The 144179-nt window shown below is 39.5% G+C and overlaps 4 protein-coding genes across 8 annotated transcripts; 2 read left to right on the plus strand and 2 right to left on the minus strand.

Moving 5' to 3' along the window:
* Positions 1–24483: 24483 nt before the first annotated feature.
* PROS1 (protein S) lies at positions 24484–46601 on the minus strand. The gene is made up of 15 exons (XM_038147176.1): positions 46228–46601; positions 42577–42734; positions 42132–42156; positions 41700–41786; positions 40289–40411; positions 40038–40160; positions 38184–38309; positions 35990–36111; positions 34183–34301; positions 32565–32754; positions 31722–31889; positions 30533–30701; positions 29904–30052; positions 28978–29191; positions 24484–26842 (listed from the first exon to the last, which is right to left on the minus strand). Exons 1-15 carry the CDS (start codon positions 46286–46288, stop codon positions 26697–26699), a joined length of 1980 nt encoding a protein of 659 aa, XP_038003104.1. The 5' UTR covers positions 46289–46601; the 3' UTR covers positions 24484–26696.
* A 2734-nt stretch (positions 46602–49335) lies between these two features.
* ARL13B (ADP ribosylation factor like GTPase 13B) lies at positions 49336–80719 on the plus strand. 4 transcript variants are annotated; one of them, XM_038137032.1, is made up of 10 exons: positions 49337–49621; positions 51100–51166; positions 53008–53257; positions 69196–69301; positions 71573–71775; positions 72783–72876; positions 74030–74246; positions 74652–74768; positions 75206–75274; positions 78234–80719. In XM_038137032.1, the coding sequence occupies exons 2-10, from the start codon at positions 51112–51114 to the stop codon at positions 78308–78310; spliced, it is 1188 nt and encodes a 395-aa protein (XP_037992960.1). In that variant the 5' UTR covers positions 49337–49621; positions 51100–51111; the 3' UTR covers positions 78311–80719. The 4 variants fall into 4 exon arrangements, with proteins under 4 accessions (XP_037992950.1, XP_037992960.1, XP_037992942.1 ...); XM_038137014.1 differs by having other exon boundaries at positions 51096–51166; positions 78234–80717; XM_038137043.1 differs by lacking the exon at positions 75206–75274 and adding an exon at positions 75999–76042 and having other exon boundaries at positions 49339–49621; positions 51096–51166; positions 78234–78330.
* On the minus strand, positions 56825–69184 carry STX19 (syntaxin 19). Of its 2 annotated transcripts, XM_038137084.1 has the most exons (3): positions 66326–69184; positions 63535–63587; positions 56825–58226 (listed from the first exon to the last, which is right to left on the minus strand). In XM_038137084.1, exon 3 carries the CDS (start codon positions 58113–58115, stop codon positions 57237–57239), a length of 879 nt encoding a protein of 292 aa, XP_037993012.1. In that variant the 5' UTR covers positions 58116–58226; positions 63535–63587; positions 66326–69184; the 3' UTR covers positions 56825–57236. The 2 variants fall into 2 exon arrangements, with proteins under 2 accessions (XP_037993012.1, XP_037993002.1); XM_038137074.1 differs by lacking the exon at positions 63535–63587.
* Positions 80720–82697: 1978 nt separating the features above from the next.
* NSUN3 (NOP2/Sun RNA methyltransferase 3) lies at positions 82698–100990 on the plus strand. Its single transcript, XM_038137059.1, has 7 exons — positions 82698–83027; positions 83721–83830; positions 84670–84720; positions 85477–85769; positions 86988–87142; positions 87651–87772; positions 96074–100990. Exons 1-7 carry the CDS (start codon positions 82944–82946, stop codon positions 96342–96344), a joined length of 1086 nt encoding a protein of 361 aa, XP_037992987.1. The 5' UTR covers positions 82698–82943; the 3' UTR covers positions 96345–100990.
* Positions 100991–144179: the final 43189 nt, after the last annotated feature.

Genomic DNA, 144179 nt, shown 5'->3' on the forward strand with positions numbered 1-144179 from the left:
GGAGAATAATTTATGGTGGTGTGAATAAATAATAGCTGTGAGTTCTAACTGTCCAAACATGATGCATAATACCATAGGAAAGCTTCCTTTGCTGTGTGTTAATGACTGATTGTTGGCTTTTATGTTATGAGTGACTGTGGCGAGTAAATCATTGGAAAATATCTGACATGCTCAGGTTTGCTTAAGCAGCACTTGTCAAACTGCATCTCCAAGCCAACATGAGACATGAGTTCAGCTCACTGCTGCAATCACTGTGGTCTCTTTGCCTGCATTTGTTAGCAACCATGCAAAATCAGCTGCTGAACTTAAAATATCAATGGTTTGGTGTGATTTGCTTTGCATGGAATTGCTGTTGTATCAGCATCCTTCCTTGTGGAAATAAATTTATCGAGACATCAGGTAAGTGACCATCTCATCTGGGAAGATCATCTGTCAACTAATCCTAAAAGCAGCACAAAAATATATTCTCTCATGTGTGCATTTTGTGTGTGGAGAAGCATTTTCAAGCTGTTGTTAATCTCACCATGTTGGCTGCTCCTCTATCAGCATCCACAGTGGGAAACACTTCCTTTTTTTCTTATTGCAGCTTTACTGAAATGGCTCCTTTTCTACTATTTTTTTAAAATCATCAAAGAGAAGAGCGTTGCATGCTTTTCTCCTTTCCTGACACTGCTTCTTGACAGAGAACCTTCAAAATTTGTCATGAAAGGAAACTATCTAAAATGTTGGTTTGATTTTCAGTTGCATCTCTTCGTTGTTTTTATTGAGGGATCTTTTGAAAGGCAAGGGGTTTTTTTTCTCTCTTGCAGAGGAAATAAAATTTTTGGGTAAGGAGATAACCGGACAGTTCCAGTTTTTTCCCTGCATATTGAAGCCTACATTTATTGTGCTTTCTGCATAAGCAGTTTTCTGAGTAGTTTCCAGGGAGAAAAAATAAACAAACAAAAATAGGGCAAACAGTAGAACCACACCTTACAGGTGCAATAAAAATTTCTGTCTGTTCTCCACCTTTCTTATCCAAGATGACAACATATTCAAGGCATTTCTCCTTGGCTGCCCTCCTTGTAATATCCAGGCACTGAGGTTCTCTATTAGAGCTGGGCAGGAAGGAAGTCTTGGCCTTCTTAATCTTAGGCTTCTGACAAGGACACAATTGCTTTCAATGGCACAAATGAGATTTAGGTTTTTTCATGTCTTCCAGCCCTCTGAGAGCGCAGGTTTGGGTTTTTAATTGCTTGATGTGAACAACAGTTCCTAATTGGATTAGGAACACAAAGGCAGGAGGATACCAAAACCTCATCCATGCATTGTGATGGCCGTGGGTCACCACGGGTTTGAAGCCAGTCTTAGGGTGGTGACATGGATTGCAAAGCTTTCATCTCTTATTTAGAGTTCATTGCGCCTGCCGGTTCCACTGCTCAGCAGTCATCTTAGTCAAATCAGCTCTTCTGACCTTTTTTTCCTCTTTTTCTCTCTTTTTCTGGCAAGATAAACCTGCCCAGTGAATGATAGGGTGACAATACCCCACTGACAGTGAATATCAGTAGTTGTACCACTGAACATGGTTTATCTGCTTTAATTTCTCACACAATATCTGTATTATTTTGAACAGGTTTTGTACTGGGGGAAAAGTTGTTCCCTGCCTGCATTTGTGCTCAGTTCTGTTTATTTTGGATCCAGTGCACTCATCTGAATTTAGCATTCAGTGAGCAATTCTCTGTGGCAGTCATATGCATAACTTCTCACCATCTGGTATCACTATGGCTGCTACTGGCCCAGTGCAGTTGCCATGGTAGTCAATGGAAATTTCTGAGGGTGACTTCACAAATCCAACACAGCAAAGAAAACCTGTCACTCCAGAAAAGAGCTCAGCACTGAGGCATACTCTTATCCTTTTCCTTTGCCCTGTTTTTTTTGTTTTTTTTGGTTTTTTTTTTTTGTTTTGTTTTGTTTTTGTTTGTTTGTTTTTGTTTGTTTGTTTTTTTGGTTTTTTTTGTGTGGAAAGTGTAATCTCCACCTGACAGGTGTGGGCCACTATCTTCAGATTCATCCAGTATTTCTGAAGGGGTGGAGGATTGTAAAAACTGAATTGTAAAAATAGGTCTTCCAAGCACCAGGTGAGCAGCCTAACTCTGGTGCCATCCTGGAGAAAACAGCTGTGGAATGAAAGCATAAAGGTAGGGGGGAAAATGAGCTATCACAGCATCACATTCACAGATCTGGAAACAGATCTTTGCTGTTACCAATAAAAAAAGAAGAAGAAAAATCCCTCTAAATCCTTCTATGGCTAAGTTTGTTTTAACAAAGGTATGAGTGTGTTTGATTTCTGATTAATGCAAGTCCTCCATTGTTGCTCTGGCTTACTCAAGAATGAGAGAATTAAAAGGTTACATTGAACAAGGTTCTTAAATTAGTTGAATGACTGTAATCAAGGGCAGGATTTGGCCTGGTGTCTTGGTTTTATTGATGTCATCTACTTCATGTGTCTCTAATACAATGGAAATATGAGAGTAGTTTCAGTCCCTGTGACCTTCTTATGAGTGAGACCAGAACCTCACTAGGAAAAAGAGAGCTACAATATTTCAGAGTTATTTTCATGCAGACTTTCTTACTATTATCCTTTTCTCCTCTCTTCAGTGTATTCTTTTTCTGTGTATTAAAAACCACTTTCCCTCCTCTGGAGAGATTTTCTCTATCCCATGCCCTCTCTACTCCCAGCTTCCATGACCCTCTTTTTACCTTTCTTTTCACACGATACACAATTTGGGTTGTTTTCAAACAAATGTGAACTTTTGCTTTGTTCTGATTTTATTTGTGGCCTGAAAAACAAAGCACATTAACTTGAAACAGATACTGGATTGCCTATGGGGGTAACTTGCAAAGTACTGATGCTTGGAAAGCTCCCAAAAGAAAACAAAGCCCAGCAGTCTTGCCTTGTTTGTAGAGCTGATGGAGATCATTGACTCCTAAACCTTTGCCATCTCCTTCCAACCAGCCCCCTAAAATAACAAATACATGGGTTATGTCAAACAGTTATGGTCTTCAGAGCCAGAAGTGAGAGTGACATGGAGACTGTTCCTGCTCATAAACATGAGTAGCTCATTTTGGGGGCAGCTCTGTCACGCACAGCCAGGCTGAGCTGTTTGCTCCCACCAGGAATCTGACCTCACGTGTGACAGTGTTTTTGGGTCCCCAGGACAAGGGAAGAGATGGGAATTTTGACTTCATGTTTCAGAAGGCTGATTTATTATTTCATTATATTATATTAAAAATGCTATACTAAACTTATACTAAAATAATAGAGAGAAAGATACTGACAGAAGGCTAGACAAGAATAGAAAAAGAATGAATGACAAAAACTCGTGACGGCTCAGAATCCTGACACAGCTGGATTGGGATGGTCATTAAGTAAAAACAATTCACATGAGACCAATCAAAGATTCACCTGCCACATTCCACAGCAGCAGATAATTATTGTTGACATTTCTTTTCTGAGGCTCCTCAGCTTCTCAGGAGGAAAAATATGACAGTGACACTCACATCCCAGGGAGAGCAATCCAAGGGATGGATGCAGAACACAAAGCTCCCTGCACGTGGTGTGAAGTGCCTCCACAGGGTTTTTGTTTGTGGTGTCCCCATGATGTGCTCAGTGCTCTGCAAGCAGAGAAGTTGGTGCTGGATGCCCCAAATCTAACTCAGAAAGCAAGGCTTATGGAGAATGTTCCAGCCAGGGAAACCCAAAACCAAACTGAAGTGGGATTTTGTGGCTGCTCACACCTCAGTGGCTCAGAGCATGTGGGATGTGAATCAGCTTGTGGGGAAAATGCAGGCCAGTCATGACACATCAGAGTTCATTCAGCTGAGTTAAATATTTTTCTGTGCCTGTGTAAAAAATAAGAGCATTAACACAGGCAGGTGCTGTAGTGTGTTATTTAAGAGAGCTTGGAATAAAACAACTGCTCACTCAAAATTAAAAATTTGACAGCAAAATTTCTAAACTTCATTGCTAAAGGTGTTTAGTATTTTGCACATACCACAGAAAAGTGTCATTCTTTATTGATGTTCATATGTTCATATAGTTCCAAAGTTTAAACAAGGGCAACTTTGCAGCCTTAAGGGGGGAACTAGAATGTGTGCAAGCTAGAGCTTGCACACAGAAAGAGAGAAGTAAGAGAACACCGCTTCTTACACCTCTTACTTCCAGTAAGTGCCACCTCAAGGCACAAAGGTTGGAGTTATTCTCCTGCTCAGATAGGAACAAAAAAAGGGCTGCTATAAGAAATGCCATTTGTTTCTGCTTGTGTTTTGGAAACAGCAGTAGTGTTTGCAAAGCTGCTGCTGATAAAATGCAGAAGCACAGCTTCTGCCTTTGCAATGCTTCCAAAGCAAAAATTAAAAAAAAAAAAAAAAAGAGAGAGAAAAAAAAAGAGAAGAGAGTGATAGTATGGATTCTTGCTGCTTCCAGTAGGATTTGCCAGAGGCTAAATGTGTGTTTGCTTCCCAGGCTTGGTTGCCTTACCTTTATCCATGAGAATGATTCCTGCTTATCCCAGAGCTCTGCAGCCAGAGTGTGCTGTGCCCCCAGGGCTGAGCCCTCAAATGGCAAAGGTTCCCCTGCAAAGATTGCCATGTGTTTGAAGGGCTGCATGCCACACTTACAGGGCACATTAATGTAATCAGTCTTGTGAATTAATAGGGATATTGATCACAGAATACTTTTCTTATTGATTCCCCCCTCATATTTTCCTAAGATATGTTTCCTCTTTTTGCTTGGGTTTCCTTATCCTTTTTTCTTTCCCTATCCCGTTTGCTTTTCTGTGTTTTGGACATGATAAGTTCAACTGTAAAAACACCCATCCAACAAAACCAGAATGTGATAGACAGGCATACTAAAAGAAGAATTGGGTTATTATCTCTCACTCCTTGTCCACAATAGATGACTTTGGTAAGGAGTGGGGTGCTGAAAACCTCATTTTTCTCTCATGGCTCTCTGGAGTGACTCCAGAGCAGGCAATGGAGTCACCCTCCTGTAAACACTGGTGGGAGACACCAGCCCTGAGAATTTCCTCTCACAGCACTCTCTCTTCCACTGCATTATGCAAATATATTACTTGTGTTCACTGCTCTCAGCATTTCTTTTTCAGGCCCCATTTAGACAGAATTACTGAAGTCATCTAGGTAATAACATGAAAGAAAATAGACTCATTCAGTGACAGATTTTGAAATTGCAATTGGCCCTTGAAAAAATGGGTGAAGTCAGGGACAGGTAATAGATGGTGGTGGTGGCTAACATTTCAGGGTATTATTTTACCACACAGGGGTCTGAGCCACAGATTTTCATGCTGAAAATAAAGGAGAAATTAATCACTCTATGACAATACGTTGGTTAAATAGTGCAGTGATATTTGCCTCCATCCAGAAACCATATGCAAGGAAATAAGCTCCAAAACAAGAGTTAGGCTGGTTTTTGTGGTGGCAAACAGCACATGACTTCAGCAGAAAAAGAGCTCCACCATGTACTTTACACAGAGAAAATGAATTTTCTGGCTATGTTAAGGAGTCTGTGAAAGGAAACTTATATGCAAACAACCTCATGGACTCTAATAGGAAATTACAGCTTCTCTGTGGAATTGAACTGGGAATTACATCACATGCATAGGACCCTATAGGATGGTTAAAACCAGAAATTATTTCATTCTGTGTTATTTGACAGTCTCTTAGCTGGCCTTTCTTCGCTGAGGGTAGAAGTGCTTTGGTTACTGCAGGCCTTAATAAGTAAATTCTACTCAACTATAGTGAACTTCTACAAATATATGTATTAAATGCTAACTACACTTCGTGGACCCTTTCTTTTTCTACAAAAGAAGCACACAAAGAGCACTTCTGTCTATTCTATTTGTCTGTAGATGCCTCCTTAAAATGCTGTCAAGGTGAGATCATTTTTCCATTGGTCATCCAGAATGAAGGTATTCAAATTCTAGTTAACTTTGCTGCTATCCTCACTTTTGTTTGTTGGTAAGAAGAAGAACTAGCTCCAAAACACTCCTGTCTCTATCTGACTACCAGAATGTGTTCCAGAACCCACTTTAGACAAAGAAGACTTGATTTTGGAAACAGATGTTGGGAAATACAGGTTCACGACTAGAGAGAAGGTGGAATTCAGCTTGAGCCTGCAGCAAATCCCACAGCCCTGCCCATGCATTGGCGTGCAGAGAAAAGCTCTGAGAGGAGGTCAGGACTTGGTGCAGTGTACTACAAATATAAGTAACTTTGATTAGTGGTTTTTGGAGGTGCATGCCTCTGTGTGGGAGCAGGAGCAATAAGAAAGTTGGAGGTCAGAAGCAAGCCAAGGCTAAAGACAAGCAGAGGTAAAAGTTGCATCTCTGAAAAAGTTTCCCTTTGTAGTTTCTCCAACTCCATTTTTGCAGAAAGGGCAAAAGGCCTTTTCCTGTGTGTGTGTGTGCGTAGCAGGAAATAAATATGCACAATTTGATGACGCATTTCACACATGAAGTGCTGACAGAATTATTGGAATTATCTATCCCAATTTACAGTGCTGCAGCACGCCTCAGTGAACAGGTCCCCTAGAACTTCTCCTGTGTCTCTACGACCAAAGAATAAAAATCACCATTAAAAAAAGAAAATTAGTAAATTCTTATAAAATTGTTGCTCAGATTAGCCTGGTGTTGTGGTTACTGGTTCAAACAGCCCTGGCTATACCTTCTTTTCATTTCAGTTCCTTTTAACACTGACCCAGTGCAACCCATGGTGTTTGATCAGATTTTTTGTTACTAATGAAGCTGTAGAGCAGGCCTCTGACACTGTCTGTCAAACCAAGGGGTGCAAGTGAGTTGAACCTTAAAATGACTTCAATTTAAATAGTTTGTAACAGAAATCCTAAGATTAATCTGAAGAGGTTTATTAGTGTTTCTTTTGCTTTTTCTTGCATTCTTCAGATTAATGTTTTCCTCGTTTGGCATTTCTTGAACTTCTCTGTTACCCCTAGTCCTTTTCAAACATCAGTAGAAACTTAACTCTGTGAATTCAGGTAGTGAGGTAAGTATTTTATATATTTTAATGCTAAAGAAGCCCCAGTCTTGACGAAGAAACACGAAATAACTTTAGTTTCAATAAAAATTGTAGCTACAAGACATCATCTTTTCAGTAGTCATCAATCAGATTTTATGGACAGACAGTTAACTGCTTCAATGCATAATATCAAACAGAGAGTCTGATCTGCTCATTACACTCTTTTCTTTCCCAATGGAGCACTCACATGGTAATGTGAATAATTTCCCAGGATTTTTTAAAGGGCTTGATTGTACAAACTTGAGAAAGTGTCCCCACCAAACCTTCCCCCTGGTTCCTAGAGAGCAGGAAGGAAAGAAGGAATGTGTTCCCTCAACAGAAGAATCATATTTTGCTCACATTTCAGTGTGAGCCTGCCTGTTGTGTTTGTGAAACACACTGAGGAGGCAAAAGCTGAAATTACAGTTTATCATCCAGCCAGAATGATTCATGGTTTATCTGCAGCTAATTGCTTACTACTTAACCCACTTTTAGCTGCATCCCCATATGCAGCCTTTTTTAGTCTTTAAATGCCTTCAAGTCAGTTGAGGAATATTAATTTGTTCCTCAGCCCAGAAGGGTGCCCAATTGTTGGGTCGGCTGTTAAGAAGGGGAAAATAGTCATTAGCACCAGGCAACTTGCTTTTCTTTCATTTGATCAGATTACAAATGATTTAATCAGAGCTAAAGACTTCCCACAAGCAGGCAGTTCCATGTCTGAGGAGAGTCCACACTGTCCCACTCAATGCATGCCTTTTATGAGACATCATTTGCCATTATTTTGCATTATTTATCCAGTAGCAGCCCCTGGATGAATTAACTTATAGTCTGCTTTAACTGGTACTGTCAGAGTATGTAGTTCAAACAGGAACACATAGCCCCTGTGTTACTTAGGTAAGGAAAGTTTATTACTTCACATTTATAGAGCCCTGGTTCTCCTGTGCCTTATAATCACAGAGCTCCTTTACTAGCACGACCAGGAAATGAAGTCACATCCATTTCTTCTAAAGAAATTCAGACTTACAAATTGATCATGAAATCACAGCTTCTGCAGCTCTGTGAGAATATATTGTGACTTACTTTCATCCTGTTGCTCTACAGTGTATTTTAAAGCTGTTCTGGACAGTTTGACAGCTGTTAGAAACCAGTGTATCACTCTCAAAGCCAAATGAGCCTCACTTGTTCACAGAGTGTTCCAAGAACAAGTGCAAGAGGACCTGGCATCTTCCAGTTCCTCCACAGCAAGAAATTCAATGTGCTCCATGATTTTGGAGCTGCCTCAGATGGCAAATGTGTGTTCCTGAGGTTTGCAGTCCATTTGAAACTCTCAACTCCTGAATCAAAAATGGATAAAGGAAATCAATGAGCCAGGTTGTGCTTATTTTTATTATGGCCAAAGTAGAATAATCACGTTGCCAATATTGGATGGATTGTAGTGACATTTAGAGGACATTTAGAGAGGACTTGGTTGCTCTCTAAAGAATCTCTATGCTTGGAAACTCAGGTTTTCCTTCTCCCAATGTTTCAGGAAGTCTGCTCCCCATCACTGAGGCACCTCCATTGTGGTGCTTCCCTTGATTGCACCTCTCTGGGAAATTTTGCTTAGTTAAAAGTTCAAATACCTCTTAAGAATTTGGCCTGGGCAGGCAATATGCAAATTTTCTCTCATGGGGGCAAAGGTTTAAGGAGAATTTGCTTGCCTGCATCCTCCTCCTCAGTGATTGTGCATGGGTACAATCAGCACTTGTCCCTAATGAGGCTGGAGCTGGGCTGGAGAGAAGGATCCTGCTGGGTGCAAAGCCCAACATCAGCACTCCCAGCGAGCCCTGGAGCTGCCTTTGCACATCTCTACCTCCAAAGAGTGTGTTTGAAAAGCCCCCAGTCCTTCAGGGGTTCTGAAGCCAGGGAGTGTGAAAAGGAAAGATGAATTTTCTAAGCACAGGATTGCCCTCAGAGGAGCAGAGGGGCAGCTCCACAGTGCTGTGAGCAGCTACTTCAGTAAATCAGAATGGTTTCCAAAGGTTTCCAGCTGTGTTACAGCCCTGCTGCGGCTGCTCCTGCAATACAACCACAGGGAAAGCAGCAGCTCACACACGGGCGTGATCCTCTAAATGCTGCAGCTCAGAATGCACCCACATGGAAGCACTTTTTGAGGGAAATAACTTTGGTTTCTGCATCAGTAACAAAAATCTCCAGCTCTCTCTGGGCTGGCTTTACCTGATGTAGAAGATGGGAAGAATGAAGGCTTCACTGCAGGCTGGTGAAGAAATCTGGCTTCTAAGAAGAAATAATTCTGGCTGGCCACACAGCTCTTGCTCTCATCCACACATTGTGTCACATTGCCACAGCTGAGTGGCTTCATGAATTGCACAATATGGACTGAAATCTGCTTTGCACCTGAATTTTTGTTGGAAAAGAATTTTTGCCCCCCATGGATTTTGAAATAAGTGAATTTTATAAACTGTGAGTGTGGTTGGGAAAATTAAAAAACCTAAGCATTTATTGATTTTAGGTTTACTTTTTAGCATATCTCAGGAATTGTGATGCTGGACACACAGCTGAGGGTTTTTAAAATGCTTTGAGGTGACACTGGCAGATCTTTGGAACTCCTGATACATCACTGAGGAAAAAGCAAGACAAGATCCAGCCCTTTGCATGTGTCCTTTGTTTTCTGCAGCCACACTGTGGAAGTGAAAGGGATTTCTTCTGATAAACAGGAGGTGGTCTGCTGGCTTCTAGGTTTGGGAGGGAGTTTCTAAACTCAAATTTCCTTTCTGTCAGCTCATGTAACCATAATTACCAGGCACTGGTCCCTCTTATCCCAGTTCCCTGTCTGACATCTGTGCAGACTCTGAAATCCCAAACATATTGGTGTGGATCTGTGTGAGTACTCTGGTTGTGGGAATTTTCTTTTTTTCTTTTTTTATTTTGAGGGATTTATTTCTCTTTTTCTGATCAGGTGCACAGCACACTCCTAGTTCCCACACCAGAGAGGAAGCAGCTTCTTGCTGTACACTCTCCTGGGCAGTAATTACAATTTCTCAGGAACGAAGTTTAGTTTGTAATTCAACATTTCCTCATAGCACAGTTGTGTAGCACCTATACAAATATTTGTTCCAGTTAAATGCTTGGGGAAAAAAACCTCAGCATTATAGCAGAAGTCAGAATAGGTGTAAGGTAGTCACAGGAACAAAAATCTTTTATTTCCCTGCCCTTGAATCTTGTACAACACTCATTAAAAATTGTTGTAATACTTCTGTAAGAATAATCCCTAAATATTTGTAGCTCCTGATGGATTCTAGATTGATGTCCCTTAATCTATTTATATATTCGTTTGGCATTGTAGAGGCACAACAAAACTGTCATCCTTGCCCAGGTATAAATCCTAAAGATTTAAGCAGCTGAGCACCAGCATGGACCCCAATTCCCGTGCTCCTCCAGTCCTGGAGGATTACAAGTCTGATAAAGCAATGAAAGTAATTTTTTTCTGATTAACTTTGTGCTCAATCTTCTTCTGGTGTCAGCCTAGTACAGGTTACACCATCTTTTATTCTGTGTCAAACAGTCACGGAGGAGAGGATAACAGGACAGATAAAGCCGTGGTGGCTACCACTTTCTGGTCTTTTTTTAAGTCCTTAACGATGAGCATTTAGAACAGAACAAAAGCTGTGAGATCTGGAGGTTGCCACTCAGGATTTCTTGTGATTAGTGGATAGTTTTAGTATTATGCAAGTCTATAGCAAAAGAGATAGAAAATGGGAATGTAGAGCAAGCAATTATGACTTTTCCCACGTTTTTATTTTAATTTCATATGGAAGGAAAAAAAAGGCCAGGATAAAAAATATTTTAGAAAAAAAATTTTATTGAATATTCATAGCCTGCTGGTGAGAAATGCTGGGATTATTAAAATATGTGTTTCTCTCATGTGGAAATAAGGCCATCAGATGTCTGTCCCCATCACAAAGAAATGCAATTGAAATGACTGTCAAAGTATTTACATAGTGATGGCTCTTATTTAAGCTGCCACCCGTAACACCCTGCAGCAGTACGCCCCTCTGCCTGCCTCGTGGTGCCCCCAAACAGGCAAGAGGTGTAGACTCAAAAGAGATTTTTTTAAAAAGCAAACTTTCATGGGGGCTGTGGAATTTTTGCCTATGTTTGGGTTGGACTGTATGAACTATTTGAAACACAGCATTTTGGTGAGTGATGTTTCAATATAATCTGAGTGGGGGAAAAAAATCCCTGTGTTTTTTTGGGGGTATTTTTTGAGCACCTACTCGTTTGTACAAAATTTTTAATTTTTAAGAGGGTCTCTTTTTTATTTTTCCCCATATGGAGTGCAAGGCCATGTTAGCTATCCAGAAGAAGTGACAAAATTGTATTATCTTGTTGTGTAGAATGACAAGAACAATGAATTAATGATCACAAAGTCATAGAATGGCTTTGGTTGGAAGGGACCTTATAGTCCATCCAGTCCCACCCCCTGCCATGGTCAGACACCTTCCACCAAGCCTGGCCTTGGGCACTGCCAGGGATCCAGGGGCAGCCACAGCTGCTCTGGGCACCCTGTGCCAGAGCCTCCCCACACTCACAGGGAAGAATTTCTTCCTAAAATCCAAACTAAACCCATTTTCTTTCCATTTGGAGCAATTCCCCTTGTCCTGTCACTATGTGATCCTTCCTCTGGTTGACTTCTGAACCAAAGATTGTCCACAGGGTTCCAAGTAAAACAAAAATTGAGACTCATTTTGGCTTTTTACAATGCAGCTGCAGCTTTATGCTTTTGTGTCCAAAGAGGCCTTAAAGGTAATGGCATGTGAAATTGTTCCTCTGCAGCACTTTGGGTCCATGAGAGATGAAGCCACGATCCTTTACCTGTGTCTGCACACACAGAGCTTGCAGCAAGAAGAAGAAATTAGATTTAGAAAGCTAAGTTTTGATTAACCTCAACTGGAAAAAAAAAAGTAGCTAAAAATACCATTCTCAAGTGCTCAAAAAAAAAAAAATTAGTCATGAAAAGTTAGAAAATCCAAGCCAAATCAGAAGTCTTAATGAAATAAAAAGAAGTGCTCTCAATTTGAATTCCAGTGCTAAGCTATTAAGCAGCACATTTCCAAGTATTGCAACAACCCTGAGGGTGATATGGCAAATATATATATATTTTACTGTGCTCTGATAGTAATTGTATTTCTGCAAAAGAGATTTTTTCTAGGTTATCTGTTGAAATCCAGCCAGGTCTTTGGTGGAAAAATCTCTGCCTTTTGTCTATGTTTCACTTCTGCATCATCAGCCAGACTGTTTCCATATAAAAAACGTGACTGGAATTTGCAGGTATGTCAGTTATTGGTGATTTCACACCTGCTGAGAAGCCAGACCTTTGACAGCTATAAACAGATGCCTCTGTAACACATTTGGTTCTGCTCAGAAAGTGGAAATGTTGTTTTAGTCTCTATTAAAATATATAATAGTGGAACCATAGCTTTACCCTGAGTAGTAAAACTTATGCATTCAGAGTCAGGAAAAAAACTCTTCATGATAAATCTGTTCACATATTCATTCAGAACAAACATTTTTTGCCTAAATTAATTTTTAAACTACATATTATCTGGTGCAAATATTGAGCAGAAGCAAAGTTGGACTGAGGATGTTAAATTTGTGATTATTCATCAAGCATGATCTTCACCTGGAGTTTCAGGGCCAAATCAAGTTGGTCTGCAGGAAAATATTGCATTACCTGAGAAATATTGGTTTTCCATCCTTTAGGTGTGAAAAAATAGGTCAGATATTCCATATAATAATCCCTGGTTAGAAAATTTTAGCTTCTGAGAATTGTTGTGCTGTAGCAATCCAGAATAGAGACACAGATGAGCTTCAAAATTGAAAATAGCCCATGAGGCCTCAGTTAACTGCAATCTTAATTAAAGCTTGACTGTGGGCAGAAAAACGAAACAATAAAGTCTTAAAAAATGCTTAGAGGTTGTTACAGTGGTTAGTAATGCTTTGCAATAATGTGTGTGCCTTTTCAGTAATAAATTGATTGCATAAATGATAGATGTAGAAGCTCCCATAACCCAATGCATTCATTATGGAATTAGATCTTTAACTCACGTGCAGGACTAATGATAGAGGAAGAATGTTCATGCTGAAGCTGGTTGAATAGAATGGTAACTTAAAAGGCTTTAGAAGACATCAGAAATCTTTAAAAATCAAGTTACATAGGTAACAAGACCAGAATGTGAAGAGAAATCTAAGTTTTGATTTATTTATTTTATTTATTTTTAATTAGTGAGTGCTCTGTGTAGTACAGTGAAACAAACCGTGTTTGCCAGTGTTTCCCCACTTAATGTACTTTGTGAGAAAAGTCCACATCCTGAAACATTTTAATCTAATTGCTTCTGACATGCCTATATCTATTTTTGTATTTTTAAATTCTATTTTATATATTTCTCTTCTTAGTATCCAGTTCTTCCTTGATCTCTTTTCTCCCTTACTTTCATGTGACCTTTGTTATTGTTTTCAGCTTCCTTTTCCTTTCATCAGTGGGGATTTCAGTAGGGGGGCACTAAAACCTGCACAACCTCCTTTGGTGGGATGTTATGCTGTGCTGGCATTTTGAGGAACCTGAGAGCTGGAAGACACTGCTGGAGGAAAAAGGCAAATCCTCTGCTCTCTGCTGCACAAGTATTTGCACACCTTCAGGCTGGGGTTGTCTTCCCAGCCGGTGTAAATCCTTCAGCAGCTTCCCCTCTCCACTCTCTGTGCTGGGAGAGCTTTTGGTTGTGATCTGGATTCACACTTCACATGAGCGTGGAGATTAATTAAGTGAGGGATGGATACCCAAGACATTCATAATTAACGCCTTAAGTAAGTCATAAACCAGGACTCCAAAGATGAAAGCTCCCTGCTTGACTGATTTACTAAATCACACATTCCCTCTTGACCACTGCTTGAAGGGTCTGCACAGCCTTTGCCAGCTCTGTGCACGTGCTTTGAGAATTATTCCCTTCAGAGCTTCCTGCACTATCAACAGCTCAGGGTTTTTTCCAAGGAATGTTAAATCCTTTGAACCTGCATGGCTTCATAAGATCTGATTAAACCTTTTAGACCTGCCAGTGGGTATTTTGCATATTGAAGGACTTCATCTCACCCTTAAATCTTGCTGGCTCATGGGGTTCCCCACATGAAAGGTGCTCTCCCTCAGCTTTGCAGATGCTTCTATTTTCATCCTGGAAAAATGTGATGACTCTAAGGGGGAGTCTAAGAGGGAGTAAGTTACTTTGAACCTTATTTTTTGCTACAGGGTGGGCACACTTTTCACTGAAAAATCACTACAAAAAAAATAATTCTGGCCTCTTTCAAGGAGTTGCATACTTTTTCTTTTCAGAGAGAGTGTTTGGAGTTTAGTCCAACACTCCTGAAGTCTAACGGAAACAATGGAAACAGGGACAAGAAGAGAAGGCAGCATGGCTAAAAGCAAGCTAAGGAGGTTATTAGAAGTATAAAAGACACCCTTTACTAAGTGGAGTCCAAATGGAGATTGCAGAAAAGATAATAACCCTTCTGGCAAGCTAAAGGTGAAGCAATAATAAAGCTGGCCAAAAATGATTTTGAGCAGGAAGGGTTCAAAATTTAACAATAAAACCTTTTTTTTTTTCCTTGATACATCAAAAGCAGGAAGTTTGCCAAGCAAGTTGATGGGGACAATATATTATTGAAATGTAGAAAGGCCATTCTAGAAGGAATAGTCTAGTCTATAACAGAGAAGTCAGAAAGATTCACAAGGGGGAATGCTCATTAAGGAGGGCTTCCCTGTTGGAGCTGATTGCTGGGGACTGTCCTGAGGAACTGCTGATCCTGGGGCAGTTTGATAGTAAAGTGGATTTGAATAAATCAACACAGCAAAAGGGGTAAGGGCCACGTTCTACTGGTGCAATTTGTGCAAAATCTCTAAAGAAACTGAAGGAGCAGTCACCTCTTATGGCACTTTACCCCTTCAGTCAGCTTTGGTTAAGAGATTTATGATATTATGTGTCTGATTCTGCTTTTTCAAAAGACTTCAGGACAACCAGGCAATGACAAATGTGTGTCTGACTTCCATATTTCCATATGATCTAATATTCCTTTGTTACAGTCAAAACAGCAACGAAAAACCCAAACTAAGCCCCTGCTTATTGCAGAGCAAAACAGCTCAAATTTCCAGTCTCAGTTCTTTTGCATGAATAATTGTTCCAAATCCAACTGAAAGGTAATATTGGGGTTTTATCTTTGCTTGGTTTTGACAGCAGACCACCTTCTGTTCCAGCTTGAAGTCCTACCAGCTCCTTCAGTCAGATTCAGATTCATGCACTGCCCAACTGGAGTGGAGAGGAAGAAACAATTCCACCCAAAAATCCAACAGTGTCTGAGAACATTTGGTAGTTCATATTTATGGAAGAAAAGCTGGTGTTCCCACTTCCATGTGTATCAGTGTGGCTAGTTTGAAGGGCTGGCCTCAGCTCTGTTCCCTGTCCCCAGTGCTCAGGGGGAAGATAAGGATTAAGTGATATTTTTGGTTAAGACATACGAGAGCCACCTGGTCCCTGCCTGATCACCAGCATAAGCCAGAACAGCCAGCTCATATCCAATTTCCTCTGGTCCCTCTGGAGCTCTGGAAAGCAAGGAAACAGCCGAGAGCTCTGCACTTCATCTCTTTCCCTCAGCACTCTCATTCCTTGGTACAAAAGCTGCCATCTGCCTGGAGGACTGAAATACATTTGATGATAAAAATCCATTTTGCCCATCTTGTACCTGGCTGAGCTTCTGCACAGAAAATGACTTCATCTGGCCCTTTTTTGCCCTCTATTTTTACAGTCAGTGCCATAAACAGGCTGTACATGAACACTCTTAGGAGTTGTGAGCAGGTAAGGTCTGTGTGGTAGGGCTGTGCTCAATAACAGCACAAAGCTCCCACTTCTGTGCAGTAAAACTCTTCCTGCCTGTGTGGGACAGGGCTGGGACATTTTGTGTGCGGAGATGAACCCCAAATGCCTGTTGATATAAACCAGATGGGCTCATTCCATCCCAGTGCTTCTTAAATACAGAGAATGTTGGCGGTGGTGATGTGTGGGCTTGCTACTTTCAGTTTAGGTCAAGGTTTAATTTTGCTTTCCAGTTTTACTTTTGAAAGACAGGGTGGTCATTCCTAGCTGGAAAACTTTGACCAACTTATCTGAACATAAAGATGAGCTTTACCAAAAAGGGGGAATTGGAACCCAGTTTAAGAGGATCTTAAACACTGACTTCTGATCCCCAAACACATCTCACTTTGTTTGATTGTTTGTTTGTTGTTTTATTTGAGGGTTTGTTTTGGCTTTAGTCTTGCCATGAACGGTACATGGAGACAGTAACTGTAAATGAGCATCTCCAGGTGGTTGTTGCGTTTGTTATACTTTGAGCTCCTGTTTTCAGTTCTCTTTACTGTCAGACACAAAACTTTTTGGGTGCTGTGGTGCTGGAATTGCCTGCAAAACCTTCAAGAATGAGCAGGCATTTCAGAGGCACTGAAACACATAACTGGAAAGGATCACCATCTTACCTGAGAATGCCTTCAGAGTATATTCCTGATTTTTTTTGTGAAATATTTTGGGTTAGCTAAAAGAGAAAAGTAAGTAGTTTCTCTCTAATATACTTCAAATATATGTTTGGGGTTTTTTTTATTTATGATGACCATAGATGTCTGCACTAATGATTTTTTGCTTTTATCTTTGTTTGCAATTCATAAGGTGAGGTTTTTTCCCAATTTTATGAAACTTGCATAATTACAAATTTTGTAATTTTTCAAACTGAGACAAAACCATCTTAATTCCCTTTAATTCACAGACAATATGACTTGTGGAAGGGAGGATGAATTTACTGAGATTTACTTCAGATGGGCTACAATTCCTTCATGAAATCTTCACGTGCCATTTCATAGGTTCATCTAAACTAAATCTCTACCTTTTACATTGGTGGGGGAAAATCCTCTTTGCCCATCAGTTGAAATAAAATTAAAAAATTATATCTGTGTTTACAGAACTTCACTGGTCTGCAAATGGCAGGACCTGGTTCATTTGTACCACAGCTATTCCTGAGGATCACTCTCTGGTCAGTTTCTCCCAGCAGTGTTTCTGCCAAAAAAAAAAAAAAAAATCTTAAAAAAAGCAGAAATGGCCTTTTTTTGCACTGGTAGTTTTCTTGCTTATAGCACCGTGGGGTTGTAGCTGCCCTGGGGGCTGTGGGAGAGGAAGATGGGATGAGGATGAGAATGAGGATGAGGATGAAGGATGTGGATGAGGGTGGGGAGGAGGAGGATGAGAATAAGGAGGAGGTGAGGGTGAGGATGAAGGTTGAGGATGAGGATGCAGATGCAGATGAGGATGTAGATAAAGATGTGGGTGCAAATGAGGATGCAGATGAAGATGAAGATAAGGATGAGGATGCAGATGAGGCTGCAGATGAGGATGAGGCTGCAGATGAGGATGCGGATGCGGATGAGGATGCGGATGAGGAATGGGATGAGGATGAGGATGAGGATGAAGATGAGGATGAGGATGAGGATGAGGATGAGGATGAGGATGAGGATGAGGATGAGGATGAGGATGAGGATGAGGATGAGGATGCGGCGCTCTCCCGGTGCCGCAGCGCCACCGCGCGTCCCCTCCGGTCCCCGCACTTCTCGCTCATCCCCGGGAGCATCCCCGGGAGCTCGGCATTCCCAGCCCGCGGGGAGCGAGGACACAAACGCTTTCCAACGCCTGAAGAGCCTCGGAGAGGTGTTGGAGCTGGCTTTGACACCAGTTTTGAGCAGCTCTCGGATGCAGACGCTGCGCTCTCTCCCCCGCTGCCCTTCCTTCTTTCCTCCAGCTGGAGCTGGCTGGGGATATCCGGGGAAAAAAAAAAGTAAATTATCACTGGGGAGCATGAGGAAAGATCACCAAACTCCAAGCTGATGTTACTGGACTGATAGCATTATTAGCAAATATTTTGCCTAAGCCTGGTTTGTGTGTTTCCAGGTAACCGTGCTGGGTTTAACAGCTCAAATAAACATAACAGGGTCTGGAGTATCACATTCTATCAAAGCACTGAGCGAGAAACTGACAATTGCTCATCCAGAATAATGCAGTTTGACATGAAAGGATTTTTGCCAGCCAAGGAAGAAATTCTCCACTGGGGGGGATGCTGTGTTTTGTCCCTAAAATATGGGATTCTCCACAAACACAGGCTCCACTTCAGTAGCCAGCCATGTGAGAACCATCCCATTCTCGTTGGTTTTGGTATCTTAATTAAACACATTTGCCCAAAGAGGAGAGGTAGAGTGTCTGAGGGGTCACCTCACCGTGGCTGATCTCAGCAGACACATGGCACACACACCATTCCCTTTTGTCCTGTGAGCAGGAGCTCCTCTGCCCCACAATCCAGAGTACTTTGTATGGGATTTCTTCTTTGTGCTGTCTCAAACATCGAGTGTTTGTGTTCCTTTTCAGATGAACTTTGGTTCTGACCCTGCTGAGGGTGCATTGCTTGTTTTGGAAACACTTGCAATATCCCTGGACTGTTTGTTTTCCACCCCAATATGCTGCTACATTCCTGCAAGCTTTCTCTGGTTGTAATGCAATGTTTGGCTGGGAAACAGAGAATACAAATGAAAAACAGTGCCCCAGTCTTAGGGAAATGTAGTGAAACTGTGACAGAAAGTGTTTTACTGGAAACAAGACAAAGATTTCCAGAGAATTAATAAACAAGCAGCTGCTCAGCATCTCCACAAGACCATCAACTCCAGATGTGTATTTCCTGGAAGGATCAGAGTATTTTGTTTTACTCTCTTCCTCTGCCCTCAGCAGGTAGGAGAAACAGAGGTTAGGTCTGGTGCTTGTGTTCCAAAGGAGATAATTAGATATTTAGTAAGTGTAGCAACAATACCATTTGCATGACCAGCTAAGTATCTACAGATTTTTTTCCAGTAATAGATCCAAACCACTGAGTTTCTCCACGTATCTGTTGAAGACCAGCACTTAACAGCACATAAAGAGTCAGGCTCCAGAGGGGCAGCAGCAGGAGAATCCTTCTCCCCTGCAGAGCTGAGCAGGATCTGTCTAATGCCAATGTTGGGTCTCTTTTGCCAGGGCAGTGGAGTTTTGGAAGGGTCAGGACCTATCTTTTCTGAAACAAGAGCCCAACTCCTCCAGAAAGAAATAGCAGTTTCAAAACCAGTGATGGAGAACATGATCCCCAGGAAGTCACAGCGCCATCAGCTTCTTGCGCTGGAAGAGATGGAAGTTCAGCTCCTTCAACAGCATCTGTATGTCACCTCAGAGGGCTAGAGAGGAGTTCTGCTGCCCTGTCTTCACCCTGACAGTGCTAAAAATCCAGGTTCTCCATGTTAGCTAACACCTTTCCCTTCAAAACTACACCCCAGAGGGATACAACACCTCAGTATAACCCTAGAAGTGGCCATTCCCAGTGGAGAGACCACAGACTGGCCCAGGGGAGCAGCAAGGGGCTCTGCTCTCCCAGAGGTACAGCTTGAAGAGCTATTGAATCGAAGTATTAAGACCAAAATATTGTTGGGTGTCACCAGATGCTTTGAATCCCAACAACAGAAGCAGAAAAATAAGTGTGAGGCAAATCAGAGAAGGAGGCTCAGGTAGGCACTGCCTCATCTAGAAGCATGAGGAGACTTGGAGATCTTGGAGCTGAGAAAAACTGGGTGAAAGAGATGAGGTTTTACAAAAGCCGATAAAGAGGTAAAGTCCTAAATGACCAACCCAGTTTCTTTCCTGGTTTTTGAAACAGCAAGGGAATTGATAATTAAACACCAGTGGTGGGCTCTGCAGTACAGATGTGGCTGAGCCTGGCAGAACCCAGCATGCCTTTTCCACTGCAGACAAAGCTGTTTTATGGCTAACCTAAGCAGGTCTGGCACAGACACTCACTGGGATCTCAAAATGCTTCCTTTGCACTCAGGTGAATTTCTGTGGGATCACTCAGAGAGCAGCAGGACATCCAGGAATCTGCTTTCTCGGGAAGAGATGACGAATGGGTTACCTCATACATGAAAGGAGGGGACTAACAGAGAGAATTTTCCTCAGGACAGTGTTTGGACAAACCTTTTCTTACAAAGTGAGAGAGTCAGGAGGCAGGATTGGCTTTTGCCCTGTGAGGTGGGGTAACAAAACTGGCACTGCACTCAGTGAGAAAGTGGACCTTGTGGCCAGCAGCACCAAGGCTTTGAGCAGACAAAGCCTTGCAGGTAATGTGAATTCCTATAAGTACATTTGCAGATGATCACATGAACATTGCAGTGTCTGTGGAGACAAGGGACAGAGACAGGACAGCTCCAGAGCTACCTGGGTCTTCTCTCCCTGTAACAAAGCAGCACAAATGGGCTGGCAGTGGCAAATAAACCCAGCTGCAGTTTGCAGAAGGCATTGGTGTCATTGCAACTTCCTTCATCCTTAGGAACTGAAAGCCTGGATAGAAAGTGCCTAGTAGGAGATTAAACTTGGTATTGCTGCAGAAAGCCAGCATGGCTTATGTTCAACACTTTGAAAGGTTTTATGCTGTGCATTTATATGTAGAAAAATGTACAGCAGACATGGGAAGTCATCAGATTTCTGGCTTGTCTGGAAAGTTGCTTTTTCACTCTCTGTATACACCACACAGCAGGGACAGCCTAAAGCTGGTGGCTCCATGTAGGACTGCCACAAACACCCTTCATTTTTATTTGAAGTCAGATAATCTTTGGACTTACTACCTTTCTCCTCTGACTGCAAACATAAACCTTTGCAACTGCATCCAGGCAGATCTTTGCTCTGGTGATGAACAGCACATAATCTGCATTTTGGCTTTGAGATCCTCAGTGTAACAAGACAGAATTCCAGAAGCATGAAGAGTGGGGGGGATGGTTGACTTTCAACAGCAAAGGGATGCCTAAATTCCCTCTGTGCCCTTGCAGAGCATTCCTCTGTGTATTGTTCTGCCACTTGCCTAGAAAAAAAACAGTTTCTGCAATTTAGGAGTTAAACCCAGCATTAGCAGCAGAAAAATCAGTGCACATAAGGAAGAAAACCCATTTGGTTCTGGGCAGAGGCACAAAGAGCTTTGGGGCTCTGTTTAATATTCACTGTGCAAACTTCTGACAAAATAATGTCTACTTTTTAAGTTTCACTGGTTGCTTTTTGTTTGTTTGGGTGGGTTTTTTTGCATTTTTGGGTGGGGTGGAGGGATGGAGAATTCTTTTTATATCAAGACCTACAATAGGGTGTAGAGTAAAACTGATTAAATCCATTTCATCCTTCATTAGCAATGATCTCTCCAGGCTTCTGGTAGTACTCAGCATTTCAAATATTGGTGAAGTTTGTTCTTACATTCTTGTAGATGAGCTAAACTACATTTTCACCCTTGAGATCATAGATCACAGCTCTGCTTCACCAGCTTCAGCTAAGGATATCACTGACACCCAAAGCAGAGCAAAGAACAGCTAAATGCATCCACTGCTAATACTGCTAGTGGTGAGGAACCTGGAACTCCTGGGATCTCCATCTTTTGATGTAAATCCAAAGCCAATTGAGAGAAAGGTTGCTACAGAGTGCCAAAAGGTGAGAGAGTAACCTTTGAAGTTACCTGCTTTACAGTAGCTCTAAAAACCATTTTATTTTCTGTGGGAACAAAATATGGAAAGGGGACTCACATTCACATCAGTAGTTGGGCTTTTCAGTGACATGTAAAGAGCTCACCAATCCCTCTTACCCCAAATTATTGTGATTAGATTCTGTTCACTTGTCTGGAAAAAAAAATCAGCCTGTATTTCAAATTCTTGTCAGGCTCTTTGTTGAAAGTCTTTTGTGTGTAAATAAAGTTCAGGAAATAATAGTGCAAGGCTTAAAAGAGACTGGCAGTGTGCTTGCCTTCTGTGAAGTGTTTGTTTTTATAGGTTGTGTTTTTAAAGAGGAAGACTTTTTTTAAAACAGAGCGTGCTTGGAAATGCTGTTCATTTATCTTTGTCTAAAACGCTGAGTGGCTGCAAGAGCAGCCTTCTCCTGTGGGGACAGGACACCAGTCCCTCTCTGGACTGACCCAGACTGATTCCATTTCTCCTGTGGGGACAGGACACCAGTCCCTCCCTGGACTGACCCAGACTGATTCCATTTCTCCTGTGGGGACAGGACACCAGTCCCTCCCTGGACTGTTTGACCCAGACTGATTTCATTCCCCCTACAGAGAGGGACACCTCAAGCCCTGGGTTTGAACCCACCCCAGCAGATGCAAGGGCAGTTTGGGGCAGAGCCTGATGTCAGCTTGGTTCCCATATGTGGGAAACAGCAAATGCAGCAAAATGACTTCACTGGGAGTGTTTTGTGAAGCTGCCAATGAATTACTTAGGAAATTTTGGAAGACTGTGAGAGTTTAAACCTCCAGCAAGACCCAAACTCCAGCTCATCTGTACAGCCTGGGTAATGCCTCTATTGCCCATGGTGCTTGTATAAAGTCAAGAATTACAAGGTGATGGAGTTTGCCTGCTCCAGGCAAATGGATTTGTTAAATCCACATGACCTCCTGTCCCAGAAAATAAACCCTTTAAGAAAAAGGCTGGATTTTACCCAGGTTTAGAACAGCAGATTGCGTTTCCATGGGCTGAGTTAGCAGGAGTCTGTCACCAGCTGGTGGCAATGATCAGGCACTCTGTGATAGGCTAGGAAAGAGTAAAACCTTGCTTTAATGACAGCTGTGGTTTGGTGAGGTGTTCTGAGAGTTCTGGAAACTCAGATGGAAATCAAGAAGGGGAAAAAAACCATTGCTGGAAAGGTAAGATATTCCTGAGTGGTAGTCAGAAATATTGTTTTATAGATAAACTGCTCTTTCTTGGGGCATGTTTTAAGCAAAGCCATTTTTATTTGGTATTGTAAGTTACCCAAAACTTAAGACAATTTGCATGTACTTTAGCATGCGTATTATGTCCTACTAATCAAGACTTTTAATAATTTACTTATGATATAATAAATACAGCCACTGATGAATTCTAGAAATATTCCTGCCCAGTTCTGTAGCCCTCACACCTGCTCAGTTTCCTCATGCAGGGTGGTAATATTCCTGGTGCTTTTGTGTGTGTGTTTTGGGTCAGGGGGAGGTTGTTTCAAGTTCAGTGTTATTTTTGGATGGTCATTTTGGATCCTTGTGTGTGTCCCTCCCCTCAGTGCTCAGCTAGAGTGGACAGAAGCCAGTGCATTGAGGTGGGTTGAGTTTCTGACTTTTTTCCTTTTTTGCTGAGATACTAGAAATTCCTGAAGAAAACCCCACAAAACCTCAAAACTTTTCTTTTGAAGAGTCACGTAATTAAATCCTGAATTACATCAAGTTGGATCAATTTGAACCCACTCAGTTGCTCCAAGTGCTTGTAAGCAGCACACCAGCTCCCTTATAATTTAGCTGCTTATTCACATTTTCCTACTGAAATTTAGCTGCCCCTTGAGCAGAAGGATGTGCCCAGTGTAATAGGGCAGTTACAGCTATTTTGTGGACTGAAAGCATTTTTTAAAAGCACGAACATCTCAGTACTTTGGTTCTTACTCAGAAAGTGATGTCTTATACATTGGCTATTAGCTGTTATGGTTTTCCTTGGTTTTTTTTGGTTTTTTGTTTTGGTTTTTTTTTTTTTTTTTTTTGGTACATAACTTCTATTTCTGGCAGATAAAACACAAAATTGAGCCCAAAGCAGGCTGGTAATTTTGATAGAAAAAGGTTTCTGAGGTAATAAAATACTAAGTGTGTACATATGATGAATGACATTAAAGGACCAATATCACCAGTGAGTGACAGGAAGGACTAAAATAACAAAAGTGAGCATGGCTTCTCTTTCTTTGAAGATATCTAGAGCCAATCTTGAGCATCAAGAGCCCTCAATCCACCAGAAAACATGCAGGCATTAAAGCATGTAAACTAAACTGCTGTAGTATAACTGAGGACCAATTTCAAGACTGGGTTTCCCTTCCAGGGAAATTGGGACATGTGAAGTTGTAGCACAAGTGCACAGGAGCTGAAAATGCAGAGCAGCTCCAGCTGTTCTGAATAAACCCTGAATGGCCCTTGCTGAAATGATTATGCCTTAAAATACAATGAAATACATCTGATGAAGGAGAAAATGCAGGAATTGGTTACTTGCCCTGATCTTCTTTGTTTCCACATGTTGTTTTAAGCAAAGTCTAATTTCCTCAGGTACTATTAAACAATTAATTAACTTAATTATCTAGAGAGTATGGATGCCTATTTGGATAGCATGTTAATTGGAGCCACTTCTTTTCTTTGATGCTGAAGATGATCACCATCTCCTGAGTAAGGCATTAGACCACTAGAACAAGCCTTGCACAGCAAAAATGAACAAAAATATGCAAATACAACTTCAAATGAAAAGAAACTTGCAAATACTGCTTTATTTAATTCTTACAATAGGGAGGCACTTTCACATTAAAAAAAAAAAAAAGAAGTGCAGAAGTTTCATTATTAACTACAAAACCCTAAAGTATCATTCCATGAAAACAGAGAAATAGTGTCTCCGTGACAAAGTGATTGGTTTTTCCTTTCATTTCTATACAATTTATTACATTTAAACAAACAAAACCTAAAAAAATCTCTAGAAAACAACAGCAAAAACCCCCTTTTCTTCTGTTCCTGCAGGCCAGAAGCACTTAGAACATTGATGACACTTTGCTTTGTGTTCCTCATCTCTTACTTTCTGTGCTTGTTGTATGAGGCAGAGTCTGACACAGGAGCTTTCCAAGATTAATGGGTGCCACAGAGGTATCATAAATAAAATGATCATGTGTTTATTTGATGTCAAAAATCTCAACTCAGCTCTGCCTTGCATGCAAAACCTGCTTGTTTCAGTCAAGTTACTCTCCAACTAAGATCTGCATGCAGAGTGTGTGTGCTGGTATGGTGGAAGAGCAGGGAAGGGTGACTGCAGGAAAGGATTTCTCCTCCATGGAGTAAGAATTCCAAGCTTGTTTTCCATGCCATCCTAGAAAAGTGACCTTGTATTTATGGCAATGAGCCCCTGGGTGTCAGCTTCTTGCTCGGCTGTACTGGGTGAAAGCTGGGAGCAAATCCTGCATTGTACTACTCAAGTGGGAAGTGAAATTACCAGCAAGTTCAGCCAAAGCAATAATAACACTGAGAGATGGGCTCAGATCTGCACTAACCCTTCTATTTAACACTGGAAGAAACCTCCCTGATGTCACTCAGGATATCCCTGGAGAAAGGCAGTCCTCCAAATGAATATTGTCACAATCCATCCTTCTGGACATCCACTTCCGTGTCTGAAGTGAGGACAGCAGAGCTGGGGTCAGCAATGCTGGCATATAAATGTCTCTGTGCTTGATGGATGAGAGGAAATATTTATACCTCATAGCAATTCTCTTGCTATTTATTTGGTTTGGGATTAACAAAAGCACCAGGTGAGCTGCACAGGGAGGCTTCTGGTGCTGTGAAAATGAGCTTGGAAGTGGAAAGAACACTCAAAGGATGTTAAAGAAATATTGGAAATGCTCAAAATCAGCACACCTGAGGAAAGCAATACTTTTCTAATGGCCTGTTGGTTTATTAAAGTCGGCTGAGCAGAATATGGCTTTACATTCTGAGGTTACTGGCAAAATTCAGGCTTTCAGTGGCAGCAGGGCTCACAAATAATTCTGTTCTGGAGCTCTCTGAAGGCAAGGTTACTCTAAATAAAGGGAATATGATGGATCATCAGACTGTGCTTACACTGAACAGAGCTAGGTTTGATGGAAGAAGTATTTGCTGCAATTCCTTGGTTTTACTCAGCAAATTCCAGTTTGATGTCCTGCGATGCAGGGCTCCTTCCTTCAAGCCACTTCCTCTGTTTTTCAAAAATGCCTGGGGTGTATTTTAGCCCGCTTTGAAAGTAAATGCCCTGACCTGATCCAGAATTCCGTTCAAACTCTAAAGCTAGTTCTAAAGACAGACAAATTAAAGCTGGTCCAGTATTATCAAAACTGTTTTCAAAAACTGAGCTACTTAAAGAAACACTTCCATTTTGAAGTTGCTTTACCACAATAGATACAACCTGTAAACATATGCACAGAGAATCTGGGCTATAGATTCCAGGGTATTTTTTCCTTTACCAAAAGCACATATCATAAAATCTGTAGAGATTTTTCTTTGCATGTTATGCTTGAAAAAGTTTAGTAAGTCTGGTTTCATTTAGATTCTAATACATTAAAACTATTTGCAACTTGTAACTTTGTGCTGATATATGAAATAGAAGATGTAAAATTCTTTCTAAACAGAAATTCCTAAACTTTCTCTCCAAGCTAAATATGTCAAAGGACATAGCATAAACACAAAAGATAAATCTAGCTTTAAGATTTCCCACTGATATATAAAATAATGTTTTACAAAATTTTGATCTTGATTGTCTCTTTCCAGCTGAACAGAGAGGGTTTTTTCCCTCCATTTTATATTGAAAGGGAGAAAACCATGCTGCTGCTTATTTCCCTGGCACATCTTGCACGGAATAATGCAAGCTCCATTATGGCATGAGACTAATTACACAAATTACATCTGAAAGAAAAAAAGTTAAATTAAGATCTGAACAGTTACTGCATGATCAGTGGGCATGAGTGAGATCTGATGTCGTTGTGTTTGGAAATGGCTTCATCCAGATCCAGCTGTCTGTTGTTGACCTTCACCTCCATGCAGCCATTATAAAAAGCAGTCACTGGTGTAGCACCCAGAGGAACATCTGCACAGAAACACATTCAGTTCATTAGGCCAAGGCATGCAAATTCCTATGGATTTTTCACATCAGTCAAAACGTGGGGAATACTCCACTCCCCATCCATTACTTAGTCATGGGAGAAAAGGAGCAATTTGGCAGGAAACACTTGAGTTCTTCTCCCTTTTCTTTAAGATCAAGTCAGCAAAACTGAGAAAGGCCAGTAAAATGTTAAATATGCATTAGAAGGCTGTTCCTATCCAGAAACTGAACTCTCGGAATGTTTTCCATAGTAGCTTTTCCTGTATTAACAAAAAGAGTTTGTTTCCTGGAGCCCACTGTTCTTGCCCTGAGCTACAAACAGCTGTTTCTGGGCTTAGAGGTCACACAAAGAATTGTCTTGCTTTTGCCAGGAAGCTACTCTAGATTCAAATCTGCAGCTTCTCGCCTGGGGAGCCCCTGGGAACTTCACACATTTTCCTGCTTCCTCACTGCTGCTTCCAAGTGAATTCTCTGTGAAAGACTCACTTTATCTGCTGCTTGTTTAGATATTGTTTGGCTTCGGGCAGCATCAGATCATGGATGTGTTTGCAGAAAACAATATATTAAGCTCAAAATCAAGCAGGCATTGCTGTCAAGTTTTAGGGTACAACTGGCTTCTTACAAGGTAGACCTAAGGCATGCAAGCACCTTCAGCAATTAGAATGAGGGTGATTAGGAGCTGATCTCAAAAGCACCCTCTCTTTTTTCAGGTGTTAATTGCACTTTCCCTCCTTAGGAGATAGATTTGGTTATCTTAGGAACAAGAAATGCTGTTTTCTCCTGATTTTATTTTGCTGTAAGCTGAAGTATTGCACAGAGTCCTGTAGAATTGTTCCCTTCTGCTTTTTTCCCCCAGAGAGGAAAACACTGCTGTCACAGAACCACGGAGGTTGTGCCAAAATAACAGGGGAATACTGCCACCACTGTTCCTAGTTTGTGGAAAGGGGTATCAAAAATGGGGACTTATGGTCTTCATGAAATACATGGGTTTTTTTAATACAGAAAACTGTTTTTTTGGGGGTTTTTGTCTGCTTGTTTTATTGTGTCAATTTGCATGTTTAAGATAGCTTTTAAAACTTAAAAACAGAGATGACAGAAAACTGAGATTAAGGAGCAGCAAGTTACTAATACTTGCTTCTTATCTCTTTGGGATGCCTGAATAATGCAAAGGTCTTCAGTCTCAAGATGTCAATTTCTCTGTGGCTGGCAGTGTACTAAAAAAGAATCATTTAAGCATCACAAAGATGAAGAGGCCTAAGAAATGACTGGCATCTTAGCTACTGTGGCTCTGGTAAACTGCTGACTCATCTGTACTAAGTAAATACTGACTCATTCCTTGTCAATTCAAGACATGTCAGTCAAATTTGTAGCATTTTCTTAGGAATTGTGATTCATTCTCCATAAAATAATAACAGGATACAGAAAACCTCTACAAGTAGCAACACTGTAACCATGGCACCTGTCCTCTAGCAATTTTCAAGTTATAATTCGGGTTTTGATTATTTCTCATCTGGGGCAGTGCTCTTTTTCTTCTTGATTCAGCCTGAAGTCAAACTATTCATACAGAAGGATGTGCACACTTCCTGGACAAAATAATCCTTGTGATAAGGATGATGTATTCATTATGTCTCAATAATGTTAACTTGAAGCTTGCTTTGAACAAAATATTTGCTGTTTCAACACATTCTCTGTCTCATAAAAATTCCTAGTCATCTCTTGCTCAGAGTTAATTGTTTCAACCATATTCCTGACTTCCCCTGCTGCACTTCTGACACATGGATTGTTTACAAACACCTGCTTTTCTTACATTTTTGATGCAGTTCCTCAGTTGTGCCAGATGGTGGCATTTCAGAAACGCGCAATGCTCACCCAACTCAAAAATCAAGATATTTTCCAAATTCAAACCTCTAGAGAACCATGTCTTAATGTCCAAATAATGCTACTGTTAAAAAGATGGCTGCCTCCACAGCTGAAATGACTGGAGCAAACAAGAGGCACTCGAGGCGAAATACTTTTTTTTTTTTTTTTTCAATAATTGTAGGTTTTTCCTAGCATGGATAAGGCTGAATACAATCAGGCTTGTAGAAATAATGAAATTAATGAAAAGAAACAGGTCTCACCTGGCAGGCCACCCAGGTAGGTGACAACATTTGCCATCATTGCTTGATGTAGAGTTGAGAGTTGCTCAGAGTTGCTTCGGTCAGTGTGTGAATCAACAGCCAGTTCAAGCTCCTGTCTGGTCACTAGAAGTCCAACCTGCACTCTTCTGGGGGTGCATAACTTCTTTGATTCCAGCTGTGCAACAGTGATGTTCCCAATGGTCACAGTGATTTTCTAGATGGAAGAATGGTAGTTCATCAAAGATGTCAAATGCAACTTTCATAAATCATTATATTTGGTTCTAGTGCACTTTGTATGTGCAAGTACAAGAAAATATTAAATACTGGTACCTTCAGCTGGAAAAGCTGATGTGTAACCATCACTTGTGATGATGAATGCCATTCTTAAATTTATAAGTGAGAATGTTTTACAGGGAACAACTCTGGCTACAGTTCTGAGAGGTGAAATCCTGTTTCACCTACAGTTTTAAAGGTACCCAAGGGTTCACTACAGGTTCTTATTTTGGGAAAAACCTGGATTAACCATGGTGTATAATTATGCTCTAGCTTGGGATGGCTGATGTAAAGGGATGTAAATGGAAACTTAAGGACAACAAAATCTTAATAATTTGGAACTAACATGATGCCCTTACTGTATACACTGCTGTCATAGTTCCCTTTCTGCTCTGTGCATTTGGAAGGAAAAGTTAAAGAAAACATGATGGAATGGATCTGAGCTCAGACTACATAATGTAATCTCCCTGGCATGAGGGATTAGTGCTTAGTCACTGCTGCAGCAATCATAAATAGACAGATATTTTCTGCATATTATTATCCAATCTAATTTTCAAAATACTGAGGCTACCAGCTGCACTGCAAGTGTATGAGTTAACTGTTTTTTAGTATGATTTGTCACCTGGCAGCTGCTAGGAGAATTGTAAGATCACCTGTGAGTCAGAGGAGTTAGAGTCCACTATGGACAATGCAAGAGGCACTGTTTCATTAGAAACCAAGGCAAACATAACACCAGTGTCTGTGGATGGGCGAATAGTCAGAGTCACATTTATTAGCCAATCTTCAGCACTGTCAAGATTATCTGTTTTAAAGAGAATAATTAAAATTAGTAAATCCACCTGCTGATGAAAAATTAATATGGGGTTAAAATTAGTATTTAAATCTCCTCCCTACTGTGGAAAAATTAGTGCTAAGTTTTGAACTTATAGAAAGAATTATAATTCTAAAGAAACTTAAGCATAGAAAACAAAAAAAAAAAACCCAACCTAACTAACTTTTAATCCTGGATCTTCAATAGTGGCCAACCTTTGCAAATAAACTTCTGAATGTAAAACACTCCAGAAATTGAACAGATGACACTACTGTGATCAGAATCCTCATTCAAGCAGATTCCTAACAGAAGTTAAGGGAAATACAGATGGATGCAGAAGTTAAGGGAAATACAGGTGGATGCAGAAGTGTATAGCTTAGTTTGTGTGCCTTTTTTTATTTTCTTCTTTTAAAATCTCATCAGTTTCATCACTCAGTCCAACAAAAAACACATGAATAGAAAAATACTTACTATAGTTTATCTGGAATGCTGCCATTCCAGTGCCAGGGTAGAAGGATCCCCTCCCCACTGCTACTAAACAGTGTTTGCTTTGTTTTTCTTGAATAACTTCATTTACTCCTGAATGTCCCTGGTTCATCAAGTTCCAAGCCCGGATACATCCATCCAGACGAGGGTTAATCTACAGCAGAATGACAGCATTGGGGGTTTGAGTCCAAAGTTGGGTTTAAAATGTTAATAATGAAGCATTATTTTCCATATCAGCTTATTTCCATGTAGGCAATACCAGTCTTAACAATGCTATAGGTTACAGCAGTGATGCTGGGAGAAAACCAAGTGGCAGGCATTTGATACCTCAGCCTTTAAAAGGTATTTACGGTTTAGCATTTCCCACTTTGCTGCCAGGGACCTGGACAAAATAATATTGGTTCCACTTTTAAAGCTCATGTTGTGACCTAGACAAAAGGACAGTAGATTTTCTGTAGCTGAAAGAAAATGATCATTAGAATTGCTGCTTGTTCAAAGCTTCATCTTTATACCCAAGTACAAAGAAATTTCTGGAATTGTTCTCTATTGGATAAAGATGTTATTGTATTGTTCCATGATTTTTTCTCTGCTTTGCTTTTGAGCAAAATTGATTTTTCTTTTTTTTTTTTTTTTTAATCTAAACACTCTGTTGAGATTGCTAATTAGTTTGAAGGCTCCTGGACTGTAAAGAAGACAGTTGCAACAACTTGACTGCAGCCATTCTTGAGGCTGGGAGACTGAAAGAATCAGGGCCTTGTCCATCCTGGGCTGTTGTAAAATCTTGTAAAAACGAAAGCTCACTGTGCTGCCTGCACAGTGAATGCTGCACTTATTCAGAGCTTAGCAAAAGCCAGGACCAGGACATGAATCACCCTGAAATGCACTCTCAGCAGTAGCAGTGCTGGTGATTTAGGGAATCTTAAAGCCATATTAGGAAACAGGCTACAGAATCCTCAAAGGTTAGACCAGAAGTGCTTTGTTTTTACAACTGAAGCCTTACTGAAGGCAGACTGAAAAGCTTCACGCATTTTTATCTTCAAAACAGTGGTTTAAGAACCACATTTTCATTTTCTAAATGGGTCCCATGCCAGGCTTGCTTCTTCTGTGACTTCCAGGAGTACAAAACTGAACAGAGCATGATCAATCAATATTAGTCTTGTTATTATTTAATTACCTGTTTAACAAGAGCACCGCCCACTCTGCGAGGCAATCCTGCAATATACACCTTGGTTTCCAAGAAACCCTGGGATTGTTTAAACAGAGTTCCTGGGCTGTTAATACTCATCACGGCCTCTTTAGCTATTTTTACACTGATGCTGTGTTCTAATTCTTCAACTGATACCTGGAATAAAATACAAATAATTACATCTACACACATACAAGAATGTAGAATATATTAATTTATAAAATTAAAAAAAATTAATTACATAAGCCCTATCAAGCATGACTAATGTTTCTTTAAACCTTGTAAAATAGTTTTAGTGCAGTCACTATTTAAACTGTATTTAAACTTGATGCAGGACAGCTGTCCATATCTAGGGACATTCACAGGAGGGTAACAAACAAAATCCAACTGACATTAAAAATTTGTTGTGCTCTATAGATTGTGTAAGTGGGAAAGGCTTTTCATCTCAGGTGTGAAGTCTTGAAAAGCAAGATGAAGTTTTGGTCTAGCAGATGTAAAACTTGCTCTAAACATAAAGTATCCAATAACCATGCACTTGACCATGCAATCACAGTTTTGAATATCCTGCCACTTTCCTTTTCATGTTTAAAATTAATAATTGCTATGTTGATAGCTAGAGGTAATTATCTTCTCTTTGATTGTTAAAAGGTAGCAGAATTTCTTGATTTCTTGATGCATTCCTGTGCACTTCTTGGATGGTTTTTAAACCTGGGCTTTGAGTACATAATTTTAAGCCTTTTAGTAGTTTAGTTTAGCTCAGTTTCTGCCTACTTTATTTATCAGCATCTTCCCACAGTGAGTAAAAGGAAGGGAGAAGGAAATCCAACTTACTATATGCCACAGTCCATCATTAATGGCCTTGCCTCCACTGGTAACTTTTGTTCCAAACTCATTCTTGAATTGAATCTCAATCTTTCCATCCCTAAGAGCAAGCAAGATCCACGCTGAGTTGTCCAGAGATTCTGCATACAGGATCACCCCCTCTGCGTCGTACGTCCGGAAATCAAACTCTGCTGTAAATCTGAGTTGTGAAGAAGGAATCTTAATAAGAAGACAGGAAAGATGAAATATTGTACAGCCTAGGATAACTCATTAGTAGGGTTAGAGAAAGGTTCATAGATAATAACTTTTGGTGTCTCTATATCTGAGCAGTTGTGATTTTTTGCACAAAAGCAAAATGGAACATAAGCCTTGCTCACTGAAATCCAGTGAGAAGTTTTCAGGTTAACACTTTGACCTGGGATTTGAAAGAACCTTGGTGCAGTTCCCAAATTCACTCTGAGTTTTACTTGTGAAGTATATCCCAGGCCCCTGAGCAAGAAGAGAGATGGAATATCCCTATTGCATTTTTTAGGGATGCAATGCAGACAAAACAGAAGATCTATGATGTGCTTCAGTACAGTTGGGTTGCCAAGTGTTGTCCTGAAAGAATTATAACCTAGAAATTTGCTCATTCTCTCATTTGAGGATTTGTTGGCTGGATCTAGGTTGAGTATGTGTAAGTAGCTAAGTTAGGATTTACTGTGCAGTAGAGGAGAGCAGAAGTAGAGTAAAACCAGTTTTTGGGACTAGACGAAACAGATTAGGGGGGAAGGAAAAAGCAGAGCGCTTGGAAGCTGGGATTTGCCGAGGCAACTGGAACTCAGAACTGGCTCGCTGTCCCTCGCAGTGCTGCTCTGTGTCCCCTAGATGGGGCTGTCCCTCACCAGACACACCCAAAACCGCTCTGTATTTACACCGGGCTTCACACATGTATCATCTCTGAAAGCTCTTCCAGGACAACGTTAGTGCCCGGTCAACTTGGAACAGCGGCAGAGGGCAGAGTTCTCAATATTTATGTCCATCTGTACGGTTCTGAGGCTCTGGGGATCACCAGCTCCACGGCTGCTGCTGCTGTTACCTTCCAGTTGTTTGGTCACTAAGTCAGGGGACGCTGCCATTTCGGCTGCTGCAGCAAAGAGGTCCAAGAGCAATTAAGGGGTCAGTGCCACGGGCAATCGCTCTGACAGCTGTAAAGAAAATCACCCAGCTGGTGCCAGACAAGGTACTGTGCTCTGTGGGTGCCCTTGGGACACTCTGTGTGTGTGAGAGGAAGCCCAGGGAGGGGCAGGGGGGCAATGGCCTGATTTTGTGGCTCAGCAGGATGGGCAGAGCATGTCCCAGCTTCTGCCCAGAGCAGGGGTGAAGCAGCAGCAACGTCCAAACTAAAGCCATTCCCATGTATAACTGGAAGCTATACTGTGACTATTTTCATGTAACTTCTGAATTTTATGTTGATAATTCTAAATGCCTTCTTGTTTAGTCATTCATTCATAATGTAAAGGTATCTTATCCATGGGGGAGATGGTGATAAAATTTAGGCATGTAATGCATTCTTCCTAAACCCTCAGAAAATTAATGGAAACAAATGTCATTCCAATGCATACTTTTATCAATAGCAAATGCTTACCTTGTGACATTTGGCAGTTTGAACTTTAAGTAGAGAACAGGAATTCCTATAAATTGCTCTGCCAGGTAAAGCAGTTGATAATTCTTTTCAAGATTCAGTGGGATACACTCAGTAACAGACTGAAAATGGTAGAGAAAAAAAGCTGTTAATGCATTGTGATAGCTTATGAAGCAACTCCTGTTGTTGCCTGCTAGCCTTTTTTATTGTTAAAGTGATGACTTACCTCTGGGGTTTTTTTGGTTATTTTAAACTTGAATACCTATGTACAAATGAAATGGTGTGGTTTTGCTTTTGCTTGAAACATCCATTATTTAAACTGCTGGAGGATAATCCAGGTTGACACAGAGTTCTGGTGGATTGAAACTAATATTTCAATACTTAGTTTTTGAATTAAGAATTCCAATCTTCCATCAGGCACTTTTCTTTCACCAGGGATATATGACACCCACCTTCTAGGGAGCTACCAAGCTCTGTTATTAATAAGTTCTGCAGAATCTAAACCTGCTCAGGTGTTAGAAGGGAATGGACCAGAGCTGTACCTTGGGAAGACTGTGTTAAAGAGAAATTAAAGAATCACAGTGCTTATGGACAAGTAGGAGTCTCAAAGCCTCTGATCAAATTTGAATCCCTCAAAACATTCTGTGACTGTCTTCTACTCTGACTTTGCTATTCCTGAGGCAGCATTTCCATTCAATGTACAGGTGAATTTTGAATTTTATGACTACTTGACTTTACTTGACTACTTGAATTTTATGGCTACTTCATTTTATGGCTGCTGGTGTCACTAGTCTTTAGATTGAATACATTTTCAGCTAACTGAACGTTTTTTCCCCAATTAAAAGGCATGAAACTAACTTCCAGATAGAGAATTAATCGCTGTTGAACAACAGCACTGAAAATAAGAGCATCTTCAGACTAATTACATCTCACCATTTCAAGGATGAGCAAAATGAAATAGAATGAGTGCCAAGTGCTGTTCATTACATTTCAGAAAGTACAAACAAGACCTAATACACAGATCCTGTAACTTGTGTCAGATCTTGTTCCTGCAGTTCAAGCCAAATTTTGTTATACTCTGTTGGAAGTGTTTTATTGTTGTTAGAAGTGTTTAATTGTTGGCAGTTATCTGAGCTCACTTCACATGACATCTCAGACTGCCTGAACTTTTCTAAGTATACATAGAACCACTTACAAAAAATTCTTGGACTTCAATCCTTGAATCCCAGTTCTCTGGAGTTTCAAACTTTCTGCTCCTAAGAAGTGTAAATTTTCAAACTGATCAAGAGCAGCCCATTTTGGCTGCAAGATGTTCTCCAATTGGCAAGTATTACTGAGTGCTTTTCCTTAAGCTATGGCAGATGAGAGCTGTGGAAAACAATCCAGGGTTTTCTTCAATCCAAACAGAGTAATTCTGAAACAGTGAGTGAAAACTTTTGCACAGCCTAAGGAAAACTTGGGAACATATGGACAAAAGGAACATTCTGTCACTGAGTGGGCTGAACAGGAATTATTTGTTTGATAGGAGAGAGCTGAGGCTTATTTTGGAAGCAGCAGGGAATAAAGATGCCTGGCTAAAGCAAGCTGCCTTTGACAGGACTCCTGTAAATGAGCATGCATGAACTGAATGGCATCCAAATCCCTGCTGCTTTGTGAGCCAAACCATAGATCAGAATCCCCAGCATTTTCTCAGGAATTTTTAATCAGTTCTCAAATAGTTTCCTATTTTCCTTAATCTAAGCTATCCTCTCATCAAGAAATACCAAATTCTGTGATTTTCCACATGGAATTTTACATAGCACACTTTTACCTCACAATTCTTCATGTCCTTAGAGAGCTTGAACCCTTTCTTGCCATCACAATAACAGCTGTAACTTCCTGGTGAGTTCACACAGAGTTGAGCACAAAAGTTTTCAGCACATTCATCAATATCTAGGGGAAATCAAAGCAGACAGATTTTTTTTTTTTCATGGCACAGACTGAAAACTAACACAAATTAATGGAATAACAGACAAGAGAGGTTCTCTGGAACAATATGAATCCAAAAGGTGATTTAGTAATCTGATAGAGGCCTGGAGCACAGAGCTGGAGACAGTTTGGTCTGATTTCTGAGGCTCAAGGTGGCTGAATACTGAGAGACCTCATAAATTGCTAACACAGATGGCAGACATCCCATTCTGCGTCAGATCTCTTGCTTTCCTTGTAAGACATTATAAGAGCTCATATTATGAAAAGTATATAGGGCAAATACGTGAAGAAAGAATGTACTTTATTAATATAAACCCCAAATAATCTCAGGGCAAAATACCTTTTAAAATAACATACAATGATCTCATAATGCCTAAGGTTCAGACAGCATCTACTTGTGGAGAAGAATAGTCTGATTTGAGCTGTGATTTAAGCTAAATCAATAAAAGAATTTCATTTTTTATTTAGTAGGTTGTGTAAAATAAGTAATTTAGAAATGAAAGGCTGTTTAAAAGGCCAATGTAAATTTTACATTTCTAATATAGAAACAAAATCTCTCCTTGACAAGAGACTCCAATGAGGGTGATCTGGGCTTCAGATTAAAGCAACTGCAACATTTATTCTGAAACAAATAGGCTTCTTGTGGGAAGAAAAAAAATTTTTACCAATGCATGCATTTGAATTTGGGGGTTTTTAGGACTAAATTTTTTTTTTTTGCTGTTGCTTGGAGGAAGAGAGGTAATGAAAAACATAACAAACCCTGTTCTGTTCTTCAGTCTAATAGTATCTGTCATCACAGAGATAGCTGTGCATAAATGTATGTAAATTCAATTTTCCTAATAAGCATAATTGAGTTTAGCCACCTACAAGCAATACAACAATGAAAAGCTCATGTCATTTAGTATTTCTGTAAGGCTACATTCCTGTCAGGCTGCACAATCCTGTCCTTAGACAGGATTTGGTGACTCATTTAATGTGGTTACAACAAGGTCTAAAAGCTTAGCAGCATAATCCTCCTGCTAGGGAGGTAAGACTTTCCCCGTTGGAATGGCGTCATCTTGCAACCTCCTGAATCCATGTTCCAGTAGAAATACAACACTTATGTGGGTTGCATCAAATTGGACTTATCTGAAGGAAACCCTAGGAGGAGTAATTACTGTGAAGTTTTTCTCACTTTGGTGCGTGCAGGAACAGAAAATTGTCAATAGTGTTTTAATTCCATAGTAACTGGACAAAGAGCTGACACCTGGATATATAAACACTGCCACTGCGCAGAGCTTTGGCACAAAAGACCTGCAGGAAGAGCCACGGAGCAAAAGATTCATGGCCATCAGGAAGCTTTATGTGTCCTTTTGAGCAGCCTGTAATACAAGGCAGCTTTTAAAATAAAGAGTCACTGATAGATTTTCCTTAAACTGACAGTGTAGAAGATTCCTCTTCATTGTAAAACTCCAAGAGCTTTCATATCTGTTTACAACTGAAATTTAATTTCTGATGTGCGGTAAACAAACTTTAGCAAGCACAGAGAAATAGAACATATTCTAAGACAAATATGCAAACACTTTCATCACTGTAGAAGTTATGGTCTTTGTATGAGTGGTTTCTTGCTACTTCACTTCACACCATCAATACTTCTCAACTTTGCTATAATTGTTACAGAACTTTGGAAATTTTTAGTTCCAGACTGTCATTTCAGGAAAGGTTCTTTTGGAGCAGCTCCTTTTTTACACAGTTCTTTCTCTGGATATTTAGGAGTAGTTTTATTTGACATTTGGAGTAGTTTTTTATTTGACATAGGAGTAGTTTTATTTGACATTTGAGGTCTTTATAAAAAAACCTTTTAAAAACTCTTTAGAGAACTGCCATGCTGTCATGTAATACAGCCTGACAACAATTAATTTAATAAAGAATATAAAGATTCAGAAATGCACTGGTAGATGAGGAGCTAAATTTGGTATAGCAGTGGATTAAAAAAAGAAAAGGGGAGGGGGAAGATGAAAGATATGAAAAAGGGGGAGCTGCAGGCAAAGACCCACCTTCACAGTCCTTGGAAGTTGAATTATATGTGTAGCCTTCTGGACATTCACACTTATATCTCCCTTGGGTGTTTTTACAGATGGCTGTCCCACAGATGTTTGGATGTAGCACACATTCATTTATATCTAGAAACACAAACAAGTTATTAAGAAACAACTCCTACTCTTACACACCATTTTTCTTCCCAACTTTATCCGCACTTTATCCCAACTTTTTTCCCAACTTTATCCGCAAAATTTCTTGGTAGCTCTACCATGCTGTGACAGCAGACTAGAGCTGCAGCCAGAAAGACTCCAGGGGGCTGTAAAAGACATTTCTGCATGCCCCCAGTGAAAAAATTCTCTGCCTGCCTATCTTTCCCATCCCTTCGTGTGGGTAACAGGGAAAGGGATGCATGTTTAGGAAGGCAGAGAGAGAAACAGACTACAGATTTCCCATAAAATAAACCAGACTGCATAGTAAAATTCCACCTTAGAAAAAGACACTCAGAAAGACAAGACATAATCCAATCAGAGGTTCTTCCATGCTACAATCAATTCATGTCAGTCTTCTTTTAATTGGCTATGCTGAGAGGTGTTCAAGTCCCTCACTGTCTCTCTCTATCCCTCAAACCATTTTAGTGTCTATCTTCTGTCTTGTTTTCGATTTGTCAGTGTCATTTTCCCAATGCGGATGTGACAGTGGGATTCAGGGTATAGTATCAATCTTACTAAGTGTCTTTGAGACAGAAAAATATCCGATCCCTGGCAGTATTTCACTCCCACTCGTGAATGCAGGGATCATTCTGGTTTTCTCTGTGGTTTTGCAGGAGTTGAGGAAATGGTGCTGTACAGGAGATTCTGCCACTGGCTTGCTTAAGAGTCCTGGAACTGCAGTAAGTCAAAGCTGCCCTGAATTCAGACTACTCTTCTACAGTTAATACGTGTATTCCAAATTCCTGGTTGTTTAACTCTGTAGTTACATGTAATAAAATACTTGAATGCAGTTTATCAAATGATTAAACTAACACTCAAGGCACTAAGGTATATTAGTTTATTTTTATCTTTGATTACATTTTTACCAAATTTTGCAGTATCTTTCCAAGAATTACAGAACTTCAACCAATTTATCTGCTTGCCCTTTTTCATAAACCCATAGTTTTCTGTCATTCTGGCATGTCTTTGGACAAAAAAATTATCTGACATCACCCAAAACTATTGTTCCATTAAAACAAAATGAAGTTGTAATTTTTTCTAAAAATGCAGTAAGATCTGCTAATTATGTCAATACACAATCTTTATTTGGAATGGAATGAAGCATGTAGGTCAGGGCCAACAGCAGACACAAGCATGCACAGAAAAAATTATGCTGGGTGAATCAAAGAAATATATTTCTCTCCATTAAGAGATTTTTTTTTTGATTCATTAATAGTTTCTTCCCCAATGAACTTCAAACTGCAGAAAGAGCAGCATTGCTAATTAGGAGTGATTTAGCCTAAATCAGTATTTACCAGAGAGAATTTCCATGGTAACAATATCAGCTGTTTGTATCACTTAAGATTGTTGTTTCAGGGTGCTTAAAAGATATGTGAAACTGGTGTGAGACCAAAATTAGCTATTATGGAGCTCCAGTAATGAAGAAGAATCTCATCTATAGCCATTCCCTCTTTCTTTCCTTGCTTCTTGATCTGGTTCATTATTTGGCTGCCCAAATGCCTGCAGTGTGTAAGGAATGAGCAGCCAAACTAAACCAGGGCTGGATCTTTCAGAGGCAATGCAAGAGCGTTTATGGAACTATTGGATGAAACCCTTCCCTCTCTCTGGTCAGCAGGCACTGTGGTGGCATGGAAAGATGTTCCGCTGAAGTCTCCCTACCTCCACAATCCCTTTTGTTGGAATGCATGAAGTAGCCATCCTCACACAGGCAACGGAAGCTCCCAGGGAAATTGGAACAGCGTTGGCTGCAACCTCCATTGAAGTCTTCACATTCATTTATATCTATAAAGAAAAGGCAATCAAACTCTGCTGACAGCAAGGCACCAACTTACCAGCTGCAAATACTATTCAATAGCAGAAATGTAATTGTGCTTCTGAGAACCAACATGCCATGAAATTGAAGACTGTACCTTCCTCACAGTTCTCTCCTCTCCATCCTTCTTTACAGACACAGGTATACTTGGCTTGTCCATCTATGCAATCCTTATATCCATCTTTATAGCAGGGCAGGGGACTGCACTGGTTTGAAATTTCTGTGGAATGGAAAACATGGAAAATCCTTGTTATTTGGCATTGTTTCTCCTCAAGAAGCACTTTAGTCTTCTTCTCTTTCTACAGGTCATAAAATAGGAAAGGTTTTGATGTATAACATGAAGCACCCCCACTATAATCTTGCCACTCATTCTGTCAGCAAGAATTTTTAAGTGAGTGAGAACATACAGAGCCGTCAGTATTTTTTCTTTTTCAGGCAGAAAACATTAGAAGACAAATTACTTGCTAAGCTAATCCCTGCATGATGTGACCAGACTGTATATTATTATATTTAAAATATATATTTCAGTTTTTAAAGAACAGTGCTCTGCCCCCATCATACTACCACAAATTTCACTAGAAAGATCAAAGTTTCAAGAACCCAAGATTAGAGAATTGAATTTCTCTGTTCAGGAGTGGTCAGACAGAGAAACTGCTAATTTATTGCACTATTACAAACTGATCTGGAAAACACGTTCAGCCATGACCATACGCACAGCTATGACCATGTGCAGTGTAATTATTTAGGATTTTTTTTTTCCTTCCATTGCTTTCAATGATAAAAACAGTGTCAGATGGTTAAGGGTAAGTATTCTTATTGAAACCAACTGGAAGCTTCTCTGATATAACCAGGCTGTAGGGGGTTTATAGAGATGTTTCAACTGTGGCAGTAGGATATATGGTGAAAATGGCTAGCTACGAATTTACTATAAAGAACGTAATTTATGCTGGACCCATGAATGTATAAGCACAAAAATCAAACATTTGAGAAACATCCCAAGTTTCATGTTTTGTGACCTTTTGTTTGGAATCAATGACTGTGTTCCAGATAATATTTGGATGATTTTTTTGTTTTGTTTTTTTAAATTTTGAAATTTTCAGTTGGTAATGTAACTACAGGCCAAAGAGTAGGTAGAAATGACAATTAACAAGAGACACTTTTACTCTACCTGACAGAACATGACTTGCTAGAGGCAAAGGGTTTGGCATAACTGTTAAAGATGTGGTAGAGTACAGAGTACACACTGGGCAATATTGCTGGGTTGGTGCAGGACACTTCTGTTTGCAGAAGAACTCTGCCTTCCATGTTGCAGTCAATTGTGTTCCTTTATAAAGTTAAAAGCCGTGACTTTAACTGCTTTCTCTGGAAATGCTCTGTCTCACCTCACATTTTTTGGTTAATTTCTGGTTTTCATTATTGAGTTTGCCTGAGTTAAACCATTTTTTGTCTCTTTTTGTGTCCCTGCAAACTGCTTTTTAGCCACTGTGTGCTCCAACATCAGCACTTACCCTTGACACAAGCCCTCAGGTCAGCTGGAGAGTCTGGAGTGACTGCAGCCACCCTGAACACCCCTGCTCGATGGGAGGCAAGGCAGCCTGCAAATGCAAAGCCACACAATCAGCTCTGGGTCCAAACAACTCATTTACACTGAAATTACACCACTTGCTGCATGGCATCTTCAAAGAGCCTGTTCTCACAGCCTGAATTGCAAAACCAGTCTGGGCATGTTAAGGACAGCTGATGACAGCCCAACCTTCAGAGAGCCTCTGTGAGGATCTCAGCACATAGGACATTCTCTGCACTATAATCAGCATGGAAATCATCCCAGTGCTAGGGGCAGAAAAACTAAACCAGTATTACCCAAATGAGAGCATCACTGACTCATACAATACAGTTGTTTAGGGTTTTGTTTGGTGGTTTTTTTTTTTTTTTGTACTTACTTAAATATTTGGGATAAAAATATTCCTGCAGAAAGAAAAGAAAAAGAAAGGCTAAGAAAAATTTCAAGTAGATTAAATGACAGCAAAATACATTACTGAATATATTATGAAGTATATTAGTATTATAACCACAGAAGAAGAAAAAGTTACTTTGAGTCACAGAATATAGGCCTGGTTTTCTATATGACTGTAGTTTGGACTAAGGCAGATTATTTAATACACACAAGACTCAGTGGAGAGATTAAAATACTGCACTGAATTGGACACTTGCAAAATTAAGGCAATGCAAATGAATTGGGTGTCAAAATTACTTTGAAAGTTGTCTCTTTAAATGAGAGTGTTGCTTGTCCAGTGCTGTTATTGGGAACTGTGAATTCCATGTGCTTCTGTCTTTCCCTCTGCAAAGAACTACTATCTATGTCACAGACACTCATAAAATACTTACAGTTTCAGGATTATTTTCAAATATTTCCCTGGCTTCTTCCCTATTGCATAATTCTTCAATGCATTCTCTTTCTAGATTTCCCTTCTTACTTTCTTCCATGAAAGAGTTTGCTCGGCGTTTCCTCAGCAGGAACTGAGAGGCATACTGCTGGGATAAAACTTGGGAGAAACAAAGCAACTCTGTTATTATTTATCTCTTTTTGCAACAGCTAAAAAATGCTTTAAACACGGAGAAAATATGAGAATTTAACACAAAAGTCTGAATTAAATGCTTAGTCAGGAGTTGATGCTTGCTATTATTTTGAAAAATGCGAGCAAGACATTCTAGGATTCTGTATGTGGGAGCTGTTTCTGATCAAAAAATCCTTAATCTGTGCTATTGATCCCTAATAGCATCCATGCCTGAAACATAATTTACATGTCATACTCAGGAAAATATTTATTTTTTTATGGTTATGGTTATTACAAAGTGAGATATGTAAGCAACAAGTAGATAAAAAAGTTGATTATATTACCAGTTTCAATGATCTGCAAGTAAACATTCTGACCCGATTAAATTTATGTCAGACCAAAATTATGTCTTACAAAGTCAGGCTACCTGTTATATGTTATTAACATAAATGTCCTTTTGTTTTTCAGAACAGTGAAGAACAAGACAAAGGTGAGAATGCTATCCTGGGAATATCAAGACAGACAATCTATGAATACATCCACATTTTACAACGTAAACCAATCCTAGCCAGCTTTTATGTTTCAGACCCAGAATGAGTCATTACTTAATTTTCATGTATCTGGTTATTGTCATTTTAGTGACTTTTAACAAGTGGTGAACATTGAGAAATGACACTAAAAATGAAAGATGTCTGTTTCAATATTCTCTGCAAAGCACACAACACTCCAGAAACAGCCTCTAAATTAGACTGCCTGGCTTAATTTTTGGATATTGCTTGTGATCAAGAGAAAAATGGATGAGCACAGCTGGAAGAAGTCCAGCTGATTGGGTTAAAGAGCAGAGATGACAGATGTTAACTGGAGAGCACCACACTTTCCTCAGCCTCTGCACAACTTAACCTTTCAGAGGTGCCCAGCTGTGTGAGGGCTGTGACACCTGCAGTGCTCATCAGATCTGGTGGCCATACATATTCATCCCAGCTCCACAGAAAAGAGCCATTCAAGCACACGAAGTCCATCTAGTACTGCCTGTGACAATTCCTCAATCTCAGAGCACCTTCATGAGCCACACCAGCAGCCAAGTGCCAGAGAAGAGCTCCCAGTTCCTCTGCACTAATAGGCAAGAAAAAAATGAAGGAAGCTGACTAGAAAAAGCAGCTAATGAGGCCCAGGGCTTAAAAGGAGACAGATTTAACATTTAACTAAAACCACACCATCCTAAACACATTAAAGGTCTCTACTAAGTAACATGCAACATTCTGAAGTGCTGAAACGTCAGGCAATGACCTGAAGAAACCTTTGTGTTACAGCCTCCTGAGTGAATCTGACATGGGCTGAGCTTGTAACCACAGACTAATCTATTTGCTTTCATTCTGGTAAAACTAATCATCCTGGTAAGGCAGTAAATAAGATTTCCTGAGAATAAGGTGGATGTACAGCTCATCTCCAAGGTTTTACAGCACACCTCTGTCTCAGAGAGCAACAAGCAAGTTGCTTAGAAACGGAAGAAGTTCAATTAATTAGACTAAATGATTTATTTCTCACTAATAAGAAAGATGCAGAAAAACCATGTCTCCTGAGGCAAAAGGAGTGACAACAGAAAGAGGCAAATTGTGTATTATAGCTGCTGGGTTTATTTCCATGGGAGATCTCTACCCCCCACAAAGATCTTGACCTTTAGCTACGTCATTGTCATTTTCACACTGTTTTACAGTAAATAAAAAAGAAATTTTCAGTTGTGTACAAACAGATGTAACACTTTCTACTTCATGTCTTCAATACAGTGGGGCAATGGGAGCCAGTCTTTTCCCCTACATAAGAGCAGTTTATCCTTCTCCCAAGCCAATTTCCCATAATTTCTGACGTGTAACTCAGAGCAAATTCCATGTTTTTTTAGTGCAAATATTTCAATCCCCATGCACAAAATTAGCAGTGTATTTACTCATGTGTGATTTAATTATAAAGATTATGATAGGACCTTTATTAAAAACAAAAAGTCCTGACTGCTGCTGCTGCCAGTCTGATTACAGGAAACTCCAGCCCATTTCTGACCCTGCCAAACCAAGTTAACCCCTAATGCACTCAGGCTCCTTCATGCGGTGATCACTGAAACCTTCTGTAACTCCAGAGCCTAACAATTTCCAGAGGTGGTGCACAGCCACTGTGTAGTGAATGCTTATCAAGCATCTAAAAGTGATGCTACTCAAAAAGAAAAAAAGAATTGTGGGGGAGGATGAGATTCAGTGGTTTCTTACAGCTGTTCTGTTGTGCAGATGCAACCATAAAATGGGCCACTTAAACATAACTTAGAGCTGCTTACCTAAAACCCCAGCCAAGGAAAGCAGCTGAATAAAACTGAATAAAAAGTGACACCACTATAGAAAGTGGCACCACCTTGTTTGCACAGATCTATAACTCCAGTGACTAAGAGTATCCTGAAAAGCTCCTCAGTGACATTATGCAGCCCATAAAATACAATTGGCCACTAATATTTACCTGCACCGTCTCCAAAATGTGTCCCTCACCTGATGTTTGACCAAATCCACCTGCACTGAGGCTTGCAGAGGCAACTTTATGATTATTGAATGGTATGACCTAGCTGCATTTCAAAGCTCTTTTCTCTTCTTCCCCTTCTTCTTCCCTGCCATTGCACTGTTCAGAGCCAGGGATAGGAAACTGGAAATATGGATCACAGAAATTTTGGATGAGCAGGACAGCTCACTTCCTGCTGTTAACAAAAATGACAAGGTATGCAGTGGAGAAGATAAATGGAACCGAAAATGTGATGAAAACAGGACAAAAGATCATTAAGAAGTATTTATTAGAAGGTTTATTCTTAGGACCTGTCACAAACGTTACAAAATGAACTTTCATCTGTCTTGCCAAGTCAGATACCCCAGCACCTTGCAGAATAGTAAACATTCGGTTTCTGTTCTGCCAGTTTAATCATTAGTAGAACAGGTCAGAAACAGGCTTACTTTGGGCTGTAATTCTGCTTGTTTCAGCCACACTGTCTTCTTCCACTATTAAGCTCAAAGACTTCTGTGTCAAAGATGGAATACTTTATTTATTAATTTTTTTTTTTTTCAATCTGTGAGACCAAGTGGCTCTCACTTAGCCTGAGAGATCTGAACTTACAAACAGGGTGAGCGCCGCTTGCCGGACTGCACAACAAAGCCACTTTTCCGAGCACACCACGATCTCCCGCGGGCTGTCCTTGCACGGGAACCAAGCTCCCTGCGCAGACACGCTCCCGTGGGCGGCTGAGCCGCGCTGCGGCCGCGCACAGCTCCGGAGCCGCGCACAGCCCCGAGTCCCCGCTCGGCCGGCCGGCAGGAACCCTGCCGAGCCCCCGGGAGAACCGAGGGGCTGCACGCACCGAGCACAGCGGCCGCGATGCCCCGGGCGGCCCCGGCAGCGCTGCGGCGGCCCCTCGCCCCTCGCCCCACACGCGTCCCCCGCCCCGCCTCGCCTCACTCACAGGTCGCCGCCTCGGCCAGGGCGATGGCCAGCGCCAGCAGCGGGAGGCACCGCGGCCTCATCGCTACCGGGGGCGGCCGGCACTGCGCGGCTGCTGCTCTGCGGGGCCGGGCGAGGCTCTGGGGGCGGGAGGGAGGGGCGGCGGCGCGGCGGGGGGAGGCTGGGCCGTGTCCGGGCAGCGCTGCCCTGCGGGAGCGTCACCAGGGCGCCGGGGACAGCGCCGCGGGGGCGCAGGCGGGTGGCGCCTGGCCCGCCCCGCGGAGGCGGTGGCCGCACACGGCGGGCTCCGCGGGCATCCCCGGCGGGAGCGGAGGGCGCACACCGAGCAGGACCCCGCGCCGGCGAGAGGGAAGCGGGGCAGGACGGGCCGGGCGGGCACTGCCGCCCATGGCCGCGGGGCCGCCCCGGCTCCGGCGTTCACTCCCGGACGGCTCCGGGAGGGCGGGGTGGGAGAGGAGGGGGCCGGGGGCGCGGATCCTCGCCGCTGATTGGCTGATCCTCCGCCGCCGCCGGACGAGCCGCCCCTTCCTATTGGTCAGCGGCGGCACCGCCTCCCGGCGTCTGCGTGCGCGCCATGAAGTGTGTCCCCTGGCGGCCGCCGTCGGCCGTCTCCCGGGGTGACGGGCTCGGTGTGGTGGCCCCGCGGCCGCCGAGCTGCCAGCGCGGCCCCGCCGTGGCAGCGCCTCACCGGGAGCGGCCGAGCGCAGCCCGCAGCTGACGCCGGTCCCCGCCGGCTGCCGCCGCCGTGGCGGGGCCGGGCCGTGCGTGGCAAAGCGCTCTGGGCCGCGCGCAGCCGTTGAGCTGCGGGGCCTCGGCGGAGCCAGCGGTGAGCGGGGCGGGGAAGGGCCCGGGGGACTCGGCAGCCTGAGGGCTGGCTCTGTCCTTCTGAGAGAGCGGGTTTTATAGAAAGCGTTGGGCTTATAAACTAAAAAAAGTGCTTCCACAGTGGGAGAGAGGAGCCAGTGACACGTGCGGGATTTTTCGAGTTGCTGCGCTCTTGGAAACGGGCAAGGAAGGTTGGGAACGTGGCCGGAAAGCGCAGATGCTCTCTTGAACTGCTGGACTTGCAGTAACAACTCTTTACAGGAAATATGGTGGTCCTAAAGCTGTTCTGCACAAAGATTTCAGTGCTCTGGGCTTTCAGGACATAGCAGTTATTAGACCTTATTTACCTCTCAGCTACAGTTTTGGCAGAGAGGATAGTGTTTACAAATTTTTGCTGAATTTGCACCTCCTTTGCTTCTCAGTCACTCGGTTTGCTGTTCAAAATGTAACACATTAAAGTGCCCATATAACTGACAGTCAGACAAGGAACATTTTAGCAGGAAGTTAAATAATTAAATTGTGTGTGGAGGGGCAGCTCTAAGTGATTTGTTTCGCTGTGTTTCCAAGAACATGAAAGCTTGATGTGGCTGAAATAAGTTCTGTATTGTAAAGCCTCTGGTGAAGGTGATGTACTAAATGTACTCTACTTAATGATGTGCAGGCTTCACTGCTAAGTTTGACAGGTTTCTGGGCTTGATGGTTTTGTTTGACCTCAGCAAGCTGACAGATGTAATATCTGGAACAGGTTTGGGATGTTGTTAGTGCACCCTATAAAATACCTGACATATGTTCTGTACATATTTCTGAGATCCAGTCTCTCCAAACTGGCATAGCAGAATGTGATTTGCCTCCCTACCATAACATTTTCAGCAGTGTTGAATGTCCTTTCCTCCTAGAGTGGTTTGTTTCTGAAAAATTTTATTTAATTTGTTAATTTTCTGAAATTTTTTTATCTAATTTGTTAAACACTTATGGTTTTAAGCAAGATTCTTGTGCTAGGGCATAGCTGCTCTCTGCTTTTCACTCTTGAATAAGTTCTCTTCATCTCATGAATCCCATCTGAATGCTCTAGGCCATATATATGCTCAAGAGCATAAATTTTGTGACAGTTTGCAAAGACAGTTTGTATAAACAGGGATGGGAATTGTTCTGTGGAGGTGCTCAGGCTCTGAAAATGTTACATTTATGTCATTTGACACAATTACAATGGCACATTTTGTTCACTGAGCTGTTACATTTTGCTTTCTAGAAATTTGTGTGGCTCTGTTCTCAAAGTGAGCTTTGTTCAGATTTGCTGGTGGGTTGAGGCACCACAGCCCACTGCATGTGGACTTTTTTTTAAAATGATTTTGTATTCTTCAGAGCTTGATTTTATTACTTGTAACAGTTGTAATCATCTTGCTCTTTTTAGGAACTTCTCTACTCTTCATACACTCAGCTCTCCCATAGAGAAGCTGTTCTCAGTTTCTTGAGGATAATGGAATATAAATGTTTAAAGAGTATCTGTTGTCTCTGCTTTGGATGAAACCTGACCTGTTTCTGACACTGAATGACAGCAGACCCATGCAAAGGCATCCTTGAAAATGAGCTTCATAAGATCAGGAGGAGTTCAGTTCCTACCTCTATAAATTATCTAAGCCATCACAGATGATCAGGATTGTTATAATCTTTAATTATTCACTTTTTGCCATCACTTTAAAATTAGTTTAGTTTGAGGTTAGCTGTATTTTAAAATATGAAGGGAATTTTGAGATACAAGCTTTAGGAGACCTGCTATGGTAATTCTCAAAAAGAGGAATATTCTTTCTGCTTCTTCTGCTTTCTTTCTACTTGAAGAGTGGAAAGTGGGATTGTGGAATGATGGAAGAAGTACTTGGTACTTCTATATAAATTAGTGACATTTACTAGATATCATTGCCAGTTCCTCAAAATACTCACTAGAGAGCCCCAGCTTTCTTGCTCTGGGATCTTTTTGTGCAAAAGAAATTGACACTTAAATGAATACACTTAGCAGGTAGAGATGTTCTTTGTTTGCCTTTAATGCCTTATCCTGTTATGTTCTTGTAAGTCTTACTCATGCTTGAAATTGGTCCTTATTCTCTGTCAGTCAGCAGGGCTGTGGCACGTGTTGGTGAGACAAGCACTGAAATTTTGTAGCTGGATGTGTCTTGCTCCTCTAACTTGTAAGTTTCCTTCTGTGCTGTGGCCTGGCATTATTATTTGGGATAAGTACTGTGTGGTGGCTGCCCAGATCTGTAAGAGGGGGTAGATGAAGTGTGTGAGGATGGAAAAGGGAAAGATAACAGAATTGAACATAACACACTGAACAGGAGACTGCTGCCTTCTTTCTACAGAGTGCCTAACTAATTTTTTTTTGTCCCTTTTTTTTCTTTCTAGGAGTGACAAAAAAGACCCTGGCTCTGAAGTCCCTCTGCCAGTCTCCTTAGGTTGCTCTGGCCTGCCCACATCATTCCTGCAGCTTTGGTGGCTCTGGATGGCTGGTGAAGAGGGATGTTCAATCTAATGGCAAATTGCTGCAACTGGTTGAAACGGTGGAGGGAACCTGTCAGGTAAACATGGGAAAGTATTTTACATTTCTCACCTTCCCAAAATGTGTTTTATTCATTGTTTCATATTTGATCATGTCCAGCCACTCACCCACCAGCACTCCCAAGTTCTTTCTCCCTAGGGCTCTTCTCCATGTGCTGATACCCTGACCCAGTACCTTGTACTTGGTTTTACTAAACCTCCTGATATTCTCATGGGCCACTTCTTGAGCTTGTGCAGTTCCCTCTGGGTGGCTTCCCATCCTTCAGGTGTGTCAGCCTCACCACTCACCTGCAAATTTGCTGAGGATGCCCTCAGCACCTTTTCTTTCTCATTAATGGAGATATTCAATAGCACTGGTCCCAGCATGGACCTCTGAGGGGCACTGCTGGTCACTGGTGTCCACTGGGACCCTGAGCTGTCACCACTCCCCGTGGGCTATGACTGTCCCAGCAGTTCCTTACCTACCTGCTACTCCATCCACTGAACCCATCTCTCCAGTTTGGGCAAAACTCATGATAAATTATATCTGTAATCCTTCCTTTGTCCTCTGCTCTGGTCACTCCATCACAGAATGCTTCTAAGCCGCTCAAAGTAAAGTTTGTTTGGTTTTTGCCTTACTCTTCCAGCTTCTGCATTTTGAGATTCCAAAGTAGAATTTAATTTTTGGGTTTTTTTCTCAGAGGTTTCTTGCTCTTCTGAAATTATACTTCATGTTTGATACTATTACAGTTTCAAGTCTGCAAATAACAATGTTTTTTTAGAATTCCTTCACTTAAGGGGGAATAACATTGAGCAAATTGATTTGACCACTGAGTCTTTGTGAACAGGAGGAAGAACTCAGGTATACACACATAAATATGGTTTTCCTATGGCTTGTAAAATCCTGTCCTGGGAAAAATATTAACCTGTATACCAGTTTTCTAATAAATTGTGCATTCCTTGCACCATTGGTTTGCACATTTACAATCTAGAAACAAAGGCATGGTAAGTCCCACATATTTCCAGCATCTGGTGTTGTCTGCATAGGTGTTGTACACTCTGTGGTGTTGTTCAGATACACTGATGGAGACAGAAATAATTATCTCATATAGGAAAAACTTTGAGGCAGAGAGATGGTAAAAATACAGGGGAATCGAACTGCAGCTACAGAAATTGTTAAAGGGACCATGACCACACCAAATAAAATCTACAGTACTGTGTAATTAAACTGCAGCAGGCAAGTATCAGTTGAAAGCAGAATCATTGTCTCACGTGAAACTTAGACCATGATAGGAGACTTTTCATTTCCTACCTTGTTCTGCTGTTCTCTCTAATCAGATCATTGGACATATTAAACACTAGACACAGAATAGTAACAGGTATTTTGATAGCTCTTCTTTCTGTTATTTGGTGGTATATTTGCTGTGCATGTGTTTTTAAAAAAAATAGAGTAAGTGATGTGTAGCTAGAGGAAAAAAATTAAATATATTTCTGTTTTCTGTTCTCCTTATGGAGGAAGGTGACACTAATAATGGTGGGTCTTGATAATGCTGGAAAAACTGCTACAGTCCGAGGAATTCAAGGAGGTAAGTGATTAATTTATCATCCAAATGGAGCACTGAGAGTATAATTCCTAATTTTCTGTCATTTAAATCTGAAAATACTGCTTCATCTCTTAATGTATCTCTCCCTCCCATCTTGTTGCAAGAAAATGTTGGTGGTTTTACCATCCAAATACCATATATACCATATCTTAATAAAAACTCTGCAATGGACACTACAGTCATTGGACTGTATTGGACTTGATTTCTTTTCTCTTTTTCCCTTGTGTGCATGTGCTGAAGTTGCTTTCAGGTGACCATTCCAGTAATGTGCATACAGCAGTAAACTTTATATAAAAATCAGTGTTGTAAGTAAGTATATATAAGGTCTAAAAAAAAGGAAATTGGTATCTATAACATTAAGGATGGTTCTAGTGTTACATATTTTTTATCATGATTTATAATCAGAAAATGATGATAAATAAAATTGCCACTAAGAGACCACTTGATTCTGAAGGGTACTTTGCGCTGGCACATGCAAGCAGGATATAATTTGAGATAAAACTTGTGCTTATGAAAACAAAAATTCTGTATTTATTTTCTCCACTTGAGGGATTGTCTTTCTAAATAACTTTCATCTTGTGCAAGAACAAGAGTTTACTTAGTAGTGTTTTGGCAGACTTGGAGACTCCACCTCAAGTTTGTTTACTTGTGTTATGTAAGTTCACAGACTTGCTAAAGCACAAATAAAATCGTGAGTATTCTCTCCTATTCCTCCATCTTTGCCCTGAAAACAGGAGTGTTTTATAATTTAGCCTTCCATTCTATTTGAAAATCACCTTTACTGTCTTTACCATCTGAATGGAACAGTTATTTCTAAAATTCCTATTTTTCAGGGAAGAAAAAATATATAAATATGTGTATTTCTAAAGGGAAACTCAAGGAAAAGATAGTTCTGATTTCCTTGAGTGCTCCCCAGGGCTTAAATGTTCTGAATGCCCATCTTGGCTGTCTTAAGGGTAGGAGCAGAAGGCTGGTGGCGATTCAGTTTCTGCACTGCTCTTCAGAGCTCAGTGCTTCTAGCCAGGCCTTCATTTTTTTCCTCTCAACAAGCTGCATTTTCCATGTTTGTCCTGGCTTGTGCTCCCCAGCTGCATAAAACAGACATCCAATTATCTCAGCCCTGCAGGCACAGCTTAGTGGCGTGAGGTGAGGCCAGGCTTTCTTTGCCCTCAGGAAAGGGAGACAGCAAGCAAAAGTATTAAATAGGAATCTGTCATTTTTTAGCACATTGCACGGCAAATTAGAAAAAAACAGCAAATAAAAATAAGCAAACAAACAAAGGCTAAAACCTGACCTTGAATAAAAAGGGAATCAAAGAATTTACATCTCAGAAGAACATGGTTTCAGTCATTTCATCTCAGCCTTTGGTTTGAACTTCTGAAGCTGTTTTGGCAACCATGAAGGATAAAATATAAATTTGGCAGAGCACAAGGCTTCTCAGGTCATAGTGCATTAACTGGTTTGATTGTTTACCTTCTCAAAGTTGAATTACTACCATGGAAATGAGAGTGGAAGTGAAAATACAGTAAAATAACCACTGCAATGGAACTGGTGTGAAATATTACAATCTGCCTTTTGGGCCCCTCTCTTTTCTCCCCCCTTCCCACTCCCCCAGTGCTCCTACCTAAATTAATGTAAAGTTACTAGTTGAGAGACTAGTTAATTTAAAATTCCCTGAGGAGAGGGGAAATCTTCATGTAAGCAAAAATGTGGTCAGCAATATTTAACAAGGAGGTTTCACTCCGTGTTTTTAAAATGTGAATTTTGCTACACAAATCCCACTATAAAATCCTCTTTAAACTGAAGCCTTTCTTCTTTGACAGAGTCTCCTGAAGATGTGGCTCCAACAGTTGGATTTTCCAAAATTAATCTTAAACAGGGACGCTTTGAAGTCACCATCTTTGATTTAGGAGGTGGAAAACGAATCCGGAATATCTGGAGGAATTATTATGCTGAGTCCTATGGTGTCATATTTGTGGTGGATTCCAGTGACATTGAAAGAATGGAAGAAACAAAACAAGCCATGATAGAAGTGTTAAAAAGCCCTAAGATATCAGGAAAACCTGTGTTAGTGTAAGTAACGTAATAAATGTTTTCCTAATAATTTGAAATTCGGCGAATTTAGACCTAAAGAACTATTTCTGTAACTAATACTGCTGTACCTTTAGCACTAACCAATACTGCAATTAGTTTTATGTTTTATTTTATCCTCAGGGACATTTATTTCTCTCCTCTTTCGTTAGCCATGGAAAAATAATAAGGTGTGATTTTTTTTTTAATGCTTTAAAATTCTAATATTACTTGAAATGCAAAGTTAAAAGGCTTTACAAATTTGGTGTGGCAACATAATGCAAAAATATTGTTGCTACTTATGCCTACATCAATTAATTAAATGGTAAATGGTTGATTATACTCAGCAATAGGGCGATCTCTCAGCAATAAATGTCTTGCTCATTTAACACATGGTGCTGCTGATACATGATCAACAAAATCTCATTACAGGAGGCTTGCTTTAATTGTATTGGGCACCTGCTTTTTCTCTGTTTAATAGGGTTTGTAAACATATTGGAAAGAACATATTTTTTAATTTCACAACAAAAATATTTGATAACAAATACGTTTTTGGAAGTTAAAAAATAAACTCTTAAAGTTTAAAATGCTTTGTCAAGTCAATATCTTTATGTCTAGTGGGCATAAGACCTCCATAATGCATAAATTGCACAACATCCCTGTGCTATCATAAAGAATCTGTACAGGTAAGAGGAGAGACCTCTTATTTTTAAGAAATAGTGATGCTCTGCTGGTTTGAAGCTGAGCCTGGCTAATTGTGTTGATGAAGTGGAGGGTAGTTCAGCAAAGTAATGGTATATATGTTAAAATAGATTAGATTTTGCCTTTCATTGCTCTGCATGTTACTGGCACAGGCAAGGCAATAAAGCCAGCCTAGTTTAACTCAAATGTGTTTTGAAAATGCAGCTGTGAGTGTGGAAAGCTGTGCTGTGTTTTTTAATTAAATAAAACTTTGTGGGTGGTTATGGGTTGTATTTTGGGTTTGTTTGGGTTTTTTTTTTTTGGTTAGAAATCTTTATAATCCTATAATGGAGTTATATTTGTGTGGCTGACTGGACCTGTAGAGAACTCACTCACTTCCCTGTATCTTGATACTGCTTTTTGATTGCTATCAGTAGCTAATCAGAAGGCAGAGTGTATTTATTAATTACTCTAATGGTGACTAAACCAAGTTTGTTGATGTTATTACCTTTTATTGGATTAAACTTCAAGCCTTTGATCAGAATTTGCTTTTGCATATCCCAGTTCTGTGGACGGATCCAATAATTCTTTGGTTTATGCTCCTGTGTGACCCTGCCTCTTGAGTTAAGAATTCTCTCCTGTATTGTCAGATTTCAAATTTATGCTGAAAGTTAGCCTTTTTAATATTATGCTAATTTTAATGTTCAGATGTTGTTTGTGGTTTTTTTGGTTTTGTTGTTTTTTTAATAATCAGATACTTGCTACCCTTGTAGCAATAAGTTCCCTAATACCTTGCAACATTTTTTAATTAGTGCATTTTAATCTGTGCAGAATAGGCTGAATTGCACAATGTGGACATAAAATTGATATGGGAATATGAGAGATCTGATGTCCAGTGTGATATTTTCCACAAATTTAATTGCTACTCTCCCATGTTGTTATTTATTGCTGCCCATGGAGGTGTCACTGAATCACTTTAAGATCATTTTCCTCAAGTGTTGATAATATTGTCTTTTACTGTCTCTTGGTATAAATTACTTAGAGATGTTAAACTTGTCATTTGGGTTTTTTTACTGTTCAGTGTTATCACCTAATTTATGTTTATGGGTCAATTCTTCTGGCAGCATCCTCAAGACTTGTATACAAGTTTAAATTTTCTTCACTTCGGATTATTTTTGTCCTTTCTTTTATCAGAAAGGAGCACAAAGACATCATATTATGCAAGCAAATGCTGGTTTTGTTTGGGATTAGTTGTGTTTGTTTGGAGTCTTTGGTTTGGTTGTGGGTTTTTTTATTCAAGTTGACATGGAGCATGTGCAAGAGGAAATGCAGGTCCATGTGCTCTGACTGATATTTTATACCAAGGAGATTTTTAGGCAGGTATTTTGTTAGGAGAAAGCTATTTTCTACCTGTTATTTTGGTGATAAGGGATTACAGCTATTAATGTTTCACTTTTCTTCATAGAACACTCGCAGCTGGGCTTTAATTTGTTTGGTTTTCTGCATGTTGATGTAACTACTGAGAACACTGGAAAGTTTCTTCAGTGATTACTGGAAATTTCTGCTGCTAATCATTTTGAATGCTCAGTATCAAATTCAGTGTAAACTGTAGTTCATACTATTATTTCATACTATTTATTTTCAGTTAATAGTACCCCCTTATCAAGGAAAGTTTTCCACAAGTCTTTCTCACTTCCCAGTTCTCCTTCAGTGTGTTTTATCTGCTTTGCCTGTTTCTAACCAATTTACATCTGGAAGTTACTTATTCCGGTAGCTGTTTTCCTAAGTATTAAAACTTGAATTTTGAAAACTTGAGTTTTATTCCACTATTGGAAGTACAGCTCTTGTTTATTGGCTAATTTCTACTGTGCCTGTGGAACATTAATGTGTTTTTAATACATAGAGCTCAAGAGTATTTAATAAAATAGTTTCAATGATGTCATAATCTAAGTTTATTTTTTGTTGCTACTGTGTAAATAATATATTTTACTTTAACGTTCAGACCTTTGATTATATTTTGATAACAGTTAATTTCAGTTGCAGTTTTAATCTGGGATGGAAGGAATCCAACTATTTCTAAATACCACAATGTGAAAATGACTTTGATAGCAGTTTTTTTTTTCCCCACTACATGCAACTAAAGATATCCAGTTCACTTAGTGTCTTGCTGAATTGCAGTGCAGTTTTTTCTGCCTTCTCTGACTATCCAAATAAAGTGTCTTTGTGTCTTTGCACAAAGAAGTTCAGGAATACATTTCTGGTTTGCTGTTTGGTTTTAGTGTGGATTTTTTTTTTTAAATTTCTTATTGGAAATAGCTATTTTTTTCCTCAGTTACATTGCTATTGTCTGTTAAATTGCATGGAAAGCTATTTCTCACTCAGTTCCTAAAGGAGTCAGTTGCAGGAGGTTCCTTCCAACCTAAATCATTCTCTGGTTCTAGATTATGGGGGAGGAGTAGAGGGTGTAAAGATGGAGTTCTATTTTTTATTCTACTTTTTTTTTAATTTTTCTGCTAGCAAAAGTGAGACTGCAAATGTTGACTGCGTATTTAGGTAGGATAGGCAGCATTAAGAATGTGCCTTGTGAGTGTGTAATTCAGGATCATATTCTTCTCTCCTGGTAGGGCTCTACCTGTGGAGCTGAATAATATAAATATCTCTGTGTCAATTTAGGAAAAGTTTATGAAACTTTTCCTATAGATGTAGTATTGAAATATTTCTGATAAGTTTTCTGACCTCTTGGTTGGTTTAGGCATCCCATTCTGGATTGTTGCTAATGGTTTCTGCTTTATGTGTGGAGATTGGTTTTGTAGAATTTTAGATCCCTGGGGAAAGAAAACATTTAGAATTTGAGCAAGTAAATATAAATGCTAAAAAACCACAAGGCAATTAAAAATACTTATTATTATTTTGTGAAAAGTAAGTAAAACATTTTTATGAATCCTGCCTTTGAGATTAACAATATTTCAATGCCTCCCAACAGCACAGGGAGTTTGTTGCCACACTGTTTTAGTTTGAAGAACCAAACTGAACTTTATAACTTCTAAACTTTGAAGAAGTTTATAAGAATCAAAAAAAAATGTCACTTTTATCCTTTGATCCTTTCCTGTAGTTCACGTGTTTCTGTGAAAACCATAAAATTCTTTACTCTGTCTTGAAAAAAAGATGCAGTTTTTCCTGAGAGCTCTGCTGAAGGGAAAATGGGAAGAAAAGTGAAGCAGTTGAGGGATCCCAAGAGTGCTTTCCAAGATCAGTTTGGTGTGGAGGAACCATTGGTATTTCAAGCAGTTCATTTCTGCTGTCATCTGCAGCACGGACAACACCAGCAGCAAATTGCTTTGCAGGGGTTTCTTCTTTTATACCTGACTGCAAGCCCAAACTTTTCCTTAGATGCTTGAGTATATTCTTGAGCATTGTTCATGTAGATTTCTATGTTGTTGATCATCTGCCCTTGTTCCTCCACCAGAAGTGAGATCTGGATAAAGAGTTCTTTCACATCTTTGATCTGGTTCTCCAGATTGACCAGTTCTTTGTGTCTCTGCTCAATCTCTGACAGCTGAGCTTTAGTAATCTTGACTTCAGTGAGCAGATTTTCATTGAAAATCTCCCATTTTCCTTGCTGGAGCATATCATTGACCTCTTCCTCAGACACCTCTTTCCCAGCCACCTCAAGCTGGCGGAGGATGAAGGTCCTGCACTTGTCCTGCTTGGCGGTGATGGCTTCGTTGTAGGAGAGCATGGCCTGCAGGTAGCAGTGGGACAGGAAGGCGTGCTGGGCAGCCAGGATCCTCACCGTGGCTCGGGCTGGCCCGTGCTCATTCTCAGCTTTCCTCACTGCTTTCGACAGCTCATCCAAACCTTTGCGTACGAGTTCTGCTTGCATTTTGATTTCCCTCGCTATGTTAGATTCCTTTTTGAGAACACTGAATCTTCTCATTGAAGACACGAGGCTTTTTTGTTGTTGGCTGAATTTATTGACTTCTTCCACCAGATTATTAATTTCATTCTGAAGCTTCTGGATTTCGTGCAAGTGCCTTTCAGTTATGGGCTCTTTTTCATAAATAATGGCCTGCTGTTCAAACTCCTCCTGCTCCTCTTCTTGTACAGTTGCCCCATTGTTTTCCCCACCCATCTGTAGTTCCTTAGCCCTCAGTTTGAGCTCTTGCAGACGATCTCTCATGGTTTTTGTGGGCAGGATTCTTTCAGGGTTTTTTTTGGTTTTTTTTAACTCTCCTCTTGCAACACAGGAACTTAATTCCAGTATCTTTTTTGTTTGGTTTGTTTCATTGCACTGTAATCAAAACGTAACAACAATCAATGTTAGCGGTTATATGTATATATGAAAAGTAGTTCTGGAAATTAGAGCTACTTCTCTCTGCACCAAAGTAGAAGTAGCAATGAGCTGGAATGGGGGGTATTCTGAACAAGTTGTGATTTGCAGCCCAAGGCCATTTTTGTGGTATATTTGTGATGCAGCACACAGACCAGAGAAGTGTGGAGAGGACTTTTATTTTGGGGAGGAAGAGAGAAGTAACTCCAATTATTTTATCATTATTCTTTACTTGATGAAAACTAATTAACCTATAAATCTTTTTGGAAATAGGAGTGAGTGTGGCTGTGCCATTTTTGGATTCTCAGTAGGATATATTTCAGTTTTTGAGATTATGAGACAGACGAATCAGCATTCTGGCATGAATTAAGATTATTAATTTGGTCACACTCTAAAATCTTTCTCCATTTTCCTTGCCTGGGGAGTTAGATAGTAACTGAAGCAGTTAGCTACAACAAAAAGAACAACAGACCTCGCATCATTTAATAACTCTAATGATTTAGCAAGAAAATAAATTAATTTTTTATGTTTGAGTTTTTATGGAGTTGAATCCATATCACTAATGTTGCAGCATGAAGATTTTCTACGCCTTTTTTGAATTACTGTTATCTACTCTTACACTGTCATTTACATTCTTTATGAAATTGATAAAAACGTGCATTGTGAACCACAGTGGGCTACAATTCAGTGCTGTTTCTTATTTAATAGAAAGCAGATATAATTTTGTTTTGTTCCCTAGCTGTTGTACAAGCTTTACTGGAGAGATAATTAAGAGCAAGATATTTTCTAAAACACGCCCAATGGAAACTAAGTTCAGCTATTTTTAATCATAGGGAAGAAGGTATTTTTCTCAAACTCCACATAAATGATTTCCTTGGACTGTGATCAAGAATGGAAGATTTCAGTAAGAAGTAACATATTTAGGACTAGAAGATTATGGGATTTTTACTTAGGGTCTTCTGGTTCAATCAGATGTGTGTCTTTCAAAGGGCTGTTCAAGCATATAGGTTAAACAGCACAGTGGTATCTTTTGGCTGTTTCAGAGCTTTTAAGGCTGTTTTCTGAGATAGTAGCATTAAATAGGTGCAACTCCTATTAAACCCTATTCTACATATTTTTATTTTTCAAATGTAGGATTTCTTAATAGTAACCAAAAGATGCATTTTTAGGAACTGCAAAGGGTCTATCCAGTAGCCTGTCAATATGCAAATGATTCTCTTCTATTTGAACAGTTCCAAATGACTCTGCTGTGGTATCTCTGCTCCCCTATTTAAAGTCTCTCAGTAGATTTTTTTATAAGTCATAAAGTTGAGCAGTGTGGACATGTCTTCACAGACTTAAATCTGGCTTTCTGCAGGAGGATTAGCTGAAAAACAGAACTTGAAATGCTTTAGAGGTCAGTCATGAGAAAGAATGTTGATATTCTACCCCAGTGTGGATTTTCTTTACTGGTTTTTTTTTTTCCTTAATGCCTTGATATTTGAATTTAGTGTTTGTTGATTCGTATCAAGAGAAGACTTGTGATCAGACAAGTTTGCAAGTTATTTATTGTGGAGTATTATTCTCAGATGAGGAAAATGCAAAATGTGTTCATTTCATGACAGTAATGCTTCTCCACTGCTGAACTTTTCAGTGGATGTCCCCATGGCAGAAGTCAGGCAGTTTCTCGCATATAACATTCTTCAGGAATGTTCCAGAGCTGCTTGGCACCACCAACAGGGAAAGTTCAGCCTGGGGCATGTGAAAAGACCCAGGGCTGCTAAATAGGGCCTCAGAGAAGTGACCTGAAAATCTGTTCTGGTCCAGCCTCACACATCTGCTGACCCATGTTAATTTAGCAGGGCTGGGCAAACCTGGGATTACAAGCAAGTTCTAAGGGCACCATTAATGCTTCTGCTATGAGGTGACAATTTCTTGTATCCAAGAGAATTGGTCCATTGCTCTCGAAATAGCTGTGTTCCTTGAAGCTGGAGGGAGGAATCTCACAGAACTGCAAAACAAATCTGCAAATATTGTTAAATATCAGAGAAGTGAGTAGAAAATACTGGACTTTTTTTTTCTTGTTCAAAGATCAGTCTCACAAAAGACTGGAATGTAAGCAATTGAATCTTAGTTTCATATCTTCTCTGCTGTCAGGTTTGCCTTCAAAGCCTGCCACTGAACAGGCTTGCCAATAATTGTGCTTGATTATACTGGCAATTGGAACACATGCTGGTTTCAAAGAAACGAGGATGTCTTAATGACAGAGATAACCTTGGAAATTGTTGGCTTGGCTTCTTGAGTGTTCCACAACAAGCTCTGTTCATTTACTGAGTCCTTGTTTTGTCCTATGTGTTTGTATATAGGGGCACATCCTGTTTTTCTTTTGATTGAGATGAAAGCACTTTACTTTCCTTGAAGTTTTTGTCAGTAAAGGGAGAAAATGCCCATTCTTTACAATGGAGTAAATGGAATATGTGGACGGAAAGCACTCCTGTGACTTAGTGTGGCCCCTACATTCACTGCCCATTGCAGTTATTATCATGGTGATTAAGTTTGTTCTTCTTGAAGCATCTTTATCTATAGCCATGTATAGTTATATATAGTTGGCAGGTTCAGAAATGCAATTTTCACATCCTTGTCAAATATATTTTAAGGTATTGCAAGAGTCTTGGCTGTGTTGCTTCTCAGGAACAGGGTTATGTGAATCTCACAATTTAAACAGATGCTATGTGTGACTGGGGAAGTCTTGATAAAGACAATTACCTCAGCACACTGACTTGGGGAATAATAGATCCTGGTAGCTGGACCACCATTAGAATCTGTCATTATGATAAAACATGTCTAGAATTCAAAGATAATGAGTTTGACAGAAATTAATTTTTTTTATTATATTCTCCATTTGAAAAGAAAAAGGCAAGTTGAAAGGTCCACTTGCTCAATTGGAAAGCAACCATATAGAATGTTCTTCCACCTGTCTGATGAATTTATCAGTAGACCCAGGAAACATGGAGCCTACATCCAGAAATAAGATTTAGGCTACATTAAGTTAAAAGACATAATTAGATATGTGAAGTAGGAAAGTTAATCCTATGGAATTCTCTTGTTTCTGGTTGTTCTTGGGTTTAATGTCTTCCAATTTGGCTTTGCTGGATTGTTTAATATCTTCCCCAGTCCCCAAATTGCCAAACCCTCCCGATCATTTTAATTTCTGCTTTTGTTCACTATTTCTTGGTTATTCAGCACTTTGATTAAAATGCCTGTCAGCAAAGGCTCTGTTTCTATCTTTGATAAAATTTGCCACCTTACCTTGGTGTTAATGTCCTCCAGAGAAGAGGATTTGCAGGCAATCAAGGAATAGAATCCTCTCTTTAAGAGCTCTTTGATATCTATGATCTGTGTTCTGGCTCATCTGCCTTCTTTACCTCTGCTGAAACTGCTGGTTTTTTGTTTGTTAGTGTTTTGGTTTTTTTTGGTTGTTTTGTTTGTTGGGTTTTTTTGTTGGTGTGGGGTTTTTTTTTTGTTTTGGTTTTTTTCTGTTGGTTTGTTTTTTTTTTTGTTTTTTTTTTTTTCCTGGGGAGGTTTTTTTTGTTTGGATTTTTTTAAATGATTGCACCAAAAATAAGGGTAGGTTTGTTTTCCTGACCCTTAGCTATGAGTCAGTTAAGGGCACTGGGTAGAATTTCAGGCAATGTGTCCCAAAGGAATTTCATGTTACATGTAATCCTAAACATTTTTTTAAATTATTATTTCTTATTCATTTCCAAGCTGCAGTGGAATTACATTACACCTCTGTCATGAGGTGCCAAGAAATCCATCTAACTTTTTTCTTAGCTCAATGGCAATGAGTAAATCTTGGAATCATACTCTGGAGCTCGATTACTGCTTAAGTGTGTTAAGTTAGCAACAAAAAATCAGTGAGACAGAGATACTATTTAAATGGATATAGTTTAAAATCCTTACAGTAGTCTTTGGTGAAAGCTGGTGTTTTGAGTTTAAATTCAGTTTGCACTCTATCATGTTTTCACAAGGAAAGAAGGCACTTGTTTGGTGGTGTTTTGAAATCTTGCCCTGTTACTCAAAGAGGTATCTGTATCCTACTAAAGTAGGATATCTTTCTGTAAGTTACATTTCATTTCTCCTTTGTTTATAAAGTTTCTTTTAACTTAAATACCTTGTAAACACACATGCTTAAACCAAGGGTTATGAGACACAAGGTGGTTGGATGAAAATATCCTCTTAAGCATCTCTGTTGTAAGATAAGTACTTGGAAAAACATACTTTAAAATAGTTGTAAGTTCAAGTTTCTGTTTGTGGAAAGTGTGGGAGTGGTTCAACAAGAAAATACCAAAGGCAGAGAGCTTCCCCTGCCTAATAATATGCCACACATGAGATGATAGTGCAAAATCAGTAACAGTTTTAGCAAAGGGATGATCACAACCCCTCTCTGGGCAACCTGTGCCAGAGCCTCCCCACCCTCACAGTAAAGAATTTTGTCCTAACATGTGATGAAAATCTTTCCTCTTGCATTTAAAATACTTCAGCCTTGTCCTACCACCATGTAAAAACTGCCACAAGACTTCCCCAGGGAAACCAAAATTACCAGAATGTACAAGAATAGAAATGCTGCATTTGAAGCAAGGTAGCTTGGGAATTCTCTAATTAGTGTGAAATGGATTGTGGGAGGTGGAGAAATGTGGATATTGAGTAAAACCAAGAAATTCAAATACAGTAAAGCACACCTTAGTATTCAAAAAATTCATAAGGTGGGGAAGAATTAGGCCAAAGTTGCTGGAAAAGTGTAGCCAAATCATGCTGCTCTAGAGTGAGTTTTCCAAGAGACATGGAGAAAGGGAGAAGAGACTAAGATGTTCTTTGGGCCTCTAACCACAAATCTGTAACACAGTCAAGTTGTAGGAGATGTATCTGTCTTGCATTGGTGTTCTGCTATTTTTGAAGTATTTGGTTCAAAGATACATACAGTGAATCAGCTGCAAACCTGAGCTTGTTCCTTGGAGTTTTGACATCTTTGTTATGATTGTGTGGCTGCAGATGCAGACTTGAGGAAAAGCATCTCCCAGCATTTCCATGTCTGCAGACATTCCTGCTGATAACTTTGGGTAATAGAAGGTGAGGAGTTCATGCTTTTGCACTGACATAATTCCCAGTGAGGGTGATAGACACTGCACCTCACTGACAAAACAATGATCTCACTCTGAAAGTCACTTAGTCTGCAGCTAATTCTCAGTAATTGGTAAGAACTTCATGTTTTGATGGTGATTTTTTTCACCTGTTTAAGCAGAGATCTGCTGTCAGTAGTGTTCTTTAAGAATCCTCACAAACCTAGAGGTCACAGAAACATAAAAAGAAAGTCATGATCTCCTCTGCCCAAAGATCATTTCATTTAGGTCCAAATATTGTTATTTTAAAGTGCAGTACTTGAAAATAAAATAAAAGCAAGAGAAAGGGCTGCAGCAGGATAGAGTAGAGGTGGAATTGTTTCCATTGAATAGGATATGTAGTTTGAACTCATACTTAACAGCTTTTTATTGCTCTAAGTGGTATGAGAGATTTGTCTTCCTGACAGAAGTTCAGACTCAGAATTTGTGCCGTGCACCATCCCACCTGCTTTACATTCCCATTTCATCTCTGTCAGACCACAGAGCTGCCTATCACAGCCTTGGAACTCACGTGTAATAAATGTAAGGCAGGTTTTTAAAAAAAAACTACAGGAGATTTGACTATACTGAATTTACCTATGGCTTGATATATCAAGGTGAAATAAGAGTATAAGAAACCAATTCTCTTTTTTTAATCTTGTCTAAAAATATATTGTTATAACCACTTATTGTCATTTGTTTTGGAATTACACATCTGGAAGCTGAACATAACTTGCTTTACATGAGCTCAGACATCATTGCTGCAGCCTGTTTGAGTAAGAGGTGGGATTGAGCTGATAGCAGAGCAGAGCAGTGTGTCAGGAAACTTTTTCAGTAAATAGGACTATGATTCAGACCTGTGGTGAGAATGAGGCCACTTAACAAAATGAAACAAATTATAATTGATGTTCTTATGACCAGTTCAAAAGCTAATATGAGACTAAAGTTGCCTAGAGACACTGTAAACAGGAGGAGTTTAGAATCATAGTTTTAACTGTTCTCTTTTTTAAAAGTGACCCGGAGGAACCGTCTTCGGAAAATGTTGACTTATAGAAATGTCTCCTACAGCTCCCTGAAATTGCATGAAAGTAGGCCAATAATCTTGTAGCACTTTAATCACCTTTTTCTCATTATAGTTTACCATAATAATCAAAGTATTGTTTTGCATGAGAATCAAAGGCATGAATTGAAATTAAGTTCCTTAATTTGAGAGAGCCACGTGTTAACCATCAAAATTTACTGATGGGTTTGTCATTGTTGTCAGCAACCCAGAAGGGGCAGGGGCTTGAAATGCTAAAGAAGAATGTGCTTAAAAATCTGTTAACACTTGCATTTGGAAGGCAATCTGCAAAAAATCACCTGATAGAGCAGGCTCAGAACTTAATCAAGAGTGCCTTCCTTGGGCCACTTGAAGCTCTTGGTCTGTTGAAGAATTAAATTTTCCATGACTTCCTCAAAAAACTCGTGAACTGCCAATAACTGAAGAAGAAGGAACAAGCAAAACAAGCAGACAAGTCACTTATTTTTGCCTGTGTATAGGTCAGGAGTATGACTTTTGTGGATGTTAAGATAAGCAGAGCATAAAAAGACCAAGTTTTTCAGGCTGCATCTGCTGAGGCCTCACTTCTTTGGAATGAAACATCCTTCTGATGGCTGTCCACAGGATTGCCCAAGAAAAAGGTCAATGGATGAGAGATAAAAATTCCAAAGGGGAAAAGGGTAGAGCAGCACTTAAACAGAAGATTCACTGTAGAGTGAAGAATATGGCATTGTTCTTTCCCCTTGTTTAGACTGCTGTTAATTTCAAAGGTCCTATCTTTGTTTTCCCAGCTAGTTCCATCCCTCAAAGCTATGACTTCTTGAAGTAGTCTTAAAGAATAATTCCTGATCGTAGGTAAACCATTGTCATAAAGATTCATTTTCCTATAGTTGCTTTCGATCATGGAGATTGTTCTGATGCTGCAATGTTTTGACCTCAGGGATGCTTTGCTCTTCATTAATTTTGATGGACACTATGCAGATCTGACATAAAATTTTGGGGTTGTGATCACCAATTCTAAATAAATATTACCCCAAAAGTAGCATATCTGACACATTTTTACAGATCTTGTATTGCAAAGTAAACTTTTAATACTGGTTTGGTTTCTGTTGGGGTTTTCTTCCTCTCTTTGCTCAGTAATTGAGATTTTATAGACAGGTCAAGAAACTTCCATAGCATTCAGACTTTGTTTTTCTCTGGCAGAAGAAGCTTCTAAGAGAAATATTGTCACTGAGCTGTAGATGTCAGTTGTGCCAATGCACACATAACACTCCCTTTCCACATTGTTTCCCGTGACTCTTAAAGTTGAAAAGCTCTCCAGTTGCTTAGAAAAATCCTACTTGATCTAGAAGTAGTAGGTGCCAACTTTCTCTTTATTTCTTGCATGAGGTACGTTTGTTACACTAAGACAATTCATATATACTTCATGTGAAACTGAAATAAGCCAAGCATGAGTTTATAGATGAAAGCTTCTTACTCAGCAAACTTAATATGATAAACTAACAGCCACTCTGCTGTGCTTTCAAGTATGTTTTGATATGTACCCCCTACAGGTTTTTAAACATGAAAAATTGCTATATATGAAGTTCAGCTGACTTGGAAAATTCCAATCAAGGTCTGTCTTTTAAGATAACTGATGTATTCCCTGAAGAAGGTTGTTTTGTTTTGTTTTTTTCATAAAACTTGCCTCAAACCCGGGTGTTCCTGTGCAAGAGGAGCAGTGACTCCATATTCACTCACAGAAATACCTAACTCTTTGCAAGGCAGACATATATTATTTTTATGTCTTGACACTTAGGCACATTTCCATTCTAAATCCCACTACAAAGCCTTTTTCTAATATTTGCAAATTTAGAAACATTAAGTAAGAGAAAAGTATTTACCTCTGAATCCTGTGCTGGTGGCTTTTACCCTTTACACAGGAACTCCTGAGGTTAAGCTTCAGTATAATCCCAAAAACATTTTTCCAGAATATTCCCTAGGCAACGTGTCTTGAGTGACATTCCATGAAGTATTTCCTTCATTCCTCCTGCTTCTAATTCTTCTATCGTCCTCCAAGTGTGATCATCCTCAGGAGTGGTAGAGTGAGAGAGAAACTGCCTTCTGCAACTGCAGGAGCCAGGCAAATTGATTACTTTGTGCCTGGGGAATCTGGTTGTGCCTGTTTGAAAGCCAGCCCTGCTGGGAGGCGGATCCCTCGGAGTGCCCAGGAGCAGGAAGTGCCTTGGAGCAGCTCCCTTTAGAAGCTGCAAGTGGAGCACTGCCTGCTTTGGAAGCACAAGTGTAACTGCAAGGCTTTGCTTTGTTCTGCACCAAAGCATGGAGGGAAAAGGAATTATTGAGGCTAGGTGCATCTGTTCATGGGGATTAAAAAAAAAAGAAAAAAAAAAAAAACTGCAGAAGAATGCATTTTACTACAGTATCTTGAAAATACTTGAAGTCTGGTTAGAAGTTTGACTTAAAGCCTGAAGCAGGCAGGGGTGTCCAGCAGTAGATGGACCTGAGCAAAACCACTTCAGTTCCTGGGGAGAATAGGCAGAGACAGCTGATTTTCCAGGTAAAGCACCTCAGCCATGTTTTTGTCAGTATTGCTGCAGAGAAAGTGGAAGCTAATAGACCAGAACGACAAATATGACGCCTTTCAAGGTGTTAGAGGTTAAAAATCAGCAGCTACTGCGAGCTGTGGGATGTTAGTGTCAAAGTGCCACTGAGCTATGCAGCTTACCAGCATTTCATTCTGCTTCAGCTGTGCTTTGTAGGCTGTGCAGAGCAAAAATAGTGCAAATAGTGCAGTTATTTAATCTTCAGGTGAGAGAGGAATAGGCTGTGGCAATAAACACTGCTCAGAAATATTTCCTTCAATTAGCTCTAGATGAATTGACAGCACTGCTGAGGCATGCTTTTTGAGACTAAGAGGCAGCGCAGTAGGATTTTCAGACTGTAACAAAATAGGTTATGTGGAGAAGAAAGTGGAGGTAATTTTTTTCCAGTCTTTTAATTACTTTTTTTGCATTGCATCTCAGTTTTTCTCTGGTTTAGCTTTGGTTTCATAGCTAAATACTGAGAGGTTAAGTCTTGTTCTAGCTGGTTGGTGAAAAGAAGCAGTGCCAGAGTATTATAAACATATTGAAAGTATCACAGGTTCTGGCCTATGCTTTGAGCAGCAGTTTGGGAATCCCTGCACTAAATCATACAAAGCACTGTAGAAGTTCTCTCTTTAAGAAGTGGGAATTCATTATCAAGGAAGGGCAGGGAAGAGCTTTATGCTCTTACCAGCTCTGCAGGTCAAGCCAGCAAAGTTCTGATTACTAGTAGGACATAGAGATTTTTATCCCCAGGATGATAATAAAGAAGTGAATGGTTTGAATGGTTTGGACCTCAAATAGTTAAGAATGGTGAAGATTGGGAGAGACTGGACATTTGAGGAGCTGCTTTTCTATGGTCTCCTTCATAAACAAATTCTTCTTGAAAAGGAAGATGAAAGATTAGATAATGAATGGTAGCTCATGAGGATAGTGGTGACAAGGAATGTAGGGTTTTGGGCTGTAGATGCAACACAACTTTTTTTTTTGTAATGTTTTTGATGCTGAAAAATCTCCTGGGAGTAAAATAATTAAGAATTGAAGCTCTCATACTGGGATTCTGGAGAATAGGGACAAGTGATGTCTTTGATCAAATTAAAGTGCTGACAAGTTCTGGTAACTATGGAGTGAATTCTTACCACTGTTCCTTCCCAGCCAGGAATTGACATAAATTCAAAGTACAAGCTTTGGCCTAAGTTCCCTAAAAGCCATTTGAGTTCATGATAATGACTTGAGATTTCAGGAGGAAGCCTGTGATGTCTGGTTCCAAAACCTTCTGCCCCTGAGCTCATGGATGCCAAATATTTGTCTTCTTATCCAGAAAGTTGAGTTGAAGTTCTCATGTCTCATGTCATGTTGCTAAATTTCAGAAGAACATTATTTTAGTGGAATTCCTTTATTAGAGAGAAGCAAGTACAAATTTCATATTTTCTAATGCTGTGCAGCACTCTTGCTTGGATTACTAATGTTGTAGAAAGTGCAAAATAAGGTTGGATTGTAATTTTATACTCCTAAATGAATGTCTAGATTCTAGAGTCTTGTTTGCTACCATATATAAGTGACAAGACAATGATCTTCATCTTACAGAATACTTATTTTGTGAGTTATGTGGGAGTCTTTTGCTTTCCTCTATTTAATGAAATACGGTTTTTAGAGCCATTCATGCAAGGTCCTCCCTCTACCCTTCAAGATTTACTCATGAAGAGCAAGTTCAAAACAGTGTTAAGTATCAGAGAGAAATGCTAGGTAGCAGGCAGAGCTGAGATGATCCTGAAGCACTTTTAAACAGGGAATGCTCATTGTTTGGGAAGTTGCAAAACTGTGAACTTTCATCCAAAGGCTCCAGCAGATTGTCCTGTGTTGATTTAGATGTAAAGCAGGGTGGTCTTTAATGTCTATTTTCTTAACTGTAAATATGACTGCTTTCTCTAGAAATAATACTAATAATTTATTACTAAGCACCTTGGTGATTATCTAACATTAGTATCTAATGAAAATGGTGCATAGACTAACATGCTTATTGAGTAGAAGAAATATTTAAAGCTGGAACAAGGTATTTCATCTTTTGTTTCTCATTCTTCTTCCTAATTTTGTCTCAAACTCAGCTTTTGGATATGTGATAGCCTCTCTTGTGGCAGAATGTTGAGTGTTTCTTTTGATCTTCCCTCTAGGCTGGCAAATAAGCAGGACAGAGAAGGGGCTCTGTCAGAAGCAGATGTGATCGAGTCCTTATCTCTGGAAAGGCTGGTTAATGAACACAAGTGTCTCTGTCAAATTGTAAGTAGACTTTAAGGTGCTGTATTTTCTCATATCTGTGTAAAGCTTCCATTAAGGTAGGAAGTTATGCTACGTGGCATAAAACTGAAATTTAGATGTAGTATTCATTGTCCTGTTAAGAAAAAACCTAGCAGGAATTCATTGTGGGGGGCGCCAAACCAGAAATCTTTATGAAAGCTACTTAATATTGGTCAATATTTCAGATAATAAATCCAAATTAGTAGTCCCTGAAGTTTTTCTTTAGGCCCTTGTTTTAATCTCCCAGTGTCTTAGATAGGGCTTTACTTCCACAATCTTTTTCTGATGGCAATAAAAAACATTTTGAAAGATAATGAGGGTTATGGTGTTATTAACCAAGATAAGAAGGCAGTTTTGCAAAACCATTTAAGCTTTGGATTTTAAAATTAAAAAATAATTTTTTATTCATTAAGGAGATTTGCAAAATTTATAGAGCACTACATACTGCTATTGTTTTCTCTAACAGTTGACTTAGAGCAGGGGATAGCTCTGTTTATTATGTCATGATTATTTGAGTGTTTTTCTTCAGTTAGCGCACTTTGCTCTGTGCCCATATAGCAATCATAAAAATTAAAATTTCAAATTCATCCTTGTTTTTTTCCAAGGAACTTCTGTGCCAAAAATATTTTCTTGAAAATTATTCAGTAAAAAACGACCTGAAAGATACTAGTGTATTCCAATACATCTGAATTGCTTAATTTCTGACATGCTGTTCTTGTTCTTTATTTATATTTTCTGTGTAATTGGGAAAGACACCAGATCACACACTCTTAAGACTGTTTCATACTCTAATGGACATCTTCTGTACCAGGCTCTTCAAACATAAACATGGTCCCAGATTCCTTGAGTAGGAGGACTCCTGGGGTCAGTTTAAACAGAGGCATTGTGAAACAAGATAGAAAGTTAGGCAATGACCTAAAACCTTTTGTTTCTTCTTATTCTTGTAGTTAGTTTTCCACTGGATCTTTAAATTTCATGACAAAGTATTAAAGCAAAAGGAAGGAGTAATTTGTCTTGCTGTTGGACAGTGTCAGTGAAAATTACCTTCCTCTTTTTCTTATTTAATATGTCTGTATATTCCATTTTTTGTAAATTTTTATATTTTGTAACCAAATGCAGCAGCAATAATCTTGGTGCAAACTGAGAAGAGCATTGCCCCAGTGCTGGCCAGTGTTTGATTCCAGTTTTCTCAGAGAAACAAGTTGTATACATCTTCTGTACATCTCCTTCCTGAGGAGGTTCTGCTGGAGGGTATTGCAGGGTTCCTTAGTAAAATGGACTCATTTGAACCTTAATTTAAACATAACTGGTCAGATTTTTTTTCTGTTGTACATTGTACATTCCATATCTGACAGTGGTGCCATTTAAATCCTTGTCAGATGGAGAGAGCACTGAGAGTTTTTCAGATGCTGGCATTGGAGAGTCTCTTTTAATCTTCATAAACACAAATCCTGAACACCATCAGTGTGAAATATCATCTCTACATGTCATATACACAGAGCTGGATCTATTCAGTTGTTATTCAGAGAATGTTTTAAAAGACACATACAGTGTTCCAAAATATTTTTGAAAACAGTTCCCAGGAGATCTTGAGAGAACATCTTTTCCGTGTTCCAAGCTTGAGTCAAGCTCTGCCTCTTTTGTCCCAGTTAAAGCCTATTTTACTTGTCCTCCTGACGTGAAAAATTAAGAAGAAATTATTCTTTTCCTATTTGCAGTTTCACCTTATATTTTTGAAGGCTATTATCCTATCTCCCTGAAGTACTTTAATCTCAAGAGAAGCACTCTTGGTCCTTCAATGTTTTCTTGCCAGATGTGTTTTCAGAACTATTTCAGAGCTATTTTCTCAAGGAGGTTTGCATTTCTCTTTCAACAGATTTGCCTAGATCATGTTTCTCTCACTTGCTGCTGAGAGTATAATGACAAAAAGTTTTACTCCAATTGAATTCAGTGCCTGTTCTGATGTAAAAATTGGTTTGACAGCTTTTCTGACAAATTCATAGGAGATTTTATTTATCCCCGAGGTGCTTATGAACATGTTGAACTTTCATGACCTGAAGCAAAGCTGAGTCTCTTTCATCTCAGATTTTTCCATTTTGATTGATAAATCTAGCATGGACTATTTATAACCCATAATTCTCAGTGTTTTACAAACTTCACAGTCAACAGTAATTGTTTAGCTAATTTCTTGTTTCCAGTCAAGGAATGTGTTCTGAACTGCAAATTTTCCCCTCCTTTTCCATATATTTACAGGAGCCTTGCTCAGCAATCATGGGCTGTGGGAAAAAAATTGACAAATCAATCAAAAAGGGATTATTTTGGCTTCTTCATATCATAGCAAAAGATTTTGATGCCTTAAGTGAGCGCATCCAGAGAGACACTACAGAGCAAAAAGCACTTGAGGAGCAAAAGAAACTGGAACGAGCTGAGCGAGTCAGGAAGATTCGGGAGCAGAGGTATTTTCCTGTGATCCCTACTGCATCCCTTCCTCCCTTCTCTGAGATATTTGGGTCATTCCTGTGCATAGATCTTATGGGAACCAGGCTATCCAGGATTTAAAGTTCACAAGCCAAGAGTCTTGAAGTTTTTGGCGCTTTATCCCCTTTATTTGATTTGCTGCATGCTGGAAATGTACTGTGAATGAGAATTGCAAGGTAGTTGTGGGATAAATTTGGCCTTACTAATATAACTTCACAGAAGGCTGACCTAACAAATAATTCCTGCGATTTAATCTGAAGTTACCTTCTAAAATAAAGTATTAAGTTAGACGCTGTAACCCATATGTGAATATCAAAGACTAGCTATGAAAATTTATTCAATACTATGCTTAATAAACTTCAGGATATCCAGCAGGTGAGGCATGAAGGAACTAAAGATGATGCAGTGAGGAGAAGCAGGATAACTGATTTATCACTCCCCTTCAAATCCCTTTCTGGTCTTTAGCAGCCTGCTGTGGTGTCTGTGAAGAGCTGATGTGAATCATTTTACTGTGGCATTCTTAAGATATTTGCTGAGCACCCCTGCCCTTTCCTCTGCCTTATACAGGCAGAGAATCTTGAGTCTCAGTTACTGTGAGAAGTAGCTGGGAAGTATCTTAGACTATATTCTGGCTGGTTTGGTTTAAGTAAGCAAGTAGATTATACTAAAGTACATTTGAAACAGCTGCAGCTTGACATGGTCTTCATATATATTTCACAAATTTGAAAAAAAAAATTGGTTTGCTCCTAATGTGCCACATGTCTCTGCACACACAAAACCTCCTGACCATGTTGGATTGTGTTTGGTTTATGCCACACTGAGAGGTGTAGTGGGGAGGGCTGACATTGTTCTCTGTAAAATTTATGGCTTCTTCATAATTCTTCATTCATTCTCCCTCTTTCCACTCCCCTTACCCCCCAAAAAAAACCCCAAAACCAAACACCAAAACCACTGAAACAACACAAACCCAACAACAATGCCAAAGGGAAAAAGAAGAAGGAAATGCTCCTGAGGAGGATGACCCTGAGCCTGGGAAATGTGGAAACCCCTTCCAGCCTATATCTGCTGTAATCTCTGAGGTAGGAGAATATGTGGAAATCTGGGTCTGTTTAGAAGTACCTTAACAAATGTCTGAGAGGAAGTGAGAAAAATGGTCACTTGAAAGAGTTGTTCTAATTCTGTCTGCACAGCACTTTTTAAATTCTTACTTTAATCTTGGCAGCCTTGTTTTCTGTGCACTGAATCAATGTTTTCATGATAAGAAAACCCCTATTATTGATTAGGGAACAAAAGTTGTGTAGACACAGTAAAATAAATGTAAACACATGACTGAAAACATTTCCTAATTAAACTCCTGGGATTCAGAAGTGGAAAATATTCAAGGTCTGTTAGTTTCTTCTAAGGTGTTTTAGTGATGTGGTGAGTCATATAAATCTTCCTGACTTCTTCAGTTATTCAGATTTGTAAGCCTAACCTCTTTTCAGTTGAAAATAGACTCTTGAGAATTTTTATTAATTTTGAAATATGAAAATCACATTCATATATTAAAGTTTCCTTAACCTACATTTCTGAGTTCATATTTTTTTTATTCAGTTGCCTGGAGATAATACAATCTAAAGAAACACGTAAACTTTTCCAGCAAGTAATTCAAATATTTGCTTTCTTCCAAGACAAAAGCACCCATATCCACAGAACATGTCAAGGCAGCTACATGCACAATAATCCATTTAGCAATAACATCAAAAGCAAGAAAATAAAGGTGTAGTTGTGAATATTGCTGAGATGGTGATTTAGTGACACAGAATTGTGAAGCAGTGTCATTGAGGCTGTCATTGAGTATGCCACAATAGGTATTGATCCAAACTGGGATAGCATTTTCTGGAGACTTAGGCTCTGTACATCTGCATTTTTGTAAATTCATACATTAAAAAAAATAATTGAGGAGAAAGTAGAAGGTTGTTTTGTTGTTGTTGTTTTTGGTTTTTTTTTAATAGGACCAAAAATAAAACATGAAAATGGGCAATAAATCTAAAGATCCTTTTGTTTTATAATTCCCCCTCCCTTACTCTGGATAAGATATTGGAAATTTAATTTGTTCATCTATTTGAAAATGAATTCTATGCTAAGTGTAAGATATTTGGAGAATATTTTCATTTTTAATAACCTTTCTGTCCTACTAGTCCGTTTACAGCATTAAAAGTAATTCTAAAAATATCTTGTCCTTTTTGTTAGAATGAAAAACAGCTGGAAAAGGAAAAGAAGAGACAAAAGTTAGAGACTGAAAAGGATACAATTGTCTTGAAATCCCAAGCAGAGCAGGACCACTTATCAAGTAGCAGTAGCCAAAACACAAATGACAGCAGGCTGGAAAGGTGCAACTCTACAACTGCCCAGCTTTTGCAGCATGCAGAAGAGAGTGACCAACAAGCCTCAGAATGCCTTGACTCAGGTAAAACTGCTGCCTTTTAAATAATTTCATATGATTTTTCACATGCTTCTCCTTCTGTCCATGTTATTTGTCATGATACCACATACCAGTATCATCTGTTGGGAACACAAAAATGCAAGAACAGGTTATATAAGTTGAATTTTTTCCTGGAAACATAGTTTGCATATATTTTACACCCACAGCTTTTTTTCTATAGCAAAATGTTGTGTGACTTATATTTCCCATTATTTTATGTGCACAGTTTATTTTCTATAGCAAAACGTTGTGTGACATACATTTCCCTTTATCTCTAAGTCTGGACTGAAAACTCTGATGTATCTCTCCAACAATTGTATTAGAATCTTATGTAGGATATTACCTGAATATAACTGTAGGATATGTAATTTTTTTTTCTGTTGGATGTAGATAACAATAAGAAAAAAAGTAAAAAACCAAAATTAAAAAGGGGCCACAGAGTAGAACCTGTTAATGCAGAGGACTCTCTTCCCAAGAATCCTACACCACCAGCAGCCCTTCCACCAGGTAAGTGTAAAAACAGTAATTGATGTCTCAATTTGTAGTTGGTAATCCTTTAAAAGTCTCACTTGTGAATTATGAAATGGGACTGATTTTCATATGGAGAGGAGGTACTAAACCTTCCTCTCTAGAAAATATTTAATGCAGTTTTCCACTTCATGATAGATTTGGCCTATTCCATGAGGAGAACATAATTTTCCCAAAAAAAAAAAAAAAAGCCAGAAACTTGATTACTCACTGAAGTGATTAAAAATATCAGTATTTTTAAGGTTAATCAGTTTATTTTTGAAGTTATTCATCGTTCTTCACCATGGATGCAATGTAGTGCATAGCTTGGGCATTTCTAAATGCTTTGATTTCTCCCAAGGAGATGTGGGGTCTGTACAGCTCAGAAAAATCCAGTGCAGTCATGGAATCCTCTGACAGTTTTTGTTTTCCTGTAGTTGGATGGGGAACTCCCAAACTTAACAGACTTGGAAAACTTGAGCCTCTTGGTGAAACACATCATCCTGGTAATTGAAAGTATTTGGAGCTTTGTACCTTTTTTAAAACCATTCTCCATTGTCCATTCACTTTTACATTCACTTCATTCTTTGTCTGTTTTTCATTTCTAAATTCCAATTTTCATTGACCAAAAGCTTTCCCTTTTGCTTAATAGAAAGCATCTTTTTGATTTTTTCAAGTCTGATTTTTTATTAGGAAAAACAATGAGTTCTCTCCAATTTCCTCATGAAGTTTAAAGTGGCATGGGATATCAGAAGTTGTTAATGATCTGAAGTTATTTGCACCTAAAAATTAGAAAGTGACGCATTGCAAAGAGTAATGGGGCCAGTTACTTGAATACAAATGCATACTGCATTTAAAATGAAAAATTTTAACTGGAAATATCTAGGTGCAGTAGGCAGTCTTGATTTCTTGATAAGATAATGACTATTTTCTATTTTTGCAAGATTGTGGAAGACTTTTTCACATGTTAATATTACATTTTTTCCTGAGTTTGAGATGATAGCTTCTTCATTTTTCTTACATTTTTATATTTCAAATTTTGAAAAGTGAATTTGAAGACATCTGGAACACAAGAACAAGGAGCTTTTCTGCCAAAGAACCAAAAGATGCCTGAAGGGGAAATAAGATTTCTAAACCCAAAATATTTGTTTCTCACAGGAAAGAAATCATGTGCTTAAAATGTGATTTGTAATGTTGATCCTAAACCCGTCTTGCTCTTTTTTTTTAAAGGCAAATAGAGAGAAGGTGACAAGAAATGAAAGCCAGATGAAGAGGTAGGGAGGGGAAGAAAAGGAACTCAGTTTTTATCTGTGCCTAATAGAGGTATTGCATTCTGTAGGAAGAGCATGGGTGGGACAAAGAGGAAAAAATCTGATTAAGCTAGTTGTTAATTTGTAAAATAAGCACAATTATTAAATAATTTTGGAAGCTGAAAATGGCCAATAGGTTGGTAGGGAAATTATCTCTTGACCTGAGGTGTAAGAGCAGACTTGAAGTACTCAGAATTTTTAGCTGAATTCAAGGCATTGCCTACTCTTTGGAAGATTTATTCTTTTTTTTTCCAGGAATTTTGAACCACTCACAAGATTCACACTTGCAATACTAGTAAGAAAACTGCTATTAGGAAAGCACTATTTAATTCTTCACATTCATAGCCCAGCACTGTCAAACCTTAAGTTAGGTCCTGATTTCCAAAAACATCATTTATTTATTTCTCTTGCTTAAAGCAGCTGTGGGGTTTTAACTGTCAATTTGAGATCCATAGAATCAGAGAATTACTGAGATTGGAAAGGACCCTTAAGATCCTTGAGTTCCACTGTTAACCCAGCACTGCCAAGTCCATCTTGCACTGAATTGATTTCCCACCTGGCCTTGCCCATTTTCTCTCACACAAGAGTATTTTTCAATGAATTCTTACATATTTTGCACACTGAGAACCTGCTCCTCACTGGAAACTCAGAGTTTCCCTAAGACCAGTGGAGCCTACCTTGGATTCTTTTTTTAGAATAATCCCTAAATTGCATCTTTCTGAAAATCAGCTTATTTTTGGTTGTCCCTTCAGCAGAGAAATAAATCAGTGTTGATTTTTTTTCTTTCCCCCACCTTTGCCCAAAATTCAAAGGTGGGTTTTAAAAGTTTTTTCAGACATTTAAACTTTGTAATTACACACTTATATTCACTGAAGACTGCAATTTTTCCAATCATGCTAATAATTTTGGCAGAACATGAGGTGATGAGTGCCTGTTTATTGTCATTGAGGAGGATACCTTTGCAAGAATGTTAAACCTCCTTCATTATAGGAGGCAAAATTCCCTAGCAGTCCTAAAGTGCTCTGCCAGACCTCAAAAAATGCATGAATAAAACCATCCAATGGACAGATTTTCATTGACCTTTGAATCATTTGTTGCAGTTTTCTTGCTGCTGAAATTAGTGCTATTGAAATCAAAATATTTATGACAATAACATAAAAGTGTTCTCATTTTGCTGACTAAATGTAAAGATAACTAAAACCTCAATCCTACAAACAGGTCCTCATATTCTTCAAGTAGTATAGTCTAGTTTGTTTGCTTTTGTTAATCTTAGCTCAGGAATGCAATTGTAACAGAAGTAATTACATCTGCAGGACCAGTGGGATATATTCTTCTTGGAAAATGATGATTTATTAAAGCTGAATTTTGTGTTGGCAGGCCATCAAGGCTTTCTTGGGGAAGAGGTGGTCTGTATAAACAGAATTGAGATTTCAGTGCTTCAAAAAGCTGCTTTTATTTTTTTCTTGATTTCTACCTCTTTCCTCTTACCATCTTCCATATTATTTCGTTTGTGAAGTGCTTTGCATGTTCCAGTCTGCATGGGTTTTTTTATTTTACATCCATTACAGATGTTTGAGAACACTTGTTACTCTCTTCTGATGTACTCATTAACTTTATCTTGTACCACCATTTTACCACTTTAAATTCCTTTACTGATGAAAGGAAATGATGCAGTTTTATGTAAAAATTCTGAACTAGTTCTTTTAGAAAGTTATTTTAGCTTGGAAGATAAATGCCATGCATAAATGGTTCCAAAATTTTGGATTCTGCTCAGTATTACTGTCATTTAAAACTATATTGCACTGCAGTCTTGAATACAGCAACATACAAATTTCAGTGCTTCATTTTTCAGTTGTTATTGTACACTTTGAATTTCTCCTCTCCTATTTTAAGAGGTGTTTACAGATCCCCTTTGGGCTTGATCTTGCAAATGCTGATGCATGTATTACAAAATGTAATTAAACCCTCGTTTGGCCAATCCATCTCTAGACATTAATTAGCACTAGATTTGAAAGTTTGCTTGAGGAATTAGCTCTAAACTCAAAGGATACCTGGCTTTCATTAAGGAAGTAAGAATTTAGTAAACATTCTTTGAGCCAGGAATGGGGTAGGTGACAGATTGATGTGTTTTTCTGCTCTGGAATTTCTTCCACAGATTTCTATGGAAAGCCTCTGCCCCCACTGACTCTACGCCAAAGACCCAACAGTGATACCCATGATGTCATTGCTTAACTGGAGCACAAAGAGAATTTAAAAAAACCATAAATTAAAAATCCTACCTTTTTTTTTTTTTACCCTTGAAGGAAAGTTTTTTACGTGACATTTTATCAGCATGTGACAACTAAACATGGAGTTCATCCTGTTGTGCTTAATGGTCAGACTTTATCATTTACTTTTCACATCACCAGCTCTTCTTCAGGATTTATTTGGTTTACTTGTGAAAAGACATGGCTGTAAACCTGAAGAAAAACACCTTCAAGATCCCATAATACTGGATTGTACATTCCCACCGAGACCTTTCTCTAGGTGCTCTGCAGGTGTTGGTATTTTTTCAGGGAATAAATTATTCTAAAGCATTTTGTAAGATTACTGTACGATAGGGTGAATATAGAAAGGTTAAACAAATATTGAATATATTTTTCTACCTTTTTATAAAATGAGTTGAAAGTTTGAGTGGAGCTGTATACCTACTACCAATGAAATGATACCTAGGGAGCATTATAAAAGCTGATAGTCAAGTGCATAAAAATAAAGTGTGTTTGACTCTTATATTTCTGTTACAGTACCAATACCTTTTCTTAGGTATTACATTACATATTTCATATTACTGGCAGTCTGAAGCAGAGGGTACGATAAAAAATGTAAAATAAATATATTTTATACAAAATAATAGTATTTGAACTGTCTGGAAGTTTTCTTACGTGTTTTCTTTGTTTTGTTAACTGAGTTTGACATAGGTAATAAATTCTGTGGAAAAAAATAGAGTGAATACTGTATTGTCTACTACAACAAACGAGAAAATTTCACATAGTGGGAAATTTGCACTGATTAAATCATCAGTTTTGATGGGAAATTGAATCAACCAGTATGCAGATGACCTCCCTCAGTTGTTAATCTCAATAATACTAAAATACCATCTTGCATACTAAAGAAACTCTGTTTTTTTAAGTATTTCTGTAACACTTCCATATAATGTGTTGAAAATCACATACCTAAATAACAAGGGTTACAATTTGTTATATTCTTATTTAAATGTTTTACTGTTACATTGGAGACAACCAGTGGTGTATTTGTAAAGGTTCATTGTTCTGCCACTTAATGACAGACAGGATGAAGCCCCCATTCAGGGTTTTTTTTTGGAGAAGCAGTATTTGGTAATTTTATACTGTGGTCTGTCATCAATAATGTGGTTTTACCAAAGGAGTTTAGATGTTGAAACAATGTGGTGTGTTACATGTTCAGCACTTTGATATTGGAAATCCTTGCCATGCAACCCTTGCAGCAAGGAGTTGCACAAACATCTGTCATATTAAAATGAAATAATTAAGATTTTTAAAGAGTAAGGTGGAATCAGTCTTAAGGATACTAAGATTGGAATGGTGGAAAGGGTTATTCCTCTATGTTTGCTAGTTTAGAGAAAGGAGGAAATTATTTCTATGTGACTACCAGCATGAGGATACTTCTGTTGTATTCTAATACTGGATCATGATCCAGTTGAATTATTCTCAGGATTTGGTCATTTTCCCTTCAGACAACACAATACTAAGTGGAGGGGAGGTTGCACAAAAATGTATATGTGCAATCTCAATTTTACTAACACTAGCTCTGTTACCACTTAAGTTTTTGGCTTAAAGGCTCTACTTTTGAAGACTTACTTTTTTACAGCTTCAACTTCTAGGAATGTATTACACTTTTGTTTTCCCTCTTTCCTAAAATAAATCATGCAAGTCTTTATTAAAAATAAAGCTAAATACTGCTGTGGTAACAAATTTGAGGAAGTAAAATATTGATGCTTATATATTGAACTGTGTGTTCTGTGTGTTGTATGTGTGGACACATGTATCATTTTTGATTTTGGCTTTTAAAATAAATTTTACCAGTATGTGACCAATGTACTCAAAAATGTTTTATAAGTTTTTGTTTTATTAATATGCTTTGTAATTATTTACTATGCTGGGTTTTTTTTCAGTAATTTATACTGCTATGACTTTTTATTTGCTCAAGATGACATTTATGTATAGAATAAAACTAATGCAAAGCATCAACATGTTTCCTGTATTTACAATTTTTTGGAAGTAAGTCTAGTCTATAAATATTTAAGGGCTGCGAGTCTCACATTTCTAAAATGTATGAAATAGAGTCCTTATAGACAGAATCTTTGCATATTTTTGCAGGAGAAATGTGATCAAATTTAGAATATACTGATAGATTGGCAAGAAGTTGAGTGTATATGTATACCTATAAAGAGCTTTGATAGTGCACTTAATATTTGAGAGATAAAAGTTGTGCAGCTGTAAATTGAGAGCACAAATAGATTTTGCCAGACTTTTTGTCATCCTTATCATCACTGTTGAAATGTATCAGTGCATGCAGATAAGAGTATTTGTACTTAAATACAGGAGTGGTAAGAACACAGAAATTCACTAATTAAGCAGAACATTTTGCATTATCTGTGTGTAATGTCTTGAATACAATTTACACAAAGTATTTTAAAGGTAAGTTAAAAGTGTCTTCTAAGAAGGAATAGTAATGTTCATGAACTGAATTAATGTGAGAGACTCAGTGCTTCAAGTTATTTTGTTGTTTTCCCTTTTAGTTACATCCTAGAATCCACAGAAAGACCTTACTCATAGATTTAAAGGTTTTAAAATAAAAATTATTTAAAATAGACATATTTGGTATCCATTAGGTCTCTGGTGTGAGATTGGAAAGGATTGATGGACCATAACAAGGTAAACAACATTGATTTTTTTTTTCTCTTTAAATCAGATTAAAGCAGAATTCTTTTCAGTAATATATTCCAGTATTTTAGTGGGAAGTTGAGTACTGTAACTTCAGGATGCTACCCAATAACTTTACTATCATGTTAGCTTCTTGGCTCCTGAGATTCATTCCATTTGAAACACTTTACTATTCTGAATAGAGCATACCCACCAGTATTTCATTTGTAAATGGAATAACTAGTGGAGCCTGTTGTAAATGTAATTTGAGGTAAGTTTATCTGCAGTAGCACATGAGAGGGACATGAAGCATCATTGCTGTTTGCAGTTTGGCTGTGATGGTGGTGGTTCTGATGAACTGGAATCCTTTCTTTGCTTTAATGCAAGTCTGGTGTCAGACACATGGCACCATCTATCATATATAGCCATAGATTTAGGAGAAGGTGACTCATTTAACAGACCTTTTTGTTGTACTGTTACAGTAAAATTCAGTTCTTGAGTACATTTTCTGGTATGGTACTGGCCTTGGCAGAATTACAACCACAGAGAACTACTTTTTATACCAGTTTTGTTCTGTGTCTGTGGGTAAAACTCACTTATCAAAAAGCTTTTCAGGTTTCCTTCATGTTTGATATGTAAGAGGTCTCTGTTTTGCCTCCAGGCCCTTTGTCACACCCCGATAGAAGCATTTTAAATCAGCTTGCAAGCTAATCTGCATGAGGTGAGCAAAAACGCTTAGTCTTCATTAGCTGGTGCCTGAAACTCAAATATTTATCCATACAACAGCATTCCTGCCTTTACCTTTGCACCCCTTTCCAGGCTGGATTTCAAAGGCTGGGTTCAGCCTGCAGAAGCTTTAATTAAAACCACTCTTGAACAAGTTTGCTGTTTGCACAGGGCTTGATCTTAGCAAGAGAGTTGGCAAATGGGTAGAAAAGTGTTTGTGGGGATTTGTTTTGTTTTGCTAGGATAGAGTGATTCCAGGATGCCCTTCCTTGGGAGGTACAGTGTGCAGGTCTTGATGAAGGGATCAGATGAGAGCAGCCGCCGATTTTAGTGCTGCTAAACCAGGGACAGCTGAACTGGGGTACAGTGGTCCTCCTGGTTCCTGTCCCCAGAGAATGTTTGATCTGAAAGTGTGTGACAGAAATTTCTGTGAATAATTAATTCCCAAACCTCCAGCAGTTTTTCATGGCAGTAGCAGCAGGTTAAGCTGGAGATGATCTCCAGTGTGGTTCAGATGAGCTGAGTAGCACTTCCAAAGCCTGGGCCAGATAGGAAAAAAGGTCTGGTGAGGAACAAGCAGAGACCTGATATTTGGGGGGGGGGTGGATGCCATCAGGCCCTCCAGCAGGTGCTGGGATGAGGATCACTTTTGTAAATTATGTGTCTAATCCTAATCCAAATGCTGTCTAATCCTGGTTTGGCTACTGGTGAGCCAGAGGAGTTGGGACGGCAAGTCAGCCTTCCATGGTATTAAAAAAAGAAAAAAGACCGCTAAAAATTAGGAAGGGTTTTTTTTTATTGTTTTGGTTTGGTTTTTTTGTTTGGGTTTTTTAACTGTGGGATTTTGGATTGTTTTTTTCTTTCTTTCTGTTTTTTGTTGTTTTTTGTTTTGTTTTGTTTTTGGTTTTTTTGGGGTTTTTTTGTTTTTTTTTTTTTTTTTTTTTTTAACTGACACGGAAACGAGGTGCCCAAGGAACTGGTGGGATGCCTCAACCGTGGCAGCGCTCCAAGCCAGGCTCGATGAGGACTTGAGCATCCTCCAGGGAGTTGTGCCGCACCCCTGGCCGAGGTGTTGGGACCAGCTGCTCTTTCAGGTCCGGTCCTGCCCTCAGCGTTCCGTGGCGCTGTGAAGAGCTCCGACTCCCAGCGGCGGCACCGAGCGCGGGGGCCGCCCCGCCCCGCCCCGGGCAGCTGGGGCCATGCGGGGCCCGGCGCTGCCGCTCGCCCGCCGCGCCGGGGCCGCGCTGGGGCTGGGCCGGGCTGCCGGGCGGGACCCGGGGCAGGTGAGAAGGGGCTGGGGCTGAGCTGGGGCTGGAGCCAGGCCGGGCGAGCCGGGGCCGCGGCCGCGGCCGGAAGCGCGGCAGGGGCGCCCGGGCTCCTTCCTGCGCGGGCCGTGCGAGGAAAAGACGGCAGAGAGCCCGCCCGTCCCCGTGGCGCGGCCAGCGGCGTCCTCCGCAGCGCTGAGCGTGCCCTGGGCTTCTGTACCCACTGCCGGCAGCTGCTCCGGCTCTGACAGAGCGTTCCCGGCCCCACAGCCGGCTTGGGGTCCGAGTCCGTCCCGGTGCTGCTTTTGGAAGGAGCGCCGTGGGGCGGGACGGCTGCTGGGTGCCCCGAGGAAGGGAAATTGAGCGTTTGCCCTCGGGGTTTGCTTAGAAACCAAAAACTCTTTCCCTTCCTTTCGTAGGGTAAACTGCATCAGAGGGCCAGGAAGCACTGGATTATCAGCACAGCGGATATGGAGGGGTATTTATTAACCAGCCGAGCAGGGAGGAAGAGTCTGCTGTAGCTTAACTCCTTTGCTCTCTGAAACGTCTATTACATCTTGATCACATAAAGATGTGATCTTAATATTTGAGCATTCTAATATCACTGATAAGTTGATGTAATTAGTAAGATATTTTTTATTCATTCTGGTGAGAACTAGAGAGGGTTTAATTTGGCTTTACTACTTTTCTTGTTTCGTCCTTTCTCTGAAGCTGGAGAAGAAGGCAGAAGGGAAGCTCCAGAAGCAGATCTGCCAGGTGGTTCTGCAGCACTTCGAGAAGCAGTACACGGCAGAACTGGGGGAGGCATGGAGCAGTGTCAGGTGTGTGGCTTTGGGGACATGGAAGGAAGGGGAGAGATAAGGAATTGAATTAGTAATGACACGTATGGCAAAGGCTGTCACTAAATTTGGGTCTTGATCACACAGCTGCTGAAGAACTTCATTATTAAAAAACAAGAAGCATCGATGCATGGCATTAATTTGAGTCAACTTAAAAGCTCTTCAATTGGATCAATGTGTTTTTCTGCTTTAGGCAGTGAATACTCCTGAGGAATATATATTTTTTGAGATTAAATGAAAAATTACTAATAGGAATTAAAACAGAAAGGGGGAAATCCATTCAAGAAAGAGCAAACCAAGCATGTTTCTATCACATACCACTGCTGTCTTCCAAAAATATCTATTGATTTAAGATTTACTGGCCCAGTGTTTGCAGAACAGAAAATGTAAAAAAGAACACTTGTAAAAATGGCATTTTAGTGTGGGCTAGAATAAGCATTGTAAAGCCAATGTGTGTGTGATTATTTTTGTTGTTTACGGCTAATATTACAGCTATTCTTTGTCCCCGGGGAAGTACTTTATAGTTAGGAAAACCATTATGCTTCATCATTTATATCCCCTACGTAAAATAAGAAAAATGGAGAATGTCTTGTTTCAGAAGAAATTGGTGTTTTAAATGCAATAATTAGAAAAAACACTGGTTTGATTTCCTATTAAAATTATTTTCCTGCATACTTTTCTAACCAAAATGATTAATTTCACTCTCAAAATGATGAATTTCTGATTACACCAGAATTATCCAATAGTGTAATTTAAGTAAAGGCTTCCTACACTGTTTTATTTGATGGGTTTTTGAATGGCTTTTCTTTTTTTCACTCCAGAGACGTGCTGACCTCGCCATGGTGCTGGCAACACGCTGTGCTGCTGAACAGGTTTGTGAAAAACAGAATTCAGTTTGTAGAATTTTTTAGAGTTTAATAATAACAGGACAAAGAAGGACCATATTTCTAGCATTGGGGTGCTCCTGGCCAACAGCCAGAGAATACTTCTGTGTGTACAAACAGTGTTATCTTTATACTGTTAAATCACTGAGGTACATGCATATTCATGTGTCTCATATATTATTCAAACATTCTTGCTAATTTTCTGATATTTTGGGAACTCCTTTGTTTGATTTCTTCACACACTGCCTTATCTGCATGACATCCTGGGTGTCAGATCAATACCTTTTATTTCTTCTTGTGTCTCCATCCTTCTGTTTCACATCCCCTGATAAGGATTTAGTATGTCCTCTCTAAATTTAACATGGTATTCTCTAATTGTCCTCTAGGGCTCTGGTTTGTGTCAGGCTTATCTTATCACTTGGACAGGTTGGTCAGTGGATGGCCTTGCACTGTTTTAGTTACACAAAAGCCTTTTTTTTTCACATCCTTTGTTTTGTTGAGGTCTGTAATACAATACACTCATCACACTATTGTTTCCATAAGTGATACATAGATATTATATTCATTGCACTACTATTTCTATGAGCAACACAGTACAGACTTAAGCTGATAGATTCTATTATATTATCAAGCAGCTAAAAAGAGTTGTAGTTGATACTACTTCTAAATACTTGTAATCACTAACAACATGCATAAGCTAATACATAAATGTGAAAGCCAGTGTTATCTGGTCATTTTTCACAGGTTCGGCCAGAGCCCTGGCCTGGAGAGCAGTCTGGTTGAGCAGGGGTACCATCCTGCCTTCCCAGCAGCCCTGCCCTACCTCCCAGCAGCCTTCAGGTGTTACACCAGGACAGCTCTTGGCAGATTCCCTGCACAGAAGCACCAGCCTGGCAGGCTGAAGGAGTATTACCTGCTCAATGCTGCCTCGCTGCTGCCTGTGCTGGCCTTGGAGGTGAAGGATGGCGAAGATGTTCTGGATCTCTGTGCTGCACCAGGGGGCAAATCTGTAGCTATCCTGCAGTGTGCCTGTCCAGGTAATGGAGCCAGGTGCTGGTAGAGGGAAAAAAACCAAACAACAGTTTGTATTCCACCTAGTTCTGTGCTGTTCAATAAGGATTTTATGAAATCTGTTTGCCTAAAAGAGGATTAAAAATGCTTTAAGTCCTTGCTTTAAGGTAGGTTATTGCATAGTGACAGTCAGAAGTAGAGTAGCTCTGTGGATTTTTTCTCAGCTATTACCTCTCCAGAAGTTACTTAAACCCATATCAGTTTGTTGGCACAGTACATTACTTACATGTAAGTAATCTGCAATCTTATTCTTGTCCTTTTTTACTTTTTTTTTTTTTCCCTTCTGCTCTTTTGTCAATACTGTGCAATACTACAGGTAAATTTAAGTGTGCTGATGTCAAGTAAAGCATAAGAAATGAAATGTGCAAGATCTGGGCAAAGAGAGAAGGTTTATGGTTAAGCAGTTGATTGGAGGAGGATTCTGAGATGATCAGAGTGTTTAGAAGGCAGCAGCTTGGGCCAAGGAGTTAAAGCAAGCTGGGGTTGCTGTTTCCCAGTTTATTTGCTGGCTTGGGTTACTGTAACCACCTGCACCAGCTGATTACAGCTGGTTTCCCTCCCTCTTCTAAAGGAATGGGGTGATGCTAATGAAGTAAATTAAATAGAAATTGTCCTTTCAGAAGGTTTAGAGAAAAAAAAACTCAATACTTTACCCTCTGTCTGCTTCTGAAGAGACCAAATTGTTGCTGAATGGGAGATGTGAAGTATTTGATTCTTAATATAGCTCAGTGAATGCTAAGATGTACCTTAAGATAGACTAAATTGATGCTGTATTTATTTAAAAGGCAGTTTTATAATTTGGGGCACGAACTTCATTTAAATGGTGGCTCAAGGAGCCCAGGAAGGCACTCACTCTTTGGATATGGGTCATGATTAAAGTTTGTTTTACTGTGGAAGTCTATTGATACAGAAGGATTTGCTGGTAAATATTTAGGGTTTGCTCTGTAGGAGCATGTTGAAATTTATTTAGGGTTATAAAAATTCAGTAGTATTCTAAAAAGTGTAATAACACAGGCACATAAGGTGTAAACTCTGTGGTAGTCATGGCAATGCAGTAGAACTTCCAGAATGGGTCTAACTCCTTATAGTTGTGAAAATAAAACAGAAAAAAAATTGTAGAGACTTACCTTTGGGTGTTTACTTCTCTTTGTTTGTTTGTTTGGTTTTTTTCTTAATTTTCTAAGGTCATTTTCACTGTAATGAATATGATGATTTGAGGTCAAGATGGTTGGAGCAGACACTAGAATCCTTCATCCCAGATCCTTTGATTAACTTGATAACAGTCTCTAAACTGGATGGTCGACAGATTGGAGATCTTCAGCCTGAATTTTATGACAAGGTAACATTATTATTGGCAAATTATATTTCTGGATTCTGATTCTTCTTTTTCCTATGTTGCTGTCTTTTTAATTTTTAAATTTTTTTCTGGTCCACCACAAAATACCTGACCTATCAAGGGAAATAAAGTAATGGACAGGATTTGTAGAACCTCAGGAAACACTTCATGAAGCTTGCTGTGCATTTATTCCTATGTTGGATGATGTTGGGAGTGAATTCTGAAGACCTTGTAGCTGTAATCTTTGTATGATGTGTAATTAGGAAGGGGAGGAGAACAAGAGGGAGCTGCTCAGGTAGCTCTTACTTTCAGAGCACTAATTTTTTATCTCCCCAGCTGCTAACCCCATAAAGACATCTAAAAATAGTAATGGGATCATTTCACCCCCAAAATGGAAAATAAAATGTTCTTAATATTTGCAAAGGAAAATTGAATATATTTTGGCACACAGTGTTCAAAAAGTGACCAGCTTTGTTGAGATTTTTGAAAATTTTATTTTATAATTGTTTAGGTCCTGGTTGATGCTCCTTGTTCAAATGACAGAAGCTGGCTCTTCTCTGCTGACCCTCAGCAAGCTGTGCTCAGGCTCATGCAAAGGAAGGAGTTGTCCTCCCTGCAATTCCAGCTTCTAAGGTGAGAAGTGCAAAAAGTTAAAGGAACTTCCTGTAATTAACAAAAATTACATGGGGGCAAGATTTAATAAATCAACCCAGGATTCCTCCTCTGGAAATAATGTCAGGAATTTGTGGTTGGGATGCTGTTTAGAATAACCAGTGGGTCTGAGATAATGAGGGCGTGGAAATATCTGTGGATGATATCAGCAGAGAGCCCTTGGTCTTCTTAACTCATTCACAGGAGTGACCATTTGCAGATGAGTCACAACAGTCTGGTGTAAAATCAAAATATTTTAGGTGGACACAGCTCAAATGTGTTTAGATATATTCCATCTTGATTGTTTGTAGCACAGGAAACTCCCAGTCCTAACCGGCAGGGTGAAAAAATAAAAGAGTGTGAGGTTTGGTGGGGGAAAGAGAGGATTGTTTGTTTTTGAGAACATGAACCCAGTAATCCACAGCCAGGCTGTCGTGTATTACACATTTTAATGCTACCAGCTATGGGCTGGTATTTGTGAAGCATTTCAAAGTGCACAGTTTTTCTCATGGGGGAAGAAAAAGAGTGACTTTTCAATAAAACCTTCTAAAATAAAACCTTGAATGTTATTTGTGGAGTAACAGTCATGCCTGAAGTCCATCTGTCAAAGCAAATTGAGGGAAAAATAATGTATTATAAGAAGAAAAAAGGAAAATTTTTATGGAAAGTTCCCATTGCAGTTCAAGATAGTTTAGCAAGACTTCCAGTTGAAAAAGGCCTGGCAGAAGCCTGTGATTTATAACAGAAATATGAGGATCTTATTGCAGTAATGCATCATGTCATCCATTTCCTTTGAAGAAATCAATCACATTTAAAACACTGACCTGTTCCAGTTTTCCCTTTTCAATATCTGACATGGAAAATCCAATTTGTGAACCTGTAGCAAAAGGAAGCATACATCATGCAGAGAAATTTTGAGAATTTGCATAAATCATTCCACATGTAATCCCGGAGAACTCATGACAGCAGAAACCTTGTTGTTTTTGTTTTTTTTTTTTTTTTAACATTTCTCTTAGTCCAAATCAGATTTAATTGAATTATTACTAAATAGAGAGAGAACTTTCTGTTGAAAATGTTCTTTACTTTAGCAACACTAATAAGAATTTGTAAAGACAAAATACCTTTGCTGTATAAATTAGTAAAATACCTTTGCCATATAAATTGTAGTAAAAGGGTGGTTACTTTCAAGAGTTAGAGTTTATAAGGGTTATTGGATAAAAGGGTTATTGGTAAAGGATATAAGGCTTATTGATTGGGTTATGAGCATTATTGGGTAAAATATTTAAAGGATAGCTGTCCCCCGGCTGGTTATTGTTCTATTTACCTGATCACTTTAGAATGAGTTCCCAGTTCTAAAGACACCTCAGATGCCATGTGAAAGGGGGAAAATGATATTATAAAGCAAGATCACAAAAGGCAGAATGGGTTGTGACAAGTGCATTAGAACTAAAATTCTGAAATGCTTCCCTATTCAAGCCTCTGTTTAATGACTAGAGTGCATAATTATAGATAAAAAGTTGAGTTTGAATCCCTTCTCCAGCACTTCCAGTAAGATTCAGGAGGGTTGAGCCTCCATGAATATTACTGTAAAAAAAAAATAAAATAAAAGCTGTACTGCTTTTTGGACAAACCAGCTCATGCAGGGCTCTCTCTGGTTCATTGATTCAGGTTACCTGATGCTTGATGCTCCCAGGTGTTCCTGACCTTGGTTCCTCTAGCTGTAACCAAAAACAAGTGTAAGGCTGAATCCCAGCAGTTTTATTGAGAGTAATATAAAAGATTATAAGAGCGTGGAGTGACAGGACAGGGGGAATGGCTTCAAACTGAGAGGGAGTGGGTTTAGATGGGACAGCAGGAAAAAATTCTTTACTGTGAGGGTGGGAAGGCCCTGGCACAGGTTGCCCAGAGAAGCTGCCCCTGGATCCCTGGAAGTGTCCAGGGCCACGTTGAACAGGGCTTGGAGCAGTTTGGGATAGTTTGGGGATTGGATTGGAAATGGATGATTATTAGGTCCCTTACAACCCCAGCCATCCTGTGATTTGAAGCTTGAGGGACTGAGCATTGTTTCAGTTTAGCAGGAGGATTAGATGTAACATAAAAATGAGAAGAATGAAATGCAAAGTGGAATTCTGTTTTTATGTCTGTTGAGCAACAGCCTAAAATTTGAGATTCCCTCCTTCTTAACGAAGGCAATGCTTCACCTCTAATATGTTTTTAATGGATCTGTTTCTGGGGTCATCAAAGAGGGAAGTTAAGGAAGGAAAAGTAGGGTTTGCAATACAATGTAATTAATTAAGTACATGGAGGCTTCAGAGAATGAAGATCTAGAATAAGCTGATGGAACAATTTTCTTCCTGCAGCCTGCATAAAATCTGAAATGTAAATAAGTGATATAAATGCTGAACAGCAAATGTTCTAAGCAATGAGGGCACCACTGATCTGAAGGAAATTGAGATTGTAATGATTGCTCATACCCAAACCAAAGCATCCCTGCTGAGTGCTCTAATCCAAGAACACACTGCAAATCTTGTTAGTATTTGGAGTGTTCGTGCAGAAAACAAATTGCAAAGTTAAAAAAAAAAAAAAAGAAATATTCACTTCCTGATGCTAAATGCTAACACAAAATACAGTGGTTCCCAAAAGCAAATTTACCAATGTTATCAGTTCTCAGAGAGAAATTAAATTTTGGGCTAAGCTTGAATGCCCAATTACATAGTGGTTAAACTGTTATGGATGTTGTAATTATTCTTAGACTGGTTTCTGCAGCTGAAAGGAACTTGTGTTAGGGCTCAGCAGAAAAGAAATCCAACAGAATACAATTTAGAAAACTCAGCAAAGGCATTCAGACTGCTAGAATTCTTCTATACACTGCATCTCTGAGTAATTAAACAGCTCTGTATTCTCACTGAATTGTGGAGTTTTCCACAGGAGAGGAATTGTGTGCTTTTAGCTGGGCTTTTTTGTGGTTATAGAGTAAATGCAAAAATTGTGTTTATAAAATCATATATTTAGCATATTTCACCACTGTACCATTTCTTCTGTGTAGAGTAAATTGTGCTGGGAATTGCTTCATCACATCTTCAGCTCTTTCCCCTGGAATTTTTCCTTTTGCTCCTCTGTAGCTGCCCAGTTAATCCTTTTATTGTTCAAAACCATCTTCTCATTTAGGTCCACTGGGAATTTTTGAGGATTCCAACTGCTGGACCAACAAATCTGCTGTGGGTTTTGTGGATGATAGGATTCTTTAGCCACTTTCTATCCTACAAAAGCTGAATATCTTATGTGTGTTTGTGCTGTGCCATTCCCCAAAACACTTTTGATTGGATTATTGGAAGTTTTACGTGGTTGCTTGGAATTTTTTCACAAAGAGTGAGTGCTGTGGCCACTGCTGTGGCTCCAGGTATTCCATCAGGTGTTCCATCATGTTTTATCTTAAAATAACTGGTTTCTGATTTTAAGTGTGGCAGCACCCTGTAAATAACTTATGGATCAAGTCCCCTAGGATATGTTGCAAAGCCAGGTTTATTGAATATATAAATAACTGTATGACTGAACAAATAAGCTAGTCAGCAGCTTTTTGGGATCACATATTTGAATTCAGGCACAAATTTTGCTTTAATTCCACCTTCAGTCCTTTCTCTGTGTGTTCTATGAGCTGTGAGGATAACCACTAACCCTAAATTTCTCTTTAGTGGGCTTCAAAGGTCTTTCATTCTCCCTCTTGGGCTGTCTCATATCCCTGTTTTGACAGGATGAGTATTCCAGAAGTCACATGCATTAAAGGAGAAAGATCAATAATTCTAGCTGGATTTTTGCCTTTGCTTTAGAATAATTTAGAATTATTTGCAATAGAAATGCTGCTTATCAGGATTTTCGGGACAAATTTTTGTCTAGGGTAGAACAGACTGGGTTTGGTTGAGGGGTTTTTGATGCCTGTGTCTCCTTTTATTTATAATTCAATTTCATGTTGAAAAAGGCAGTTGATTTTCATGATTCTCCTGTTGTTCTGAGCTGAAATATTTCTCCACAGGAGCAAAGTTTATTTAGAGAGGAGCAGAAGGAGTGCTTGAACTACTCTCACTGTCCATCAGAAAGTATTAAAAAATGGTACTTTGACACTGAAGAATTTTCTTTATCATTTTGTCCAGGTTCTAAGAAATAAAAGCAAAACCTTTAACATGCAGGTCAAATTGTCACAAAGTATCTGGACTCTTGTGAGAGGCAAAAGGTAATGTGGGTATTTTAAGTCAATAAAAAGAATATAATTGGCGTTTTTTATTCTGATGAGACATTATTTTGCCTATTGAGCAGAAATACACTGTAGTTGCCAAAAGATGGCACTGTTGAAGTGTTGTGTTAGTTTAAAATTGTCCTAAAATTGTGTCATCTTTTAACTTTAATACAGAAAATGGTTGAATTATTAACATAATTAATGCTGCCCCTTCCCATGGCATGCAGCATAAACCCACATGCTAGAGGATAGGCTGGACATGCAGGTGCTACCTGTAGTGGGAAATATATATTTTTGTGTCTGCCCAATTTTAAAAGGATATTTGAGACACCAAGACTTTTCTCTGTCAGTGGGAAAAACCCTTTTTAAGTCCTGGCTAACTACATATTAGTTGCATGGAAGAGTTTTTTGGGTTTGTTATGTGGCTCTAGCATAATCATTTTTTTCCCCCTTAGATATTAAACAGTAATGCTGTTTTGTTTTCCCTAATTTACTAAATCTTGAGAAATAAACTTTAAAAAAAAAAAGCTTTGAATTAATATATTCTTTCCGAAGTCTTTTTTGGTACTCCTGTCATATAAGGAGTTAGGATAGATTAATGCATCTGTTGTACCTCTGACTTCCACAGTAAAATATGAACCTGTACCCAGAGAAACACCCTGCAAAAATATAATTTTTACTTCTTTTTTGTTAGTGCTGTAAAGTCTCATTTAGAAATAGGAGGGGAGCCATCTGCATATGTTAATTTGTTTTACAGAATTTGTGGAATGAGATGGACAGACAAAGGCTCCAGAAAAAGTTTCCAGGGCTCTTAATGTGTGTTCTGATGTTTCTTCATGGAAAGCATGAAACCTTGCAGTAGTAGTGCCTGTAAACTTGTAAAATTCATTACAGGAAATAAATATATCTGAAATAGAATTATGATATTAACCAAATGTTTATATCAGCTGAAAGTTTTAGCTCTTTAATAAACAAATGTAATGTGTGTCATCAAAAGAAAAAGAACTGCAGATTAACTACTTTTAAATAATGTGGGTTTTTTTTAACATTGTAATAAGAGGAAGGTGAAAAAATATTTTGGTATCGTAGTAATTCTAGGTTTGACTTCCTATTTTTGGGAGTCACAAAGTAGCAGGCACTGAATTCCTTCAGCTAAGAGTGGATAATTAAGATTCCCAATGAAAGCAAAATCTTAATTCCTAGATGGTGGAGTTACAGTAGGACTAAGTTGTGCTTCATCTCCAGCCTTGCCCTTGGATGAACTTGTTTCCCTCCAGTGGTTAGAGAGGAAGTTGGTTAAATATATTTGAACAACTTCCCTGATGATCAAATCCTGTCCTGAATGAATTCTCTGTGCTGCTGATGAGGAGAGGACCAAACTCCCTGGCTCTGCTGGCCCAGCTCAGTGTCACCCCGTGTGACTTTGAGCCCAGCACTTCCTCACGTGGAATTTTGCAGATCCCTGCAGGTTTATCAGAAGCCAGGCAGGGCTTAATCAGAGCTGTGGGCATTGACTTTGAGCTCAGGCACTGAAACAACTGTTGCTGCACTTGACAAGATGGATAGATACATTGATTAACCTTGCTGCCTGAAGTAATTCTCCTCAGAAATTTTAATTCCTGCTGAAGGTTCAAAATAAAGAGGGCTACACTGAGCAGGCTGACCTTTTTGGGTCATGGGCCAGTGAAGATTCACAAGCTGAGGTTTAGACACAAGGGGGTTTTGAGGTGAGATTTTCAAGTTTCCCTTCAGAGGCTTGTGCTGCTCTTTCCTCTGATGGAGGAGCATGGTGCCCTTAACAATGTCTTGATGGGTTCTTGCTTTCCATGTGGGAAGAAAAGGACATTTAGCAAGTGTCCAGGATTTTAACCTTGTAACCTATAGCTATGTCTACTTTTTTATCTCTAACCTTTCCCACTTTTACATGGTAAAAGGATTTTCTCTCTTGTCTAAATGCTGTCTTAAGAGGAAGGAAAGTTATTGCCATTATCTGCTTCCCTGAGTAAAATTCTCAGGTTTGCTAAAAGTACAGCTCAGTTGTCACATTAAAATGTTCCCAAGCTTACTGGCTGCCCTCAGGGCTTGGCACTCCTGCATGCATGGAAAAGGTGTAGCTGGCAGGGGAAAGTCTGTCAAAAATGAGTTATGTGGGTGGATTCTGATAATAATCTGAAGATCAGCTCGACTTCATGAGAGCCCATTTAGACTTCAGCTCTGTTCTCTTTGACTTCTAATGTGAAAGATAAAAAGTAAAATCCAATATATGGTGGGGTGGGAAAGTGATTTTTAATTTTCCCAAACGGGAGTGAGGCCAAGAGATAGTGCATCAAGCTTTCTTGCTGGTTTGGTGTTCATGAGAAGGCAAGGTTATGCATCCCTGCTTTGCTTGAATTCAGCAGTTAAGTCCATATATGTGGGTGCACTGTGGTTATTAATATACACTTGGCTTGCTGATTACCATAATCAAGACTCATAAAAGAATTGAGCAAGGTCACGTGTATGCTCCCAAGAAAAATAGGTTTGGTATCATTCTCAGGAGTTTTCACCTGGTCTTATTGTCTGAAGCAATGTCCTGGTGTTCCTATATTATTTTGGACAGGACTTTCGGAGCAGCTTTGAAATCTGTGATCAGCTTTGATCCTCCTTGTGCTGAAGCTTTTATTTATTGATTATTTTCCCAAAAAGTTTCAATTCTGTTAAAATGGTTTTTCTTTTCCCCCTTGTATTTTCCTCTTACTTTTCACAACTGTTTTTGGTCAGCTATCACCCTTGGGAAGTCCTCAGCTTGTTTCTGGAGGAATTGCTATTTCCATGGCATTGTCTTTGTTTATCTAGACTTGGAATCAGACTTTCTGCATTTGGGGGCTGCTCACTTCATCTGGTTTGAGGAGATGGTTGTTTCTTTTCTTAATTTTATTTGTCCCAGGATATGTCTTTCCCTGGGGTGTGGGCACAGTTTTGTCAGCAATATCTACAAGTCTCTGATTATTCAGTATCATTCACGCCATTCACCTGTTCTGGTTTTCTTGGTATTAAATAAAAGAAATCTTAGTGAGGGAACAATTGTATTTAATGTGGTATTTTCCTGTAGTATCTGTTTGTATACCAGCTTACAATTCAGTCTTTGAGCCAAAAATGGCTCCAAAATGTATGATTTAATGGGAGTTATCTTCAGACAGTGTTTTAATAGCAAATGAGCCTTTTGTGTAGCTTCCTCTTTGAGAAATGTGATGGTACCAGGTTTGAGGAATACTTATGTGGTGCAAGATTTTTGAGTTTTCTCCTTACTCTTTTAATTTGGAGTAAGTGAATGCAACTTGCATATCTCATTTCTATACTCACAGGTTGTATTTCATGTGTCTGAGTAAGGACTTGACTTGACTTGTAGTGAGAAATAAGCAGTTTATTTAAATTCAGTTTCAGGGGTAAAGGGATAAAGAGCCTCTGTTCCCTCCACCCAACAGTAGTTGTGAAGCTTTCAGGCTTTAAGCCACTATTTTGCCTTTGTTTAGTCAAAATTTGTCAACATGTTAATAAGTGAAGGGCACATAAATATATGATCCTTAAAAAATGAGGTTTTTAAGGCCTCAGTGACACCCCCAAATCCTCTTACCTGCTAAATAAGTTGCAGAACTAGCAGGAATGTTTCTAAAATTACAGCCCAGTCATAAATTCAGGCTGTTACTGCAGGTTCACACAAGCATCTTGCCAAGTGTCTAACAGGCCCTTTTGATGTGGGGTAACCCATTCTGTGTGCAATTGCAGCATTTTCACAGCAGTGCTGAGCACAGGGATGCTTGATGCATATTCTGAATGGATGCTGCTTTGTACTTGTCACTGTGGTGTAAAAAATACCTTCAGCTAACTGAGAATGCAACAAAGCAAAATTGTGTTGTGTGTGGTTTCCTGAACTTAAAGTTAAGACATTTTTGTAATGTTATTTCTGTCATATTTATTTATATTCTGGATTTATAAAGTCTACACATTCTCTCATTAGCAGTATGTCACTTTTGATGTTGACTTTTTCCCCTTTTTCCTGTTGTTCTTTGCAGGTCTGCTGTTAAAGCCCTGCGTCCCGGTGGCTCCTTGGTCTATTCCACGTGCACCCTCTCCAGGGCAGAAAACAGTGATGTGATCAATCTCATCCTGAGCTCCTGCAGGAATGTGATGCCTGTGGATCTAAGTGGGATGGCCAGAGGTGTTTCCCAGGAATTCACTTTCCTCAGTGGAATGCAGCAGCATGAACTGCTGGTTCTCCCAGAGAAAGGGAGAGCGTGGGGTCCCATGTATGTGGCTAAATTAAAGAAAGTGTCCTCCACCTGATGCCTGTTGGTTATGAGCAGTATATGATAAATTAATACTGATTTAAATACAGTATGTGTATGTGAACACATGCAAGGCAACTGAATTTAGAGTGTTGCAGTTTCCTGATCAAAAGGAAGCAAGAAATTTAACTTATTTTAACTTAAAATACTGAATGTGCCTTCCAGCATGGGCTTGTGAGCTTCTGAGAAGCCCTTAGGAAATTTGTATTGTTTTCAAAGTGATGCTTTTAAAGGGATTTGGATTCTAGAATAGAGGCTTAATGTGGTAAAGTTTTGCACTGTTTTTTTTTTTTTTTTTTAATTTACTAACTTGGTTCTAATACAGTATGTTTTTAAAGAAATGGTTTTCAGTGGTCTGAAGTCATGGAAATCCTGCATTCTCTCTAAACGCTTCTAGAAATCTCTGTTTCTGCAAGAACAGATTTGTATGTACAGTGTCATCTTCAAGCACTGGCAGAACAGGTTTCATATTTGCTAAGTTGTTTGCTTAAAAAACAAAGGTGTCTTTGTTTACAGATGAAAAGGTCAGCAGTTAGGTCAACACCAGCTTTTTTTTTTAATTTATTAATATTCTTCTATTTTGAGGTTGCAAAAATATGAATTGAATGAGTAATGGTGCATATATTCCAGCCTATGCTTGGCTTGAAGCAGAGTGGAACCCTTTCATCCCCAAGGTTTCTTTCCCAGATGGAAGGTGATAATCACTGGTTTTAAAACCCTTTTTTAAAGAACAGAGGTAGATGAGTTGCTCATGTGGAAATGGGGGTGTGTGACATTGTACATTAATTAATTTCACAGACTCACAGAATGGTTTGGGTTGGAAGGGACCTTAAAGACTACCTAGTTCCAAATTCCTTGCTGTGGAAGGGACACCTTCCACTGGACCAGGTTGCAAAGTCCCATCCAACCTTAAATTAAACACCTCCAGGGATGGAGCATCCACACCTTCTCTGGGCAACCTGTTCCAGTGTCTCATTGCCCTCACTGTAAGAATTTCTTTTTAATACCAAATCCAAATCTGTCTTCCTTCAGTTTGCAAACATGTAGTATATTTTATGTGTATATCACACAGTTTGCCCTCAGAACAAACCTTCTGCTGAGGCAAACAAATGCATCAGAGGTTCTGAAACTTCACCCTTTGCTGTGTGAGCTATCACAGTTATCCTTTCCCCTGCTTTGGGATGAAAAGTGTTTGAGGTGGCCCTGCAGTGTTAAATTGTCAGCAATGTCTCTGAAAACTTAAGAGGCTGTAAAGTTGATGCAGTTTGAGTATGCAGAGGATTCTGTGAAAAGGCCTGACAGCATCTGTCCCAGGAACATTAAATGTAATATCCAGATTTGGAGTCATGTCAGGCTGCTGGGTAAAATAACCATACCTTTGGCAAATGCTTCCCATCAGTTTCATTTGCCCTGTGGAAATTGAAATGGAAAGGCAAGAATGTAACCTGCTCAGGGATGGAATTGAAATATGTGCTTGAATTGGATGGTTGAGGAGGACGTGGACTGGGTAATCACAGGAAGAACAAAGAGGCCCTTGAAAGCTGAACTCAGCAGATGGGCAAATCCCTGGGAGCTGTTTTAGACCTGAACCCTGCAGCAAGGCCTCCTGGTGTGTCTAAAAGCTGAGTTCTGTCTGCATAACCCTTTGCTGACCTCCTGGAGTACCTTTCCAGTCCCAACCAGTCTAAAAATGCACCGACAAGAGAGGTAAAAACAAGGCTAATAAATAAGTGATACTTATTTTTGTTTGTACTTGATTCATTTTGGTTTGTACTCTATTCCAGATTGCTGTGGAGTTGTTTTTTAGTTCTGTTCTAATCAGTTCTGGCTGGTGACAGGAATTTGGTGAACACATGTGGCATGAGAAGGGAAAAGCAGAAAGGATGGAGGCAGGCCTGTAGAGGTGAGGGGCAAAATTTGCACATGTTGGCAAGTATTGTCCCCTCAAAGGCACTTCTTGGAAAGGCTTCTTGTTCATTCAAGTTATCTCTTGGATACTTCTGCTCCCCTTCGTTGCAAACCTGCAACATTTTTCCTTTTTAAACACTTTTTTTTTTTCCAGCCTGGTAACTGTAATTTAATTCCTTGCCATGTCCTTCCTCTTTCCTGAGCAATGCTGATGGAGATGGGATGAAAAACAAGTCAGCCTTTCTATCATAGAAGAAATTGCAGCCCTAAACAAGTTGAGGGCAGGAAAATTACCAGTTTTGTTGGATGAGGGAGTCCTAGAGAAATCTTCATGATCTCTAATGAAACTGCCCACAGTTGTATGTGTAGCAGCACCTCAGAGGCATCATAGAGCTCTGGAGTTCAGCTGCTCTCGTGCTTTTCTGCCATTCCCTTTTCCAATATCCAAAAAGTCACTTCTCTGTTTCACGGGGGTTGGCACAATAGGAAATTGGAGAGCCTTATCTAAAGGCAATTTCAGTATTTACCAAATTTTATCCCTTATTCAGTGGCATCTGACACAGTTCAATTATGGCTTGTCAAAAGCATTCTCCACTGTGGAGTGGAATGGAAAAAACAGATTACACAATGTGTGTGGGCTGATGCAGCTGACCAGGGGACTAATGAACTCTTGGCTGTCTCAGTAAGGTGTGGGAAGAGAAGGTTGAAGGAGGGGCAAAATGAAAAAATCAGGACTACAGCAGTGGGTGAAAAATGTGAGATACTGTGGCTTTTAGCATGGAAGAGCAGCAGCCTGTTCAGCCTGTTCAGGAAAAGCTCTGTGAGTGGAGAGGGGAGAGTGGTGGGAGAGTCACAGCTGCCTGTACTGGGCTGGGAGGATCCCCTCACTTCATTTGACTGTCTTAGAAGGAGAATTGAGGACATCAGTTGTGAAAACTGCAGTGGGATTGCTTTAAATTTTCAGGGTCTTTAACCTAGCTATAAGCATTTAAATCAAACATGTCTAGCTGTTTCTTGCCAAACAAATGGCTGTATTGAGAGATTTTCCTACCAGAAGAGTTTATTTGGTGAGTGGGAGAGAAATATGAGACTTGGGCCTGGCTGTAATAGAATTTGGCTCACTTCTAAGCTGATGTAACTTCATGCAGTATTGGCCATAAATGAGATTCTTTGTTCTGGGGGAAATTGGAACAGCACATGCTGGTAGTCTCTTAACTTCGGGGAAAAGTGAAATTTGGAGTTCTCTGTTTGCCAGACCTGGGTCAGAGCACACAGGGCACACACAGTCACTGGTCACAGCTTTTAGATGTCACCCCACCACGTGATTCCTAACTAAAGACTGGTGTTTATCAATTGTCAGAATTTTTTTTCCTTCACTGAATTTCCTATCTGCATCCTATGACTTGAGGTCAAGGTCTAATGACCTTGGAAGTTTTTATTTTCTTAGTGGTTGTACGTAGTTTTCAGCAGGGGCAAGCATCATGCAGCTTCCACAGCTCCATTTCCAAAATGTTTTGTGTGCCACCAAAACAAAATGGATCAAAAAGTCACAGCTGCTCTTGAGAGACGGAACATAAACTTGGGGTGGGTTTTTTGTACTCCACTGAGGAATTTATGCTCCCTACAGCTGTGTCCAAGGTGGTTCTTCCCATCAATGTTTTCTGCTGTTTCTCTCTGAGATGGCCCTTTGCACATGGTCACCATGGTGTTATGGTGATGTGACCCTTTGTGGGCTCAGAGGAAAAAGAAATGGATCTGCTGCCTAAACCCTAAACAGGGAATAATCCTGTAGTGAGAGGTGCCGCAAGTGTTGCTGCAGAACTATTTTTTAAAGATGATAAAGGTGCTAGGAGGCAGCACAGCAATCCAGATTTGAATGGAGCCAGCACTTCAGCTGGTCAGTGACATTCTCACATTATTCTTTCCAAAGTGACGCTTCCCTGACATGAGGCTTTCATCTTTAAGGAGCACAAGCATTTGGCCTGACCTCACCTCTGACAAGGCAAATCAAATAAAGCAGTCAAAACAGACAAGGGGCTTGTTTGCATGCAGCGTCAGAGCAGATCTTGCAACCATCCACAAGAGATTTGAGTTGATGTTGCTGTGTCTCAGTCCCTTGTGCTGCTCTGGGGTAATTCGTGTACAGCAGCATCTGTGCTGGGGATGGGCCCTGACACGATTCCTGCTGATTCTTCCTGTCTCCAGTAAATTCCTTTGCTGCTGGGGAGATCTTTAGAGTCACATATCTTCAGTGAGACTCTGGGAATGGCTTTCAAATCACCTTTTGATATTATTTGGCAAAACTTCTGTCTCAAAATAAGTGCTGTGGTAACATTTATTGTAACTTGCTGGAGGTCCCTTGATCTGAGAGTGCCGCAGAACTTTACACATCTTTTAAATCTACTTTTCCTTCTTTAATGTACTGGCTCCTTATTGAAATCCTACCCTAAAAAACAGAGGAGACTGGGTGCTCTCTACCCTATCCAAATCAGGGTGAATCCCAGAAGTATGATGAAGCAGTTGGGGGAAGGTGGGAGAGGAGCAAATGAGAGTAGAAACAGAAAGGTGGCTTCCTTTTTTAATGATTTCAGCCTTATTGAGAACCATCCCACCACTAACAAATGAGCAGCTCCTCCTGCCTGCATTTGGATGTGGAGGGCCATGAAAAGCAGGGAAAAATGTCACTGATAAAGTTCTTGAAAAGTATTCTCTAATTGCCCCAAAGTGGAAAATGCTAAGAGCAAATTCAGATTTATATACATATATATATATATATATATATATATATATATATATATATATATATATGTATATATATATATATATGTATATATATATATGTATGTGTATATATATATATATATATATATATGGATGTTTTCTTTCTAGGAGGGTATTTTGCTTTGTTGATTTACTCTAGGAAAAATCTATCTTGTCTGAATGTGTGATTAAGTAGCTGATAGAATAATTCTTTACAGGGAGGAGAACATGCCAGAACATTTGAGTGGTGTAAAACAGGGCTGCAGAGAGGATGAGAAAAGGTACAAGGAGGAGTAATTTTGTATTGGTAGGAAGTAGACTTAATAGTACTTTTTTATCTGTAATTTTTATGAATCTGTGGCTGACCAGGGAAATGTTTAATGTTCCTTGTACAGCAAGTGAAGGTAGAAGAAGGCAAATTGACATCTCCAGCACTGTTATAATTCATTCCATTACTTCAACAGGGCTTTTATATTGTCACGCCCATAAAGCGCCAGTGTGCACACTCAGAGCCAATCCATCTTTATATACTGCTGCTGATCCCATTGAAGGCAATGGCAAAACTCCCATCAATTTTAATGGCACTGGGATATGGCCCATTTTGTAGATATACAATGGATATTTCCTGCACACACCATTTTTTGTGTATAACGTGCTCCCCATTTGAGGTTCAGAGAGTGTTTTATAAAGTGGTGAAGTCACGACCATTGATTCAGTCTCCAGCTGATGAGATAATGTGATCTGCCTTCAAAACAGGATTTAGAGGTTGGCATTTATTTATCTACCTATTTTTAATTTATTAGGGGCATAGGATGCATGCAGAATGTCTCCATGTGTAGAGTACTGCCTTTGAAAAAATTGCCAAGATAAATTGAAGGAGGTAACTGTGTTAGAAATAGATGCTGCACTTGCAAGGTTAACATTATGCTACAGCACTTAAAAACTAGAAAGCATCAAAGAAAATTGAAGGCAGTATGGATCAGTGGGTTAGTACATAACACAGCAGTCTGCAGCACAGAGGCTAAGAAAGGTCTCTTTTGAAAAGCAGCTGTTTGGATAGTGACTCACTCAATCAGCAAGGTACAAACAAAAAAATTAATTGGATGAGTATATTAAGTCATGTTCTAATTGGGAAATGTTTTGAATGGAGGCAAGGTGCCTGTCACCTGCAGTACCCATCATCCTTGACCCTCTTTAAAGAAAATGCACAATGCATGAGCCATAACTCAGTGGCTGTGAACCTTGTTGGTTATGCACTGAAAGCTCCGGATTCAGAGCAGCTTTCAGTGTGTGCACAGTGGAAATGCAATGCCCTGCCAGGCTGATGTTCTCACTCAGCTTCCTTTCCTCACTACTAAGTATGCTGGAGAGCAGCACATTCCCAGTTCAGTGCAGGAGCAGGGTATGCAGAAGACTCAAACAAGAAGTTTGCAGTGTAACTAAAACTTTTAGGATGTAGTTGTGAGTAAATAATTGAGCAGGCCTTGCTGTACAACACTCTTACACTTAGTGCTGGCTGCACTCACAGCTCCTGCAATTGGATTATGCAAAGGCTTGTCAACTTTTTGTTTAGCTGGGTGTACACAGGAACTTTTCCAGCTTTTGCTGAAGCACAGACAGTGCCAGGATATTGAAGAGTCCTTCTTTCTGGTGGTGTTAAGTGGCTGTGCTGCATGGGGGTGATAAAGCCATTGAACAGCCTCACCTCAAGGCACAAGCAGCCCTCTTGTACCCAGTCCCTTACAGCACTCCTGGGAAACAGCACTGACCTAGCACATGTGAATTCACTGTTTTTGGTGGGCTGGTTTTCAGCATCTTTATGTTTTCAGGTTTGTTTGTGTTGTTTATTTAATATATGTAAGTAGCAGGATATTTTGCTTTCTTGGTTTTTATTTTGCTTGGGAGGGGTAGTTTGTTTGTGTTAAATTATAGATACAAAATTGACCTGAACTGCTAGGCTGGGATTTATATTCCTCTCCTGGTTCTCGGGTGATTGCAGACCTTGAATTCCAGTGCTGAAAGCAGTTTCAGGTGGAGCTGTGTCCCAAGTGCTCAGCTGTGCACCACAGCACCATTCCTTGTCCAGCACCTGCAAACCACCACAGAGGCTTTGTGGAGAGGCTCAGAGCGGGTCACAGTTCAGTTCCTGGCTCCTTTTTTCTATTTCTATTTATTTCATTTGGCAATTTGCTTCTGCTGTGACTTTTAAAAGCAATTAGTGTGGGCCTAAGTGCTATCAAAAATCAAATCTTCCCATTGCCTTACCCAAAAACAGATTTAAGACTTACTGGAGATTGGATTCAAGACTTATTTTCTGGTTTGCCCTCAAAGTCTCCAGGATTTCTTTTTTCCATCTGTCTCCTGATAATTATGCACACCTGTGAGCCATACAGATCTTGGACCAACAAAACCAGGTTTGCCCCAGTAGCATTTGCTAACTTCCACAGAATCCCAGAATCACTGAAGCTGGGAAAGACCTCCAAGATCATGGATTCCAAACTTTTACTGAATCTCAGATAAACCATAGCACTGAGTGCCACATCCAGTCACTTCTTGGGCACTTTTAGGGATGGTGACTCCACCACCTCCCTGAAAAATCTGTTCCAGTGCTTGACAACCCTCTCAGTGAAGAAATTCTTCCTGATTTCCACCCTGAGCTTCCCCTGCTGCAATTCACATTTTTGTAAAATTCTAACTCGACTCCACCAATTTTCAGAAGACAGCTGATCTGGGAATTTATTTTCTAAGTTACAAGGCTATTTAGTGCTTAAAGGATTCACTGGTTTTGCTGAGAATGTACAGTACTTTAACAGCAGAGGGTGGGGATGAAGAAAGCTTTTTACCACATATTTTTATTCCAATGTACACTCTCAAATGACAGACTGGCAATCCGCAGCAGCTGTCAGTAACCTGCAAATTATTTCTGCCCTCCCTAGCAGATGTCACAGTGGCTCTTGGCAATACACTGTGACATCCAGAGATGACAAAGATGAGAATATGTGGAAGTTGTTAAACAAAAATTGTATCAAATGTTCTTTCTTAGACCAAAAAAAAACCCAACACAAACAAACCAAAAGAACCACCAACCCCAAAGCACAGATGTCTGGCTTTCTTACAAAAGCCTACCTCCTTTTTTTTTTTAATTATTATTTTTTGCTGAGTACAAAATGCTTTAGCTTCTGAACTCAGCTTTGCTTTAGTCTAAGATATAAGCTGCTTTTTAAACTTATTAAGGCTTGATCCATGAAATAGAAAATTACATGTAAAATGGATTTTGAGCCCAGATTTCCCATGCTGGAAACAAAATACTGTAGAGTGCAACAGCTATCTAGAAGAGCTAGTAAAAAGAAAATTAAGCTAATTATAGTAATGGCTGGAACACTGATTTTTCAATTATTTTCAGGTGTTTTCAAGTGGCAGAAAACTTTGAAAAAAGAGTCTTAAGAGTATTGGGAACAGAACTCTGAACTTCTGGGTTTGTCCCCTTTCAGTGGTCTGATTTGCATAAATTGATAGCCATGGAACTTCTAAGAATATGCAAGCAGCACATTCGTTATCATTAAAAATTGGTTATGTTTTGTTTTGTCTGTTTTATTGAACCTCTTTGATTATTGATTTTTCTTCATAGACTTTGAATAAGCAGAACAATTGGAAAGAAACAAACCTATGCAAGGGAGAAGTGTCTTAAAATTCTTAAGTCTTCTGAAGTTTCTTTTCCCTTTTTCTTTCTGTTGAGGAAAAGAAAGCAGGAAATGTGCTGTTTCATAAATAGGCTGTAAAAGAAGGATTATATAAAACTTCCCAGGAAAGAACATCCTCTGTTGAATTAAAAGGAAAATGGGAATTCCCTTTCCCTCTTTACATGATCCCTTTAGTCTCTCTGCAAGGTTAACAGTGCCTGAGTGACCCCGTCAAAGGGGTTTTTTTCCCTTTTCACTTCCTTGGGCTTTTAAAATCATTTCAGCACTTTGAAAATGTTAAACTTAATGCTCCAAATGGAGAAAGTTTCAGTTCTACAAGACAGCTCCTCTGGTACACACCTGCTGGTGGAGGAAAGTCTCATTGATCTGCTGTGGGGGGATTTTAATAAAAAATATTGCGTAGACTTGTGTGGGAAAAGCAAAGGTAAAGTTTTGCTGGAAGACCTGCAACTGGTTTACAATATTTAATGGAATATTCTTATAATAAATGAAGCAGGATCAGGCATGAAAAGGCATGAATTTCATGAAAACATGAAATTTTGCAGTCCTATCTATCCATCCTATCCCACCTGATATTTTCTGGCTTTCTTCTCAGACTTTTATGCTCTCTGCCTGGTGGAAGCTGCTGTTCAAAATTTATGCAGGGCTTGCAAACAAGTAAAAGTTTTCTGTCTAATCCTATTTGAATTCCTGCAGCTGTAAACCTCAACTTTTAGTGTCTGGAATGGTAATAAGTTCAAAAAATATATATAAATATACATATATATAGAGAGATGTATATTGTTATGTATATTCATGGGAGACTGTATTAAAATGTAATGACACAAATGTAATTTTCACTTCAATTTTGGAGAATAAAGCAAACCCATCTTGTGTGGGTCATAGTTCTCCCACATTGCCTGCCTCAGAGAATGGGACCTGAATTTTTCCAATGAAATTAGAATGTCATGGCCTTGACCTGAATAGAAACAAATGTAAAAAAATATTTACACAGAAGATGCAAGTGCAATCCATGGGATTTCTCTGGCTGTTAATTTGTGAGCATTGTTAATTCAGTAGCAGTAACCTATATTAGTGCAGCTGAGTGTCAATATTCACACATGCCATTATATGCATTAAAAATGCTCCATTTGCCTTTTTCCTCCCCCTCCTAACATGCACAATCAGTTTCAAGTATAACACTCTCAAATTTGTATTATATTCAGCCAATCCAGATCTCATTATGTTGGACAAACACTGTACAGGAGGAAAGTGGATCACATAAATGCTCCTAGTATTATTCATGAATTTTCTTACTGAAGTGCTTTGGAAATATGCTACAAATATTATCCTATAAATTACTTTATTTAAGTTCTGGTATTGTATTTCTGTGGGGTTTTTTGGTATTTTTTTGTTCATTACCATTTAGAAGGTTTTGATTTATTGCTTCAGATAAAATTGAGTGCTTTGCTATTGCTGTTTGTTGTCTACCATTGATGGTGATGCTCATCCCACCTATTTTTTTTCATATTTTAGTTTTTTTTAAAGCATGCTTTGATCAACCAAAATTTATAATTTTTAAATACTGTTTCAGCCACTGTGGGTAAAATAGTTTTGACTCCCTCATTTCATCTGATGTAAAACTGTTTGCACCTGATGGTTGTTTGCACCTGATGGTTGCTGTTGGGTGTAAAACAACCTAAGAAACACTAAAATATGGGACTAGAAATACAGAGATTCCTTTAGTACACATATTAATAAATAAATAATAAAACCCCCCATTATATATGTGAAATGTATAGGTTAAAAACATATGAAATATTGCATATGGCCCACATAGGGTCAAGGACAACTACAGGTAACTCCTTCTTATTAATGGAAAAGTTCCAATCTTAAACTGGGCCATGCTGTAGTGTTTAAGAGAAATATTATCTGTGATATTCATTCCTGTAGGATACTTTAACACAATTTTAAAGCAAGATTCTAGCTAACAAATTCCACAGATTTTTCACAATAATTTCAGCATAAATCTATGGCATTTTATTGTCCCAATTATCCTTTTTTTAGGTTGCACAAAACCTTCCACAAAGAAGTAGAGTTATTCCTTGTGGTTTGCTGAAGTCCTGGTATGATCAGAAGCATAAAATGCAAAAAAAATATATTTTTTACAAGGATGGGTCTGTGTTTACTGAGCATTGCTGCTTACTTGAAAAGATAATTTGTGCCTATTAATTGCCAAAATCTCTTCTGTTGGTTAAGGTATGTTTACTAGGTCAATTTATTTTCATTATTTGTTTGGGTTTTTTTATTCCAAACAGGTGAAATTTTGTGTGATTCTGATTCATGTGAACAAACCAAATCTGTGACTGACAGGAGACTTGAAAAAGATTCCTGCAGAAATAAGGACAAAATAAGCAGTGGTTGAATTGGCATTTACACTCGCATATTCAGTGATGTATTCATTTTAGTGGTATTTAGTATTTTTAAACTGTAATCATAGCAGATCTGCTTTTCTGATAATAGAAATATATTTATTGGTACAAAATGGCATTAATTAGAGAAACCAGAAACGTTTCAGATTCAGATGAGGGTCAGAGATGTGCTGCTCATTGTCTGGTTTATTTATTTATTTATTTATTTTATCATTGTTTATTTCTTTTGACTAGGCTGAGACTTGTGAACTGGGTTTTTTGGGTGTTTATGGTATAACAGTCTTCATTTTGATACAAAATTGCTATAGGTGCTGAATTTCCTCTTTTCCATCTGGTCCTGGTTTTGACTTCTGTTCACTAAAGTTATTAAAATTCTTGTGCATTCTGGGTATGAATAATAAATAAAAAAACATTATTAGTACACTTACGCTTTACTACCACAGATCCACTTTTTTTTTCCTTCCACAGCAGATTGCTGGGCAGAATATTTTGAGTCATTACTTTATTTCCCTCCATCCAAGAATTTTGCAGTGAAGGGCTGCAAATAAATCTGGAGCTGGGAGGGATACTCCAGAAACAAAGGTCAAAGTTTTGAGGTCTAACCCTTCACTGTATGGGGATTTCTAGGACAATTTTCACCTTTTGTCCTCCTTTTCTGGTGTTTCTGCAAGGCCTGACATTGTTGGGTTCTGACCCACAGCTCCACATCTGAATATTTTTTGGGAAATACACACCTGGTGAAACACATTCCTCTTGATGTGGAAGTAGGTGAGCACTGCTGGAATAAGCAGGTTGTTTGTTTTTTTTTTCCCTTTTTTCCCTTGGATCTGCCTCCAGATTATCACATTGCATGGAAAAAAACCTTTCTGGCTGTAGTTAAGAATGCAACATATCAAATCCTGATATCCAATGAGATGAGAATTCCTATTTGAGAAAGTGAGACCAAGCAGAATTTTAATCTTGAGAGAATGACCTAATTCAGACGATGATTCCAAAATCAGAAAAACACAGGCTAGTGATGTCCAATTGGTCATGCCAAAGAAATATTTATTTTAAAAGTCTGAACATTGTCCTGTACCCAGTTCTGCACATTCCTGGCTTTGATTAAACACCCTTGTTCTTTTCCTCCTGTATAAGGTTTGACAGTTTTCACTGAGTTTTCTGTTCCCCCACTATTTTCTGTGGGTCTCTGATCCCTCAAGCTCAGGATGATGAAACTAATTAGCTAAATGGTTGTTCTCTAAATATACAGAAGCCTTCTAAGTAAGGACATAGAAAGAATTAATCTTATTTGCCTTCACACACACCTCCTAAAGATCTGAACAATTGATTTCACATAGGTAACAAATTAAAGTTTAGCAGCAGTGTGACAAATACACTTTATTTTTGCAGCTTAGTTCACCTGCTCTAGAAAAGCAATGCTTAGGCAGGGTATGAGTAAAGGACAGCTGGCCTGTTTGGGAATGGACACAAACACAGAGCCTGAGAGGCTCTTCTACTCCTTCATCTGTTGATTTTTTTGGGTTTGTTTTGTTGTTTGGGGATTTTTTTTTTTTTTTTTTTTTTTTTTTTTTTGTTGGTTAAGTTTTTTTTAGGAGAGTATGGATATGCACAGCTATTCCCCCTATCAGGATCTGTTTCCATGTAATTCTTTTCTGGATTCTGAACTAAGCATCTAAAATCAAATTAGGAAGAGGATAAACTGCTTTGAGGTAGAGTTGCACACAGGCTTTTAGGTATTTTTGATCTCAGTCTGCTGTATTCAAGTGTGATTATGGACAATTCATTTGCTTAACTGGAACAGGATTTTATTACTTAAACATCTTGTCAGAAAATTTGTAAATTGAAGCCAAGAAGTCAAAAGACAATGAAAGCAGTCATGTATGTCTAAGAAAAAGATGAGTATGCATGTCCTGCTTTTAAAACACAGGAGCATAAACATTGAATGGAATTTTCTGTATGAAAAACTAAAGTCCCTGACTGAAGGGGTCACCCTATAAACAGGAGATTGCAATACAAATCTTTATTTGTAACTATTTATTCTGTATAATTAACAGTATTTTGGATGTATAGAATCAAATATACAGATGTCAGCTTGAGATGTGATTTCCATCTGAGCTGGAGCTCTTCACTTCCTTTTTTTTTAATATACATATCCATGTGCTTCATATCCATCAATAATCAAACATATGTGCTTTGCCTTTCAGAAAATCAAACACATGTGTGATCCAGAACTGGCTGAAGCAAGGAAACAACTACACTGACTTTAGGCATCAACTTTGATGTGTAAATGTGAGAGGGTGCAGCACTTTTGGAAAGAAGAGCTGTTCCTTTCTGTTTTGGTAATCAATGACTTTGTTGCCCTTCATCAGAACAAGAAGTCTTTGCTAATTTGCAGTGGTGAGTGAAAAAACTTGTCCCCTAATGAACTTTGTGCCCTAGCAATTGTGCATGGCTACTGCTTCAGTAAACTGAATTCTGCTGCTCTTTTTTGTCAGTGTTAGCTCATCTTTATTCACTGCTTCTTCGTCATTTTCTATTCCATGTTCTGTCCTCAGTCTGCAGAAATAATGAAACAACAATAAGAAGAATCTTGACTGCAGCAGGTGCCCTGCCTTTGAAAGGTGAGAACAGTTCACAAGTGCTGTTTTCTCCAAACAGGAAGCAGTGCTATTTAGGAAAGTGCTTATAAACAAATGTCTTGCAGGGCTCTTACACAGCATCGTTTTTAAAGGTTCTGCTTTTGTCAGAGAATTAAGCTAAAAACCATCTGCCTTCTGTCTTAGAAGCATTGGACTAAATCCAGATTGAGAGGTGGGAGCCTCACCTGCACTGAGCTGGGTTCACTTTAGTGCTAATTGTAATTCCAAGTAGCTGTGATTGCCTCACAGAGCCTGGGAGGAGGGAGCAGCATCCCCTTCTCTCTTCCCCTGCTTGCTAGAGCCCTCCTCTGACAGAGATGCTGGAGGGCAGGAGTCAAAATGGAGCAATTTCCATGGGTTTTTTACCCCACACATCCAGTGCTCTTCCTTCCCCTGGCTGCATCCTGCCTGTGGAAAACTCACCACCTCCTCTGAGCTCGTGGTTACATCCCTCACATCCCTTTGGTCTTCCCAAATTACTCACCGCCCCTTTACCAAACTCCCTGCTCCCTACCACTTCTATTTAACTCCTCCCACTGACAGCCTCTGCTTTTCCATCCTCATTTTTCCTTCTGCTGAAAGCAGAGCTGCAGGAAAGCTGCCTGTCTCAGGACCATGGGCCAATGTCACCCCAGTGCTGACAGGGGCTCTCTGTGCTATTTTCAAAGGTAGAAGGCGGAAATTGCTTCTGCAAGGAATGCAAGACAGATGGCTGCAAGTACAGCAAGCACTTCCTTGGTGGAGGGAAATAAAACCTGTGCCTATTGCACTCTGACAGATTGGTTTGAAAGGGTTCCATGCAGTTTATTACCTCCAACCTGATAAAAAGAAACTTATTTAGCATCAGTGACACCCCACGTTTAATCCTAACTTTCAGTGGGGAGGCAGAAGGTTATAAGTGGTGGTTTGAGAGCCACCAGCAGCTCTTTTAGGCATCCTAAATCAATTTATCTGTAGGCTCTCTGTAATTTGCAGGATGAGGGAATACTGAATGTGAGAGACAGTTGTACTTTTCCATGAACAAAAAGGTCAGAAAAAAATTGCTTGTCAGCGAGGTATATAGTAAACATCAATTTAGCCTTGTGTGGATCAATACAAGGTTGTGTGTTCATATCCGATTACCTTAGATGGATTAAGATGTTGGATATTATTACGATAAAAAAAGACAGGATTGGCATCAGAATGGTGGCACTTTGTCCTTGAAATTCTGTGGCTGCAGAGGTTGCCATTTGTAGATGCCAGATGGTTCTTGAAAGCCAGTTGCTGAAATGAGGGAAGATTTGTACCTGAACAAGGTTTTCCTGTGAAGTTTCCTTTGGATATTCTCTTCCTCCTGTTTTTTATGTATCTTTCTTCTTTTGTATTGTTTTCATTTTCAGCCTCAATCCACTTTCCATCTTTATGTTTTGTTAATGAACAATTACTAGCATGGTATCTTGCTTCTATAGTCTTTCTGGTTTTACCAGCCAGCACACCTGGCCATGCTCAGGGTTACCCATGTTATTTTGTGGTAATTTCCTTGAAACTGGGCTCAGAAAATTGAGAAGACTTATTTTACTGAAGGTCAGGTAAAGCATCCATCTCTCCCCATTTTCACATCTGGTTTGTGAATGTGAAAAAATATCTGTTTCCTCATTAAAATTAGTCTGGGGTTGATCACTTTTCCTACTCATTCCACCCTAAAGACCAGGCGTGCTTTGGGCTCCTCTCCCTGCCTTTGCACTGTTCTGTTAAGGTGTAATTGTTCCTTTCCAAAGTGTAATTTAAAGGACAGGATTCTTCTGAATCATATTTCTCAGGCAATTATTTCAGGCTACACTGCTATAATTGATCTTGCTTTATGACTTCATTGTCTTCAGGAAAAATTATTTTCATCCATTTTAGATTACACCTAAATCTTTGTTTTTCAGTCTGCATGCAGTGTGTATTTTGAATGCAATTTTTTTTTCTTTATATGGCATCTGCTAATGTCTTATGATAGGAACAAAGTTTAGTTTGAGCTTTGTCCCCTTCTGATTGATCTCCTGCTGTAGTATTGAGTGGATTTAATATCTTTCTGTTCAGGTATACCATAAAAATATTAATATTTAATATTGATTAAAACATATTGCATGTGTGTCCTGGCACAGCAGTTTTCTAGTGCTTTTGTGGGAATACTTCTATTTTTTCCTTTGACTCTTCTGGGGATCATTTATGATGAATCATTTTAATTGCACTGTGATTTGTAACACAGCGAGTGGAGGTCTCTTGCTCTGCTGTGTCTGATATAAATGTAGGCTTTCCTTTCTCTGACTAATGGGTTAAGATCAAAACACCCAGCACAAATCAATATTAGGTACAGCCCAGCATCACCTGTAGATGGGCACTTCACTAGAACAGTAAACATAAAATGAGTCACACTTTGTGTGGCTTCCTTTCCCCTGGGCGTTGGATAAGCTCTGACCTCTGAAGAGGTGATGGTATTTGTTTGCTTAAGCTCTGACCTCTGAAGAGGTGATGGTGTTTGTTTGCTTGTTTGTTTGACTTCCCAATTGTTTAACTCTGATTAGAAGACCCAAGCCCTGGCCACAAGCCCTAAGTGCCAAAGGGTGGCTGAGTCCTGAGGGTGGAGTGTTACAGATGAAAGTGGCTGGAGGCAAGGAGGTTTGCCTTTCCAAGGGAAGGATGGATGGAACCAGAGCAACCTCTAATGGCTCTTTGAGTTTGGCTCTGGCTGGGAAATGAGAAGTGGCCCTATCACAGTAACAGCTAAATGGTCTGGATCGATCCTGATGCAGCTTTCACCTTGTTTTGCTGCAGGCTGACCCTCTGAGGTTGTTTCAGTTCTCAGCACCTGCAGAGGACACAGACCTGTCCCACTTCTCCTGGAAAACGAGGGCTCAGGGCTCGAGGATGGTGACATAAAAACTTCTGCTCTCTAGGCAGCAATCTGCTCTTCTTCCTTGCTTTTCATATTCCACAAGGATGTATAGCAGAGAAAGGATTTTTTTCTTTATTTTTTGTGTTTGTTTGTGGTTTTTTTTAAATATCCTTGCCTAGTAGTTTATCAAAATCTAACTGATAAGGTGCCAGCTATTGTAATCAATAGACAGGAGGCAACCAACTGCTGCTGTTGTTCCAGATCATGAAGTTTGTAAACTTCAGACCATAAAATGACTGTAAGGGTTAACATTCCTTATTAGATCAGCATTTCAGGTATTGAGCTTTTCAGTCTCTTCCCACTTCTTTGACCCTGCGCACTTCACAGCCACTCCCAAGCATCTCTGTTGGTGATAAATTGATGTAGAAAGTGGGTAGGGTTTTGTTTGGGGGGTGTTTTTTTGGCCTTTTTCTTCTTCCTAAATTCAGTGGTGGAAGTTAACTAATCATCTAAAAAGTGATGGTTTATGGCCCATCAGACTCCTGCAGATTTTGATTTTGCTTCCTACTTTCAGCATGGTTTTGGATATTTCTGAGAGCCACACAAGGGAGACCTGCTTTTACCACCCTCATTAGGGAGGAGGAAATATTTTGCTTCCAAAAGCTCTTATTCTGTTGTTTGTTACTGCAAGCTTAAAAATAACAACCTTAGAAATATTTCAAAGTTCTCTGGAGAATGAAGCCTGGTTCAGGAGACTGATGGATGGCCAGATTATGCTACCAGGTATGACATAAATCAAGAACAACTCCACTGACTGCAGGGCCATTTCTCCAGCCTTACCAGGAGCAGAATGTGACCCTCAGTTTAATTTCTGAAATGGTGCCTGAATTTATTGGAGCTCTGCATCTCTGCAGGACGTTTCTTGGCTTTGCTGCAGTGGTAGCCTGATGTAAATCAGATTTCCTTGCAGCTGAGAGCAGTGCTGATTATATATGAAGCTCTATTAGTGCTTGCTGGAGTTTTGTGTTCCTGAGACCATACTAGGCATTCAAAGAGCTCACCCTTCTGCCTGTGACCTGCAGGAGGAGTAAAGTGTTTTACAGTAGTAATAAAGAGATTACATTAGATGAAGTTATTTTCAGTAACTATATCAGGAAGATTGAGAGTCAATTATCCTGGCCAGGTTCATCTTCAGGACACCAGCAAAGCAGAGGGTGCAGACATTTACACTGCACCAACAAAAAAAGATTTAAAGGCACTGTGTTCTCCCTGAGCACTTGGGCCTTATCTGCAGGAGCAGCCAGGGAGGTCACTGGGCACTGGGAACTGCAGGGGTGCTCTTTGACCCCTTGGACTCCTTTACTCAGCAGCAAAAGCAGGTTGTGTGGCTTTTGTCACCTGTGCAAGTGAGTGTTTGGTAGGGACAGTAATGCTGAGGCTCCTACCATCTCTGGTTTCTGTTTTAAGAATTTCTACTCTGTTGCAAAATCTGCTCTGATTTCAGAAAACTTCCCAATGCTTTTCTCTCCTGTCTCTGTGTGCACTCTCACATTTAAGTTGCATATGTACAATTTCCCTACAATGAGGTGCTAACTGCATTCCTTCTTTTTCTTTTTTTAAAGTAATACCTACAGGATGTGGAATACTTGCTTTCCAAAAGTATCTTTGCTATTTGACAGCCCTGGTTTTTTGTTTTTGGTTTTGGTTTTTTTGGTGGGTTTTTTTTTGTTGTTGTTGTTTTGGGTTTGTTTTTTTTTGGGGGGGGGCGGGTTTTTGCAGTGTCCTTTAAGTCAAAAGATTCTGTTGCTTCTCTCATATTCAATCCACAGAGGGAAATGTTGCTTGAAGAAAGGCCATATGCACTGGTGGATGATTCTGCTAACTATTTTTAAGGAAATATGTTCTGAGAATGTGACAGCTGAATCTGTCACCTCTGCCCCTCACAATTAAAATAAATTGATGATCAGCTGGTGGGTGGGACTAGCATTGGAAAGATATGCTGACATAAATCCAATGTATGCCCCAGTTACTCTGTCCACAAGATTTTGTCTGTTTTGTCACACTTTTAATTACCTTGTGAAGGAGATGCTTCTTTCTCTTCATATATCTGTGGTTTTACACAATTTTCTACATATTGAGTTTTTGCCAGTTGGAGCACTGAGGTTTGTTTCTGATCAAAATGAGTTGAGTGATTCCTATTTGACTGTATGATAGAAACCCCAAATCCTTTCAGTGTGCAGTGTGTCAGAGCAGGGTTGTTATGTGTTCAACAGCTCGTGGTGTACCCAGAAACAGATATTGTTTTCTCTTTCCAGCCCTTTGCCTTCCTTTCTGGGGACTGTAATGCCGTTATGAGTTCAGCTGTTTATAATGAGGGGATTTCAATCTGGTTTGAGTTAATTCTAGCAGGTAAGTGCCTTTATAGACTCACCTCTGGCATAAGTTAAAACGGTCTGCTTATCCAAAGAATGAACCTAAAAAGTGTAGTCATCACTTGATCTGCCATTCTGAATCAAGGCTGTCTATTAACAAGTCCCTGTTTTGTTTTGGTAGTATTGATTCCCCAAAGTGATTGCATTTCAGGAAGCAGCACACCTCTTTCTTCCTCAAGCTCTCCCCAACAACCACTTTGTCTTAGCAGTGGTGGCTGAACTGCTAAAGCAGCTGCTTTAGAGAAATAGGGAAGCCTAAGGAACTAATCTAGGGGGAAAAAAAAAAAAAAAAAAAAAAAAAAAAGGAAGCCAGACCTCTCAAAGAACTGGCATTACCTGACCAGTGCACTGGAGTGGTTAGTGGTTATCATGGAATTCATCTACATCTGCAACTGGTGGGGAGAAGTCATGGAGTGAAGCAGGATCTGTTTTTACTGAGATCCCCAACATGAGCATGATTTATCCCTGTTTTGCTCCTTTTAGCTGCACTTAGTGGTCTGGGGGGTTTACTGTAAAGATGTTTTCTCCTGGTTCTCTTCCCGGTTGCTGTAAATCAGAAGCTGTTTCACTGAGCTTGTGACTTGAGTTGTATAAAACCATTGCAGATTCTGTTGTTTTTGGTTTTTTTTCAAGAATTTCAAATAATCCTGTTTATTGCATAGTATTTTTGGCTGTCAGCAAAAAATGACTATTTCTGGATGAATTGCTGCTCCCATATGTGAGAGGGTTGGCTGCTGCTTTAGGTAAAGCCTAGAGAAGGATCCAGGTAAAATTGCTCAGGCCAACAAATCTTCTGTGATTTCTGGAATTCTGTCCCAAGGTCACCAGAATGAAGCTTTAACTTCTGTAAGAAAGTCTTTCAACAGCTTTTAAAATGAAGTTTTTGTTGAGGAAAGGCAAAGTTTGCCCCAAACTTTTGCAGTGTCTCCGAAGATGCTGTGTGGGGTTGCGGGGAGAGAGGGAGAGTTTCTTCTGCCTTGGAAAGGACTCCAGTGTACTTCAGGACACAGGCTGCTGGTAGCAGGATACAGATTCCCTCAGTTCCTGGATAATTCTGAAAACTGTGTGATTTTGCGTGCTCAATTCTGGCAAATTTAAAAATAGTTTCTAAATCCCTGTCCTGTTGTTCACAGCTGCTTCACAAAGCTACACTGCTCTTTCTCATTTCTACTACTACTGAAGTGTGGATCCTTACCAGCTTTTTTTGCTCCACTTTTTTCACCACCAAGTTGTTTAGCTGGCTCTTGGAGGGGAGTTCTTCCTTGTTTTGAGGCAAACTGAAGTAAACCAACAAACAAACAAAAAATTAGGAAGTGTCTGTCTCACAGACATGGAGACTTATCCTTTTGATGCACCTTCTTCTGATCCCCTGCACTCTGACTTATCCAGCAGGTGATAAAATATACCTGCCCCTTGCAATCAGAATATTGTGCTTTTATGTGCTGACTTATCCCCTGGGATCTCCAAACACTTTGCAAACCTTTTGGCTAAGCTGTTGTGAAGGGAGAGGCTTTATTCTTATTTCCTGCCAAACAAATTGAGGAAGAAAAGAGTGGATTGGCCAAGGTTTGTGTTTAGCTGCAAGGCCTTAAGCTGTATCTAGCATCCATTTTTTTATTTATATGTAGCAGAAAACCTTTCAGAATGTTTTGGATGTTTGGTTTTGGGCCCACAGCATTTGGAAAATACTTCTCAAAACAATCCATGGTAAAATTATGGGTCCTAGGCAGCTCTAGCTTAGCTGGTAAAGGTTGTGAGTGTACAATCTGGTGAATTTTAAGTCCTTTAAAAGTATCACTGATCAGAGCCTCAAAAGTTGCAATATTTTTCACTACCTATGTATTCAAATATTTCCCCAAGCCTACAGTGCCATCCCCAGGCAAACCCCAAATGAACAAATCTGCAGCCATTACTTTCCATCTTTTGGGAGCACTTTTCCTCATGTGTTCCTTTTCCACTTTTTCTCACATATACAGAAGAGAGATGTTCTGCTTGTTTTCTGTTCAAGGCTCAGGAAAAAGAGTGATGAAAGGACCATGACATTCTTTTATCCTGGCATTTCATGTGGTAGATTTCCTTTTTTTCTCACTGGTAAATGAGAAGCTTGAAGAATCCCCTAAATGGTCCATAGATACAGTGACTACCATATAGTGACCCACTCTCACTTGTTCTGTGTTTTTAACATAAATTTCTACAAACATAATAATTTTGTGTTTTCCCATGTTAATTTTGAAGTTGATCATTCATGTTTGGGTCTCTGTCTTTCCTGATGCTTTTACTTCAGAATGATTGATCTATAGTAAATGAGACAAATATATGAAAATATGTCAAATGTATGTACAATGACAGATTCACCAAGATAATTTTTAAGTGCCACTGGCTTCTGCATTTATTGTAGCCAATTCTGTAGCTTACGTTTCATGAATTTTTAGTCCTGATGTAATAATTTGTAACTGTAAGAAGGACTTCAGTAGTAAATCTAACTTAAACTAAAGGCAGCATACACATAAAATAATAAAACAAAGCAAATTTTGACCTGGAGTAGAGGGAAGTACTGTGTTGATCCAGCCTGGAGTAGCTACAGTTTGTGGTGCGAGATTTCTTTGCTGCTCATGTCACAAGCAGAAATATGGAATCATAAGGAAAAAATGAGTAGCACCTTCAACCTGAAGGCTTCCTACATAATTGGAATTCAAGGGGCTACCCAGCTGGTGGGAAGGAATTGGTAGGTGTGGGGTATTTTATGATAGCAGCCTTGTGCTGTGCCTGCAGCAAGAAATGCAAACACATTAAACTCAAAGGTAATGTTGCTTAAATAATTTGTGTGCTTCTGTATATATATGTTTGCACAGCAGCAGCAGCAGATATTGAAGTTGATATTTCCGGAGTTTCCATTCAGTGTAGGGGTTAGCTACGTGTAATTTTGAGATGTGACTGTGATGGCATTAGACATTTCTCAAACACGTGCCAAAACCAACAACCCGATAATTGCTTTTTTGCTTTTCCATTGTTCTCTGCTATTGTAACTGCTTTCATGTGTTTGCACTGACTTATTCTTATCTGTAGTGCTTTTAAATTATAAATCTACAATCAACTGATACAAACTTATAAAAATATAAAAGCTGCAAACACTTGGATGATCCAGCACAGTGATGCACTGGGATTCCTTGCACAGTTTTCCTGAATTGACCACATTTATGTTGCTGTGATCATCTAAAGCAGGTTTTCTTTCTGTGCATTTTTGCTCAAAGGCATTCTAGAACAGTGAAGAAACACAAACAACCTGGCTTTCCTGGGAATAAAATATTTACAGAGAAGAGGCAGGTGTGAAGTCCACTGGCAATTCTTCAGGCAGAGGGTGGAACACAAAGCAGATGGATTTCACTTCCAGCTTGGGAGGCTGTTGAAGGATGTTGCAGGTGGCATCAGTGTTTGAAATGTCCACAGATGCATTCCCCAGGAAGGTGAGGGCATGGTGCGGATTCCCAGCTGTGCAAGGTCCTCAGACCTCTGCCCTTCTGCACAGCTGGGCTCTTCCTTGGGGCCTGGAGTCCTCCCTGCAGGGCCCCATGGAAGGCAGGGGTCTGGAGGTGCCCCATGGCACACAGGAAGCACAGGGAGCTGTGAGGGGCTGGCCTGAGCTCTGCTTTCCATGCTCAAAATTTGGCCTTTTGTCTCCTTAACCAGGGATCAGGTAAAGGCCAAATTTTGGCTGCTTAAATTCACTGGTGTCACCAGAGGTGGCAAATCTGTGCCAGAAAGGATATGTGCAGCATGTTAACTTTAGAAATCATGATGTGCTGCCTATCACAATGTACTCCAAAGTTAATTCCCATCTGGTCATCCAGGAAATGTCAGATTTTGCAATGTCTGTGATGGATATAATAAGACTTTATCATCAAATGTCTCTGAAATGCTAATGAAGGCAGAAGAAACAGTAAAGCAAACACCTTGTCAAACTAATCTCTATTAAAAAAAAACCTGTTCAATTAATAAAACTGGCAAAGAATCTAGGAATGTGGGATGAATCCAGAGGAATTATGGGTTTTTCAACCTCAGTTTCACCAGTTCCTAATGTTAGGGAGAAAGTGGTTATTAAGTGAGATGGAATCTATGAGATCGTTCCCTGCCCTTTGTTCTGTGGAGAGCCCAGCATTAAAAGAGATTAGAATTAGGCTGGTTTATGAGGGGAGAGGATGTAAATGGTAAAAACATCTCAGGCAGTCTGGGAATGTAGCAAACAGCAGATCTCCATAATTTCTCTCCCCTGATAACCAAAGCCAGTCCAGCCAATACAGGAGAGAGAAGAGCAGCAGTGTCTGGGGTTCAGCTCCTGTTTTTTCCCAGGAGCCTGGAGAGCACCCACCAAGGCTCCAGCATCCACGTGGGACAACTGGAAGGACCCATCCCACCTGCAGGGAGCTGCAAAGGTGAGGGGGGTACATCAGCCCCTCTTGGCACAGAGTAAATTTTCCCACATGTAGATTTTCACAGATTTTGCTACAGGCTTTGCATTCCTACAGGTGGCTTGTAGATTTTCCCCAGAAAGGAGGTGGATTTGAAAACTCCTTTTGAAAGCAGAAAACACAGAGCACTGAGCTCCCATCTGCTGCCTCACACAGAAATGTTCTGCTCTGCAGTTACTGCTCTGTACTAACGCAGCTGAAGGCTGTAAAGGACGTGCCCATGTCTGCAGGATGCTGGTAGCTGTATTTAATAGGCATTTAAGTGCTTAACATGATGTAATTGTTAATAGGATTTCTACACAGTAATAAATCGCTTATTAATAAAGCTTCCTGAGAACTGACCAAAAAAGATATTATGATCTTCAAGAGAAAAGTGAGAAATCTCCTGTTTAGCCTTAAAATAGTAGACTTAATATTTTAGACTTAAAATAGTAAATGCCCTCCCTGAATAGACAGAAAGAGTCCACTGGAAGTTATTGACTGAGCTAGTACATGAGGGACATAAGTTTGATGCACATTTGGCATTTAAGAGAGTCTTTTTCCGTGTGAAATGGGATAGCTGGTACAGAAATTGCACTGCTTCTGTTTTCTGGTTCTGTCACTTGAGCCAGGACAAGGAGCTCAGGCTGGCAGTGCTTGAAGGAAGGGAAATGCAAGATTTGGAGATCATAACCCTGTCACACTGCAGTTCATGGTGAGGTGGCTATTTATACAAATTCATTCAGATGCTTCTTTCAAGCTTTATTTATTGTATTCCACAAAACTGGGCCATGCTTTTTTGCCTTGGATCAAGACTATGTTTATTTTTTCCCTGGTAAACAGGAGGCTGTTTTTCAGACTTAAAAAAAAAAGCTACATATAAAAAGATAAGAAGACTCTACTTGATGTAAATTTGAAATAGTGTTAGGTAATTCAAATGAAAATTTCACTACTGCTCATTTCAGCCTTGGGTTGGGTTGTAGGGGTAATGGAAAAAATTCTGCATGAAAATGGATTCTCAGCAAAGCCTAACAGGGTATTCAGTGCTATGCTTTGTAGTTTGTTTATAAATAACAAGATAAAAAAGTAACAGCAATGAATTTAGCAGAATACATGATGAAAAGTGATGATAATGTATAAATTAGAATGTCTATTTTCCAGCTACAGAAGTAGTATCAATTAAATCTCTTCCTTTGAGACTAAGAGCAGATCTTTAATGCTGATTAATATTTTTACCTGTAAAATTTGCATGAAATGAGGAATTACATGTTACTGGAAGTGATCATGATCAGCCATGAAAGATGCCTGCTGAATGATTTAGTATCACATGGATGAAAGGCATGATGCTGTGGCTGCATCCAGGTATAAGTGGCCTCCTGGAAAATTCAGAATTATGTTTTAAATGTTGGTGAAATGTTGACTCAGTCAAGTCAGACATGAATTTCTAAAGTGTCATGTCAATAATAAATGTGCCAGAAAATCCCATCCCAAAAATGTCATGGCAAGAAAGGGTTAGACATGGGTTTAGCAATCCCTGCTCAAATGCAGTGGTTCTTCTCTTAGTGGATGCAAACTCAATTTCTTCTCTCTCTCTTCTGGCCTAACTGATTTGTTCTGAGAATCAGCCTGTGTAGGATTTTATGTTATTTATGCAAACATTTGCACCATATTGATTAAGAGCAGAGTGCAGCAGAGCCTTTTATAAGCCTTAATAAAATTCTGGCTATTGTCATCACTTGGCAATTCATGAAAGGGTGTGCTAAGAACCCATAACCTTGTCTGTTCTGTCAAGAGTGTTCCCCTGTCAGATTCATGTGGTTTCAGTCCAGCTTTTTCTTTTGTCTGTTTATATGCAGACATAACACTTAACAAGTGATAATGTGTAAACAAGAGCATGCATTATGCAGATAAATAGACTCCCACTGCTGAACAAATCCTCGGCAGTTTGCATTAAAAATAAATACAGATGCAAACCAGAATTCAATATTTATTTTAACAGCAGGACCTTATCATTGGTAGCATTTCCCTGATGTTTCCAGGATTAAATAAGTGGCTTTTAAAAGAGATTCACCAGTCCAGAAGTTTGAAGCAGTTTAAACCTTTCCTTAATAGCACCAAAGGGAGAGATAACAACAATTAGCAGTTCTTTACAATATCAGGAAATTACATCTGCATTAACTGACTGAGAACTGCTGGATCCATGCAGCCACAAGTCTCTTTACCCACTGATAAATGTGGCCATCAGAAGTGAGAGGAAGAAGGCACCAAGATTTCCACAGATCTCAGCATTTTGAATATTAATGAGGTTATATTCAAGCCACATAGTGGGTTTGGATTCCATGCTCCATTGGAAATCCAGAGGAAAGAAGCATAACTCTCACTGGTCTGTTAAATATTTCCAGTATGTGCTTCTCGTTAATTTTAAAGGTGCTGCCTAAAAGTAAATTTTCCAGACATTCAAATTTAAAAAAAAAATTAAAAAAATTAATTTTCCTTTTTTAATTTTTTCTGAGAGCATCACATTTCTAAGCTTGCCTGCAGCATTTATTCTTGAATGCTAGACTCAGTCTAGCTTCAGTCTAGTTTCCCTCATCACCCCACTCCAGTGTTTTTGATGGTCACTCAGGTCAGAGTGGTAAATATGAGGTTCAAGGGATCAGTCCTGGAGAAGGAAACAGTGTTTAACTCCAAGTTCTGGATTCAAGATGGGATCACAAAAGGTGGCCTGGTGAGGACCTATCAAATAATAATGAGCAGGGCAGAGGGACCACAGCAAGAAATGTTCACTAATATTTCTTGGAACAAAATTATAGATACACTTTTGCATTTGAAATATTATAGCAAGAAGGTAAGAAAAATAAAAGCACTGAAACACCTGGATAAGAGGTAGTTAGACTGTGTCTTCTGTTCACTGTGGATGCAATTGTGCTTTTTATCAGGCTGCCTGCTTAAAGATGCTTTCTCTTGCACAGGCATCCACTTGAGTCATTCCATGATTGTAAATCTTTTCTTGTTTCATGGTTCCTGTCCATCAAAAGGAGGGAAATGCCTTCACTGTATGAAAGCTGCCTGGCTTGGTGTAATCACTTAATCCTGTTCTTTATAGTCATAAATCTTTCTTCCACCAAAGGATCTTGGAGAGAAGTTTTATTCTTTTTGCTGGCACAGGGGTAAAGAAGGAATTTGAGAACTATTCTACAACACCAAACTGAGACCAGAACTCCCTTGGAGTTGAAATTTTTCAGGCATCATTTGCCAGAGTGGGAAGGACTTGAGGTAAGTCAGAACTGCTGGCTGAGATCTCTCCTGCTGCAAGTTTGCTTATTGCAAAATGAGCCTTGGAAATGATGACTGGTGGGGCTTCCCACATCCTGCTTGTATATAATTCTACACATTAAGAACTTGCAATGTAACAAATCTCAGCCTTGCAGGTTAACAGGATTTAAAAAGAACAAGGATCCATGTTGTCCGCGCTATCACAATTGGGTGAACTTAGACAGGAGACTGGGACTTGGGTCATGTCAAGTCCATGACCACATCTAAAAATGAGTAGATGTGTTTCCACTCACACAAACAAGGGGAGGATTTTCACCCTGCAGAACTCAGCAGATGCTTAGGAGACTGTGTCAGGCTTTTTTTGTTTTGTTCTCTCCTCTCCCTCAGCAAAGTGCAACATATGGTTAACTTTCCTGTTGCATTCTGGTCTGCTAATGAAGCAGACACTTGAGATAATTATGCCTTCCTCTTCAAGCTTCCTGATTTGGCAAGCTCATCTATTCGGAATTCTAGGGTATTGCAAGGGTTTTTGGTATTTTTTGTTTAGTTAGTTCTCATTGCACATGAAAAGCTGCATATTTTGATTTGTTGAAAGTCCAATTAAACATTTCAGAACCCAGAAGAACCTTTGAAGACATTCCCCTCCCTTTTTTTGTTGCTGTTTTTATTGTTCTTTGGGTGGGGTTTTTTGGAGGGTTTTTTTATTTATTTACCAGCAAAAGCAAATGTAATGTTTCATTTGGGTGATGCCAGCTGTCCATTGTGAATGCAAATGATGAGCCAGTGGAGCTGCATGTCTGCCTTGAAAGAATGTGTGAAATACAAGTTACACATCCTGCAGGTGCCTCTGCTAGGAGAATCTATTCACTCAGAGGACGTTTAGCTGATATAATGTACAGCTGGTCAAACAATGCATTCAGGCTCTCTGAAAGTTTTCACAGGAAGTTAAATGCTTTGGAGTTTGCTGCAAAACATTATTTTATAAAAGCAGGGTAATTTTGATAGTGCTCTTTTTAGACTGCTAATTTCAGTTCTCTGCCTCTCTTCTATCTAATTTGCCTCTTTTATTCTTTGTTTTAATCAAAGAAATTTCTAAGTTGATTTGTTGGTTTTTTTTTTCTTTTTTTCTTTTTTTTTGCCACTTTGTAATGCTCAACTACAGACACGGCCAGCATTTAGGTATTAAGGAATGTGAATTGTTTGGTCTTTGACCTGTGGGGTCTTTACTTAAGATAATTATACTTTCCTCTTTAAACTTCCTGATTTGGCAAGCTCATCTATTTGGAATTCTGGGGTATTTCAAGGGGTTTATTTTTGTTTTCTTAGTTCTCATTTTACCTGAAAAGCTGCATATTTTGATATGTTGTAATTTGAAAGTCCAATTAAACATTTCAGAATGCAGAAGAATATTTGAAGACATTCCCCTCCTTTTTGTGTGCTTCTTGGTGCCCTAATGTTCTGTAATCTGCACAACATTTATTCCCATTCTAAAACATCTAGATTTCTATTCCAAGGATACTTTATAAACCATGAGAGTTTAAAAGGCACCAGGATAGCAAATGGTGAGGGGCTCTGAAGTTTTTTGTGTGCCTCTCATGGAAAATGCACACACTTAGAGATAAGACAGAGTAAAGTAGCATAATCTGTTCTTTCCAGCTCCAATTTCATCAGAATAATTAAAGATGCCTCCAAATCTTTTTGTATTCAGCAAAGAGCACAGGTTCTCAAAAGCCATTGAGCTTCATGTGACTTAAATGCCTGCCTGAAGTTGAAAAACACCTTAAAAGCTTGGAATAAAAGGAAACTTAAAATAAGTGCCCGTGTTGCTGAGAGCCAAAGCTCTCATGCAGCTTAATTAAGAGCAAGTTTGTTAATTAGAATAGCACAAATTAGGAACTCTTGGAGACCATGCTGAAGAAAAGAATGACAAAAACAACTGATCCATCAAAACTTTAAATACCAGAAAACTTCCTCTCCTTCCTTACTCTAATACCAGGGGCAAAACTCCAGACATTCTTAGAGATTGGAAGAGGAGAAAAGAGAGAAAGAGGCACTGACTGCAGCAGGTTTCTTCACTTCTGATGTAAGGAGAGTGGACTGCACAGAGACGTAGATTTTTTAGCATCATCATCCAACGTGGGATGCAATGGCATAAGTTTTATGTTGGTATTTTTTGTCTGAAGCCTAAAGATTTGTGTCAAAAGAAAGCAGTCCTCAAGAGCGCTGATGAACAAAATGAATATTCACATTAAATTTGAAAACATTGATGAACCAGTTGGATGATGGAGGTGACTTCCCACATGACATCAAGTTTGGGATGCAGTGTTTTTCTGGGAGTGATTTCAGTAACTACAGCAAAAAGAAAATCCCTACATTCGCAAGGATTCTAAGGAACTCTGAGTATAATTAGTGTGATGAGCTGGGGTAGAGGGTTTTGGGGGAGCTGCATTTAATTCCCAGGGGTGGAAGGGAAGGGAAGGGAGGAAACATCAGCATCTTCCTCTGAAATGGTCCCAGTTCAGTGGGAAGGCCCAGCTTGACCTTGTCTAAAAATGAGGACAGGAGATGACGTTAGGAAGATCCTCAGTGTCTTATTAGGCACTCAGTTCCTTGTAGAAAGGAAAGGAAAGGTTATGCAAATGAGTGTATTTTCTTTTTTTTTTTTCCCTAGACTGCTGACACAGAACGCTGATGAGATTTGGGGGAGATGTTTTAAATTAGAAACTTGGGAAGAGTTGACAGTTGCAGAAGGGTACTGAGGTCACCCAAAGACATCTGGTAGGACTGTCAGTCAGGAGCACAATGCTATTTTGCCAAGTGTAGGGTAGGATAGAAAACTGAGCTGCATTGGAGAAGGAATAGATGAAGGTCAGGGATGAATTCTCAAAAAGTAGCAAGGTTACAGATGTGAACTATATCAAATTAGGCACAGGGCCAAAAGTGCACATTAGAAATGCTGGTATGCACTATGTTTATGAAAGTTGGAGGAATTTCTGCATTTAAACATAAACCAAGTCAGCAAAAATTACAGGAGAAGAAAAGGCACCTCTTGAGGACTGTTAATTACAGACAGAGATTGTAATCACCTCTGTTTATTTGGGCCTCTGTTTTTGGGCCCAACTTTTCTCATTTCATCCTTCCTGCCATGTATGTGTCTCCATTTCCTTCCCCCTCTCTCCCCACCTTGCCATTTTTGGTGTTCAGGAGTATGCAGGTATGATTTCTTTTAATTCCCACTATTTGTTGTCAGCTCTTCCCCTGACTGCCAGCACAGGCTTTGCTGAGAGCTTGCCCATGATTGATGCTGGGAAAACACCTGGAGGTTGCTTTTGTATTAAAAAATACAGGGGTATCCTTACTTTATCCATGGCTGTGCTGACTTCAGTGCCTGGCAGTGTTTTCTCACACCACCTGAAGGATGGCCTGTCCAAGCACAGCTGGTTTGCAAAATGAGGCAGGAAATGCTTCAAGAACAGATATTTCTGGAACACTGAATGGACAAACCAACCTACCCCCTGATGCAATAGAGGCAGAAAATTCAATCTGAAGAGGTATGAGAAAAAACAAAGCTATTATCTAAATGCTGGGATATAATTTTTGAGCAAAATTATAGGTGTTCTTGTTATTTCTATTTCCTTCTTGAGAAAGCAAGGTGTATGGCACAGCTTCCAAAACAACACTGGCTTTCTTGTGAGCTCAGGTAAGGCTCAGATCCAAATCCAAGGATAATCTTGAGCATTGTCTGTCGTGGTTTAACCCTGACAAAATACTGTACAGCTCCCTGCTCACTGTCCCCAGCAGGGTGGGGAGCCAGCACTGCTCAGCAGCAATGAAACAGTGTGTTACCAACACCATTCCCATCCTAAATCCAAAACACAGCACTGCACCTGCTGCTAGGAAGAAAGTTAACTCTATCCCATCCAAAACCAGAACACTGTCCCTTCAAAGGGTTATATGGCAAATGCTGAGCTGTGGAAGCTGAGGATGGATTGGATAAGGGAACCAAGCTGACAACAAAGCACTTTGCTTTACTACAGAAACAGCTTGGAAACCAATCTGGCTGAAACTTTAACCTGGCTGCAACGACATTTTCACAAAGGACTCCTTTGCTGGGAGATCATGCAGTGCCACTTCTTAGGGAAGCAGAGTTCCTGGTTGCATTGTAAACCTTAATAATCACAAGGATAAAGCAAAACATACAGAGTATACCATGAGTGTGGGGTAGCTGTAAGGACATTGATGAGCTGGTAGGAAAGATTTCGGTGGAACCTTCACATTCTGTCAGGACTAATTACTCACTGTCTGGAGGACTGGTTCTCATCTCTGTTATGGTGGCAATGTTTTGGGCAGCCCTGGCATGTCACCCTGAAGATGGCTGTGCAGGATTGGATGTTAGTCTGGAACCCCAACATGTCAAATCTAGAAACACCAAACCTCCATGAGCTGTCAGGGTGCTGAGATCTCTGAGACTACACTTCATTAATCCTTTTTTCAGATTTGTTCCTTTGGTCCAATGATTTGTGGTCCCACAAGAAGTGTGCTGACTCAATGGCTCTATATACCCTAAAAGGTCTGTGAAAAGAGAGGAACCTGGACCTGATCTGCTAGGTTCTATAGTTTTGGGAGCAAACGGTAGTGTAGGCTGGTCCTGTTGCTGTTTTGCGCAACACAAAGGTTCAGATTCCTAGACAAATGATGGACAGTGCCTCCAAAATTGGAACTTTGATCCCAAAGGGGCCCTGTGTTATTATAACATAAAGAATGGTTATTAAACTGTCAGAGGGTTAATAGTTTCATCTTAATAATCTTGATAGATGGTGCACATTTCACCAGTGCTCCAAAAGCCCTCAAAGAGCTTTAAAATATTTTACTATTGACTTGCCCTTCATTTCCCAAGGAAATCTGAGAACTCTTCTTGCTAATAAATTCTTTATCATAACATAGCTGGTTGTCCTCTTATAGAAGGGAAATATATCCTTTGCTGTGCTGTCTGATTAATTGGTCTAATTTTATCAGGAAAATTAAATTCTCTTCATTATCTAGGAAGTTATTTAAAGAGGTCTGAGCAAAACCCCAGCCTATGAGCCTGATAACTTTATTAACTTATTACTTTTTAAGTGAGTTCTGTCTGAAGGATTCCCTTCAACTTTGAGGGCTATTTGTCTCCTGTTCTCAGCATTTCAGGATGACAAATGGGATGTCAGATATTACTTACTGTAAGACCTCATGGGATTCATGGAGGGTGGCTTTTACTCTTACCTCTAAATGCTCTCTATGAGGCAGCCTGTAAAGCTGGCCAATTTTGATGACCAAACCAGATATCTCCGTGGCTTTACAGCAATCAAAGTAGCTGCTTAACTCTTAACTGAAGCAGTTCTTAAAACATTATTGATCTTTGAGTGAGAAAAAGTAATAAAATATATGTGTAGAAATATGCATGGGAGTTGATCCCAGTTGTGTGTGCGCAGTACACAAAACAAAGGAGATTCTTGGCAGTTGTAAAACATTGTAAACTGAGGCTTGACTTCTCTTTGCTTAGACATGTTTCAGAGAAGAATCATTTCCCCAGGTGTGCAAAGTTGATGAATATCTTCATCCTTGTATTTTCCAGAACTACTTCAAGATGAATGTAACAACCAGACTGAGGGACTCTGCTAATTCTCTTTATTCTGGTCTCATCCCTGATGGAAAGGGCAACAGTTGGCAATGAGGTGAGACCATGAAGGATATAAACCCTCATGCTTTAGATCATAAGCCAATTTGCAATAACCTATATTTAGGAAGAGACTTTCCCACAGGTTTATAGGACTGTGAAATGGTCCTCATGCCCAGGATCATGTCCAGATGCCTTCTTGTATGTCTCCAAGGCCCATGAATGCCTCTGCAACCTCTCTGCTCAACTTGTGCCAGTGCTTGGTCACCCTCACAGTGAAAAAGTGTTTCCTGATGTTCAGGCAGCACCTCCTGTGTTTCAGCTGGTGCCCATCTCCTTTTGTTTTGTCACTGGGCACTGCTGAGTAGAACCTGGCTCAGTCTTCTTTGCACCCTCCCTTCAGGCTGGTGGAAACAACAAATATGAGAGAACATGGTCTCAAGCTGCCCCAGAGGAGGTTTAGATTGAATATTAGGAAAAAGTTCTTCACCAAAAGGGTCATCAAGCCCTGGAGCAGGCTACCCAGGGAAGGGGTTGACTTGACATCTCTGGAGATGCTTAAAGGATATGGTTTAGCAGCAGACTCAGCAGTGTGAGGTTAAGGGTTGGACTCTAAGCCCTTAAAGACATTTTCTAACCCAAATGATTCTATGATTCAGGTATTTATCTCCAGTATCAGCTATGCCCTAAGCCTTCTGCAGCCCAGGATCTTGTCAACCTTCCTTGCTGAAGGCTTGGTTCATGTTCCCTGTGTTGTCCAGCAGGACCCCCAGGTTATTTGCTGCCAAAAGCTGCTTTTGCAGTAGGCTGGCTCCCAGCAGAAGCTGCTTGTTCCTTCCCACTTTAGGAAATTCCTCCCCAGGCACAGGAGGGCTGCTCCTTGGTGATTGATCAGTTCTTTCAACTCTTCACAGAAGTACTGAAGCATAATTTGCATCCACTAAAAGAGAGTAAGTTATGACAGTAATGCAGACAACAGCCCACTATAATATATTGCACTCCATGAAGTTTGGAGGGATACAACATGAAACATTAAAACATAAGTGAAAGCCTTTTATTGATTGCCCAGAAATGGGATCTAGAGATTAAAAAATAGCTACAGGAAAGGAAAACAGAAAGCACAAATGCTGCAGAGTTCTGTTCTTGGACACTCTTCATTTACAGTTCACAGCTTTAAGTTTTAATGCTTCCTGATAAATCATATGAAACACTCAATATTTGTATGTAACAATCTGAACTGTATATCTTTACAAGATTAAAAGTACATTAGAACATGGAGATGGTTGTCCATTATTTTTATTAATAAGTTTAATATAGATGCTGTGGTCAGGCATATAAGATTTATATATATATACTTATATAAGATTTATGTATTATATGAACCTGAGAGGAATACGGTGTGGGAATGGCTGTGGTGCCATCTTCCCTACCCATAAGAAAGGTGCACTGAAATATCCTAAACCTCACAAAGCACCAAGTCTAGACAAGTATTTTATGGTAAAAGATAAAACAAACTCAAATGCATTGTGCCCTTCGCTGTCAACATGATAACTTGTAAGTGTTCTTTTTCCTGCATCTTCCTTCTATTATTATCATCCTGTCTGAGCTAAATGACCTGTGACAGATAAGAAATATAGGATAGTTCATGGACAAATAGCACACTCAGAATTGGGTGTATTGTGAGAGTATTGTAACCTGCTAAGCTGAAACTTAACAGAAATGTAAAAGATTTTTTTTTTATTCAGTCTGGAACAAGTTTCCAGGTAGTTGATTAAATGAAGTGCAGGATGAGGCTTCATTGTGTCAGACTCTTCTGATTGGAAGATTGCCTTCTGTGACTTTGTGTGGAAGGTAAGAGCAGTGGCAACCTCCTGGTTAAATATGTGATGGCAAATCAGACTCGGCCCTGCAATAAACATAATATTCCCGGCGTTCACACTTCATTCCCTGAGGGTTTTGGAGATACTTCTGGTTTTGGGGATGTTTCCAGTTTTGCAGATATTTCCAGTTTTGATCTTCAGTGTAGAGGTTGGATGCTTGCCTCTCTAAGCCCAGGTTGCACAGAATTTTATTTTGGACTGAACTTAAGCAAATATAATGGTCCTGGTGTTGGGACTGAGGCAGGATGAAGTCACCAATTCTTAAGGTCCCTTGTACTTCTATAGTTCTGTAAATATGTTCCACCATCAGAGCTGGACACAAATTAGCCACCAGGTTTTTTATCTCCAGGTAAGGTGCACATTTTGCTCCTTCACAGAATACAGAACAAGCCCTCCCATGTGAAGCCACCTTTTAAGCCACCTTTTATTCCTTCACAGGATATTCATCTGGTAGTAATCTGCCATTTTCCAGGAGCATTTGAATCAATTAATTATGGTCCCTGAGTTTTGTAGCCCTTTCTGTAGAGTTGAAATGTTATTTATAGTGAAACCTAGGCAAGGCATATTCCTTGGTTAGTGAGTTTTTATTTTTATGTGCTACTTCCAAACTTCCTAACTGTGGGTTAGGCAGATTTTTTTCCTTAAACTGATGCTGTTCTCTCCATGTAAATCCAGCACTTATTTCATGGCTGATGGCTGAGCTGGCTCTGGAAGGGGTCTCAGTGATTCTGTGACAGAGCTTCTTTCAGTAAAGGTGGTTGTAACAGCAATGCCATCAGTTCAGTTCTGCCATCTTCTTATCAGTCCGTTTAAATAATGTTTAAATTTGGGGACAGGTGAGTGATTTGTTTGAAGTTAATGGCAGCCAAATGAAAGGATAAGATAGTTCAAAGATAAAGGTGGGGCAATTTCAGTCATCTTGACTAAGGAGCTTGTGACTCAAAGGTGTTTTGTTCTTCAGCTGCTCCTAGAAACATGATCTGGGTAATGAAATTCATATTTATTGGTTTGGCTGTTCATTTTTAATTCTGTGTCTGATAACTCAGTGACTGTTGCTTATTTTAATTTTTTTTAATTTGATCTGCAGAATTAATTGTTATTATCCTGAAGTAGTTGAAGTACATTTCTTGAAAATAATGTAAGCCGTGCACTTTCTGCCGAATTTTAGCAGCTTGTTAATGCTAATCCCAAGGACCATCTTGTCTCTGACAACAGCATCAAATTACAAATTGCTGTTACAAGAAATTCAAGAGTCAATATTTTGCAGAACAGCTTGGGTTGTCACTGAGCAGAAGTGGTTTTCCTAGCTCAACAGCTAAGCTGAGCTGCGGTGTGTGTGGATTTTCATCAGCAAGATACAGATCTTCAGTTCTGGAATTAATGTTCTCTGACTCACAGTTTCTTTTGGCCAAGCCTGTGTCTGGTGGCCAGTATTGTATGGCTCAGAGCTCTGTTGGTCAGTAGTTTGTGTAAATTTTAATTTTTGTATGTGAGAAAAGGGGCTTGTGTGCTAGGGGAGAGGAATTCTCTGCTGTGTTGGTGTGGTCTTTACCTTCCACTGGTCATCCAACTCAAGATCCCCTCAGGTGGAAAAATCTTCAGAGTCTAAATCTTTAGAATCCATATACTGACTAGAGATACAGACAAATACTGTGTCAAGCAGCAGTGAAATTGTGTTAGAATTTCTGAAATTCCAGAACTTAATTTTTTTTTTCTATCTCGCATGTATTATACTCAGGACCAAGAAGATGCATTTTTCTACTTCAGGAAGGCAGTTTAATAATAATAAATAATATCTTAATAATCTTTAATCTGTTACATGGCAAATACATAGGAATTACTAATTATTATGTTGAATAGTGTCTCTGAGTGGTGAACACCCAGGCTGGCTGATGTAAGGTTCCTCTTGTCAAGGATGGAAACAGTGACATGAAAGTCTATTTTTCTGGTTCCATTGATTCTGGGTTACTGGGGAAATCACAGAACTCCTGCTTCAAATTGACTTTGGTGATATGGACAGGAAATCCATGTTAGCATGATGTCTCTCTCAGGCCCAGTATTGGGCTAGTGACACACAGTTGATTTATACAGAATTGATAGCTTTAGATAAAAAGTAAATGCAAGTAGAGGAGAGTTTTTGGAGAATGTCAGTCAGATTTTCAGCTTTTTGATTAAGGATTGCATTGATAGCCACAAAGATGTAATAGGCTTTATGTTATATAAAATAATGTAAAATTTCATGTAAATATAAAGTGATATAAAGTTTGATATACTCTCATGGCTGCCTGAAAATGGAACAGTCTTTGGACTTGTCAATATGCCTTTAATTCATTTGAGACTTGCTGAATGTGGAAGTAGTCACTAGTGGGAAGCCACTACCCCAGACAAGAGTGACATTTTTGGCGCATCTCAGTGCAGCCCATGGCACTCAGCACCTGGGAGTAAAAGCACTCTTAAGGTTCATAAAACTTGTGACACAAAGGGCATCAAAATGTTAAATGCTGAGAGCAAATGCTTGGAGATCACGATCACCAAGGAGCTGGCTCCACTCACGTAAAAATCACATTCAAACAATATGGATTTCAAATCAGCTCAGTGTGGAGCACCACTGATTGAGAAAAACAGCAGTGGCAGCTTTGGAACAGGGAAATGTGTCCTCCCAAATCAAAAAAGGTGAATGTTTTGGCATCAGGCAATCTCAAGCCTTCAATGCAAGGTTGTTTCAGAGGCCTACTGAGATGTGGGCTGTTGGTAAGGAATTAAGGAGTGGGAGGTGATGAGAAAAGGATTTTTATCTGTCTAGTGCATTGGCAAAGACTCTGGTTTTTTTTTCTCAGTTCTTGAAAAACTGTTTTGTGATCTAGTGTTATAAACTACAGCTAGTGTAGAAAAAAGTCTCAAAATCACCCAGAGACTGGAGAGGACTTTTAGCAATGAGAAATGCAAACCAGTTCAGTCTGTGTAGGTCTCAAAAAGATGGTAATGGGATGACTTGATTGCAAAATGTGGGTGCCTCTAGAGAAGGCATAAGAGAAATTAATGGGCTAGTAATGGGCTCTTCAAATGAACATGGAAAGACCCAACAACTCAGTCATAGGAAGTTGATGCCAGACAAATTCAAGTGAGGCAGTTTTATCTGTGCAGAGTACAAGCTCCCAAGAGAAATGTTTGGCCCCTGAATTGCTGGGTGTTTCTGAAATCAAGACAGAATCCCTCTACGGATGACATCGTTTAGCTGTACAGAAGTTACTGGGCTTTTCTCATTGGTAACTGGGTAAAATTTAGTGGTCTATGGCACACAGGATTCCAAAGAATTGTAAGGGGCTTGTCTGCCTTTAAGCTCTATGAATAAATATTTAATTAAAACCCAGCTCCTTAATTTTGTATAGTTCAACAGGCTGTTTGTATTTCATTTTGTTCTATGGCTCAAGCCTTACTTTCACCCTCCAATATTTATATGCGGGGATGGAGGAGAGGTGGCTCTGCAGTTGGGCACCCCTGAACCAGGGATTGATTGTGTGGTCTGTGTTTGTGGTTTATGTTTGTGGTTTGTGTTTGTGGTTTTTGTTTTTGGTTTATGTTTGGTGTTTGTGTTTGCAGTTGTGGTTGGTGTTTGGGGTTGGTGGTTTGTGGTTGTGGTTGTGGTTGGTGTTTGGGGTTGGTAGTTTGTGGTTGTGGTTGTGGTTTGTAGTTGTGTTTGTGGCCTGGCCAGTCTGACTTGTGGGCACTCAGAGACTGACTGCCCTGTGCCCATCAGTTTTTTATAACACACACACATGCACACACACACACACACATGCACGCACACACACACACACGCGCACACACACAAGTGCCATGTGTTTGGAGCATCGGCTCTTCCAGCCTGGTTGCCTCTCCCTAGCAGAAAATGCCGCCAGGCCGTGAAATTGTGTGAGCGCCGCTCGTGAAAATTACTGGATCTGCTGTTTTAGTCTAAGTGTCTGAATGTTTTTTGAAATTGCAATTTTCCTGTGCTGCCGCTGCTGTGTGTAAAGGTGACCCCAGTGTGCTGGGCCCCGGGCAGTTTGCTGCAGACAGCTCATCAGCGTGATTCATTTGGTGGGGTGCTCAGTCAGCACCTCCTCGCCAGCAGGATGGAGCTCTTCTCTGTTCTGCCAGGATATAAAGGCACCTACTAGAGATGCAGAACTCTCTGGAGATACATTAGGGTTTGATTTTTGTGGCAGCAACACATTTAGCAGGGGCACAAAGGTTATAATCCCTGATTCTGTAAAGGGGGAGGCAGGGCAGTGTCACCATGGAGCTCCTGCTGGAGAGGGAGGGCTGAATGCTGCATTCCTGCAGTCACTGCTCTTTCTGTCTTTCTGTCCCACTTTCACCTCGTTTAGTATTGTTTAAAATTGGTTCGTTGCTGCCTGTGGCCACATGATGGCACAAATCAGTCAAGGGAGCATCGCTGTGATGGGAACATGGAGAGGAGTTGAGGCTCTTCCTCAGGGCTTATCCCTCACAAGTGACATGATCACAGTGAGGGACAGTGGTAGGGTTTCAGACACAAGCTTAAAAAATAAACACTGGAAAAGAAAAAAATTAGAAGAACAAAGCAGGTCTGAAGCAGGAGCAAAAAGCATCTCTGGAAAAAAAAATGTTGGCCTTTAAAAAGGGCTGGTTGGAAGAAAACTTTTGGTTCTCTGATTTGTTTTGGTTTTCTCTTCAAAGAATCAGTAAACTTGCAGGAATCAGGAAACCCTTTTCATTTCTCTTCTAAATCCTGAAAACATCATGTGCTGTTTTTTCTTTGTGAGGTGTGTAGAGAGGAGACTGTTTTTTACAAGTAGCGGTTAACAAATACCAGTCTCAGCAGTTATTATGACATTTATATTTTGTTTATTACAATTTCAGTGGTAATAATCTAAATATATTGTACATAAACTTCAGTGGTTCCTGTATCTTGCATTGTCCACCTCCCTTCCTCACCCAGTGCCCTAAATGTGTGCCTCAGCAGAAAGATTGAACGACTTCACTTAGATTTACCTATCCTAATTTTATTTTTATAGACCACTATCACTATTAATGCTCAGTGATACCACTTCCAGTACACTCTTTGCAATGGGGAGGAAGGATGAAATTCCTAGCACCACTGCCTGTCTTGTACTCCCTGTTTACACCAGAAACATGCAAAGGTTGTGTTTAGCTCTCAGGAGAAGTCTCTCAGGCTACTTTGAAAGATTCTTGTGCCTTTATTAACAATAATTTTGTGAGTTCTAGACTTCTGGTTCTAGACATAAGTCAGCAAAATTAAAGGGGAAAAAAAGAAAAAAGGGAAAAGAAAAAAAGGAAAATCTGCACCCCCTAAGGCCTCAGGAAGCTCCTCAACCATAAGACAGAGTGCAGCCAAATCCCTGAATGGAATATGAAAATTTCCGAGCATCAAGCTAGCATTTGACATCTTTGTTAGTAAACAAACACTGCACAGTTGCATTTCTCATGGCACAGCAACAGCAAGGTGTGTTCTGCCTTCCTCCCCTTGCCCTTTTCTCTGTTCTTCTCCTGCTGCCCCCATCAATGGCAAACATTCCAGAGGCCAGTGACAACATCCCTGTCTCTTTCAAGCTGAGAGCATTAGTCAGGCATTTGAGAGGGTTGTTTTCCTGCCCTTGGGTACCCCAGCAGCCATGGGAAAGATGCAGGAGCTCAGGGACTGCTGAGTGCTCAGCTGCTGCTCTCTCCTAAGTGAAGCTAAGTGGTGAGCAGGTACAGCATTTAGAAATAAAAGAAAATATTTTTATGTGGAGAATGGGTTTTTTTGACCTCACAGCTGTTAGGTAAAATGATAAAAAAAAAAAAAAAAAGATGAAACTGTTCCTGCAGAGAGAAAAAAATTCTTATTTTTTTTTTAAAGAGGCAAAACTGCTTTACTACATCAAATACATTGCACTATACAGAGAAAACACTTCATTTTAGAATCATGCTTTTAGATTTATCTATCCTAATTTTATATTTTATAGCCCACTGTCACTATTAATGCTTAGTGAGATCTTAAGCTGTATTTGTCATGCTTTTCCTTGTGAAGAATTTAAAAAGCAATCCACCAGCCCTTCACAAATTTTTTTTTTGGCCTGGAATACAGAATTTTCCAAATGAGAAGTATAGTGCAAGTCAAATACAATCATAGAAATTTTTAGGTTGGAAAAAGCTTTTAAGATCAAGTCCAAACTTCCAAGTTCACCAGTAAATCACGCCTTTGAACTCCTCATCTACACATCTTTTAAAAACCTCCAGGGATGGTGACTCAAACAGGCAGCTTCTTCCAGTGCCTAACAGCCCTTTCCATGAAGAAATTTTCCCTAATACCCAGTCTAAACTTCCCCTGGTGCAACATGATATTCAGAATTTAATCTCATTTGGCATTTAGAGAAAACACAGGCTGAATACTCAAACTTGCGAGAATCCCTTGAGTTTTTCACTGAACATGGAGAGTCAGGACCTTGGTTTTGTATTTCATCCAATTAAATTGCCTTTGGTCCCTGACTGCCATGCTAAGATACTCCACTAATTTGTATCAAAAAAAAAAAGAAAAAAAAAAAAGAAAAAAAAAAAAAAAAAAAAGATAATTCCCAAATTGCTTATCTCTGGTACTCATTTTGAAGTCTGCTGTCAAGGAAAGGAATTAAGCTTATTTGGGTAATATATTCTGAGCTTTGCATGGTGTTGCTTGCATGCCATGGTAAGAAAGAATAAGTAAGGCTTTGAGTAAAACTGGAGCCAGATACAGCTCAGTGTTCTTGCTTTCAGATTATCTGTAAACTTTATTTCAGTTCTAGGCCTGGTGGTTGTGTTGGAGCCCAATGCAGTTTGATTTTGATGGCAGGGATGCTGCTTCAGATGGAATGTGGTGCCTGGGTAAAGCAGATGGACTCCCTGAAAGGTTATTTGGAAATGCTACCAAGCAGAAGAAAAGTTTAGGTCTACATGTTCTTGCAGGGGAGAAAGTGGAGTGCTGAGGGCAGAAAGGCACTGAAGCTTTAATGTGAGTGCAGAAAGAGGCATTCATACACCAAAGAAATCCTGCAGTCTTTAGGAAGTGCTTTATGAAATCTTTCAATCTGAATCCTCTGGATAGCTGAGGAGACAAGGGAGCCCACTGGAGAACTCAGCGTTTTTGCTTCCCAGACAAATATGCTTGAATTAGATGTTGTTTCCTGATGTCCTCTCTGGCATGGCAGTGCTTCTCTTGCTGGGTTGCCCTGCTGGCTGTCACTGAGTTCAAGTCAAGGAAAGTCTCAGCACCACACTGGGAAGAACCCAAAAATCCAGCACCCAACATCTCCCAGTGCTAGCTGCCTACAAAATGTCACTGACTGCTGTGGCAGCAGGCACTGTATTGGAACAAATTGGAAATTCTATTTTCTTCATGCAGGAAAAAGCCTCTTCTTTATTCACATAACTCATTTCTATACAGTTTTACAGACCTCATGTGTTACTCCAATTGGTTAGTAGTTTTCTTGCCAATTGCCCTATTGGTTAGTAAAAGGTATTTTACTTGTCCATCAAATCTCTCTATTCTTGAATTGTTTACATATATTTTCTTCACTGATTCTTATGGGATAGATTTAATGTTTATGTAGGTGCTAGTTGTTTTTCACCCAGGAATAGACTGATATGTTAACAAACTGTTCATACCAGGATTGTTTTGACATGGGAACTTGCAAAGTGCTAGCTTCTCTTAGAAGAAATGACCAGCCACTGATCTAACAGAGCAGGCCTGATTTTATGAGGCCTTTATTTTATAATTTTTCTACCTTACTGCAACAGCACTGTGTCCCTTTGGGGAATGATTTGCATCTTGTTCAGCTGAAACCACTCCATGGCACCACGACTTTGGCAGTGGCAGAAGGTCCAGGGCAGCACAGGGCAGTCCTTCCCCAGTGTTTCACTCCTACACCAGCCTGAGGAGTGCCCTGCAGACAAGTCTTTGGGACAGTAATTTAGATTAAGCTGCAGAGCTCCAGCTTTTAAGTGAGCTTCTTCCATTCTGAATGGTTCCCAAGACCCCTTTTCCTTTCACATCCTTAAAAAGTGATCACATTATTCTTGGGCTGTTGCATATGGGCTCGAATGGAATTTAAACTGCCTGCCTGACAATGATGAATGAATCAACTCCAAATCCCTTGATGTGGATCAGCTATATAGCATAACAATAATATTGTTGTTTAACATTTATATTGAAGTAATACCGTGAGGAATCTCATCCATTCAGGGACCGATTTTGCTGGAAACTGAATAAAACACACAGTGAAATAACAAGCTTTGTTCCAGAGACAAGGCTGTCTAAAAGACAAGCTGTACCTGTGGAAGGATACAAGCGAAAAAGACAAGGAGCAGAATGATATAAATGACAGTTGCATCTTTACACAAAACCTGGCTGCTGCTGAATTTTCTTGCATGGTTGACCTGCCATGTTGTTTCTAGACTTTGCTCATCCCTTTCCACTTTCATCTTGTGCTGTCAAATAAACTCTTAAACCTCAGGTTTTTCCTGGCAAAGTTTGGAAAATATTGGAAAAAGGAAGCTGTCCAGGAAATTCCCTGTGACACTTTGTTATTACCTTCGGACGAAACGATTTTAGTTGGCTCTCTGCACCTTGGCATCAATATTCAAGCTTACTTGAGTGAATTCTTTTCTGCAAGATGTTTGTGAAGCTCTCTGTAAGATTTTCAGATTCTTTACTTAGATCCAACTGTGTTGAATCTGTTACATTCCCTCCCATTTCTCACTTTGCAATGTTTTCAAATTTGCAATTGGGCTTCTTTGGAAATATATATATATATATATATATATATATATATATATATATATATGTATTTATTTATTTTTAACACATCCATTCTTTCTGCTGTTCATTGTTCCCTGTGTCCAGCAGGGGAGAGATTTTAAAATCACTCACCTACTTGGGCTAACTGTTTTCTCTGGAGCCTGGTGCCACAAATTTTTAGTAAAAGCAAACTTAGGCCTCATGTTTCAAGAGGAAAAGAACATTCCTTTGACTGTTTTTGAAAGTCACACCTTGGTTGTACAATGTTACAGATATGTTACAAAAAAAAAAAAAAAGGAGACAAAGGAACATACCTTAATAAAACATTTAAAATAAAAGGTTTTTTTTTTATCCCATAGGTAATCTCTGTGTATATATGCACATGTATATGAAGGTGCAAACATACATGTTAAAAGAAAATTTGGGCTCCTAGGCCACATTCCCAGAATCCCACACAGCAAGGTCCTGTTATAAATCTTAACAGTACTAGCTAGACTTCATTTAGTCAAAGCATATAAATACATAATTACTTTTTGGAAAGCAGTCTTCTAGCCTAGATGACTTGAGCCACATTATCTAACAAAATTCCTGTTACTTTGGGAGCTTTTACTAAGCTGGAAGCATTGGGTGATTATTGTCTAATAAAAAAACGCCTATGTGCTAAATTTAAAATTCCAAGGAAAAGTGAGGCATATAATATACTGTAAATTACAAGTTGTGATAAGACTGTGTATAATTCCAAATGATAAATTATTTAATTTTATTTTCACAGGAAGAGGCTGAAACAAGGCTGTACCTTGCTCTGAAATTACACAATAATTTGAGTGAGTACAGGATTACTGCATTTGTCCTGACTTAACATTTCATCAGAACCAGATAGAATTAATTTAAATCTGTGTGGTGTTTGTCAGAGGCCTCACACTTGGACTGCAATGCCTTCTGCTCAGCTGCAGAACAGGTACAGCCTTGGCCATTTTAGCATCTACCTGCAGTGAGGATGTTGCAGTTCACATTTCACTCATTTCACTCTGCTTTGGACCCTGATGATTTTACAGAGTGAAAAATATTTCTGGATTAGTTAGGGAAGAGTGCTGTGCCTCTGCCAAGTGACTGTAGGATTGCTGCACAGCCAACTGGATTCCTGGGCAGCTCAAACACAATTTGTATAGAATAGAAGGCTGTTAAAGGCTGGACTGCATTGAAGGGAAAAGCAAAACACTATGGGAAAAAAAAAAAAAAACTGAGCAGAAGAACATGGAGAAAAATAAATATATATTTCACTAAATTGCTAAAACTGGTGGCTGTGATTACTTGATCGATATGTCAAAATATATTTTGAAAATTGATGAGATGCCATTCTTGTGAAGACTGCAGTGTTGAAGAAAAATGAAATAATAGGAGAGGGGTATAAACTCCAAGAACAATTTTGCTTTTTAAAGCACACACCATATCCCCCATGCCCAAGTTTGACAGTATAGTCTTCTCAGAGATGCCTTTTGGCCACCATAAGCCTTAGTAAGGAAAACATGCAGTGCTGTTTGACAGAATGTGCAAAAAGGAGAAATTCTGTTAGAATTTATTGAATGATTGATGATAATTTAAATCCACTTCAGAAAAGCTGTTGGGTTCTGGAATCATTTCCTGGCTAATGTGCTAATAAAAGTGCATTGTATAATGCTACTGCTGGATTTCAAACAGTTTAACAGCAAAAAGTTGCTTACTGAGGAATACTGAAGGTTCCTCCACAAGAAGGATAATATCTACAGATAATAATTATCTAATAATAATAATATCTATATATTATGATAAAATCTATAGATAATAGATAATTATTTTCTATAATCTATCAGATATCTATATTATCCATAGATAATTATCCATATTCTATAGCTAATAGATATTACTGTTACTATTAGATGATATTACTATATTACTATTAGATGATAGTAATTATGATGGCAATGAACTAGGCCTTGTTTACATTTGCAAACCAGAGGGAAAGCTTGCAAAAATCTTCCCTGATGTCAGGATGAGTTGAGCATTTAGGAGGCAATTACCTCTGCTCAGCTTTGCTTCAGGCCCTGTGTAGGTCATGGAGCAGACCCTCCATCTCCATACATGTGAACAAGGTCAGGGGAAAGAGCCCATGCAGATTTCTCCAGTACAAAAAAGGCATTCCCTGGGTGCTTTTTAGGATCAGATGAGTGTTTTTTGTTTACCTGATTGACTTTTGGCACAATCTCTGGTGCTGGGGTGGCTGCAGCTCAGCTGGTGAGATCTGGAGTAGGTGGAAACTGCCAGGACAGCTGGGCTCTTTTCAGAGAGACACAGTGAGAGGATGAGAGACAACAGGCACAGGCTGGAATGTGAAAAATTCAAATTTCATATTAGGGATTTGATGTGTTTGTCCACCATGAAGAGGGACAAACACTGGGAAAAAATTACCCAGAGAAGTTGTCTCCATGTCACAATTCAAGGTTTGTCCTAACGTACCTTCTGTGCTCATAGGACACTTCAGCTTTTTCTCTCTGAAGTTTCTACAGAAAACAGAGATTTTTGTGGTCATTAGCAGCACTCTGAGAATGATGGGGGTCTGAACAGGAGATGTAGTACAATGGACAGGCAGGGAATGAGGCTGAACAGTTTAATGAAACGATTTTCAAATAAATTGCCTGAAATGCTTTGTGACTCTGGAGCCCCCAAAGACACAAACTCCTCGGGAAGCAGAATTCATCTGGAAAATAATTTTCAAATGCCTCTGTTGCACAGAAATCCCCCTGCTCTCCCTGCCCACAGTGGTTGTTCTTCTATTTGGAATTAGCTATTTTATTGTAAAATCCTGCCTTTGCCAGGGCTGCTTTTGGTATCAGTGTGGTGAGAACTTCACTCTGGCCTTTGGAACCCTCTGAAATACTTGTAGAGACAAATACATGTTCTAAAGGACAATCCTAAAAGACCAGAGTCATGCTTTGGTGAACTCTCTAGTTAGGATGTATTCCTAAATAGGAAGAAGTACAAGGGAACAACCTGTAAACTCAAATAATATCATTAACTGGGGTTTGATGGATGTGTTTTTCAGGACACTGCTGTGCATAAGAGAATTTGTTTTGGTCTTATTTCCCCTCTAACAATGAATTTGGGGAACATGAATCTCTCACCTCTGTCTTTCATCCGCCTAATTTTACATACACAAAATAAATAAAAGCAATCAGAGAACCACAGGAACTGCAAGATAAAGTGGATGCTTATGTGTTTGGTTCGCCATCTGTTTTATTTTGGACCAAATACCTGTGTATTCAGTCCAAAACCACAGTGTGCATTTCTTTTATTATCCATGCATGCTGCTTGCCCACATTTAATCATATTTTTGTTATTTTATTACAACTCTACAGACATGAATTAGGTGATTAAAACTCCTCCAGAAAAATTTTAACACCTGTTCTGTGCCTTAAATATTGTTTACAGAATTCAGAAAACTGTGAAACTTTATTTTGTTGAACAGATCCTTATTACTTTAAAGTGCTGCACTATCCTTGTACTTCCTATTTTTAAGGAAGCTGCTGGAATCAAAGAGAAAGCTGGCTGCTACTGGATCTAATTATTACAAATTATATGGCAGTTGTTGCAGCAAGAGACAGGAGGAAATTCTTTTTTTTTTTTTAATTTTGTATTTAAGGAAAATCAAGTTTCCACATTGCAAGGAAGAGTTGCTAGTGGCTAAAAACTGATAATTTCAATTGGCTTTGCTCCATCAGCCACAAGGAAAACACCTGGCAAGCTTCTGCATCCCAGCCAAGCCTTGTTAACCTTCTGGCCTTCACAGTAACTATCAGCAGGCACCAAGTCAGTGCTGCTAATAAACTGGCATTAAAACTTCCACCTGCTAATAACATCTTATTGCTTTTCAGGATTAAATAAAAGGAAATGAGCTGTTTAATTACAGTCAGAAAAATTTTGCAGTGCTGTGCTGCCTTGGATGGTGACAGTAATGCTGAAATGTGTTTAAGGACGTGGCTACGTGTGAACTGATGGCTTTGTAGGTACGCCAGAATGGCAGCAGCTATTCTGTGTTAATTTTTGGCTTGTAGGAAGTGTAAAACATCTTATTTTTATGTGAAAGTAAGATAAACTGGGGACAGTCTTTTCAAAAACATGTGTAGGTGGTTGTAAGCAAGGTTGTATTCATGGAAATTTTTCTTTTCCTCCTCATTAATGTTCTCCTTAATGGTTCCACTTTATGGGGAATTCTTTGCTGGTTTTAAATTTTTTTTGCTTGCCTCACTGCTAGCAAAACCCCCAGTTCTGGTTTTCTTTATCCACCAATGAAGCAGGAGAGCGATATTACATTGTAGCTAATATTTTTATTGTATTAAGATGGAGTTCTTCTTTTCTGATTTTTCTGGAACATGTCAAGCAAAAAAAAAAAAAAAAAAAAAAAAAAAAAAAATCCTGGAGGAGCAAAAATCTTGCCTGGAAGTCCTATGTGTGGGATGTAGGCTGATTTAATATGTCTGTCTGTGTTTCTTTGCTTCATTTTCCACTTTTTACCCTAAAACCTTGATTATTTTAGGCCAAAGTTAGCTGGATTTTGAAGCACCAGCATTGCACCACAGCTCCTGTGGAGGTCTGGTTTGGATTTTGGCATGTTTTTGGAAAAAGGAATGCAAATACCACTTCCTAAATGGAAAAAGCAATGCCCAGCTGGTCCAGTTCCAGTGGGACCAACTTCCCAATGTGTTTTCAGCAGAAAGTGATTTTCATAGCAATGTTGCAAGCTGTCTGAATTCCAACAATTTTAATAGTTTGGAACATGAATTTCTATCAAAATTAAGATCATCCTTTTAAAAAGAGGTGTACTGCATAAGTACTTTGCTTTTAAATAACAATTCCCACAACGTCTTCCACCCTCTCACTTCTTGCTGGTGGAGAAGTAAGGACTTGGAGGGAGGGACTGCAAAGTCAAGGGAAACTCAATTCATGTTTCAGGAACTCTCATTAATTTCTCCTGTGAGCCTTGGCTGGGTTGTCAGTATCATGCAGCCTTGCTGTGGTGAGCTGTTGAGAGGCA

This window comes from Motacilla alba, chromosome 1, assembly GCF_015832195.1.
Source record: "Motacilla alba alba isolate MOTALB_02 chromosome 1, Motacilla_alba_V1.0_pri, whole genome shotgun sequence".
NCBI lineage: Eukaryota > Metazoa > Chordata > Aves > Passeriformes > Motacillidae > Motacilla > Motacilla alba.

Coding starts and splice junctions, on each gene's coding strand:
- PROS1 (XM_038147176.1), bottom strand. CDS start 46,288: ATGAGGCCGCGGTGCCTCCCGCTGCTGGCGCTGGCCATCGCCCTGGCC. Junction 30,053..30,532: donor AGCATTCCAGATAAACTATA/GTAAGTATTTTT, acceptor TCTTTAAAACAG/ATAATCTTGACAGTGCTGAA. Junction 26,843..28,977: donor CTACCTGGGTGGCCTGCCAG/GTGAGACCTGTT, acceptor GTTTCTGTGCAG/ATGTTCCTCTGGGTGCTACA.
- ARL13B (XM_038137014.1), top strand. CDS start 49,563: ATGTTCAATCTAATGGCAAATTGCTGCAACTGGTTGAAACGGTGGAGG. Junction 53,258..69,195: donor TCAGGAAAACCTGTGTTAGT/GTAAGTAACGTA, acceptor TCTTCCCTCTAG/GCTGGCAAATAAGCAGGACA. Junction 74,247..74,651: donor CTCAGAATGCCTTGACTCAG/GTAAAACTGCTG, acceptor TGTTGGATGTAG/ATAACAATAAGAAAAAAAGT.
- STX19 (XM_038137074.1), bottom strand. CDS start 58,115: ATGAGAGATCGTCTGCAAGAGCTCAAACTGAGGGCTAAGGAACTACAG.
- NSUN3 (XM_038137059.1), top strand. CDS start 82,944: ATGCGGGGCCCGGCGCTGCCGCTCGCCCGCCGCGCCGGGGCCGCGCTG. Junction 83,028..83,720: donor CCGGGCGGGACCCGGGGCAG/GTGAGAAGGGGC, acceptor CTTTCTCTGAAG/CTGGAGAAGAAGGCAGAAGG. Junction 87,773..96,073: donor CTGCAATTCCAGCTTCTAAG/GTGAGAAGTGCA, acceptor TGTTCTTTGCAG/GTCTGCTGTTAAAGCCCTGC.